Source organism: Ctenopharyngodon idella, chromosome 17 (genome assembly GCF_019924925.1).
Source record: "Ctenopharyngodon idella isolate HZGC_01 chromosome 17, HZGC01, whole genome shotgun sequence".
In the NCBI taxonomy this organism is placed as follows: Eukaryota; Metazoa; Chordata; class Actinopteri; order Cypriniformes; family Xenocyprididae; genus Ctenopharyngodon; species Ctenopharyngodon idella.
The window spans coordinates 15,438,700-15,563,643 of record NC_067236.1 but is presented as its reverse complement, the minus strand read 5'-3'; the positions used below and the strand labels follow the sequence as shown (position 1 = coordinate 15,563,643).

Genomic DNA, 124,944 nt, shown 5'->3' with positions numbered 1-124,944 from the left:
AAAAAGGGGGCAGGCACTGTTGAACTCCATAGCAAACCACAATGATCCAAGAATCCAATCTATTCCCGATAGATAAATTCAAGTCCCGCCCTACATTTTTTCTTTTTAAAAAATGAAGCTGTTTTACTCAGATATACATCACAAGGCAAGCAATGTCAAACACATTAATGATATAATGATATAATATTATATAATTCAACATTATTTTGACCAAATAAAGTCAACATGAAACAGCATCCACAAGCTATTTTTTTATCCATCCACTTGTTAAGTTGTGACGTAAGGAACGCCGTTTCTGGGTCCCAGCCTCGACTCGTTTCACTTGAGAATGCAATCTTGACGGCCGTTTATGAGCACTATTTATTCATATTAAACATTTAAAATTGTAAAAAGTTAAACATTTTAAATACTTACAGTCTACACAACAGTCTCCGTGCTCACAGCGTCACAGACATTAATATTTTAAGGATTTATAAAAGATGAATCACTGTCTGGCCATCTGGGATTTTGGTATAGAGATAAAAGTTATGATTATAATTTTTTGGTATTATTACACCACATCATGTGTGTATATTAGCACCGTTTGTTGTTTTCTTGTGGTATGAGATAGAGCGTTTGGACCCGGAAGCGCTGCAGCGTGACCTCAGACTTAACAACCGTATAATGTAACAATTCAGAGTGAAACAATAATGAGCAAGAAAAAAAATTGTACAGTGGGACTTGATTGTATCCATAGGGATTGGTGTATTCCAGAGGTTACACTTCTAAAACGCTTTATTGGTTTATAAGTTTATAAAATTACAGTCATGTTAACACACATTACTTATCTATTCAAAATACATTAAAATGCAATAAATAACTTTTATGGTTGCAGTTTATTTTACAGTACATATGTACTTACAGTGTACTTATCTAAGAAAGTACTTGTTAATATAAGGTAATATAAGTGATAGGTTCAGGGTTAGTACCTAGTTATTACCCAGTTATTGTAATTACTATAATAAGTACATAGTATGTACATGGGGAACAGGACTGTATAATTAAGTGCTACCCCTTTTATGATAAGCATAAAAAAATTTTGATTAAAAGAAAAAGTCATGATGGTACAATTGACCCTTCGTGGGGAGTTTGATTGACAAGCGATCTAACCAATTATAACGCCGAATCCGCCATTTTGTCCGACAAAGCAGTCAGGAGTTAGAAGATTAACCTCGGTGGACTTGAACTTGAAAAATGGTGTGTATTTACGTCTTTCCGCGTTTTAAACAACATTCCTTCTCATGTTCATTCATGTTATTTGATGCTTTAAATTAACTAGTAGGAAGAGATGAATCGGTTCAGGAGCTGCTTGAGCTGAGGCACTACAGTAATCTGTCACGACACATTAAAGAGCCACAAAATGGTTTTTATTGTTCGAATTTCTTAAAAAATTACAGTTTGAAAGCTGGGACATTGTTTAATATCATAAGTATCCTGCTCTGTCTTGTCTGTCGACGTGTTGTCCTCTTTGCTCCGCGATGTATTTTTCACTGCGTGTGGCGTGACAGCACCATGACTTGTCGGACAAAGCAACAGTAACTAAGGGGGGCGGGTCTTTGCGAAGGGTCAATTGTCTTGACATTATATAGGACCCCTGCAGACTGTGTATTAAGGTAAATCTAAAAAAGTCTAAAAATGTAGTGATGTTTATATATACAGTATGTTTCTAAGAAATGTAGTTTAAACTACATTTAAAAAAATATTTTCCTTTTTTTCATGGACACTCTTATTTGTCATTACTCCATCCACTATAATAAGTAAGGTCAATTTTGATTTCATGCTGACGAAGCTGAAGAAACACAGCTCATCTATGTAGGATCCATCTATTAACAGACAGCACAAGCTTTTTAATGTTTTAATTTTACACTTTCTTGTGAAGTGTCCCATTGGGATAGCTAGCCCATCACGGCGCCACATTGTTATACTTGAGGGTGTGTGTGGCTGAATAGTCCCACTGAGAAAAGAATTAACGACGCTGAAGATTAAATTAAAACCCTGGCGGACCCCATGCCTGCTACGGCACATCTGGAGCTGCTACCAAACATCAGCATGCTCAAGGACATTTCAGAGACATTGTAGACACAAGTCCTGTGGTTTAAGACCAAATCGAGGATATACTTGATAGCTAAGTTAGTAAGCCAATAATAGTTCACTAAATTCCAGAAATGGCATATATAATCCAATAGGTATCTGTGAATGATTATTGAAGCTTTAGTCAGCACCTAAAGGCATCTAATATGAGGTCATTTATAACATTTCACATGCAGCTTTCTTTGTGTGATAAATATCTACAATCTACAAAAAGAGCATATAACCCCAATAAAATGTAAGGATTTTTCCATATTTTCATTGCAGTGCAATATTAGGACTGTAAATGAACGTAAAGTGGAATCAGAAGCATTTTTGAAGGATCTGCCATAAAACTGAGGTCATAAAAGAAGATAAAAAACGGAGGCACCGCATGGCAAAAGAGCCAGATTGAGGTAGTAAATACCTGCTCCTTCCCCCACGCTGCTCTTAATGGAGGTGGCGTAAACCCTAATGCCAACTCTTGGCTTTTTTGTAAAGAATTAGACATGCTCCATAACTCTGTCTCATTACATACAGACCAAATAACAACATCTGACCAAATAATCCACTACAGCAAATCTGTGAAGTGCTCAAAAAGCGGAACGTCTGCGTGTGAATTAAACTCTCATGGCATGTAGCAGATTTCAACTCACTACAGTTGTTTTGTCACTCAAGATTATTTTTAGCTCATAATTATGTTTTAATATTTCATGTTTTTGACTTTTTATCTCACAATTAAGATTTTTTATGTCCTGTTTTTTTTTTTTTCTTATGTGGCAGAAACGGGCTTCCATAAAATCCTTTATTTTCTTGACCTAATATAGATAGTACGTGGAATATTTGCACTACAGGACTATTTAAGTAAACAGCAATAAATAAATAGAAAAAAATTATGGTGAAAAACTTTAAAAGTGGTGATCAGTTGAAACACCTAGGCCTACTGTATATTAAATATATCAACATGTATCCATATTATTAATATATTAAAAATAAGAAAGGTTAGTTAAGAAGGTAGTTAAACTGCCCAACAATGATTTTTTGCTATTTATGCTCAGTTTGTATTATATGCATCCAACAAATGTATCTTTGCATTTCTCTAGTTGTTTTCAGTAACTTAACAGACAGCTTTCTGATTGCAACAGTGCATCAATGGAAGAACTGGAATCACTGTCAATGTTGACAGCATTGGCTAAAAGCTGCAGGTTTGGTGTGACAAATGCTTTAAAACTTCCAGAACCCATTTTGGTGACAAAGAGTGAAAGTGCAATTTTCTTGACCAAACAGTGTTTCAATAATTGTACAGATCATTTATTGTGGTCATAGTATTTTCCCGCGGATTCTATCATTTCAGTTGAGTCAGCTCTCATTAGAACACCTTATCATGGGCCGACTGAACTTGTACGGACTTGTTTGACGAGCAGTTTACAGTGTTTGTACTGTGTGTATTTACAGTATGTCACTCTGAGCAATAGATTTGACAAATCAAACAGTTAAATATGAATGTCAGAATCAAAAGTTCAAAATTTTTGTGTAAACAAAGAGATTTTGGCCTATTTTTGATTTGTACAACACTGAATAAAGTGTTTGGTAAAAATGTATATCCTATGTGTTATGTAAAAAAAAAAAAAAAAAAAAAAAAAAAAGACAAATATTTTCTTGTATCATCACATACTGCACCTGCAAATGCCACAAAAACATCTCTGTGAACACAGGCCTCTCTCACATCGAGGATAATAAACTGTCCAGCGATCAACAGCGCCCCCAAGAGGTTGACCCACCTATCACTCCTCATCTCAAAGATGGGTACTTAAAAAGAAAATAACACAATTTTAATTGCTGCTATGAAAAGTCTTGAAACCAGAATTATTACAGTTTATAAAACTTTTACTGTACTTACTTTAAAACATCCAAGTCATGCAAAAAATGCTTGTTTTGTTAAACACTGCTATAAAGATTTAGAAGGCAGTGGTGGTGTAAGCCATGGTGTCTGTGCCATGCAGGATGACAAAGTCATCATATTGCTGATAGTATTCCTGCAAACAAGAGATTTTTTTTTTATTATTTCTCAGCACTGACTTATGGTTTGTTTTGCTGGCTAAAATAGTTTACAACAAATGCATACATTCCCTACAATTAGGTAATTACACAACTTAGTAATTAGTTATTAAAGGGTACCTATTATGCCACTTTTCACAGGATGTAATATAAGTCTCTGGTGTCCCCAGAATGTGTCTAAAGTTTCAGCTCAAAATACCCCACAGATTATTTATTATAGTTTGTCAAATTTGCCCCTATTTGGGTGTGAGCAAAAACACGCCGTTTTGTGTGTGTCCCTTTAAATGCAAATGAGCTGCTGCTCTCGGCCCCCTTTCCAGAAGAGGGCGGAGCTTTAACAGCTCGTGCTTTTGTTGCTCAACAACAACAAAGCTGGAGAATCTCACGCAGCCAAAATGACGATTGTCAGTAAAGGTGTTCAGCTTTACATTGTTCAAACCGGAATAGGACACTGATGGAGAGACTCAGGAAGAAGTTACAACTTTTAGAATGAAACTGGACGTTTCTGAATGATTAGTTGCTGTAGAGCTGATTCAACTCATCGACTAGCATATGCCGTCATGTTAATCTTTTGTGCAAATCCAGCATTGAATTTACCCTCATTTGTGAAGCAGTCCAGCGTAAAATGACGACAATACAACTGCAGTCAACACACATTTGATATTTGTTACAAAAGGCAAGCAAGACTCATTTAGTTAAGTTAAACCAATTAAACAAACAGAAATCTCAATTCTTTTCAAATGGAGAAATGGACATATTGTTTGTAGACAATGAGAAATGGATGAACTTCAGGTTTTCACAAAAAAAAAGGGGAAAGCGAGGGGGGGGGGGATTTTTGTCCATTACAGGGGCTCATCTGCCTGAGCAGCGGGATGTCCCCTCAAGTGAAAGGAAAAGTGCAGACACGACAATTACGGGCTTTAAAGAGCGAAAGAAAAGATGAGCAAAAGATGCGAAATTCAGATTTTGCTGGATGTGCACCATGTCAGGGGGGGAGCGCTGGGGGATTTTCCCCATTTAAGCACAAATAGTGGCCAGATTTGCATGACCTCCATGTCCTAATTAAAAACAGACAGCTTATCCTAAAAGCGCATAAATATTCATGTCGCTCCAAAGCGCTGTTACATTGGGCCACCCTTGTTAGGTGCACAGATGAGCTAATAGAGTCATGTGGCTGCTTATAGCTTGTTGAAAAGATTGCTTTAATCCTTCAATTTTTAAACAGAAATCCCTCCCAGTGAATAAAGACATGGAGGAGGGTGCAGTCCAGGCCTTGTTCAGTGGATCAATAGAACAGCAGGGGCAAAAGCAGCCCAAAACGCACACGCAAGAGGCCCAACTGTTCAAAGAAGCCTCCCCTCAGAAGAGCCCAAACATATGTTAGTGATCATTTAAATGAAAGTGTGCCATAAGAAAAACATACAGTGTGCTTAAATGTCAGTGTCATTTACAATGTTGCTGTGGGTATGAATGAGACAGTGTGCTGTCTGACATGTCATTCACAAAATAAACCATCTTTGATTATTAGTCATTTGATCACTTTAGTCAGTCATCTGATGTGGAAACTCCTATATAACATTAATAATATAATGTAGTAACAATTTACAATTCGTTAACATCAGGTAATGCATAATAGGTGTTATGAATTAACATTTTGCTGTAAGACTTCTTTAATAATGAATGTATATAAAATTTTCACATCTATTCTGTTCTTAGAGGATCTTGAGTGTCCTGATGTTTGATGGGCAGAGTTGCTCAACTTGTCTCTACAAAATTCCCCGCAGGTGCCCAATAATGTTAGGGGCCGTTCACATATCACGTCTTTTGCGCGCTCAAATTCGTTATTTCAAATGTAGCCGCGCGGCAGACGCGCTCATAATGGAAGCGACGCGCATGCGGTGCGTTTTCCAGGCGCATCGAGATGAAAAAGCAGGTCATGTGACAAGAACCAACTGATCAGCTTCGGCCTTTCCGTAACAAAACATTGAAATCTCAGCTGATCATAGCTGTACAGGGTTTATATCTCATCTCCATAAATATATCTAGTAAACCTAATGCCAGGGCTAGAAATCAATTTATCCTTTGCTGAAACTTACTCGTCCTCGTGGAGAGCAGTTCATGGTTGCATAGCAACGACAGACGCCACGGAGCGCAATAGCTTTGGAAAGAAGTTATGAAGCGACGAGAATACTTTTTGTGCGCCAAACAAACAAACAAAAAAAAAAACGACTTTATTCAACAAGATCTAGTGATGGGCGATTTCAAAACACTGCTTCATGAAGCTTCGAAGCTTTACGAATCTTTTGTTTCTAATGAGTGGTTCGGAGCTTGTATCAAACTGCCAAAGTCACGTGATCAGTTTGATACACGCTCCGAACCACTGATTCGAAACAAAAGATTCATAAAGCTTTGAAGCTTCATGAAGCAGTGTTTTGAAAAAAAAAAAAAAAAAAAAGTATTCTCGTCACTTCATAACATTAAGATTGAACCAGTCACATGAACTGTTTTGAATATGTTTTTAGTAGCTTTCTGGGCGTTTGAAAGTGTAAATTAACTTGAGTCAATGCAGGCCTCACTAAGCCATCGGATTTTATCAAAAATATCTTAATTTGTGTTCTGAAGATGAACGAAGGTCTTACGGGTGTGGAACGACATGAGGGTGAGCAATTAATCACAGAATTTTCATTTTTGGGTGAACTAACCCTTTAAGGAGGAGTGAAATACTTGTCCACTGACAAGTGACAAGGAAAAACAAACGAACATTCTGAACACAGGAGTAAATACAAGAAAGAGTCTGTTGTTAGTCGCCAGCTGCACACCAGCTCCAGACAAACAATGACAGGCAAAACAGTGCTGTTACTATAGCTAACATTACAACAACAGCATATCTTGGTTCTGTGAAACACAGCAAAACTAATGTTACTCACGTATGGAGCAGAAACAACGCAAATTTGGCGTCAGTTTTCAGGCCTTCCCGCTTTGATCTCTCCAGCGCTGGAAAGTTTTTTATTATTATTATTATTATTATTATTAAGGCGGGTCCTAAAGCTCGTGCCTGATCATAACCCTTCTTCCAGTGATATTCCTCTGGCCTTTTCTCTTTTGTAATGTCTCTCAGCCATCTCTCTTTCTACAGTCTTTCTTCAAATCTCCCTCTTGATCACTCTCTTCCTCCTCTTTCATGAGTGGACACGCCCCCTACTGCTGATTGGCTACAAGTGTGTTGTGGCGCTCGGTCCGATCCACTTTCAAAACTGCATACTTAATTCACTTGTTTTCATTATACCACTTATAATAATAATTATATAATATACAGTAAAAATCACTGCTATTATTTTAATGTAATATACTTGTATATGTCTGTTTTCTACTTTAATATATTTTAAAATGTGTTTTATTCCTGAGTATATACAAATGAGTGAGTTTGTATGGATTACAGATTACAGTCTCGTCAGATAGATCTATATATAGTGGTGGTTCATTTGAAAAAAAAAAAAGTTTTACTAGTTATTTATGTGTATTTAATTGTTATTTAGAAGTGAATTGTGTGTTAGTCAGTTTTCAGTTTGTATTGGGAAACTTTCTAGCCCATTTGGTAAACTTAGTTGATTTAATAGGTAGATTTTTTCAATCTACTGCTATTGGTCAACTTTCTAGCATTTATTCCATATTACTCCTTGTATAAAAAAGGATCAGATGTCATTCTAAAACAACTCTAGTTTATATCTGTTTAAATTGTTTGTTTTAATCTAAGCTTGTAAGACTACACTGCTCAATAAAGGAGAATTTTGATAACGATTCTTAGTTTGAGACATCACTGTTCTTACCTGAACAAAGCTGCAAATTGTTCGACCCATCCAAACAGAATAGAAAAGGTTTGTACTTCACAACATTTTTACAGGTTTGTTCCAATAAAGTTGCAGACAGCAGGGAAAAACAAAGCTAAACAATATAAATAACAACAAAGTTAATAAAAAAAATGTCATTTTATCAATTTTCCCAGTGTTTTATTTGTAATTTCTTCATCCAAACAAGATCTGTTATAATTAGTTTCTCTTCATAACTTTACTTTGTAATTTAGTTTGTTTTTGTTTTGTTTTTTACACGTCATTTTCTCTTAGCACATGAGAAGTTAATTTCACATTTTAGCAACAAAACGTATTTATTGCCATTTCCTGTCATAATGACACAACAAAAAGAAGAAAAGTATAGGCAGGCATGTGTTAATTTACATGTTTTCAACAGCATATGCTTTTGTATTTATTGCTACAACAATTTAAAATGGATCAATAAAACAATTCAATTGAAACTTACTGAGGTGAACTAAAATTCAGCAATAAACACAGATTTACTGAAGAACAAAACTAAAGAACATGAAAAAAAAAAAAAAAAAACACTGACGTTCCACTATATTTTGGCTTACAAACACTGTTTCTGATAGTCACTCACAGGGCAATTGGTTATTTTAGTTTTAACAGACAACTCAACATTTATAATTTCTGAAACATCAGACAATTTTTTGGTTTGCTTCTCTGTATATACAGTGTAAAACCATCCTTACTCTTCACTGCAATTACAACCGTATTTGCAATTAAAAATACATTCACATAAAGGTCACAACACTGAGGTGATACTGAATCTGATATATGTGAACACATGAAGAACGCTGGATGAAGACGTAACAGTCATTAGTGCTGACAGCATCAAATATCTAAATTCATTCTACATCTAAATAATAAATATAATATTCAAATGATTATATATTGTTTGACATCTGCAGCTACAGTATCCTTTACTGTAGTGTAGTCTGTATGTGCTTGAACATAATTAGTATGTATGATTGTTTTACTCTCAACATTACAATACATTCATATCTGATTGCTTACTGTTTTAGAGGGACGGATCTAAAAAAGTACGGGCTAGTGCTCTTTATGTTTTAAAGAGGTCATATGATGCTTTTTAATGTTTTCCTTTAGTGTGTAATGTATCTGTTTGTGCATTTATACAATCTGCAAAGTTACAAAGCTTAGTCTTCCACAAACAGATTAATTCTGTTTAACAGAGAACACTGATCCAGACCTGTCTAAAACACCTCGATCGAAGTCCAGGCATTACCTCCTCAAACATCCACGTCACAATGTGAAACATCAGCTTAATGCCCGCCCAAGGCTTACGAGGCTTCATGAACTGAAGTGTTTTCCTGTCACGGAGACACTGCGTGTTTGGATGTGAAAGCAAAAATTGCTTTTGCTTTCAGAGTTTAAGATTGATTTCTGCTCAAGTTGTGCTTGCAAAGTTCGTTTCGATCAATCGGCTTGATCATCCGCATTTTCAGAATCGGGCCTGAACTGATACGGTAAAGCTGACAACATTATTATTAACTGTGTTTATAAATGCTTTAGAAGCTGAAGCTCATGATTATGGTAATGGGTGTTACGTTTTCGAAACACACGCTTGAGGTGTTTGTCCAATCACAATGCACTGGGTCAGCTGGCCAATCACAGCAATCTGAACTTTTCGAAAGGAGCTCGTTTCAGACAGACTGGGAATAGAGGAGCTGCAGTAATGTATAGTATGTGAAAAATGTTTTTTTTTAACATTAAAAGAATGTTAATCTATTCTATTACACCAATGCTCAAAATAATGAATTTTTAAAATAACATCATATGACCCCTTTAAGAGGATAATTGTCCAAGTAAGGAAAATCTATTGTATGTCTGCAAAAAATAAGAAACTGGATGGATGATAATGGCAAGAAGTGACAGCTAGCAGGACGTCCTCCTCAAGATCTTGGACAAGCAGTAAACTCGAACACGCCATTCTAGAGAACAGACAGAAAGAGAATAATGTAAGCATTACATGAGTTCTGCACTTCAACTGCAACAAATTATGCAATGTTCAATATGCAAAATGTATATTGCAGTCACAATGTTTATTAATATTATATTAAATGATCTGGATGCACATTTTCATGTTTAACCATTTTTTTTTTTTTGAGAAAAATTCATGCTGTTTTCAACACTATCCTCTGTTTTGTCTAGACCAACATCTGTAAGATTTCAATATATCATGATGGCAGCTAATTCACAATCCATTTCACAATTTATGAACATATAAAATGGTCAAACCAAAAATCGTCCAATCACAGCACAACTGCACCTGAACAGATACACATCAAGTGTACTGAATATTAATATACAGCTCAACACACAATTTACCTCCTCCTCATCTTCCACAAATACTGGCTGCAAGAAAAAGATTTTTTGTTAACTTAAAGCTGTTGATTTTTGGTAACTACAATTACACACCAATCATGCAACAAAGACTGAACATTTCATGAGCACATTCCCTTACGTGTCTAACACAGAGGTGAATGTTTCATTTACAAGACAGGACCATTCACTCACTGTATATCTCAAGATGCCTTTAAAGCTATTATTACTGTATGCTTGAACCAGTATTGTTTTACCATAGGAGATCAACTCACATCCCTACCATTGAGACATGCACTTCCACATCATTCTGAAGCATGCACATTTTTAAAAATATATACTGTGTGTGAACATACATATGGATTTTTTTCCCCACATGAAATAATGATAAATGTGTTTTCATTTTACTCTAACGAGTAAACTGACCTAAACTGTTTTTACCTCATTACCCTATTCTGTCTGCTGGAAAGTGAAGAGCATCAATAAAGATTCATTATATAAAAATAAATCTTAGTTTTTCTAATATATACATCTTCAATGTTTTATGTAAAGAATAATGTTAATAATGTTAATATTTAACTTCATCTCTTCAATCGGTGGAAAGGTATATACATTATATATTTCAGCTGACAAAATTATTTTGGGGAGTTGACATACATAACTTACATGCTATATAAATAAATCAATATTTCAAAAAGCACATTCTTTAATATGCATGCAGCTTTAATGGAATACATGCACTTCTAAAAATTCATGTCATACTACAGAATCGTTTAAAATAAAACAAGGCAAAAACTTGAATAAAAATGGTTAAAATTTAAAAATATATAAAAACTTCAAACTTAAAAAAAAAAGGTTTCATACATTTTTGAAAAATTTGAAAAGTTTCCATGTAATGACATGTGGTGTAACCATTAAGTAAAAGGTAATTACTACACATCCTTATCACTGGGAGTGTATACATCTATTTTTTTATAGATGTAATTTTATAGAGGTGTATACATTATTATTTTTTATAAAAGGTTTTCTTTAAAAAGGTTAAGTATTTGTAATGTTAAGGTTTTGAAATATTTTATAAAAAAATGTATTAATTTAAAAGTATCATGAAGTCTTCCATGTGTCCACCTTTTCATGTCCACCATGTGACATTTTACATGAAATGTTGCATTTTTTATGTAATTTACTGTTCTTAAATAAATTAATAGATATGGAAAAAAGAGTGACATGTCAGTGACCCATAGAGTTAGTTGATGTTGCCTACCTGAGTTTGGTACTGTGCCGTCTGTTTTAAGAATTCAACAGCCGCCTCACATCCAGTGGCTCTTGCCTAAATGTGAGAGAAGCCCATTAATAAAAGTTTACAGCAGGGGTGTCCAATCCTCTTCCTGGAGGGCCACTGTCCTGCAAAGTTTAGCTCCAACCCCAGTCAAACACACCTGAACCAGCTGATCAAGGGCTGTGTCCAGAATCGCCCCCCATACCCTTGAATAGGTCACTATTTTATTTAAGGGGACAGCCATTTGTAGTGGTGTCCAAAACCATAGTGGACGTTATCGAGTACACTCATCCAATCCCACAATGCACCAATAATGCAATAACGAGTGTACAATTTATGTACACTCAACAGCCAGAAAATACCCATAATGCACTGTGAGAGTCCCCGTAAATGAATTCCTGCGTCTTGCCAGAAGATGGCGCCAGCAGCTTAATCATCCACCCATCCGTTTTCCATACCTCTGGTGTACAGCTAAATATCATACAGGTATAAATTACTTTTTAATTTATTATTAAATTGTTACAGTGACAGAGTTCAAGACCTTTTCATTAATACTGGAGCTACCAGTTTGCCAAGTTTCAGATGATTATTAAACTACAAGCACAAATAACATAAAAGCGCACTCCGTGTCTGAATTCTCTCACTCGTTTTCATTCACTCCTTCAAGTGGACTATATTACTGGAGTAATGTAGGGAATAGTGAATGAGGGTATAGGGGGTAATTTCGAACACAGATAACGTCTCACTGGGCATACTAGAATCTTTTTGTTGAGGCAATTTAGAGCTAAACTTTGCAGGACAGTGGCCCTCTAGGACTGACTTTGGACACCCTTGGTTTACAGGAAGCATCTTTAAAATATATTACCATTTTTGTTATTGCTTTGACAATACAGAAGACATTTCTTTTAGCCAATGCAACACTGACTGCAACAAAAAATGTCTTGTATCTCCATTCATACAGTTAAGAATAAAATGTCACTGAAGGCCTCAAATATTTGGTTACAATTCTGTATTCCACACAGACCTCCATCATTAACTCACCACTTCAATGGGCGTCTGTCCATCATAACTGGACATGGTCAGATCAGCCCCAGCTAACTGCCAAATCTCCAATCCTTCCAAGTCGCCACTCGCCGCAAGACTGTAAAACACATTGGAATCTCTGAATGGGAAATCATCAACCTTAACACAGGAAGTTCATAAATTGAAGACAAACAGTTCTGGTATGTGTTCAATATGTTCATTCTAATTTCTAAAAAAAACAGATATGCTCATATCTGTGATCACACATCTGCTGAACTTTATATTAATGTGGCATTTAAAAATCCACCCTAAGCTTAACTATAGAAGAATTGTTATGAAACAAATCAGTACTAAAAAAAGAAAAGAAAAAAAAAAAGTATGACTACTGCTACTGCTACTGCTACTACTACTAAAACTGCTGTGTCTACAAGTTTCTAAAAGCAATAAGAGAAGGATGGATTGAGAAAAAAAATGTGTATGTAAATGACCTGCACAACTCCGTTCCAGCATCAACCATTTCATCCTGAGAAAAATGAGCTCCAGTCTTCCTCAGCAACTTTACAACATCCTTGTGTCTACAGACAGAGAAAAATGACATATCCAGTCACATGTATTTAATTACCTTACAAGTCATCTTTTGTGTTTTATGGAAGCAAGAAGGTCATATTAGCTGTGTCCCAATTCAGAGGCTGCATCTTTCCAAGGCTGCTCGTCTATGGCAGCTGTCAGAGTTGCTAGGGAGCAAGAGCAATCCTCCGTAGGCTAGACTGTCCCATTTAACAACACTCAGTTCGACCTCTGTGGACTTTGAAGGCGTGGCCTTTGAAGTTTGTTTCCTTCGAAGGATGCAGCCTCTGAATTGGGACACAGCCATTGTTTTGGAATGAGGGTGAGTAAATGCTATGCTAACTATGAATGATTATATGACAAGTTGCATTTAGCATTGTTTTTTACCTATCAGAACAGATTTGTGACCCATTTATGGGTGGCAATCACCAGTTTAAAACCAGTGTAGGGTCTAGTTTGCCTTAAAAAGACCAGCGTTTGGGAAAGTTACTTTTAAAAGTAATGCATTACAACATCAAGTTACTCCCTAAAAAAGTAACTAATTGCATTACTTAGATACTTTTTATAGAAGGTAATGTGTTACGTTACTTTTGCATTTCTTTTTTCATCTGGGCTGGGCTGTTTGTTTGTATAACAACCAAAAAAAAGTTCTATTTTTGGCAAATGTAAAGGCCCTTTCACACCAAAAGTGAAATGAATAAGCCTCAGGCTGAAGGAAATGCATATTTACGCCTGTACAGTAGAGGGCGCAGTTCAAAGAAACCTTTCAGCTGTGCTGCCATTCTGGAATACAGAAGAATAGGATGCAGTAAATATATGCTCAAATTTAGTCTAGAACTAGTCTAGAATAACCATCATGTTTACACAGCGCACACAACGCCTCTGCATTCCCGATTTCTCTCAACATGGGGACAGAAGAGGTGTCTATCAATTAATGGGAATACAAAGTAACTTATTACTTATTTGAAAAAGTAACAGATTTTTTTTTGTTGTTGTTGTTTTTTTTTTTGTAAATTTAAAAAGTAATGCGTTACTTTACTAGTTACTTGAAAAAAGTAATCTGATTACGTAACTCGCGTTACTTGTAATGCATTACCCCAACACTGTTAAAGACAGTCTGTATAAATTATGCAGCAAATAGTTAAGTCAAAACTTTGAAATGTTTGAAATGTGGCCCCAAAAAGTATTTGGACACTTAAATCAGTACTACCTGAAGCGAACAGCATTTCGAAGTGGTGTATCTCCAAAGCGATCTCTGGCATAGACTGTGGCCCCTTTACTCAGCAGATACTCCACCACTTTCAGATGCCCCTCACATGCGGCGATGTGGAGAGGAGTGCGGCCATCATAGTCTGCCATGCTCAAGTCAGTGCCCTATATAGGAAGATATGAATCATAACCCATATCTTAATTTGCTAGACTGCATTTAATACTGCAAACCAGCACAGCTGACTTGTTTGCATGCTCCTGGACCATTTTTAATGTAATAAAAAATATTCAAATACAAAAAAGTTGCAGGCATACACTACCGCAAACTGTAAAAACTTTGGAATAGGTTGCATTTATTTGATTCCACTTATTATTGGTAGTGTATGGCCATCTAAATGGGTGTCCAAACAGGTATCAATATCTTACCATTTCCCTTATGGCCTCTAAAGCTTCAATGTCTCCGATCTTAGCAGCAACGCAGACCAGAGTGGGAGTTAGTGCATCTCGTATGGCTTCAAGCTCCTGTGGACATCAGTAATATTTTAGTTGATCACAACTGTTCATCACAGCCTCTTCTGCTTCTTTATGGTTGTGCCATTTTGTAATCATCATAGTTTACACTACAGTGCACCAAACTGGCAAAGCTATTTCGTGAATTCACTCCCAAGTAGGGGTATACACTATATAGGGGCTTTTGCACTAGGTAGTTATAGGAACTCAGTTATAACATAGGAACTAGCCACCAGGGAGGTCCCCTTAGAACTAAATGTTCCCCTAGGGCCATTTTCCTGGTTGCATTTGCACCGCCAGTAGGAACTATGAAGGACGCCATGATCATATCTATGTTTCTGTTGTGAGTCGTGGGTTTTGTGATAACGGAGATAGAATGTACAAGTACGTACAAGGTATGCGACTGAAAGAGGAAAAAGGACAGCTAAGAGACGAAAACTACTACAACTAAAATAACACAATACTGCAGATAAAGGCAATGAAATATGCCACTAACATAAGCTTTCTGTATGTTAGTCTGTGGAGTAAGTATATGTAAACTTTGTTTACACAGCTTTTTAAAAATGGCAGGTTGTGGTGCTTTTGTATGGCATGCATTCAGCCAATCAACGTACACTTACATCACTGGTAGTTCCTAAAATTCTGGGCTAGACCCTACTCTGAAGTAGGAGATAATTTAGTCCCCCAAAAAGGCGTTCATATAACTAAAATCGTTCCCCGTTCCTGCAGTGCGAAGACGCAAAAAGTGGTTCTTCCACTGATTGTTATAGGAACTATGAAAACTTTCCTCCTGTTTGAAAGCCCCTTATGTACACTGTGTACAAAACACAGCAGTTTCGTTACAGAATGATTCACTGTTTTTGAATGAAGCATTAAAGTGAATGACTCAATAACCCATTTATAAAGACAGGTCACTGCATCCAAAATCAAATACTTCCCTACTGTATAGTATGCTAAAAACATTAAGGGTGCGTCTCAATCAGCTCCCTAGTTCAGTAGTCAGGGCACTGATCAGGGAATCAGCCACATTAATTTACATGATATACTGATTCACGACCTAGGGAGCTAGAGAGCTGATTGAGACGCAGGGTAAGTCAACAGAGTAGTATGTCGTAGGCGACCCGAATGACCTACTACTAACACAGAGATTCTGTAGTGCACATTCAATGGACACTTTACTTTACCATGAGGCCACGGGGGAGGATTTGTGAATGGCAGTGAAGCGACGAACCTGACACCGTAGGTCACAACAGTGAAAACATGGCGGATGTAGTATGTCTGAATTTCATTCATATTACATACTATATAGAACATACTTTTTTAAATGGTCACAAGTAAATTTTAAACCAAACTGTTATCAACAAAATCCCCTGAAATATAGGGCTTTCTTCTTTTTTCTTTTTTTTTGTAAATAATCACACACCCCTGTTCATTCAAAGTGCACAACAAAAGTTATAAACAGAGAAAGAGCTGGTTACATCACCTCTTTACAGCTAATGTTGAGGGATTTGGCGATGACCTGAATAAAGCGACTGTCGCTGAGAGAAAGCTTTGCCCCGCCCAGATCAGCTATCATCTCACCACGCAGATTGCGACTCAACATCTTATGAACAAATAACATGTTTAATTAATAAGTGATTTATACATGTAATAATTATCTAATTATTATTATTATTTACAATAAAACTTCTTTACTGCTTATTATTATTTGAAAAACTCAAATTTAAATCAAAATCATGTGGTACAACCAACATGCAAAAAAAGGACTGTGTCAAGGTCAAGTCTCTTAAAATATCAAAAACAAAAAAATTATACCTATACAAAGCAAGGTTAGTACAAAATGTTGTGTAAAATGACCAATCATTGCTTTAAGTTAAAATATATATATATATTTTTTTAAATATTTAATACTATTTACTTAATGCTTACAGCACATGACATTTCTTAAACTTTTCTTGAAAGTGGTGTAAGTTAATAATAATATGAAACACATGAGTACAAGGAGTATATGACAAAGAACTTAGCATTTGTATTTCTAATTTGATTTTCAAACGCAGTTCAAAAGTTTGTGGTCATTAAAAATGTTTTCAATGAATGAAGTCTCTTATGCTCACCAAGGCTACATTTAAAATGATCAAAATACATTAAAACAGTAACATTGTGAAATATTTTTATATTAAAAATTAAAATTTAAAATAACAGTATTTTAACTGTGATATATTTTAAAATGTAATTTATTCCTGTGATGCAAAGCTGAATTTTCAGCATCATTACTCCAGTCTTCAGTGTCACATGATCCTTTAGAGATCATTGTAATATGCAGATTTGGTGCTTAAGAAACATTTATTATTATTATCAATGTTGAAAACAGTTGTGCTGCATAATATTATTTGGAAACCTTGATACAAGATTTATTACTGACCCCAAACTTCTGAACCATAGTGTATATGTTATTGACCCAAATGTGGTTTAAATATATTTTTTTAAAGAGGCATTTTTCAATACCTTCTTCTTCTCTTCTATACTGAGGTCTTGTTTTGCCAGCACATAGGAGAGTTTTGAAAGAGCAGCTTCTGGGGTCATATCACACCCAGCGACCAAACCGGCATCACTCAGAGCCTGAAAGGGAAAATTAAATTACACTACTGGAATACACCCACATGAAGATTTTCTCAAAGCAAACTCCCATACCTGACCAGTGGCGTATGAGGTTGTGACCGAGCCCCTGAGGCACTGGGTGCAGTTGATCATGATGAGTCCTCTCCCGGTCGCTTTACGGATCTCATCCAGCAGGTCAGCGCGGTTGTCAGGGGCGTTACCACTGCCGTAAGTCTCCAATACGATCCCGTCCATAGGAGGCTGCAAGAAGGCCCTGACCTGTCAAGAGAATGGATCTCATTTAAACATCTGAAACTTCCAAAAGTTCAGACAAAAAATTTAACTTCTGCCATTATTTACTAAAAATTGTAAAAATAATGAACATGTTCATGCACTGAATGAAGAGATTTTGCAAAGATATGTGGCAAATAAAGGCAGACATTACCACACGGCCTTACTGTATCAGCAGTGATTCCTGGGAAGAGTCGCAGGAGACCCACATTACGGTTCATTTGTGTTTGGACGGTGAATTTAGCAGTTGTATTGGCTCGCCACACAGTGTCCCAGTTAACTAAAGAGTACGAAAAAAGCAAAATGCTCAAATATATGGACGTGTGGACGCAAATATAGTTATCGTTATAGTTATCTTTACAGTTAATGTTCTTGGTGCGAACGGGCCTTAAGGCTGTGTGTAAATGTTGGCAGAACTGGAATCACTTTTGATGTCGACTTCAGCATTGGCTAATGGCGGCAGATTTGGTGAGGTAAATGCATCAAAGCTTCCAGCGTCCACTTTGGTGACACGATTGCCCCTGTACAGCTTATGATGAAAATACAGGCAAACCTGTGAAGAAAAACACAAAGGGCTTTTTTCTTGTCCTTTACTGAATTTAAACTGTTTTATAACCATTTTTTATAACAATAATAGTAATAATAATTATTATAAACTGATTACAATAATTGTATTATTATTACAATAAATTTATAATAAAGTATCTTTATTGTACTCATTGGCATGGCAGAAACAAAATGTACTGCAAAACACAATCATCTCAAAGGACACTTAAAACCACATTTAATCAAATATTATTTCCTGTATTTTATTAAAAAACTACCTTCTATATTTTAAAATAAATTTATTTAAATGCTAAATCTAACTGATAATGAAATTCTGTCAACTATTTTATAACTGCAGGCTACAAAGGCGTCACTCACAGAGAAACAAAAAAAAACCTCACCTCAGGGATGACAAACTGACCGGCTATCAACAGCGCCCCCAAGAGGTTGTCCCTCCCATCATTCCTCATCTCATAGATGGGCACCTGCAACATACAAGATGGTTGTGAAGCTAATAGTAAAGTATGATTTGTTTTGATGACCACTAGTTATATATTATTAGAGGTAACTTTCAAGGGGTCTATTATGCTTTTTTACATGGTGTTTAATGTTGCCATTTAAGCATGAAAAATGTCTGCAAAGTTACAAAGCAGAAAGTCACTCAAAAGGGAGTTATACTCTACATCGGTAAGCATAAAATGCCTCGATTGTAGTCTGCGTGTTTTCTTCAGAGAACAAACACGTCACAGTATCCTTCATTTAAATAATTCCCTGCCCAAGGCATGCTCAAAATAAAGGGGTGAGGCTTGGTTGAGTTACGTTAGTAGTGTGTTATGGTAATGGGTGTGACATTTCCGAAACAAGCTCAAAGCAGGTTGACCAATCACAACACGCTGGTCCAGCCGACCAATCAGCGCACATTGCGTGTTTCGAAAGGAGGGGCTTCATAAAGACAGGAACTAAACAGAGCGCTTCTGACAGACTGGGATAAGAGGTGCTACAACAATGTAAAATATGTGAAAAATAATGTGTTTTTAGAACAAGCATGGAAAAACTGCTCTTATAGAACCCAAAAAACAAAATCAAAATTTGAGAAAGAGCATAACAGGTCCCCTATAAGACACTTCACTGATATTAATGTGGCTGAATAGAAAGAAATCTGTTTTTAGGCTTAAATAACTCTTGTCATGTTTTTTTTACTGGGCTGAAAATTGTTTGATGGAAACATCTAAGCCATAAAAACTTATTGGTCAGAGTTTCCTCTGTATCATTCATCAAGATGGATTGCCAAATTTGCTTGGCGAGCTTATTGTGGTTTTATCTGTAGCTGTCGAGAAACACAGTTTTCAACTACGATAACTAATGTGCTCACTCACAGAATCAGACACTGATGCTTTTTATATAACACATTTCCCGTTATGAATTATGATACAGCTTGGTTTGGTGGTGCGTTGGGTCAGACTGCATTCTCACCTCAACCAAACCACCCAGAGTTCATTTTCAATTGGGCCGACACCACTTTGTTCAGGCGATCTCTGAGCGACTGTTTTGGCGCGGATCCGAGAGCGATTGCCATGTTTATATATGTGTCTAAAAGAACCAAACTACTGGAGAAAACGCACCAGGTTCTGAAACAAACGATCCAAAGGAGCCAGGTGTGAAAGCGCCCTAAGTCTGTTCTTTAAAATGCTCAATTTGTGCAACACAAAGGGGAATACATGATTCATTAAAAAATGTGTTACCTGTGAGCCAGTGAGGATGACAGGCTTTCCCAGATTCTCACACATGAAGGATAAGGCAGAGGCGGTGTAAGCCATGGTGTCTGTGCCGTGCAGGATGACAAAACCATCGTATTGCTCGTAGTGTTTCTGTGAACACGAGGGAAACAACTTTGAAAATCTCAGTCCTGATTTTGACATACCAACTGAAAAATTGTTGACCTGTTCACTGAACTATCTTCAGGAAATTCAAAGATTACCTACAAAACAAATTTACAAAAAGTTCCTTTTTTGTTAAGAAATACCAGAATCAAATCATTTATCAGATCAAGATTTAATTTATCAGATCAAGCAAAAAGCCCTGCAACTCAAAGCCAAACATAAAGATGGTTAAAAAGGAAGCACCTCAATGTCTTTTCCAATACTGGCCCAGTCATCTGTGGTCATATTACAAGAGTCAAGGAGGGGAGAGTACTCTAAAACTGTATATACAATCCTCTTATTCTGTTTGGACAGTCTGTGGTGGAAAAAGAGAGTTTTTTTTAAAAAACAGCAACATTTTAAAGTTTATTCTAAAAAAACAAAACAAAAAAAAACATGGACAACAAGCTCTAAAAGCAAAGCAAAACTCCTTATTCCAACCAACAAAGACCATTAGGCAAACATGGGTTAGTTTAGGTAGATCAGCAAAAACAAAACAAACAAAAAAATATTATTTTTTGACAGTGAGAGTGATTTCAGGGGTGTCTTGTGCGTCAATGGATGAGTAAATGTTCTGAAGCAGCAGACTTCAGACTTTGCTCATCGCTCTGGGGTGGCTCATGGTGTTATTGAAGAGGGGAGCGCTGAGGGATTTTCCACATTTAAAGGTATAGTTCATCCAAAAATGAAAATTCTGTCATTAATTACTCACCCTCATGTCGTTCCAAACCCGTTAGACTTTCGTTCATCTTCCGAACACAAATGAAGATCTTTTTGATGAAATCTGAGAGACTTCTGTCCCTCCATTGACAGAGGACTGAAAATCTTATGGGTGTGGAACAACATGGGGGTTAAAAATAATGATAGAATTTTCATTTTGGGCTGAACTGAACCCTTTAAAGTGCCTGTTTTTTTTAGGTCTCCTACAAAAGTTTTACATACCTCCAAGTTTAAAAAAACCACTAGCATTACCTCTTTGTGTCTAAATGGCTCGATAAAGGATTCGGTCTTTCTAAACCCCTCCTTTATGACAGCCTACTCTGATTGGTCAAATGGCCCAGTCTATTGTGATTGGTCCACCGCTTACAGCGCGTGTCAGAAACAAAACGCCTATTACCATATTTGAATTTTAGCTCTGGATCTTCCTCAGCACTTGCAGACACAGTGATGCAAACAGTAACGATGCCGTTGGTTTTACCGTGTCAATTCGAGCCTGAGTCCTAATCCTTTGGAAGTGCATGCAAAGCGGATTTGCTTTTGCAGCACTAAAAAAAAGTGACAACATGAACCAAAGTCTTCCAGGCCTCGGCTACTACAACTACAGTGTTTGAAGGCAGGTCAAAGTAGACTTTGTTTGCGGGCAGCCAATGAAGATCATATGTTCTTCAAACCTACATAGGTTTGTAACTGGAAGTGAAACTGGAATTGTTGACGACTCGTTTTGGCAGTTCAGAATCAATTCTTTATTTTAGGAGACAATAACTTTATTTTTCATACTTTTTTCATATTGATCTTTAAAACTTTGCAGACATTTTATATTCACACACAGCTATATTGCACACTGCATGAAAGGTAATATTTGAAAAAGCATAACAGGGGTTAGAGTTAAAATTGGAAAATATGTAGAAAAAATTTTATATATAGGCCCAGTTTCACAGACAGGGGCTTAGGCTAAGCCAGGATTAGGCCTTAGTTCAATTAGAGTATTTAAGTAGCTTTTATAAACGTACCCTACAATAACACATTATTGGTGTGCATCTTGAGACAAAACAATGGCTCTGACATATTTTAAGATATGTCAGTACAAGCAGCTTTCAGTTAAAACAGCTCAAACAAGCAATTTAGTCTAGAACTAGCTTAAGCCTTGTCTGTGAAACTGGGGGATACTGTATAAAATGATTAGTTGCATTTCTTTCAAAGCTAAAAGTTTTGCATTGGTGCATCTCTAGCATGCTCTTACGTGCACAACCATAATATATAGTCCATACAACACATATTATATTTAAAAAGTGAAATCATGCACCTTTAATGTGCAGAATGCAGAACTAAGGCACCAAACATAAAATTAACTTGCTTGCTCTTTTCTATTATCAAGACATATTTAACCCATCCAGCTGTAAAATATAGGCAGGTATATGCAACATATACAGTTTGTTTATATAATATAAGGTTTTAAAATAAAGTTATAAAACCCGTGGGACAATATTATTTGAGAATGCAAACATTATTTCTGATTCTCAGATATAAAAACTATGCTATAATGAAATTCTTTACAGACCAAAAATTACAAATATAGATTTATTATTTACATATATTACACAGGATGAAGTATGCTGTCGGCTGACACGGAAAGAAGCACAGTTCAACCTACCCCCAATCATCTGTCACAGCTTGAAACAAATAGTGTACAGCCATTACTGTAACCACTGTGCTAAGACTAACCAGCAAATATATTGCACAAATCAAGCAAACTATTCATACGAATTCAGCAAACATGTGCAATTACATATACATCCCACATGGGCAAACATTATGCTACCAGTACTACAGGACCCATGAAACAGATGATCAGCTGAATGAGTGGACATCCTGTCAAAATAATACACATTTTTACTGTCTGTAATATTCTCAGATGTGTAAAAAAATTAAAGAAACAGCATCCTCCATGGGCTACAAAACAATATCAATCATTTTTATTTTTATTTTTTAAAAGATTTAAATTATAAAAAAAAGTGCATAGTCTTTAAAAATACAAAAAAACAAATAATAATAATAATAATAAAATACGAGGGCAAATAAATGATGACAGAGTTTTCATTTTTGGGAGAACTATTTCATTAAAACTGTAATAAAAGTAGAAACCAACTATTCAAACCTGTATTTTGTATACAAATAGATGAATACAGCTAGTGTCTGAATCTATAAATAGGAAAACACCTCCAAACTTCTAACTTGATCGCATATTTGCGTGCATCTGTGTGGGAACTTACGGCAGCACCAGCGTGTTCTCCTGAGGCTTGTAGTATTCATACAGTCTGGTCTGTTGGGCGTACTGCTCATCGTGCAAAATGGGGAGTTTGCGTAGAGTTTCAACAAGAGCTTTAGGCTCTGGAGACAGAACTGCAAATATAGAAGAAAAGCCTGTAAGAAAGTTATGAACAAATGCAAATTCATATACGCCGTACAAACTGACAGATTTTCATGTTTGCATCCCTCAGGTTTGTTTTGACCAGAATTCAGCATCAGCAATAAAGCCAAAATACCATCTTTAATATTTGATACTGCGTATACTGTGCTAATATTGCACCATTTTGCACATTTTGATAATTTGAACCACATTCCCTCTTACAAGGTAGAATAAAAGAGTATTGTATCTAATATTACTAATTTTATATTATTTAAACTGAAAGTTAAATAAAAAAAATAAAAAAAATAAAAAAAAACATTTGGGTCAATGATGGGTAATTTTTTTGTCCAAAGGCCTTAATAATAATAAAAAACAAAGATATGTTTTTCCATCCAAAGTATGTAAGGTAGTAGCTAGATCTCTTTTATTGAATCCAAAAGGTTTTAATTATATTTTGCTACATATAAAGGTATTTTAAAGATTTTCAAGTGTCAAAAGGTCATTCAGTTTAACCGTCCAAAGGCCAATGCAGGCATTTCATTTGTGATTAAAATATTCTAAAATGTAATAAATGTATATATTTATTATTCTGGCATGATTTTATAACATCATATATCAACATAATGCAAAATGGTATTAAAATTATGTGTAGAAGTCGTTGCTTTGTTATGAGAAAGAATGTCCGGAAAAATGAATTTCATTGATGTCATTCGGAGTAACCAATATAAAGGGATCATTTTGGATCAAGTCACGCAGTCAGTATCACGTGACAGGATGTGACATCATAAAGACACCTGCAAAGGACCGCATGGTCGTGAAGCAAAGTAACTAACTCTCTCTTAACTATTTGAAAAATTCATGTTTTCTCTTGCTCATACGCATGTCCCGAAACATCATGTCATTCGGTACAACCACTATAAAACATGGAAAATGCTGTAAAATTTAAAAAACTTGTACTAAATATAAAATGTTTGATTGTCCTTTTTCTAGCTAGCTAGCAAGCTAACTAACTAGCTAGCTGGATATCAGCCTGTTAGCATTGTTTGAAAATATCGTCATTCGGTATAACCAAGTGTCATTCGGTAAAACCGAAATTTAGTTTAAACCGAATGACTTTTTTGGGACAAATTTTGTCCATCTTGTAAAAAATGACAAAATCCGTGGTAATTGATTATAAAAACCACATAATCTCATTGTAAACACTTAATAAAACTTCAAAATTAATCATATCTTCATTATGTTTTTTTTACACTTTTAAAAACCTTATTCGTCCATGACCCATTTAATCGTATGATTAATCATACGCAATTATTTGTATGCCAATTAATCGTCAGCTCAAAATTTATGATCTTGACGAGTCTAACTATGTGGTAATGTCTATTTATTGGCTAATCCAGTCGATTAAATACTTTACAAATGAAATGTAATACTGAAACACTAAACATCTCATCAGAAATCTCTTTGGTGTCCAGAGAGGTGAAAGCAAAATTGCATCATGCAGACCCGTAATGGCAGGAGTCAGGCTACAGAAAAAAAGCAGCAGACTGTTTCCCATATGACTAGTGTTGTGCATGTGTTCAACAAGCCTAACCAGCGGTTGTATAGAGACTGTAGAGACTGCAGGAAAAAAATCCTACAGGACTTTCAAGCTGAACCTCTGTCCAGATTGATTTTCACAGAGCCTGTGTTTGTGGCCGAATGAAAGATAAAATCAAGTCTGGGGTGGAAAGTAAGTGTTTACTGTATTTCTGTTATGTAGTACACTGTCTGTCCTTGAACTCTGATACACTATTTAATAGAGCTTAATGTTTTTGTGTTTGACCTTCCAAATTGTTTAAAAGATGCTATCATTTTTTTTTATCAGTGTTTGTTTTAGATAAGATACTTTTTAAAGATAAAGATCCACGTTTGTAAGTCAATTTAAGCAGTGTCGTGCAGGAAATGGTACTAAAGCCGAGTGTCGGGAAAGATAAACTCCTCTTTACAAAAGGCAAATATTTGACCATTTTATTCATAGAATTTGCTAGTCATAAAACATGATCAGCATCCTCTTCAAGCACTCTTCCCATTCCCATTTATTACTTTACATAATCAAGTCACCACGTATGCATTATTCAGACTTTCAGCTGTGTAATCCGTTCCTCCTATCATACATCCATTAATATACATCCTGCTTCTAATATGCATCCACATGATTTACAGCTGCGATTTTGGTTTATTTAAATTAAAAACTCAAAACAAAAATGTTACCATTGGACTGGACAAGTCATGCTTGACATTCATGAAATGATAATCATTAAAATTATTGGACTGACGTTGGCAATTTAAAGATGAAGTTACCAAATCATCCAACAAATTAATGTAGAACAGGTGAATGACGATTCATGTTTTAGCACTCAATGTGAAGCTGAAATATTTTATGTTAACATGTCTAGTTGTACTGCTATTTTAGTTCTAACTTGAAAATAAGCAAATAATCTAACACACTATCCAAAAAGAATACTTATGTAAACATAAAAAAAATTGTGCATAATCAAGTGCAATTTATTGTAAGATTTATAATGTTTTTATAAAATAATTTTGAAAATAAAATATATTTTAATTATAATATATACTTTATTAAAAATAATCTTGGTACAGGTTAGTTAAGTCATGGCATACATGCTCAGAAAATTAGCTCTAGAAAGGCAGAACATCATTTATTTACAGATGCCACTTGGTTTGATATTGATCACATATAAATGCATTAATATATTCTAGGTTCATCCTAAAAAATAATCATTATTTTCCAAAGACCGATGCATTAATTTTTACACCCACCATTTAAACTGCCCCCTCTTAATCAATGTTCTTGTTGTTTTGGGATAACAAACAAATAATCCCATAAACGTGTCATAATAATAGTACTTTGCAGTGCGCAATATTATTCGCATCTCATATGTGAACCCTCAAGCAGGCAGGTGTGTGAGATCTGCTGATAGTGTTTACCGTTATTATGATACGTCATTCCAATGGTTCCGCCGGTGTTTATGACCAGGACCCTCGCCTCGACATTTGGGCTGATGTCAGGAGACTCCGAGCTGCTCGAGAATGTCCTGCGACTCTGACCCGTGGCGCTCCGGCTGAGAGATTTCTGTGACTGAAACACATCAGCTTGACTTAACCTGCTACAAGAAAGAGCTCGACCCAGCGAGGTCATGCTTGCTGTAGATGGAGCCGAGGTAGTGTGTTTCCATTCCGCCATATCGGACTCACTTGACCATCCAAAAACCGAACGACGCAGTTTCTTAAAGAGACAGCGCATTGATTTTGAACACTGATAAAGGTACACATGCTGGAAACGTACAGATGGAATTATTAGTTGTGACACTTGAGACAAAATTGTCGTTATCGGAACAATTAATTAAAAAAAAAAAATAAAAAAAAAAATAACAATAACAATAAAATAAGACTTGTTTTCTCAAACCTTAGACTTACCAAACAATGAGAACCCATGTCATTTTAGTTTGTTCATTCATTAATTGCCATCCATGTTTATTCATGATGTAGCCTCCTTTGCCACATACATAGTGTAAAGTTTAACATTTAACATTTCTTATTTGTTGCATACATGATGTAATGTGTGTTTTTCGACCAATGAGAGAGCAATGCATAACCAACTATATTTGGCTCCTTGAACATTGTGAGAATGTTTGCATCTGGTTCTCAGAACGTTCCCAGAACATAACTTTAAGGCTCATTTTTGATCAGCCATGAACCTGTTGCCCTTTCTTAAGGCCTGTTCACACCAAGGATGATAACTTATTATAAATATATTAGTATCAAGACCTACAGACGATACTTTTCTATATCTTTGTTATTGTTATAGTTGTGGTGTGGACAGCTATTCTTTTAAATTAAGAATGACTTTTAAAACTATATCTTTATCGTTATCATTACAGTTATCATCCATGGTGTGAAGAGGCCTTTATTCAGATCTTATTTTACCTGTTAGTTTCAGTCATTACTTTGCTAGCACTAGGACTTTTTACTGTTTGTACTGTATCACTCTCATTTTTTGTGTCTGTTCTAGAGAAGTGGGATGTGGGAATTGATAAATGTGACTCTTTCTGTAAGTTACTTGTTACTCCAGTAGATGGTGACAAGTGACTGTCTTCATGAGTCAGTTATGGGTCTTAGTAGGTGGACGCCCTATTTATTTGTGTTTGTTTGTTTATTTATTATAAGTCAATGGTCACCAAAATGGTTTGGCTACCAGTGTTCTTCAAAATATCTTCTGTTGTGTTAACAGTTTTGGGTGGGTAACATGAGGGTGGGTAAATAATGACAGAACTTGTTAAAGGGATAAAAAATCAAAACGACTTGTCAAGCCATTCATAATAAGCACAATCCACTTTTTCCCATCACAATTCAGAAACACTATCTTATGGCTTATTGGTTAACATCTTTTCCAGTTCACTCTTAGTGTATATTTGTCTTGTATTTTTGTTGACTGTATTGTAATAACTAATACTGTCGCTATTGCTAATTAACTCGTTTTCTCAGATTGTGTAAAACTGAAAAATGTATTGTGAAATGTGTGTTAAAGTTAAAGTCTAGCAGTTTGACGTTTTCTAAGACCTTTATTATGAAATACGGCTGCAACGGCCATTTCCGCTGGTTTGCGTTGACGTAGTCAGTTTCACACAGAACTCGGCTGATTTTAGGAGTGAACACCGGGGTTGAGACTGCTAGAGAATGGTGGGCCTCCGCAGGTAACTAAAACGCATTTAGTCGCTCTAAAATGAATGAAAATAACTTGTTAATGGTTATATTTTACATATACTGTCGAAAATATGTGTAAAAAGTCTGTGGTGGCGATTTTATGTGGGTTGTTCGGACGGCTAAGCTAGCAGGCTAAGTTGCTCTTTTCTGGCACTCCCTCTGAGCCTCTCTTGTCTCTCAGGGGCACGTGAGACACTCGAATTCAGGACGGTTGAAATCGATGCGGCTCCGCTTCAGACGGTCCAGATGACAGACCCACAGGCTGGCCAAATGAACGCTTTTCCGCCAAGGTTCTGAACGTCTTCTGCTGCTATCCGGTTACATTTTGGGGGAAGGACGTGAGAGAGCCCCCGAGACGAACATTCACACGCCAAGAGGAAGTCTTGAAAGACCGCAGGCTCTTAAAGCGGCCTCACAGCACTAAACAGACACACAGGAAAGCACCGAAATATCACTGCTTTTGTCACATTTCTGTGGATTATTAGTGTGGCATTTTTCAAACGGGTACCACCCTACAACCGAAGCAAAAATCGAGCTTTGACCTTTTCGATTGTACGTCTAGTACTGAAAGTTTTCAGTACTGTCATTTAATCAGCAGTACAGTGGTATCTGCTGGAAATATATTTTATAACAGTGACTTTATGCCCAGCAGCGTGATAAGTTCACACACGTGTTCTGTTCACTTTCAAATTTGACATTTACAAAAAGAAAAACCCCCCTTATTTTACTTTTGAACTACCAACATAAAACTTTTTTTCTTTTGGAGGGAAGTAACCATTTATGAACAGTTTGCAAGATGGGGAAGATGCTGTCAAAGATATTTGGTAACAAAGAGATGAGAATATTGATGCTGGGACTGGATGCCGCAGGGAAAACCACCATCCTTTATAAGTTGAAACTCGGCCAGTCCGTGACCACCATCCCAACTGTAGGTTTCAACGTGGAGACGGTCACCTACAAAAACGTCAAGTTCAACGTGTGGGATGTGGGTGGACAAGATAAGATCCGTCCCCTCTGGCGACATTACTACACGGGCACGCAAGGGTTAATTTTTGTGGTGGATTGTGCTGATAGAGATCGCATAGACGAGGCCAGGCAGGAACTCCACCGCATCATCAACGACCGCGAGATGCGGGACGCCATCATTTTGATTTTCGCCAACAAGCAAGACCTGCCGGACGCCATGAAGCCGCACGAGATCCAGGAGAAGCTGGGACTGACGCGCATCCGAGATAGGAATTGGTACGTGCAGCCCTCATGTGCGACCACCGGAGATGGACTGTACGAAGGCTTAACTTGGTTAACATCTAACTACAAGTCTTAATGACACTGGCACTGACTGTTTAGGACAAATGAACTCAATATGGGGAAAATCAAACATCTCCACCGAATTTTTGTGCTGTTTTGATTTAGAGTTAACATTTATTTTTGGTTAGTTTTCAAACTACCTTTTTTTGAAATAACGGAATGGGTTTGGCTTGCTTTTAGTTCCCTGTGTACTGTGACATACCCATGTCACACACCTTGGACTATTGCTTAACATTATAAAGCATTCCTGAATGAAGATTCTCTATTTTTTTCTTTGATTGTAAGTTTTCTATATTTGTTGTCTCTTCTTCAGCTTCTTTCTTTGATATTTCAGAGTCAAAAAATGAAGTTTGTCTCCAGCAAACAGTCCAATAGTGTGTTAAAGGCATTTTATACCGAGTATCGAAACTGTCCAGGCATCCACTGTAGCAAAGCACAGTTTTGCTGAGGAGGTTGTAGCATACTAATCGTAGGTAGCTATGTGGTGTAACAGGTTTTAAACCGTGCCATAGTTATGATATCACTGACATCCAATGATAATCAACATGTAAATGAATCCATGGAACATTTTATGCAAATCTAATTGTGGAAGGCGGGCTTACTACCACAGACATAACTTATATTCAAACAGCATAATCGAAACAGGTGATGTCTTGTGCTCACGAAAGCTTGAAAATCCACAGAGAGGGTTTTGTCTGCATTGCAGTGTAGCCCAAAACAAGTTCAACGTTAAAGAGACTTCATTTTTTAACCATCGAGGGATGCCTTTTGTAGCCCTTTTTCCATTTAGGCTAATTGCATTGACCAGATTGTCTTTGACTTACACTCATATGTCTCTAAAATGTGGGATTGTTACATTCTTGCATTTCAAGTGTAGTGCTTGCGGTAGAGTGGACTGAATTTTTCATTTTGGAGAGAAATGCTTCATTCTATTCATTTCCTCTCTTTGCTTTAATCATTTTGAGAAACATGTACAGAAACAACTATGTAATTGTAACTTCAAATTAAACTTAGTCATTTTAATGCTTTTAGTTCATTCTTGTTCTGACCAATTCATGCTGTCTTTGATGCCTATCAATGCATGGGAGTTTCCACTGTCATTTACAGAGCCAAACCAAAGTCAGATGGAAAATGCGTTAAGCGTCCCTAGAACATTCTTCCTCGTTTCTTTTCAGTTTTGTTATAGGTAGTGCACATGGAAAATCTTTTCTGTTTGCTTTCCCTGAGTTTACAAAATTTTCCAAACCCGGGACTCCGAGCACTTTGGAATCCACTGCAGATAAGATTCTAAAGAATGTCTGTTGGGTTTAATGTTTGACCTCATCATGTGCTTTTGCACACAGGACTCCAGACACCTTTCTAAAGGGAACACCAGTGCTGTAACTCTTAAATCTTCCTTTAACGTCACAAATATTTGTTATATGAACACTGTAGTTAATCTCCCAAAATAAGCTGTATCGGCTGTGCTGTTTTGAAGTGGCGTGTTGGAAACAGGACAGCTCTACACACCCCCCAGCAAATCCCACTGTAAAAACAGGATGTCTCCCGCTTGCTCTCTAAAGGCCGCACAGCTGCTAAACTATCGCACACAGAGAAGAGTAATGGGCGGTCGGCGCTGGACGGCACAAATGCTGCTCTTGCTGACACAGCTGTTAATAACAAGTGCTGTGCTCACTTGTTGCTTTGCACGCCATCTTGAATGATTGTTAAACCGCTAGGCTGTTTCTTCTCTTTTGACGGTATTCAAATCAGTTGAAGCCACAAGGGCCACATCAGCAGCTCACGTTGCCGGAAATGAGCCTGACTGCTAACATATTGACAGTTGTATTTTTTTTTAGTAAGAAATACTGTACTGGCGGAATAGGAGCAGATACAAATGTTCAGACTGTTACCAATCCTGAGGGATAAAGCAGCTACTGTTGCAGTCCAGCTTGTTGAGACTCGCTGTTAAACCATAATACAGACATTTGCATGTTTGTTAGTCACATTTACGAGATCAGAGCTGTTACAAAGCAGGTGATTGTCACACTACATATGTTTTATGGCTGCGTCTTATCTTTCTTCTTTGGTATGTAGTGTGCCGCATATGGGTTTATGAATAACTGTGGAGGTCATAGGTGTGGATGATCTCATTCAATCCCCTTTTAGATGATGATGTTTAATCCAAAACCATGTGTGGATATATATACTACTGTGCAAAAGTCTTAGGCACGTCAGTATTTTCACCCTCCAAAAAAGGTTTTAAGCTGATTATTTATATATTTTGCTGCAGTGTACAGTAGGAAATATCAGTTTACATTTCCAAACATTCATTTTGACATTAATTGTAATAATCCAGTGAGATTTTTGAATACACAAGGAGTCTGACAACAGCTGGTGCTCCACACGGAGATCTGATCTCACCATCATCGAATCTGTCTGTGATTACATGAAGAGAAAGATTAAACTGAGACAAACTTAATCCAGAATAACTGTGGCTGTGTCTCCAAGACGCTTGAAGAAACCTTCCTCCAAAGCTATAGTACTGTGCGATGTTTTAGACACTTGTTCTAAAAATGCTGTCATAAATAGATTTTATCAATTAACTTCTATTAACCAAATCAAATCAATGTTTGGTGTGACCACCCTTTGCGTTTAAAACCGCTTTTGTCCAGGTACACTTGCATTTTTCAGGTAGCTTTGCAGGAAGGTTTCTTCAAGCATCTTGGAGATGTTGCCGTAGTTCTTCTGGATTTAGTTTGTCTCAGTTTCATCTGTTTCTTCTTGTAATCACAGGTGGATTTGATGGTGAGATTAGATCTCCGTGTGGAGCACCAGCTGTTGTCAGACTCCTTGTGCATACAAAAATCTCTCTGGATTATTACAATTAATGGCAAAATGAATGTTTAGAAACGTGAACTGATAATGTGAACTGATATTTCCTACTGCACACTACAGCAAAAGATACAAATAACCAGCTTAAAAAAAAGTGTCCCATTCACCCTAAATAATTTCATATATATATATATATAATTATATATGCTTACCAAATCTGCATGTATTTTATCAAAAATATAGTAAAAACAGTTATTTTGTGAAACATTATTATAATTTAAAATGTGTTCTATTCCTGTGATGTCAAAGCTGAATTTTCAGTATAATAATTATAATTTCAGTATAATTTATAAATAGAAAGCTCAAAAGCATTTATAAGATATAAAAGTATTATACACACACTCACATACATGTTACTGTACTTTTGAGTTCATTTATCAAATGTTTCCTCTACATTTTCATATCAGCAGTTTTTCCATCATATTCTCAGTGTGTGTGTTTGCCTGCTCAGTAACATTTAGTGCAGAGCTGGTTTCATTGTCATATCTAAAAGGGAAGTGGTCAGTGTGATGTCAGGCCTGAGGTAGGAGGTTGGGTGGTGCTCATGTGGCTCTGCTGATGCTGGTGTTGCGCTAATGACACAGACTCTATTAATAGTCTCCTTTAAGTGTAAGAGGGTGAAAATTCACACCTCAGAATACTTGTGTAGCCAACATGGCCTTAATTTATTTCTTTTTCTTTTTTAAAGACTTATTGAACATTAACTTTGGATTCAAACCCACTCTTTCTTTTTCTATGTACTGCTTGCACCTTTGGAAATGAAACGCCACTTCTAACCTACACGTACAGGAACACGTATTACGTGTCATATTAAAGAAACGGCTCACCCAAAAGTGAAAATTCTGTCATCATTTACTCCCTTTCATGTGTTTCAAACCTAATATATATATATATAAATATATATCTTCAGAATATCTTCTTTTGTGTTATGCAGAGGAATAAAGATTTGGAATGACATGGTGGTGAGTAGATGACAGAATTTTCATTTTTTGATTTTTTTTTTTTTTTTTTTTTTTTTTTCAACTATCCCTATAATGCTCAACAAAGCCTAATTCATTGAGGATAAGTACCCAATGAATCAGTATATTTAAAAAGGTATACATCAAAACTAGTAAAGGTTTATGTGATTGGAACTGTTGTGTTCATCTGGACTTGGATCCCTCTAATTGAATAAAACCATTGAAGTGGTTTGTTGTTTCTCTAAATGTTTTAAGATTCTATTGTATTGCTTGTAGAATTATATTTTTGTTGTCATTTTTTCCAGCAATTTTGGTTCTCTATGACAAGTCTGGCATCGGCGTGATTTTCCACATCAAAGTAATTTGGGCAAAGGCTTAGTTATATGATTATAGTATTGATTCATCGTTCTTTTATAATGAAATGGCTTAACTTGCCTGTTCCAGCAGGGCACAACAATAAGGATTTTATTCTGCTGATTTAAAATTGCCCCGCCAATATTTTCACTGGCCCCACCTCAAAAAAAAAAAGATAGCGGGTTGGAATGCTTCTGTCTAACATTAAGGTTATTACAATAGATGAAGTCTAAGTTTTATGTAGTTCGTTGTTAGACTGGTCCAAAATATTCTTAAACACAAGATTAGTTCCTGTTCATTATTATAGTCATTATTGTGTGTCCCTGTGTGACAATCCTAACCAATCTAACACAATAACCTCTCCGTCAGTAGAATTAAATATGATTGTTTGTACAGCTTGACTGTTGGCTGCTGTATGCTAGTTTCTGTAGGACAGGTTTGGTAACTGCAATACTTAAAACTTACGTCATATAAAAGCTATTTGCCATTAATATGCATATTAATATGCTTTTTTTGGCTGCTATTAACACTTGCGCATTATTATTTGCGAAATTTCTCCCATTCTTCTTTAAAGCATCACTTGTAACTGTGTCAAATTGGATGGGAAGTTACCAAGCTTGTGTGTTATGCAAACGGATCCTAGTACTTTGTTTAATTTTACACTTAATTACAAACTATTTTTGAAATTTTAGTTGAATATGTCTGTGAAGATACTATACGCAGAGCCTTATTTTGCAGAAGACCTGAAAGTATAATCGTGCATTATTATTATTATTATTATTAATTAAAAAAAAAAAGTTGACATGCAATTGCAAAGTTACTTATAGTCAGTAGAAAGTCTGTTGGCAAATATCAAGCAGACAGTATACTAATACTCTAATGACTGCTAGTTGACATGTAGTTGCAAAGTTAGTTATAGTTAGAATGTCTAAAGTGGACCATCGAAATAAAGTGTTTCCAAAATGTTTTGTCTAAACAAATTTACACAATGATAAATGCTCACAATCTTATTAATTTCACAGAAATGGAAGTGTACCTCACATGAATATGTGCTGAGTACAGTGATAGTGCAGTGTTTACATTCTGTGTACTCTGACCGTAGTGAACCTTAGCTGCAGATGTTCTCAGATAACACTGGATATGGAAAAGCGAACGGTGGGAGAGGTCAAAGGCCAACCTCTAGGATCAATATTAGCAATGATGACACTGGGAAACCACTATAGCACCGACTCCAGCTCACTTCTCTGGAATCTACTTTATGGCACTTTCCAAACTATTGAAGGCTACTTCCCTTAAAAATCAAGCCTATGTACACAGAAACTCTTTGAAAGTATCACTGGAATCCAGTCTCTATTAATTCACAAACAAGCTGGAATGCTCTTTCATAATATTTAGCAGCCTATGGGGATGGTGACATTATGCAGCAACTTTTTTCTTTCTTCTTCTCACAATTGGTCCTGCTTATGTTGTGCAGCTGGACGATTGTTGGCTGGAGGAAGCATTCCTTTGGGAATATTTGGAATTCTGTAGCTGGATTTCCTGAGCGGAAAATAGTCAGAGGGAAAGTAGATGAATGGGAAGGTGGAATGTGAGAATTGCTGTTTCACTGTTCAGACATGATGGATGGATTAAGTAACCAATGTGGTTCCTCCCAGCTGACTCACTGATGGATCTGTTAGCCAGTGAGAGTTGAACACTTTATTATTTATTCCTTTAATAGAGAACTGTTCCCTCCCTAAAATAAACTTTATTCACAATAAATCCCATAACCAATATTTAAAGCTGGGCTTTCATTGAAACAAACACGCCATACTTGCATAATTTTCCCATCTCTCTGTCTACAGTCTTTACAAACATGATATGTTTGTACATGTGAGTCAACCCACTGAGCCAAAGTACGTTAATGTCATGTTGATTCGGTTGGCGTTTCTTTTAGTGGTATTGTAACTCACTCTAGTTAAAGGGTGTAACCATGAGCACATGCAGACCCACCCATTTTACACTAGAATACGCTAGAAAGACTCATTCAATGGCCTGTTTGATTTCCCCATTGCTGTGGCAACAGTCTTACAAGACTCTTACTGTAAAGTGTGAGTATGAGTGAGTCAGATGATTCTCTTTCATTCTGTTCACAGGGCTGGTCAGGTCAAACCTGTCCTTGTGAGTCTACAGTTTAACATTGTCAGATGCCGTCATCTGAACCGATACTTCATGCATGCTTTAAATTGTGTAGAACTAGATTGTCTCACAATTCTGACTTTATAACACACAATTCTGACTTTATAACTCACAAAAATGTCAGAATTGTGAGATTAAAAGTTGCAATTACCTTTTTTATTTTTATTCAGTGGTGGAAACAAGCTTCCATAAAATGCAGCAGAAGGCCCACTGAAGTGTCTTGGAACGCACAGAATTATTCAATGTGTTGACATAATTTCAACTGAAACAGGAAGACAGGGTGGGACATATCTAACAGCCCCACCCCCTTTTTTTAAAATAGCCAATAGCATTTCGTTTATACCACGGCTCGGCCAGAGCCGTTAAACTTGGTAAAACCTCCCTTTCCTTCTAATCTCTAACTGTTTCTCCTCCTAATGCTCTCTATATCACTTTAAAATACAGCATTCTGTGCAGAATTCAAATGGGTCGGATACCTTTTGTGGTATGAGCCGACTTGCACTCCGAGGATATGATCCACTCTCTGCTCTCATGTCTGTGGACCAGAGCAGACTGCTCGCACTGCGGCGGTTCACGCAACACTAACGCGAAAACGGACTTCACTCACGTCAATGGAAAGCATATTTACACTGTCTGAATTGTTCCCTATTCTCTTTATAGTGCACTATGGGCCATTCACCATGTAGAAACTAGTAAATATGTGAACCGCAGTTTCAGCGTCTGTTGATAGTGTAGGAAAGGGGGGGGACTTCAGATTCTAGAGAGCATTTGATTGGACAGAAGATCTGACGAGAAGCTGAAGTGTGATGTCATGAAAATCCGTGATCAATTTTAGCGGAAGTGAGAGACTGTAAGTTTTGAATGCTTATATCTCCTAAATGCGAATTTTTCATTGTTTTGGAACACATCGGCTTATTCATAACCTTAAGGCTAACATATTCATACTAAAAGCTAAAAAACTTAAATTTTGATTTCAGGGAGACTTTAAAGGGTTAGTTCACCCAAAAATGAAAATTCTGTCATTAATTACTCACCCTCATGTCGTTCCAATCCCGTAAGACTTTCGTTCATCTTCGGAACACAAATCAAGATCTTTTTGATGAAATCTGAGAGCTTTCTGTCCCTCCATAGACAGCAATGCAAGTGAAACTTTGACGCTTCAAAAAGTTCATAAAGAGATCGTAAAACTAATTCATATGAATTGAGTGGTGTAGTCCAAATTTTCTGAAGAGACGTGATCGCTTTATATGATGAACCGATTTACTTTAGGCTTTTATTCACATATAAACATTGATCAGCGTACATAAACAGAAACTCAACCGAACCTGCTTGATGTGAGAGAACAAACCACTTGTGGAAGCTCAAATGTGCTGCATAACACGAGAATGAACCTCATTGTTACTTGCATGCGTCAAGCAAATATGCTTGAGATTCTGTTTACCATATCTGATGTGTGAGTTGATCAATGTTTACATGTGAATAAAAGCCTAAATTCAAACTGTTCATCATATAAAGCGATCAAGTCTCTTCAGAAAATTTGGACTAAACCGCTCAATTCATATGGATTAGTTTTACGATCTCTTTATGAACATAGGCTGTCTATAGAGGGACAGAAAGCTCTCAGATTTCATCAAAAAGATCTTTATTTGCATTCCAAAGATGAACGAAAGTCTAACTGGGTGTGGAACGACATAATGGTGAGTAATTAATGACAGAATTTCCATTTTTGGGTGAACTAACCCTTTAAGGCAAGTCTGCCCTGAAATATTTTTTGTAGTACCTCATATTTTCTCAATTTTATTATGATCTCATTCTTTCATCTTGCTAAGCTTAGGTTCACGTTTGAAACTTTATTTTTAAGATATAACACATGAATCAGATTAGATATTGCCATTATAATCTGTATACCGAAGATGGCATCAATCTGTTTCAGAGTTTAGCAGTAAGTGTCTTGCCCTGCTCAAGTGCTCATAAACACTACATACCATTACTCCTCATGTGACACAGGAAGTGGTTTATAGTTAGCGCTCTTCCTGTTGTGGTTCATAAGACTGAATGGAGACATCTGTACTCACTGAAACCCCATAGCAGGCTGTAGTCAAACTGAGCTGTTACTGATTTAAAAGAGGAGTTAGTGCTAGATCTTTCACACCTAACAACTCATAATTACAGACCTTTACAAAACTCGACCTATCCACACGCAAAGGAAAACACTGAGATCATTTAAGCCCCCGCGTTTCCTTTCATGTCAGAGTCTTTCATGCAAATTATAAACTGGAGGTATTAAATTGATGCAAAGGATGTGTAAATGTTGTTTGGGGGTTAAAAATGGAATAATTCTTCAGAAAGAATATCTTAAATTGTCAAAAAGAAAAGATTTGCCCATGTTTAATCTGCATTCTATAGTGGCACATTCCTATGTGGTAACCATGCAAACATAACTCAGTTTATAGACATTGATTTATGCCAAAAGTCATCCACAAAGAGCTTAGATCAAACAGAAGCCACAGACAGGAAGGGAGAAGGGAGTTGACTCTTTGCACTGACGTTACAGATGCAGAGGGAAAGAGTTCTGACTGGTTGGCCTAGAATACAATATTTTTATTGAAATTCTGTTTTGGCAAAGGCCTTGAGAAAAAGCTGGCTCTCTGCTGCCAAGTATTTGTGAACTATGAATGGAGAAAACAGTGTCCAGTGGGGAATTATTTTATTATTTATTCTTTTGTATGCTGTACACTGACAAAAATGTTTTAGTGCTGTCCATGTTATGCATTTTTTTCACCATTAAATCTTGCATTTATGTTACAAATGTACTTCCCCATAGCCCCGCTGTATCTTACATTCAAGAGCTCGCACATGAAAAAATCTTTTTGAATATATATATGCACATGAATAATCTCAATCTCAAGTCAAATCATAATGTATTTAGACATTTAAGTCACATTTAATGTATGAATGGGGCCACCTGCAAACAAATTGTGATTTTCTTTGACTTTTGCAGTTATTTTTAACAGATCTCAAGATTATTTTTAGTGGACATATAAAGTTAGTTCCCTTCAAGTTTCACAGAGCTGTCTAGGCAGAGGAAACTAATGTTCCACTAATATTCGACAACCAGAAGGTATCCAAATACATTTTGTCTTATGTTTGAACGTTTTGTCTTTTTTATTTTTGATCTTATTTAAAGTGCCCCTATTATGCTTTTTCCGATATTACCTTTCATGTGGTGTTATTTAGCTTTTTGTGCATGTAAAAGTTCTGCAAAGTTTTAAAGTTCAAAGTTCACAATAAATGGAGTTATGAGCTGCATCCGAAATCTAATACTTCCCTACTATATAGTATGTGAAAAACAGTGCGCCAAAAGAGTAGTATGTCTGAATGCATAGTATTCAAAAAACTGTAGACAAATAGTCCCCGAATGACCTACTACTTGAAGTACGCATTCGATAGACACTTTACTATCCCATGAGGTCACGGGAGAGGATTTATGAATGGAAATATGCAACTGTGACAGTAACAACATGGCGGATGTAGTACGTCCGAATTTCATTCATACTACCCATATTCATACTATATGGAGCAAGGGTGGGGAACGTTGATCCTGGAGGGCCATTGTCCTGCAGAGTTTAGCTCCAACCCTGAAAAAAACACTCACCTGCCTGTAACTTTAGTAATCCTGAAGACCTTGATTAGCTTCAGGTGTGTTTGATTAGGGTTGGAGCTAAACTCTGCAGGACAATGGCCCTCCAGGATCAACATTCCCCGCCCCTGATAAAGAGCATACTTTTTTAAAGGTCACAAAGTAAATTCAAATTCAAATTTAGTACCTACTCGGTACACGATTTCGGACGCATCAATGGTCTCTCAAAAGAAAGTACAGATTCTGAACTGCCTGAAACAAGTCATCAGTAATTCCAGTCTTACTTCCTGCACGAACCTACGTAGGTTTGTAACACATTTGCATAATGCGGCTATATGACCCGCCCTCAAACACTGTAGTTGTAGCTGAGGCCTGGAAGAGTTTGAAATTCAGATATGGGCTAAGTCTCAATTCAGAGGCTGCATCATTCGAAGGCCGCATTCGAAGGCCGATTGCGTCACCTTGGTGCGACGAAGGCTCCTTCAAATGCGGCCTTCATTTCCTGTAAAATGAAAGATACAATAGATGGATCCTTCGTGGCCTTGCCTACCCCAGAATTCATTGCGCACCGTTGATGACAGGTTTTTTTTTGAGAGAAATTGCCGAATTACACTTTTAAACGTAAGTATTGGGTTTCAACTTACTCAAATATCTAATGATACAAATGTGAAAACTTTAAATCGGTTCAAATGTTGAAACATCTTACTAAGTTGCAATTATATATATGGACCATGGCAAACACATTTACAGTTTGTTAACCCTGTTTTGTTTTCAGGCAGTTCAATGTAACTTAAAAAAAGTTACTACCACTCATCAGCGGCAGCTGTCACAGTTGCTAGGTCGACAAGAACAGTCCTCCGTAGGCTAGACCGTCCCATTTAACAACGCTTCGAAGGCGTGGCCTTTGAAGTACGAGTGATTCGAAGGATGCAGCCTCTAAATTGGGACACAGCCATGGTAATTTAGGCGTTTCATTTCCAACGTGTGCTGTTAGTGGTCGACCAGTCACAACAGACTGGGCCATCTGACCAATCAGAGCAGAGTAGGCTCTCGGAAAGAGAGACAGGATCCTATATCAAACCGTTTATTAGACTCCATGTAAAGCTATTGTAGGAGACCTCCAAAACAAAAGGAACCTTTAAAATAGCATTATAAGGGCACTTCCTGCTGTTTTCACCAGCTGTAAGTGCCCAATTTTTAAGTCTTAGAGCGAAGTTCAAATATATCAACCTGTAAACTGTACAAAATGAAAGCATTACATTAACAGCCCTGGTGTGCAGCAGTGTTTTATAGAACAATTGAACACAAAAATGACAGTTGGGGAATTACGGTTTTGAGGATCCTATCAACCACTTCCTTCAGACTGTGGGTTAAGTTTCATAGTTTGATTATAACTGCTTTGCCCACACACTCTCAGGCACACAGAGGATCATCAGGCTTTGACAGGCTCCAGCACACTTCCTAATGTTAATTCACACACACCAGCAGCAGTCTGTGCGTGACAGGAGCTTTAGATGTGTCTGTAGGCCACCCACTGACAGGCATATGTAATGCCACATTGCCGACGCTACCGCTTTGTGATGTTGGCTGCGTTATATAACTTTGTTAGGGCAGCCTTGATTCTAGTCATTGTGCTTGTCTATTATACTGCTAGATATCTTATTTATTTCTTTGCAGGACTGCAATTAGGACTCTCCCTTCTTCTGAAGGTTGTGTCCTGAAGCAAGAGCAAAGAACACTGCATTAGAACATTATCTCTACAGTAAACAATAGATTCAGTGTTAGCAGACATGCAGGCAGAAAGCTTGGGGCTTTAATTCCCCTTAACACTAACCTAAGGCCATTTAATTGTTTTGGGCATAATGGCAATGTTGCCATGTATGCTTATTATAAGCACCTTTGTTATAACCAGGTTGCTTATTTTTTTCTGTGAGATCTGGCAACCCTGCATAACGGATAAGGCCCTGTTTGGGTGTGTCTACATTGGCTGTGGTTGACAGTTTTATGTCAAGATCTTGATCAAAGCTGTTTCTCATGTTGTTTTTGAGGTGTACTTCACCCATCAGTCAGATTACTAGTGCTGCATGCTAACCACTATAACTTCATTACTGCTTTTACAAAAGTATTACATACATTATGTGATTGTTATTAATCACATATGTATAAATATTCTGGATTCAATACAAGTTAAGCTCAAACAATAGCATTTGTGGCATAATATTGATTACCACAAAAAATAATTTTGATGTCAGTCATTTTCAATAATAATAATAATAATAATAATAAAAACTACAGCACTTATATACAAAGTAAAAAGGCAAATTTTACAGTATTTAAAAGCAGATATATGATTAGTGCTGTCAAATTGATTAATCGCGATTAATCACATCTAAGTGTGTAAATGTGTATGTGTGTGTGTATATATATATATATATATATATATATACACACACACACACATTTATAAACTTTTATGTTTGATGTGATTAATCATGATTGATTTGACATGAATAATAATGATTAATATTAATTTAATATACATTAATAATATATAATTTATACAATTTCTTAAATAATTTCTTGTTTAAACTAAAGTATTGTTTGAACTATAAAGTTGTACTAGTAATTTTTATGGTCAATTCAGGATTTTAGGTGTTATGCTGCCATGACAGCAAAGTTGTAAATCATCTGTAAAATCATGTTAACATGCATTACGTCATGTGGTTATATATTTGAAACTGTATTTTAACATTAACGGATTAGCTCCATTCACTTCAATTGTACATGCTTTTTGCTGCTTCTTTTTTTTAAAGAATATTTTGTGGTAATCAATATTATGCCACAAATACTGTCGATTGAGCTTAGTTGTATTGAACCCAGAATATTCTTAAAAAAAAAAAAAAAAAAAAAAAAAAAAAGCTTATGGATGGTGCATGTAATGGGTCTCTAAGATTAGATGCATTCTTTCAGCCCAACAGAACCACACCACATGATGTCACTGTCCACCAATCAGAGGCCCAGATGGCCCATGATGTAAAACAGTATGTCACAGATCCTTTCCTGCTGTGTTGAGTAATCACATTACAAATCAGTGTCAAAGCCAGCCATCCGGTTGGTTTGTATAATTAATAATTTAAAAAAAAACTATCAATTACCATTTTAATAGGCTCTGTTTGTGTACAGACTTTAATTAGTGATCAGTGTGTATTCTGCATGTGAATAAAAGGATCTGCTATTATTGTACAGTCCTTGGTTAATGTCTATAAGGTACAGTTTTCACTGCCCTATTAGGGTCATTGCCCTCAGCTTAGTGTGTTTTCATGCATAAAGGCACAAATCCCAATTTTTGTAGTGAGAACTAACATAAAAATATTAAAATTACCATAAAAATTGGCTAGTTTTTAATGCATAAAATCTATGTATATTTTTGGCTAGTTCAAGAACTCTGTATTTAACATTTGAATTGTACAACAATGTCTTACTTTTGACAGTCTGTTGAATTGATATTTAATTAATTGTAGTAAAAATGTTTAAATAAATTTAATATTTAATTAAATATTAATATTTAATTTATTATAGTACAATATTTTAATATATTCAATTATTTATTACATTTTTTTTATGTGTGTGTGTGTGTGTTTTAGTGTTTATTTATTGTCTATTGCTAAAAAAAATGACAAAACCTTGTTCTGACCAAAATCTTGTTTAATATAATATAAAGTATGGATTAAGCACCTCCTTTCACTGTTCATTTGTTTAAAAAAAACATATAATTAGGCTACATTAAGAGTTTCAGTTCCTGTTTTGTACCCTATTTGTAGAAAGTGTCTTTGACGTCTGCCTTGGTTAAGCCAGAAAGAAAGAGGAAGTGTTTGCTTTCCATAGTAACTGTTGCAGGGGAAGTGAGACATCTTCTGGGTAAAACTGTGAGCTGTTATTGTTAAAAAATGAGAACTAGTGTTGAGTCATAACCACTTACATGAAACCAGAAATTTTCACTCTGAATTTAACCTCATTTAATTTTCTAAAGCAATCTTCAGTTCTCTCTATTTCACATAGCCTAATTCAGAAAACATGCAGGCTCATTCTCAAGTTGCAAGTGCGCTACTGTTGCCTGTACAGCGCCATCTGTTGGTTGCCTTGAAGAAAAGCATAAGGGGTTTACTTCATATAAATGGTTTTACTTGGAAAGAGGTGGATACTCATCCATAACGGTATTTATTTATTTATAATTTTTTATATATATATATGGTTCTTATTCATTGTTTTATGAATTTGCAGTATTTTGTGGGTGCATGTGTTGCAGAATGTGATGAGATATAAGAGAGAACATGGTTTGACCAGCATTAAATATGGTTTTCTGTAAATATGATTTTCCAGTGTCTGTAGATGCCACAAAAGCACTAAAACCTGAGAACGAGTTGCGGTGACAGCACAGATGGCTCCACTTGGGCTATTAATGGGGTTTAACCTCAGCAAACTCTATGACCTGACAGTCCTCTGCAGGGTGCACAGTTATTAACAGCTGATGTCCAGCAGTGAGAGCCCGAGGGCTGACCGGTCAAATTCTGAAGTGATTTAGAAGGCTAATCCCAAAAATGGATATGATGGTGAAATCAGATTTATTCATTTATTTATTTTTTATGATGCAATTTCTATAAAACCAACACATAACCAAAAGCGGCATTTAAAAAAACAATATTAAAAGAAAACTTGTCATTATATTTTTAAAATGTATTCTTATATGCAACTAAGAGGAACCTCATTTAAATTTAATAGCTTAAACTTGTTTACTTTTATTTATATTTAAACATATTTATTAAAATTTATTTAAATATAAACTGAAACGGGCCTCGTAACAAAAGTAGTCTCTGCTTGCGCTTGAAAAAGAGCCCTGCCCCCTGCCAATGCCACCAAAATTAATAAAAAAATGCCCACAAAATTAAAGATATGGTTGTTTTTAATATTTATAAAGAATATAGCGATTTAAACCATATCACATGAGTAAGAGAGCTGTTTTCCGGAATATCTGCATATTTGCAAATTTCATATTGATTTTATACAACAGTTAAATGAACGAGAAGTTAATATTAGGTAACTTACATTTTATATATAGAATATATTGTCTGTTTTTGCTCTATTTCAACAATGAAATTAATTCCAAACTATCCATAGTAGAGCCATTGCACGTCTCCGAGCAACACTAGCAATCCTATTAACTAGCAGTCCTAGTAATATTTCTTTACTGAATGTATCTGCGTTTATGAAAGAATCATTCTATTGAATTATTTAATAACTCATTCATAAAGACAGTTTCTGCGTCCCAATTCACCTACATATAATATGCCCTAAAATGATGTAGGCCTACTGTTTTTGTGAGGCCAGCTTTGGCACATTCCACTTCGTCATTTCCGTCTCTAATGCGTCATATATCTTAGTTATGTGCATCCTGTCACAGTTCAAACTGCCCTGTCAATCATCTTGTTACAGTTAAAATCCTCGAGATTCAATTTAATTTAATTTCCTATCATATCAGAGAGAAACATAGTAGGTCTCGCACATCCGCCATGGTTGTAGTTTCTTAACACTTCTTATTCATGTTTGTAGTTCTAACAGAATCCTCTTCCAACGCAAGATCTGCACTTTGGATTCTAACTGGAAAAAGTAAACTATCCAGGTAGGGGCACCATCCGATTTGGGACACTGTGGGTGTCCAAACTGCGTTTTTGAGCCCTTGAAGGGCACTTCAGGAAGGGGACACCATTTGTAGGAACATTCCAAAGAAAAAACAAACAACTGAATCAGTGAACAACTGAATCACTGAACAACACAAGTCTGTTAGCGAAGGTAACATGCAATGCTCACTTCAAGGAAGTAATTTAATCGTTTATGGTCATGTGACTCAGGGTGACAAGTCCTTGTCATTCATTTTAAATCTAGATATAGAGAGTTGGACTTAACGTATAAACAGAATAATTCAAGTTGGTTTGTTTTGTTGTGATATAGTACACACATTTTCATCATGCATTTCATATTAAGTTTTAAAAAGTTTCATAGGTAAGAAATGTGTTTAATGCTTAACTTATAAATTTAAGAGCAGATCAGGAACACACACACACATAAAGCATGTCATAATAAATGTACATTTATTTGTATCATATTAATAGCAATAATAAGATATTCCTGTTGTCGCTGCCTAGCTTTGTCATGGTAACATTCCATGTGAAGCTAATGAGGAAGTTAAGAATGTTGTGGGTGTGTGCGAAAAATCGCATGATATACAATCCTTTAAACACATGAAAAATGTGAAGGCGCCCCCGGTGGCCATTTTCTTTTGAATTTCTCACAGGCCACTTGGGCAGTGAGTCAAACAGAGGCCTGTGTTAACCTTGTCTGATAGCTGCTCAAACTTTTAGGGGAGAATGCTGATCCTTGGAAATTGTAATAATTACAATAGAGTTTCAGCGCTATGTACTTGAACCCCTAAATATAACAGATAATAAAGTAATTGCAGTTGCACTGCATAAAATGCTTTTGTCTTTCTTTTTTTTTTCGTCATATGGGGGCCTACGACGGCCTCCGAACTGCAAAGGCCGCCTCTGTGTGGGTGTTTGTGTGTCACAACAAAGCTGCACCACTGTTGAATTTATCCTACCTGTTTCTTCATGAAGTTAGTCTGGACGTCCTCTTTCAGATTCTGTTTCCTGTGCTTGTGTTGGCTGAGGAGGTCAGGAGGTCACTGAGATTATGACCCGAGGCCATCTGAGGGTCAAACTTTCTAAAGTGACATCAAGAAAAAGGGGTAATCAAGACAAGTTCAGTTTTCTGGAAAAATGTAAGTGATTGTGAAACTAATAAAGTTAAAAGAAACCCAAACATTAATTATATTAAATATGTCAGTAAATTTACTTAAAATGACTAATGTCTAAAGGAAAGACATTAAAACAAAGAAAACAAGTAAATGCTGTACACGTGCAGTGGCTCATTGTGCTTTGTGTGTTGTGTCAACATTCACACGTTGTCATTGTAGTAAGAGGCCCATGCATGCATTATCCGTAAAACATTATCCCAGTGTTTATATACCCTCCATATGACATCCTGTCCACCACTGAACACAGGTTTACGCTATCTGTTTGACTAAACTATATATATATAATCTAAACTATAAACAAATAATATAAATAATCTTCAAAGTACAATACAATATATTGTGGGAGTGGAATAGGTCACAACAAGCGAGAAAGATTGGCATGGAGCAGCTAAATTTTGAACTGCATGGGAATCACCTGTTGTCTGCTGGCAAAAAAAGGACGCGACAGAGGTCGTTACAAAATAAGAATGAACATTGGCTTGGCTTTTCAGAGATGGTAAGAACTGAGGGATTTGAAATGTAAAAGCGATGAGGAGATGGCATTTTTTATTACTCAACTGGTAAGGTATTTTATTAAACAGATAAATTGCCATATGTAGGTCTCTAACAGAGCTCATTGTAAAGCATTATCTATTGTGAAGAGTCATTTCATTATAGTTGTTGTAGCGCTGCACTGTTATTTAGTTTCAAGGAAGTACCGTGTCTAATAATGGGTGTAAAACTACAGTAATGTCTTCAGCTAGCCAGCTTGAGATCCTTTCCATCTAAAGTGGTTATATCTCTTAAGCCTAGTAGTGAATGTTTACGAGCAGTAAGATAATCTCTCCTGTTTTTTAGTTATGAGAAAGAACCATATTCATCCACACAGTCACACAGAGCCAAAACTGTTCTTCCACAAAATGCATGCAGTTCTATTTTTTTAACCGCTAGAGGGCCAAAAGTAACATAGTGTAATATTAATAATTTAATTTAATAATTTTTAAGTAGTTTCTTTCAATTCTATTGGTCCTTCTAAGACCTCATTTACACCTGGTATTAAGATCCATATGAGGCGGACCAAAGTGGACAGAGCTAAATTCAAGTATATAAAAAAAAAAGGCCCAAGACGTTTTGTGATCGTAAATATGCCAATTTCACGTCCACCAAAAATAACCTATAATGTTCACATAATATAATGAAATACTTGAAACTAATATGTGACTTGAAATCAGATTAATTAATTAAATACTTTTTAATGTCGTCTACCAGCAGGGGCTACGAGGAAGACGATAACAACCTGTCAATCTCTGACGCCCGGCAACACTTTGATTTAGCGATGATTTAGGTACAAAACCAGAGACTCTCCCTCCTCGAATCCGGCCTGGTCAACCGTCAAAGCCAAAGGAGACGCATTTAAAACTCATGTTACTGGTGTAAACAGAGAAACTTCTCGGCTGACCACTTGTAAGATCACAAGAGACGGATCTCAGTACCAGCTCTGTGGCGATGCTCTCACATTTCTGTGTTGTGATGTCAGTTTTAGCGAACTACTGCCCTCTACTGTAAGGAAACCGTAACTGCAGTGTAAGTTCACTACAGTGACTCCTCACTTCTTCCTCCAGAAACTAGAAAAAAAAACACTAATATACAATAAATAACTAGTTTTATGGATTTGGAGCAATTCAGCTGTAAAAACTCGACGCAGCCGCACAAGCAGCTAACTAGTCTTATAGCATAGCAAATATTAAAATTGTAATCAGACATTTGAAATAATACATGGAAAAATAATTGTTTGAAAAAAATGGTTTATTTTTTTAGTAGTGTACATTTCCAGAATGTGTTTTCAGAGTTAACCGTAACCCTGTAAAAGTAACATTACGTATATATACTAATAACACATTAAATTCACAGCTCACAAATGCAGATATTACATAAAATAAACAGTACAAGGGAAACATTAATGCTTGTAAAACCTCAAAAAAAGCCCCAGGGGAATGTATATAGCACTGGATATATGAAACTGTCAGTATTGCAGTAGTGTTTTTTTTTTTGTTTGTTTGTTTGTTTTCATTTAACTGGAATCCCACTGATAGGTCACCGATAATGACCTCATACATATGTCATCTCAGGTTTTTTGTTTCTCTTATGGGATTCACTCTTTGAGTAGATACACAACCTGAATTTTGCACACTCGTTAGGACTGAAAGTGGATGGTACAATGAGATACTCTCCTGGTTCAAGCTTGAAGAATTTCATCACATGTCTTGTATTGATGTAGTTCCCACTATCTTCCACCGGGCGTTTGCGGTAGAAGAACTTGGCTGGGAGCTTCTCATCTTTCATCTAAAGGAGAATGAAATATAAATGGGTATTCAAGCAACCAGTTAATTTTGTAAATGTCATCTAATTTATGTATTTTCAAAGCAAAAAAAAAAAAGTAGTTAGAGAGTTTAACACTTTTGAGCTTGAATTATATTTTCACTTGCCTCTGGTGGTATCTGTTAAAGAAGAAAATAGAATAGCACACCATTAATAAGTGGAATAAGTTACTGTATTCTGTGACATTTGCTGTGAGTTATTTTGTTAATACTGACCGCATAAACACCAAAGCCAATGGAGTAGTTAGAAACTTCACTTCTGTATCTTTTTTCATGGTTCTGCATGAGGGACACCAGTATGTTTTCAGGGCACTGGCCACTAGCACATGCCTTATCAAGCTCCTCAATCCTCACCCGAAACTGAGGGTTTGTCCAGAAAGAGTCTACAAGACATCCATTGAATCAGACCTTTGTGGCACATGCAGTATAGGCAGATATGTGCATACACACTTGTATATGTGGTTTACGGGAACTCTCCAAAGGCGTAATAGTTTTTATACTGTACAAACTGTATATTCTATCCCCTTACACTAAACCTAACCATCACAGAAAAAATTGGATACAGGAAGTGTTTACGTTGTAATAACCATGTTATTATACACATTTGTGTCCTCATAAACCATATATACAAGAACTACACACACACACCATATGGCCAATGTTAAGATGCCCAAAAAACACAACAATGTATTTACTTGTTGAACATTAAATTTAATCATCCATGATTAATAATTTCATGTTGCATGCTGTATCTAATATTTCCATTAATAAAACATACATGCTAGTACGCAATTGTACAAAAAGATCACTTGCCACTTTCTCTCATTATATATATATATGAGCTACCTTTATTATTGAGGCAGCCGCCAGCTGTAGTCCCAGCAACCCAGCTGTCATTGTAGCATGTGGAAGTCCAGCTGCATTCAGAGGAATTGTCCAGAAAATCAGGACTGAGGCAGCAAATATCAGTGTCTTCGAAGTTTTTGGAGAAGTCCTCCATTGACATCCTGCAGTAAAATATGAGTTACTAAAATCTTTTGATTCATTAATGCAGCAAGAAATCATATCTGAAACTACAGTTAATGCCCACCAGAACTCCCCGTCATTGGCCAAAGAACGACACATGGATCGCTCCTTCTCACTCACTTTGTTCCACAACGATGACCTAGTTATGCAAAAGAATATATTAAATATTACATGGGGTTATGTTAACCAAGAAACTAACAGCAGCAAATAAAGAGGAAAAAATATATTGTACCTTTTGAACTGAATGTATATGCTTCTGTTGTTATTTTTGAAGGATTAGTTCACTTTCAAATGAAAATTACCCCAAGCTTTACTCACCCACAAGCAAAGTCCCTTTAAAACAAGTCATTTCACTCGGCAGCCATTTTTGAAACACCTCTCGAGCATTCAAGTGCAGTTCCTATCTCTTAGAATGGGGTAACATCAAATTCTCCAAAGCTGTTTGCCAAGCTTTCAATTAAATTTCATATTTGAAATCACCATTGAAATCTGACAACAACTGTCTCAAAAATGTTGTTTCTAAACACTCGAATCATGACAAAAAAACTGTATTTTTCAGGCTGGATCAAGCTAATGCGCATGCACAGTCCTAAATGCTTGTCTCTTGTGTCTCCATTCGGAGGTGCGCGTCTGACTGTTTCTATAGGAACCGGAGCTTCTAACGGCCGCTGCAGTGAAGCGATGACTTTACCAATCGGCGATTGTCTCTTATATAGAAGGCGGGACTTATTCCGCCATATTGCTCGTTGCGTTTTCTCCCATTCAAAACAATACGAGTGACGCATCTTGTGTTATTATATAGTCTTTGCCCTCAAGCCATTCTAGGTGTATATGACTTTCTTCTTTCTGATTAACACAATCGGAGATATATTAATAAATATCCTGACGCATCCAAGCTTTATAATGGCAGAGAACAGAACCAACGAGTATGAAGCTCAAGAAACTGCATCCATCCATCATAAACGTACTCCACACGGCTCCGGGGGGGTTAATAAAGGCTTTCTGAAGCAAAGCAATGCATTTGTGTAAAATAAATATCCATATTTAACACGTTATGAAGTAAAATATCTAGCTTCCGCCAGACCGCCTTCAGTATTCAAGTTACGAAGAAAGTGTAAAACTCTAGCAGTTCAAAAAGCTTACGTTACGTCCTACGCCTTCCCTATTCAACTTACGGAAAAAGCTTAACTGACGCGACGCCAGTTCCGTTTTTTCCATAATTTGAGTACGGAAGGCAGTCTGGCGGAAGCTAGATATTTTACTTCATAAAATGGAAGGATTCATAATATGGATATTTTTTTTTTACAAAAACGCTTCGCTTTAGAAGGCCTCTGTTAACCCCCCGGAGCTGTGTGGAGTATGTTTATGATGGATAGATGTGAATGGAAGCACTTTCTTCAGCTCATACTCGTTGATCCCGCTCACTGCCATTATAAAGCTCGGATGCGCCAGGATACTTATTAATGTTTCTCTGATTGTGTTCATCAGAAAGAAGAAAGTCAAATACACCTAGGATGGCTTGAGGGTGAGTAAACTAATGAAAGTGAACTAATCCTTTAAGTATTTCTCTACAAGGGTAAAGCTGAATTTTTAATGGCACAGAATTAAACAGGTTGCCAAATTAGCAATTGTATCTCAGGGATTCGTGGATTGAGAGGTATCTTAGATGTGTGTGTCAATTTTAGGATTGTTCAACCATCTTTTTATATATTATCATACAGATTTCTGTCATTTCAACAGGCTGGAATGTTTTAAAGTGACAGCACAAAACATCAGAATTCTTCAACTCTTTAAAGCTAATTGATGTTTGTGCTTTTGTGCTTTGTTCCCCACCAAAAGAACAATGATGTCATTTCCCAGAAGATGATGTCACTGGCTTTTGTTTTTAAAGGGATAGTCTATTACAAAAGACTGACTCAGTGTTGATCAGTGTTGTGATCAGTGTTGTGATTAGCGATCCTGTTGTTTCATATGACTCTTACTTGTCACTCCAGGCACCGTTCCACTCGCCTTTTCCCCAAGGGTTCAACACTCTCACCAGCCTTACTGGTTTTCCTTGGCATGTTACCTGTCAAATACAACGTGACATGACACTTTTAATTCAAAAGTCTATAAAACCTTAGTGTGAGCTGCTTACTTCTTCAGTGGTAGGGGAGCACGGGGCACAAACTAACGCGGGGTTAGTTGTAACACACGTGATTTAAATACTTACACACTTTTTGGAAGATATCACATTTATTTAACAATAGCAAAAGTAAATTTCTTACTTAAGCTATTATTTCATCTATATTTTTTGTTTTTATTTAAAATTAGACAAATCTGATATTATTTTAAACTCCAATCTGTTGTTTAGCAGTTTGGGTAGTTCTTTAATGCTTCACTAACTAGCAGAAGACACTAACCAGGTTTAAATTCCAGTTGCGCAGATAGGGTTCGTTGTAACACTGCGTTACAATGTGCCCCGCTATTAGAACTATACTATTCTATACAGTTACGATACAACTGGCATAATTAACTTTTATGAATTTCTGTTGAGAAACCATGGAAAAAAGTTGAATAAAGACTGGGAGGAAGAACCTGAACATCCAGAAAATATTATTTCAAGAAATGTTCAGCATTTGTACTGTCTCGTCTATTTGTCTTGTGTTCTGTGAGAGCTGTGAGTGCAGGGAGAGGAGTGTTTTTGTTCAGCTCTGTGTTTTTCTGAATGTCTGAATAGGTTTCTTCATCTGTTTGCATGTATTGTTTTGACCAGTGCTGTATAGCTGTGTTTTGCAGAGTGTTCATTGTCAAACTACAAAATTATTTAAATTTGAATTTCTAAAAAAAATGCTATATGAAAAAAATAATTATTGTTTTTTATTGGCAAAATATTTTAGTTTGTCATGTATGTTTTTTAATTAAGTCAGATAAAATTTTTAGCTCATATGGTCATGTTACAACATGCCCCATCACGTGTTACAATGTGTCCCACCTATGGGGCATGTTGTCACATTTCACTTCCTTTCTTTCGGGGTAAATAAAGAAAAAAGTATACACTGTATTAATGAAACAAAGCCACATATTTGTACCAGACATGTGTGAAATTAATGTGGAACCAAAAAAATTTCCTGAACCCTAAGTAGATTTACACAAACTGAGAAAGTCAAAAAGCGTTAGGTTGTGCCCCGCTCTCCCCTATGTCACCACCACAGTGTAAATACAGAATATGCCATTGGTATTTCACCAGGGAAATAACCTATTCACTTCAGGACTGAAGTGTCTAAACACAATTCTTTAAGTTACATAAAGCACAAACATTATTTCAAGAAACTTCTCTTGCAAAATCCCAGGCTTGACGTAAGAGATATGCAGGAATGTATGCAAAGGACATGCCAAAGGGTGGAGCGCATATGGGGCTGAATGCTGGCTGAAGGCATTTAGTAAATAAATACTGGCGTACACAATTACAACAACGGTTAACATAAGAACAAAGCAAGTATGTTGTAGTTCAGGGTCGCCCAATCCTGTTCCTAGAGATCTACCACCTACCTGCAGAGTTCAGATCTAACCCTGATCCAACACACCTGTCTGTAATTATCAAGTAATCCCGAGCTGGTTTCGTTGTGTTTGATCAGGCTTGGAGTTGAACTTTGCAGAAAGGTAGATCTCCAGGAACAGGATTGGGTGCCCCAACACTTGTCTTTTTATATTAGAAGTCTGTCAAATTTGATGGATTATCATTCATATAGAATAATTGAGTATTGGTGTAACTATGAAAATAGTTCACCTCATGCTTATTGAAAATATTCCCAGGTGGTTACATGTCAAGACAGGTCCCAGAACAGAGCCTTGAGGACACTACTTTGGAATGCAACACAAAGTTAAAGTGCAGGAGGTTTTAAAACAAAATGGGCTGGAAATGATCTAATGGAAATAGTGATATTCCTATGGTGAACATATTCAGAAAATTGCTAGACAACTAGATTTTGACATGTCTTAAAGTGTTTTTGTTTTGTTTTATGATAACTGGAATTATCAAAGCAACCCTGGTGAGTTTACTTGCAGTTACATCTTGGAACGGAATGCACTGTTCTTGCTTTCCACTAAGCAATGACATTTCACATTTCACATTAATTTGTATAGCGCTTTTCACCACAGCACAACCTCCATAATGTGGTCTCTAGAGTAATCACAAAGGCCCAGTTTCATAGACAACGCTAAGATTAAGCCAGGATTAGGCCTTAGTTCAATTAGGACATTGAAGTAGCTTTTATAAACATGCCTTAGAAAAAACATTACTGATGTGCATCTTGAGACAAAACAGTGACACTGACAAATTTCAGTTAAGACAGCTCAAACATGCATTTTAGTTTTCTTTTCTTTTAAGCCACATATTGTGCTAATGGGCATTTTATTGAAATTGATCATTTCTGCCATAAGTGATCTGACATTTGATTCTGTGCAGACTTACCTTGAAAACCCCCGTCACTGTGTATGCATGACCTTGAACAATGCCATTGGGTAATACTGTGTTGGCAGATGTTTTCTGATATGAAAAACAGACATACTGTATCAATAATGCTGCCAGGTGAAATATGTATCAGGAAATAGGAAAAGATTCTTTCATGTATAATTAATGCTCTACATTGTTAAAATGTTCACTAAAGTAATTTCTATTTAATTGAACATTGAACTCTTTAATGCAAAACCTAACAAAATACTTCAATGATAACTGAAAGGACAAGCCTGAGGTCACTGCTTACCCCTTGAAATGTACCGCAGGCCATCAGAGCCTTTGCTTTGGCTGCACGGTCCATCAAGCTCCACAAGTCAATAGAAGTTTTAGCTGGTTCAAAGCACACGTGAATGCCACCAGTGAAGTCCAACAGAGCCTCAGATACAAGACCAGCATGCATGTCAGCATAGGAGCCACACAACCTGTAAAAGTCATTCTACATTTCAAATATATACTACAGTGGACCAACAAGCCTTTAATGAATGATTCTTTGGGTTTACTCAAATTGTTGATGATTAAAATCATTGTGACAATGTAAAATGTCAAATACTTCCATCAGTTAAGGCAACTTCAAAATCAGGGTTCTTACAAAACATAAAAAGGGTCATAATCTCTTGTAATTATACTTCAATCATATTTTTATGTTCAATAAGCAAACATGCTTTTATACGATGAAAGAAGAATCATTTTAAGAATAATCCTACTTGGCATAAGCTTTCTCCAGCAAGGCAGGCCAAAACTCATTAGATGTTTTTGAATGAACAAAAATGAGATCGCCATTGATTGTTGGCAGTTTGTCATCAATGACAACGTCAATCCATTTCCCAAATCTCCAGAACTAAATGAATTAAGCAGAAGACAGATGGCTTAAGGATTGATCCATTTGATTTCATAAAATGTATTCAAGTTATTTTGCCAAAAAACTCACTCTAAAGTGAAATATCCCAGCATAATCTTCACCAAATGACTGGTCAACTGGCATGACCTGGTCCATGACATCCTTCTGAAAGGTTAAAGCTCCAACTGAAGCAAGAAACCAGCAGTTTCCTAAGGTGAAAGCATAAATATTAGCAAAATGGATCTTTTATTGAGTTGACAAAAGGCATTATCATGCTATGCAGTATCATTCAAAAGCTAATGCCTACTGGAGTATGTAAATAAACAGAAATAAACATACCCAAATAAGATCCTTGGGAATAGTCAAACCTGGAAACCCCCTTTACAATGAGTTGAGGGTCTGCCACTATTTTCTAAAGAGAGAATTTAATTAAATTAATACATCATTCAATGAAATTTGCCCTGAGGATTTGGGAATAATTAAGATGTCTTGCCACAATTGTAAATCAAAAATGCTGGGAAATGTGACAGATGAACCTGTTCTTACAAGCCCTAAGAGACATTTTGCAACAATTGATGTTGACAGGTTATTTTCAACAAGTTCTTTTAGATATGTTCAAACAATAATGGCTATATACTTTGAACTCTTCTTTAAAGTTACTGAAGGTCTGAAGATGGAAAGTCAATACAGGTAACTTACTGATGGCCTCAACCACTCGATTTGTTGCATATCCAATCCAAGTTTCTTCTTTGGGTCAATGGAGCTGCTGTCTGAAGGAAACTTATCATCAACAAATCTTTTTTTATTTGTGATGCATATCTTCTGCAATTCCTTGTAGTCCTGATCCAAGAAATTCAAAGGGACGTCAAGAGTGCCCATTTTGGGTTTTGTCGCCGGTTCATTCTTGGGTATTTTGTTCACACGAGGTGGAGGCATTTCTTCAGTTGTAAAAGTCTGACTTCTAGGAAAAAAATACAAAGAAAAACAGATAAAAGTGTCACATCTGGAGTCCGTTACCGGTGAGATGACACAGCACTATGCTATACTACGTTGTGTTTTCAAAGACCTAAGAGATAAGAGACTCTAGGCTTGTTAGACCTGTTTGGGAGTGAAATCTTGCCCCTTTCGAAGACATATCTTAAGCAATTCAGAGACTTACAATATAATTAGTGCATAAACTAAAATTTTTTAGATATAAATGATATACTTTACCTTCAAGGATAACAACTCACCTAAATGAGCAGTCTTCTTTTAGTAGGTTTGACTTATTCTCTTTGTTCTGCCCTAGGCTCTGGAATTCCGTGCTCAGACCAAATGATGTTTTCAGGAAGGGTGCAGTGTATTGTGTGTAGGTTTTGTTTTGCACAGTACGTCACTGCACAGGGGCACTGTTGCGTAAACTGAAACAGACTTTCAAATTACTCCTACCTGTGCAGTTGCGTAACAGTTCAATTAATTCCACTATATATAGCCTTAACTCTGAAAAAATGAATATGTAAATGAGGGCTGAAAGCAGTGTGAACTTCAAATATCTTTTTAAGAATGTTGCTGAGCCAATTAAGGTTTATATAATAAAGAATTAATAAAGAAACTGCATCTGACTTATCCTTAATATGGTTAAAATTATGTATAAGATCATGAAAATACAGAAACTCTACTGATCTCTTCACAATTCTCACTCATGTTCTCACCTGAGACTTACCTTAAAAAAATAAGTTTATTCAAGTATTAGTATATTTATTCTTTTAAACTGAAAAATAAGAACATATATTTTCAATTTACTTTTTATGTAGGCTATTTCTCAGAAATATGTACTTCTGAGTAATATACTTAGGCTAAAATTACACTTAAATATAATTTGACTTGAACTGACAGAAAAGTCTAAGTAGGCCTATATTGGCCTATACTTGTACTCAGTCTTTTGATCGAGATATAAAAGTATAATTAATGATTCTAAGTAGGCTTGTAGTTGTGTTTACTCTTTTGATTGAGTGGCCTTAAAAACTCATATAATTTTACATATCGTCTTATAAACTAATCAATTAAGAAAACATATATGTTACTAATTCTGAGTATGTGAATTTTTGTGTTGTCCACTGGAAGTGTACATAATAATTTACTTCATCATAATCTACTCAACTCTTTCCCGGCCACTGACGGAATTTTCCGTCATTTTTGACACAATGCTTCCTGACGGAATTTTTTACTGTTACACGGTAGGAGGCGCTGTTATACATTTTCTGAAAGAGTACAGATCTGAGACGCAGCAGAAATAAGAGAGAGTAGCATTGCTTAGGCACATGTAAAAAATAACTACTGACTACCTAAACTACAAAACTACCTAATGTTACTAAATGAAATATAGAGGCTTTTTAAAAGAAACTTTTGATCAGCATCTAATTCGCCCTCGTATAATTTACTTTATTTTTTTCTCATTAAAACCAAAGATGTTCATCAGTGATTGTATATCAAGAGCAGGGACATGTTTATGTGTATTTTGTTTTGTGATTTCACTGGAAAGAATAGAGTCTCTGGCCGCAACGGCGTTAGCCATAGATTGAAGCGCTCGTCCGAGTGAAGACTGCGCAGTGTGCACGAGCGCCAAGAGCACACTGTTGAGCCACTGATAACAGCGGCAACGAGCACTCAGCATGATTTCAAAAACAACACATCCCAGCGACAGATCGCCTATTATTTAACACAAACGAATGAATTGCTAATCATCTAGAGATGTTTCTTTCGTATTAGTATCCATGCCGCGAGATGTTTCAAAAAGTGGTGGGGACATGTCCCATCCGTCCCACCCGCAAATTACGCCTATGATTGTATGTTCAGATATTCATACAACAAAATATTCTGAAAGTTTTGTGAAAATGATCAAAAATGCTGCCGCTGGCTGGCAACTTACAAGTATACTTGCAGTATAAAACTACTAAACTAGTGGTTTACTGAGTATACTTCAAAGTGTACTTTTATAAACTAAAAATGTGCTGCAATTATAAAAGTACTTAATTATACTTTTTTATGCACTAAAAAGTGGGCCAATAGGTTGTTTGCAATCACGTGGTTCTGGTGACGCGCGAAATTAATGTGGAGGGCAAGCAGTGAAAATTAGAATGGAAGAGATGGGGAAAAGTCCGTACTGTGCTGTTTTAGAAAGGTATAAACCGAAAATCACAACATATTTTGGACGTGAACCTTATGTTATGAAGATGAGCGATTTTTATACTGAATTGAAAGACTTGACTGCCATCGTGGAGGTAGATATAGAGAAGCTGCCGTCACGCCGCGTTCAGGTCTGGTTTTTTTTTTATATCGCACTGCCTTTCTACTAGTGACGTTAAGGGCAGTATTTTTGATTTTGTAGGTCATTTATGCTGAATCGAGAATTGCAACAGGAGCTCACATCATCGTTCAGGGAAAAAACTGGACGGTGTAATACAATTTTCGCCTTTTCTACATATAAAAACACAAGGAAACTGCTGAGGAGGTGATGGGAAGACGCCGTATATCAAATCTAATAATGTTACTGATTAAACCCACTCCCTATCACTCAAAAAAAAAAAAAAAATCACATTGCTGAGTGTTTTTGAAAGTTTTGTATTTTGTTTTTGTGTAATAATTACATTTGCGAGTATGACTCTCACTCGATCGGCTTGTGAATGACTATAACTTGCACTCAGCCACTTCAAAACTGTTCACAAGCTTCTATGGGTTTGATTTTGGTTGTCATTTGTTGAAATAAATACAAAAACGACCGTCTTTGAAATCGCGTAACCCAGCAGAACTGACCGTCATTAAAATCTCATAATGGAACAAAACCAACTAGTTAAAATCTCGTAAAAGAACAAAACATGCCATATTGAGATCTCGTAACTGAACAAATAAAAATTTGACTGACTGACAATGAAAAGCGACTGTCATTAAAATCTCGTAAAAGAACAAAACCGACCGTCATTTAAATCTTGTAATGAAACAAAACTGACCGTCACTAAAATCTCAAAACGAAACGAAACCGACCGTCATTGAAATCTCGTAACTAAACGAAACTGACAGTCATTGAGATCTTGTAAAGGAACAAAACTGTCTGCTATTGAGATCTCCTAAAGGAACAAAACCGACCATCATTGAAATCTCGTAATGAAACAAAACCTTCCGTCATTGAAATCTCGTACCCGAACAAAACAGACGTCATTAAAATCTCATAACCAAATAAAACTGACCTTTATTGAAATCTCATAACGGAAAAAAACGACTGTCTTGTAAAAGAAAAAGGAAAAATCTCATTAGAAAACAAAACCAAGTGGCATTGAAATCTCGTCATGGAAAAAAAAATATGCCATTAAATCTCATAAAGAAACAAAACCGACTGTCATTGAAATCTTAAAATGGAACAAAACCGACCGTCTTTGAAATCTTGTAATGGAACAAAACCAACTGTCATTAAAATCTTGTAAAATAACAAAACATACCATATTGAGATCTCATAACTGAACAAATGGAAATTTGACTGACTGACAATGAAAACCGACTGTCATTAAAATCTCATAAAGTAGGGGTTCCCATACACATTCCTGGAGCCTCCCCAACACTGCATGTTTTCCATGTCTCCTTAATCAAACACACCTGATTCAGATTAGTCGAGACTCCAAGACCTGAAATGGGTGTGTCAGACAAAGGAGACATGCAAAATGTGCAGTGTTGGGGAGGCTCCAGGAATGTGTTTGGGAACCCTGGCATAAAGGAACAAAACCGACCGTCATTTACATCTCAAAACGAAACCAAACCAACTGTCATTGAAATCTCATAACAAAACAAAACCGTCAAACATTGAAATCTTGTAAAGGAACAAAACTGACTGTCATTGAGATCTAGTAAAGGACCAAAATCAGCCATTATTGACATTTCGTAAAGAAAGAAAACCAACCATCATTGAACTTATAACAAAACAAAACAGACCGTCATTGAAATCTCGTAAAGGAACAAAACAGACCATCATTGAAATCTCATAACCGAATAAAACCGACCACCTTTGAAATCTTGTAATGGAAAAAAAATCAGCTGTCATTAAAATCTTGTGAAAGAACAAAACATTTCATTAAATCTCATTAATAAACAAAGCCGATCCGTCATTAAAATCTTGTTAGAAAACAAAACCAAGTGGCATTGAAATCAAAACAAAAACAAAACTGCCATTATTTAAATCTCTTAACGGAACAAAACCAACCATCATTGAAATCTCGTGACGGAACAAACCAACTGTCATTAAAATCTTATTAGGAAACAAAACCAAGTGGCATTGAAATCTCGTAAAGGGAAAAATAGGTCATTATTAAATATCATAAAGGAACAAAATCGATTGTCATTGAAATCTTAGAATGGAACAAAACTGACCGTCTTTGAAATCTCGTAAAGGGAAAAAAAGTCATTATTTAAATATCTTAAAGGAACAAAACCAACTCTCATTGAGATCTTGCAAAAGAACAAACCCAACTATCGTTGAAATCTCATTATAAAACAAAACTGATAGTCATTGAGATCTTGTAAAGGAATGAAACTGACTGCTTTTGAGATCTCCTAAAGGAACAAAACTGACCATCACTAAAATCTTATAATGGAACAAAAACACACATAAAAAAAAAATTTCTAAGATGATACACAAAGACATCAAGACATCTCAACACAGGTGACAATCAAAAGTGTCATGCAGCAGTGCATGCTGGGAACAACAGTACAAAACTCCCAGCATGCATAAATTATGCTGCTGAATTGTCCTATTATTTGTCCTATTATTTTCTCTATTTGCTTTTATTTTTTGCTGCTTTTTGTTCTTTTATTAGCTTTTTTTTAATGTCCAGAGTTGATCTGATTGTCTGAATATTTTGTTGTCACCATTGTTGAGATTCATACGCTGATTGATCATATCTGTGCTTGTCATAGATAAAAAAAAATGAACAGGAAACAGTCAACTACTTCTAACGGATCTCAGCAATACAGTGTGATCTCATGTTGCAGTAAAACAGGGTTTGTAATTCAAGTGTATTAATGGCACAACACAATTATTACATTCAAATGACATCAGTGATTCAGGATGATTACAAAACCATCAATAGCTAAAAATTATCATCTGATCATATTTCAGCTTTCTTTGCTACTGCAAATGTGTTTGACAAACACACTGTCACAACAGCCAGAGAAGACAAACATAAGAGTTAAGAGCCCAACTAATGGAAACACCAATCACCATTATGGTGACTTCAAATGAAAAAAATGAGCGTTAAACTAATGTTAATTCTTGTGATGATGAACACGTAGGTAATCATCACGTGAACATCAGTTCAGTGTTATTGTGTATTTATTTATTGGTTATATTATGATTATGATGTGGGAATAGAGAAAACGTCAATTTCTAGTGTTCAAATTGTTTTGTAGCTGAGTACAAGAAGTGAACAGAGACTTAGGAAGGTAGCATATTTCTTTTATTTTGTACATGTTTATTGTTTAATACATTTCATGGTCTAACTTACCTGTCTGGTCCTGTGTTTGGGAGCATCATGATGACGTGAATATCACCAATTACTCTTAATTAGTGGTTATACCATTTACTGGGACAGAGATTGATTTGAATGTTTTGAAATGGCCATTGTCTTATTTGTAATGTGTATGGTTTATATTTGATCAAAGATAATATTTATGATTATGTGTACATGTTGACATGTGTATCTGATAACACTGTTGCTTTATAAAGGTGTATTTCTTGTCATGGGTGTTAATCGACCCCTATGGTTGGTAGAATCCGCTAGTGTTCAGTGGGAAGAGTGGATATACAAACTTGGTGTTTGGGGGAAAGGGGGCGAGTCGGGCCACTGGTGGCCAAGGGCTGTTGCTAGTCAATGCTAGTCACATGTAACAGCCTGTAGTAAAACCCAAAGACCACCCAAATACAAAAAAAAAAAAAAAAAAAAAAAGTTTAGGAAGAATTAACTTGGGGTAAGTTAAAAAGCATCCTATTTTAACTGGGCTTCCACTTCAGGTCATGGCCAAGTATGTCCCCAAATTGATAAGACACAGTGGTGCTTAACACTTGCAATTATGAGACAAACATGTGGCCTTGTGTCTATGGGCCAAATCACAGCCATGCTTGTATACAGCTATATCATACTCCTGCTTATATAGAGCAAACATATAAAATTGCTATAACAAAATACATCAGTTTACAAATGGGTATGAGAATGTATGGATTGATACTGAAGCTTAATAATTGTATTAGAACATAGACTAGAAGACATCTGACCCCATAAAGAAAAGGACTTTTAAAAGCTATGAAATGTAATCTGATGGCACTGTGATCTGACATTTAATTCTGTGCAGACTTACCTTGAAAACCCCTGTCATGTGAAGAGATTTTCAACAAGTATAACAAAAAGTGTTTATAAAAAGCCTACCCTACCTTTAACTCTGGACACAGAATGTTAGTAAAACAATTAATGTTGTTTGTATAACAAAGAATTAATAAAGAAATTCAATTCTCAATCATGTTCCCACTGGAGACTTTATATGAGCCCATAAACCACTAAATCCAGTCCATGCATTATTTTAAATAAATATCTAGTTTATTTAGTTCATATTTGGTTTAGAAGAGGGGACACCAGTTAAGATCAAGTGGTCTGAAGTAGAATCCTTTGAACAATCATAATTATTAGTATTTGGGCAACTTCCTTATATTTAGTTATTATAAATCACACTCAGTATAACATTCTCTGAATTGGTGTGTAAAAAAACACACACCTGAGATTTATTGCCAGTTTAACAGTGCACAATGCACATGCAAAACCATTCACTTTAAACTTGTTTGTCTGAAAACACACTTAGGCTCACATTAAGGCCAAACTTCCAGACCACATAAAATGCACTTAAAATTTTTTTTTTTTATATAGTATAGATTCAAACAATGCAGTCTATTGAAACACAAACATACACAACACATCCTCGTAAATGGCATTCAGTCAACTCTTCGTCGCAGGTGGAGAATGTGAATGTCAGGACTATTGAACTCGGGGTCTTGTTTCTCAGGTGGGATCTCCTCTGACTGGAACTCTTGCAGAAGTAGCTATGAAACAGTGTATTAGATGAGGAATAAGACAATAGCAGATTTAGCTTGACAAGAAATTTATTTGACTTTTTATTCATGCATTTAAAGGCGACCTATATGCAAAAACATGGTGTTTGAACATAAATGTGTTGGCAGTGTATAAACAACCAGTCTATAATAGTCAAAATCCACCTACTCCAAAGACCTGTTGTGTGTGAATGGCCCCATATGTGAGAAAAAAAAGCAAGGTCTGTCTAGCGCAGGTTTACATAGAAAATAATGGAAAAGCAGTGCACTGGAATGCAAAAACGCTTTCTGTGGAAAGGGCCCCATACCGTTACTCCTGTTTTGTTGTTGCCAAAATATCTGAGACACAAGCCGTAAAGGCACAGCCCTCTTCTGGAAAGGGGGGCGGGGAGCAGCAGCTCATTTGCATTTAAAGATACACAGTCAAAAACAGTTTGTTTTTGCTTCCACCCAAAAAGTGGCATTTTGGGAATGGTAAAATAAATTATCTGTGGGGTATTTTGAGCTAAAACTTCTGACACATTCTCAGGACACCTAAGACTTAGATTACATAAAAAGGAGCATAATAGGTCCACTTTAATATATATAATCTACTGATCTAATCCACTCTCATTATAGTGTGCCACTAAATATGACAATGTATAGGTGTAATATAAGGTTTTATGGTTTATTTCTCTCACCTCAAAGAATCTCTTCTCTATCTCAGGATTGACACCAACAGTGCGCTGCTCATAGCAACAGATGATGCAGGTCTCTGGTCCAGCCAAGAGTTTCAGAGTCTCCACTAGTGGCTCCACAGACTGTGGAATATAAAACACAGAGGCTATTAAACCTAGTACTGTTAACTATTCTGGACTGCAAAGCTAACTATTGCTGTATGGTACTAACAAAAGTTTTGGATGTAAAAAAAAAAAAAAAAAAAGAAAGAAAAAGGGAAAAAAAGAAATATATTATTGTGCAATATTCATTCTTACAGTACCTGCTCATAGTAGATACAATCAGCCATCAGAATATAATCAGGATGAGGTAGAAAATCTTCAACGTTTCCTCCCCTTTTAAAAGGAAAATAAGGAAAAGAAAGTTTCATTAGTCATTTTAATGAGATGAAAACCTTTCATTGTAAGGATAAAAAAAAAGACATTTTTCAAATTATTTTTGTGTTCCACCATTGAAAGAAAGTCATTAAGGTTTGGAATTACATAAGGGTGAATAAATGATCACAGAATTTTCAATTTTGAGTGCACTATGGTCATGTGGTCACGGTGACTATCATGTGGGGGCAACCCACTTTATTTGAAAGAAAACTTTGGTAACACTTTACTTAAAGCCTTTATGTATAATGCATCGTAAAGGTATTCATAATGTACTTTATAATGCATCATATCTTTTCATAAATAATTGTAACCAAAGTTAAAATGCATTATAATATTCACAGATTCCTTGTTACATCTGAAATTGGTTGTTTGTTGTGTTTTAATGCATTATACTGTCTAAAGGTATATTATAACTGTTTACAATTATTCATAAGATCATACAATACATTTAAGGTACATTACATGATATCTTTAATGCATTAAAGGGTTAGTTCACCCGAAAATGAAAATAATGTAATTTATTACTCACTCTCATGTTGTTCTACACCCGTAAGACCTTCGTTCATCTTCGGAACACAAATTAAGATATTTTTGATGAAATCCAATGGCTCAGTGAGGCCTCTATTGCCAGCAATGTCACCGAACCTCTCAAGATCCAGATAGGTACTCAAGACATATTTAAAACAGTTCATGTGAGTACAGTTGTTCTACCTTAATATTATAAAGCGACGAGAATACTTTTTGTGCACAAAAAAAAACAAAATAAAGACTTTTCAACAATATCTAGTGATGGCCGATTTCAAAACACTGCTTCAAAGCTTTATGAATCTTTTGTTTCGAATCAGTGATTTGGATCGCGTATCAAACTGCCAACTGCTGAAATCACGTGACTTTGGCGCTCCGAACAACTGATTCGAAACAAAAGATTCGTAAAGCTTTGAAGCAGTGTTTTGAAATCGGCCATCGCTAGATATTGTTGAAAAGTCCTTATTTTGTTTTTTTGGTGCACAAAAAGTATTCTCGTCGCTTTATATTAAGGTAGAACCACTGCAGTCACATGAACTGTTTTAAATGTGTTTCGAGTACCTTTCTGGATCTTGAGAAGTTTGGTGACATTGCTGGCAATGGAGGCCTCACTGAGCCACTGGATTTCATCAAAAATATTTTAATATGTGTTCCGAAGATGAACGAAGGTCTTACGGGTGTGGAACGACATGAGGGTGAGTAATAAATGACATAATTTTCATTTTTGGGCGAACTAACCCTTTAAAATACTTTTATAATGCATTATACATAAAGGCTTTAAGTAAAGTTTAAAGAGTGTATTAATTTACTTAGTTGTAAAACTTTTATTTAGTGAACCTTGAATGTAATGAATAAATAGGTTTCATAGCTAAGGATGGAAACACACCCCTCCCAAAAAGATCCTGTAGGATGAAATGTAGTACAAACCATTTCAGTACCTTGGCTGTGATTGAGCCCGTATGGATGAGTTGCTGATTTTTCTCAATGTTCAGCTTAAGGAGAGGCTGCAGGTCTTCTAGATCTGTCACTGTAACATTTGCCCTAAGGGTGCACATTACTTAGGTTGAAAACCAGCCACAATACTTGTAATTGAACAATATTTGTGGATAATACTTATTATCAGAACAAAGAATCGTTAATAAAGATCCTACAACTTTCAGTATATAATAAATACATTTTCTTCATATGGAACAGCATTCATAACTCACCCCAGAGTTGCAGCCACGAGACCAACTACTCCTGTTCCTGCGCCCAGTTCAATAATGTTCTTGGAGAACCACTTACTAATACCAGACTGAATACTGCAAAATTGTTCCGTTTCGAGGTATTTTGACAGGACAATAGCAGCGTCCCATACTACACAACCCACGTCCCCTTTGCTGCACTGATACATTTTTAAAACAGACCCGTCATTCTTTTCTATTTCTCTAACAAAATAATGTTCCGAATCCTCCTCAGTCGCCATGTTTTTTACTGAACACAGCATTATACGTCACGTGACGTCTGATTCGCGACTCGTTCTTTTGAACCGATTCTTTTCACTGATGGACTCAAATCGTTTGGTCATTTATTCATAATACTGGTAGGCTGGTCCAGGGCTGTTTTCTTTTAGTTGAACTGGCATTCAAGTGGTTTTCAACTTTTAAGTGTTCACCGTCACAGAATTAGTAAACATCTACTGTCCGACAGGTATGTGACAAAAAAAATGTCTTTCTACCCAATAAAAAAAATCCAAAATTTATAAACAGAAAATTGAACTAGCTAGCTAGTCTTTTGGACGTTTGCTAATTGCCATAAAGAACTACCTGATTGATTGAGATTGTGCTGCGTTCTACCTAACATGGTGGTTTTATATGATGCCACTAGATGGCGGTGCAGACTCATGCATACAGGTTTGTGGCCCATATGATGACAGAATTGTCAGCTATTATTCACTGTACAAATGTAAAACGGAGTAACTAATTTAGTCAAAAATTTTGCTATGACCAAAAATGGGCTGGATTTAACTCGACTACAGTGTGCTCATATTCAGAGAAAATGGAATATATAAATGATATATCAAATTCAAGTGTCTCTTCCAGAATCTTCACATAGGACTTTGGTGTGGAAGTAGGACCCTGAACTCTTCCTGGTGAGGTCCAGACATTTTGGTCGTCCACTCTGACTGACATATATACATAGAGCACTCAAATTTGGTAAACATAAGCTCAGTCATAGATTTTCAATCGCCTGGCTGCTGAGAAGATGAGTGGCAGGATTATCTGTGTATCTAGAATAGCATTTAATCTGATACTACAAAGTAATGGCATTTATTGTTTACAAAGATCAACTGCTGTTTTCTCTCATGGTCAGCAGGGTAATAGCATGAGATCAGCAGTTCCCCACTGAGCTGTGTGCTATGCTTACAATATGCCAGTGGTCTCCACACATCATCATTTCTGAAGTAGCCCATACTTGCTTGCAGACACTCCTTTTAGGGATATAGAATGGGCAGGAGAGCTCAGCAAGACATTTTTCAGTCTTGGCCACATCTTGGCTTGACCCTAGATCAACAATGCCTTCATTGTTAGAAGATTGCATAGAGGCTGTCCCTACTGTGGCTTTTCAGGAACATATTTGCCTTGATCTCCCAACCGTCTTCCTGGAGCCCCCACGAACCCTTCACATTTTGTATGTCTCCATAATCAACATCATAGGCAGAGGGTGAACCAACTCTAGGGTAAGGTTAGATGCGATTCCTCCATAAAAACACACAGTCTATGTCATGAAATAGCTGCCTATCAGCAACACATCCCAGCATAAACGCAAAAAAACAAAAAACAAAAAAACCTTATCTTCAAGCACTCCTTTTATAATCACAAAATAGCACTAATCGATTAAGATGACTGTACTATGAATATCTTATTTGGCCTACATAATAACTATACTTTTTTTGTTGTCATAACGAGAGAATTTGAGTGAATCAATCAGCAAATCTGTTTATGTTTATCAGTTTATGAGAGCATTAGCGAGAGTGCAGAATTCAGTCAGAATTCCGAGTTCAGCTCGCGCACTGTACAAAACTCCGGCGTTTCAGCGATGACTAATCTGAACACCTCTGATTGGCCATTGCAATTGTAAGCTCAACAGAATCGTGTGTGATTGGTTATAGTGCGCAGCGCTGTAAAACGCGTAAAAAAGTATAACGCAACATGAGTAGATCTATGTTAAACGCCGCAATCAACAATTTTAATTTAATTTTCACTTTATTACTGGATTTAGTTTAAATGTGCAGCTGCATTTTTGGCCAAGCCCCCGTTAATTTTTGACCCATGGCCAGGGGAAGGCTATGCTCCGCCTATGTCAAACATTTATATTTGCAGACACTCCGAATCCTGAAATACTGCATGAATGCACAATATTGTGCTTTGTGAGGTACTGTAAAGTTAGCTATGATGTTGATCTTTTCTCAGGTCAGTTTTTGCATTTTAACTTTAGTTCAGCAGACTTCCGAACTCTCAGCACTTTCTCAAGGTACTCATTATTCTGTTTCATTAAAGACAATAACATTGTCTACCTCCTCTAGTCAATGTTTTATCAAAAGAGAAGCTAAAAGCTTTTAAATTTTCCTTCCTGCTAAAACACATCTTTTATTTTATTTAACTAGACTCATCTCTCTAGCTGCTGCCCAGTTTGCCTACTGAGGCAAACCTTTTCATTAGCTAACCTGCTTAGTACTCAGTTGCCTCTGCATGAACTGACCCTGGTATTTGAGACTGCCTGCTGGGGTGGCAGGGTGCTGAGTGAAGCCTTTTCTGGGGATAGTTATTTCTTTGGTGACAGCTGTTTAAATGTCTTCTCAATTATCACTTGTCCATCAGCTCCTGAATCAGTATTAACGTTAAGTGGTTTCTGTCCTATTTCCATTAGTGCATTATATATATACATACATACATACAATTTATCACTAAATTGCTGAAAATCTAACAAACATGTTGAGGGAATAGTAATTTCTGCAAAATTATATTAGCTTGCTTTTTTCACATTTTCACAATGCTTTTCAACATGAAATCTCCTGTGAGTGGCGCAGTATTATTCAAACAGATGAACGTTAATCTGGCAACGTTTTATTATGTTGGTTGTATTGTGGCAATTCTTAAAGGAAATGAGTGGCAATAAAAGGGTAATGCTCCACCACGTATTGAAAATATCATACAGTACCTAACCGATATTGTTAAAAGTAAACGTGAGATAAAAACACAGTTTAGCTGGCCTCTACAAGTCTACAAGTATTTGTTTTGTTTTTTGTTGTTGTTTTACTGATTCAAGTACTCAAGTGCAATGCTGTACCAGGTGCTCTATGTGGTTGGACCGGACGGGCTAGCCTTCGCTCCCTACGTGCATCAATGAGCCTTTTGTTAATGACCTTTCTTGCACCACTTTTGGTACCACTGCATACCGGGAACACCCCACAAGACTTGCCGTTTTTGGACCCAGTCATCTAGCCTTCACTATTCAGCCCTTGTCACTCCTTTTCGCTTGCATATTTTTCCTGCTTCCAACGCATGAAATTCACCAACTGACTGTTCACTTGCTGCCTAATATATCCCACCCCTTGACAGGTGCCATTGTAACAATATAATCAATTCACCTGTCAGTAGTTTTAATGTTGTGGCTGAACAGGGTGTAGGCAAGTTTTGTGTAGGTAGAAGCAAGTTTTTCCTATGTTGCAAAAAGCAAGACAATAGCTATTGTTATTATTGATGTAGTAAAATGTTTTTGTTTTTTTTTTTATAATAATAAAATAGAACTTTGGAATGTTCTTCCACACACAAGATACTGTGAAAAGATCAGCCAGGAAAATACTGAGCTAGTTGTTCGCTGTTAAAAATAGGCAAATATTCCCCAGACACTTGAAAGGAGCAGTTCAAATAGCTGTTTAAGCCAGCTAACATTCATTTTGGCTCATCACCTAGCCTTGCTTGAGCAAAAATCTTTAATATACAGATATTTTCAGTGATCTGAAAACAGTTCACAGGTAATTGAAAGCTGGAATATGGGTAAAAACAGGCATTATGCCATAGACAGGAAAATGTATTTGTTTCTTTTGAACAGCCCTGCAAGTTGCATAGTTTTTATCTACATTTATGCATTTAGCAAACACTTATACAAAAAGACTTATATTGCAGTATAAATTTTATCACTTCATGCATTCCCTGAATCAAACACATAACCTCGAAATTGTGAGAAACAACATTGACACTGACACAACACTGACACATTTTTAAAACGTATGATGCTTTGAATTCATGTCGTATGGTTTTCCTGAACGGACGGCCAATACTTACAACCTTGAATCCTGGATGCCAGATTTATGTTTTTTATTATTTTTTTTTACTTATTTGGATTTATTATATTATAAATTCTGTCACCATTTTCAGAAAGAAGCTGGCAATTAATTTCTGAAGGGTTACTAATTTTTATTGCGGATATCCTGTTTCTTTGAAGAACAATATTAAGAAAATATATGGGAGCTTTTCCATGCAATTATACATTACATATTATCCCATTCTGCAGCAGTATACATTATTTGGAATTAATACAAATAATAATTATTACATGCATTTGCTGATATCATGCCACACTTTCATTAATCCATTTTTTACAGCGTTTCATTTCAAGTCTTATTTTGACAGGATTAAAATATTTCTTATTACCCCATATAGCATTTAATAATGTATGCTAACATAACTGATCAATCCTGAAAACAGACCAGTTAAAAAAAATATTACTACTGTTGGTACATCACCCACCCAACAGATGACACATTTACTTTACAATTTAAAAACAAATAAAGGTAAAATAATCTCTTAGGTGGAATAGAATAATTAATAAAAACTAATAAAAATCTTGTTTTTTTTTCTTGAATTACCAATTGACAGGAAAATTTAAGCACAAAAAGTAAAAGCAGAGCATATTGATACCCATTCATATGACAAACAATAAAGACAGCAGACAATAAAGGGTTTATCTCACCCTCATCAAGAAATGTCTCCATTCTACTCAGAAGTCTCCTGAATATGTCTGTTGGAAAGAGAAGAACTTAAACATACATATGCCTCAAGCTCAGAGTATTTAGGCACCAGGGCAATGCTTTAAACTTACTCAAAGTGTGTCTCATTCTTTGAGAAAATAGACAAGACGAAGGAGGCAGCTTCACCAGGATTCTCTGTGCACGGTACAATCAGGTACTCTCCTGGCTCCAGCCTGAAGAATTTCATCACCTCTCTCAACCATACTAAATCTGTCTGTGCCACAGGCTCTCTGTCAACGAAGAACTCCAATGAAAACCTCCCGCTCTGACTTCTCATCTAAAAGAGAATAATAAAATGTGTTCTTATTGTTTTTTGTTTTTTTTAAAGGAATGTACATAAACAGAATCTCTTCATAAAAGGACCATATGAGTATAATATTTGTATTAATTTTTCACTTGCCTCTAATGGTATCTGCAAAAGTACATGGGAAAAAAAAGGAAAAACAGCGATTACAACAGGGATATTGCAGTTGATGCATAAAACACAAACTACATGTCATTTGAAGAGCAGAGACTAATACACTTCTTCCACACGCACTCCACAATCTTAAACCAAGGTGCAAACAAAATCCTCTTTTTCTTTGCATTTCACCTCTGCTCTAGCTTGTTTCATAATTGTACATTATGAATATTAATGGCTCTGTGACATATTTCTCACATTCCTCAATTTTAAGTCACTTTTCAATAAAAGCATCTGCTAAATGCACAAATTTACATACATAAATATGCATAGATCTATTTGCCAATACTGACCTCAAAGACATAGAAGCCAATATCATAATTATTTTGGCTATTTCTGTTTCTCTTCTCATGGTTCTGCATGAGGGACACCAGTATGTTTTCAGGGCGCTGCCCACTAGCACATGCCTCATTAAGCTCATCAATTGTCACCCGAAACTGAGGGTTTGTCCAGAAGGTCTCTATAACACATTAAAAGAAGATTTATGCATTATTTAATTCTCTATGCATTATTTTAATTTGTATCTGTCTTACTTGTACAGGCCTTATCTATATACTGTCCTCTTGCCATGCTGGAATTGATTGATATGCTAGGGCTTTATGTGCAAATATACACTCACTGGACACTTTATTAGGTACACCTTGCTAGTACCGAGTTGGACCCACTTTTGTCTTAATTTTTCACGGCATAGATTCAACAAGGTGCTGGAAACATTCCTCAGAGATTTCGGTCCATATTGACGTGATAATATCACGCAGTTGCTGCAGATTTGTCGGCTGCACGTCTGTGATGCGGATCTCCATTCCACCACATCCCAAAGATGCTCTATTGCAGGGGTCGGCAATTAAGTTTTGCATCGGGCCAAAAAAAATTTTCGCCACTAGATGGTGGGCCAGAACATAGTCAATAGATAATTTAAATTAATTGATGAAAAATGCAACTAGAATTGCCTGTGACAGACTGTTACAGAGTCTTTTGTAACTGGTATTGAGCTGTTACTCTGTGTTAAATCCTGTAGTAGGACAGTCATTAACAAAAAGCCACATTTGTGTGGCGATGTCTGGGTTTTACACTGGATAAATTAATAAAGCGGAGTAGTGACCTGGCAAGTATCTTCATTCACCAACTTGCAACACAGACCGCCTTGCTAAAAAAAAACACATATGTGGGAGATGCGGAATGGATAAAAATAACTTGAATAAGCCCATTAATGGCATGTTTGAGTCATGCTCTTAATGAACTATGTTTTATTTCCTCTTTCCATATTGTGAATAATAAATGTGTCTCATTTTAATTTGCTTGTTACACAATGGAGCCTAACTTATTGTAATAATTATTTGACGAAGCCTACTTTTACACTCAGAATTATTCCTTGGCATCCTCACCATATAATTAATGTATTTATTATGTCTATGATCCTCGCGTACTAAACTGCATTTATTTTAAATTGTTTGCGTGCTGGAGGTATGCTATTACGTCATGTGCAGAGTGATGTTAACATTTTAGCTAGCGGGTCAGAGAAAATGGCACTATCAAAGAGTTTAAAGAGGAAAGTTGACAGCAAAAATAGGGCATACAAGAAGAATGGAAAGACACTATGCTTCATCCTACCTAGTTTTGTGAATGCAAAGCCTGCAAAGCCGGTGTGTCTTCTGCAATGAAGTTGTCGCTGTTTTCAAAGAATATAACACCGTGTCTACACCGGACGCAAGCGGCGAGATGCGACATGTCAAAAGATAATAGAACCCATTTTAATCAGTAATATTGTCTATTGTCACGCGACACAACACATTCCCGACAGTGAACGGATTCCCCGTTCTGTTTCTGACGTAGTCCAAGTGCTTTGCAACGGTCGGTTTGTCGAGTTCAGAGTAGACAGCTTTTAGCTGTAGCGGCACGTCTGGTGTAGACACGGTGATAATATTAGACGGCACCATGAGACTAAGATCTATTTCAGAACCAGCTGCTATCAAAATAATCTGACTGCGGGCGTGGGCCAGATATTATTGCTGGCGGGCCAGTTTTGGCCCGCGGGCCGCCTATTGCCGACCACTGCTCTATTGGATTGAGATCTGGTGACTGTGAAGGCCATTTGAGTGTAGTGAACTGATTGTCATGTTCAAGAAACTAGTTTGAGATGATTTGAGCTTTGTGACATGGCACGTTATCCTGCTGGAAGTAGCCATCAGAAGATTTTCCTGTTCTTAGCTAACAGGAGTGGCAGCCGGTGTGTCTTCTACTGCTGTAGGTTCGACGTGTTATGCGTTAAGAGATGCTCTTCAGCAGACCTCGGTTGTAACGAGTGGTTATTTGAGTGACTGTTGTCTTTCTATCAGCTCCAACCATTCTCCTCTGACCACTGGCATCAACAAGGCATTTTCGCCCACAGAGCTGCTGCTCAATGGATATTTTGTCTTCTTCTGACCATTCTCTGTAAACCCTACAGATGGTTGTGTGTGAAAGTCCCAGTAGATCAGCATTTTCTGAAATACTTAGACCAGCCCGTCTGGCACCAACAGCCATTCCACGTTCAAAGTCACTTAAATCAACTTTCTTCCACATTCTGATGCTCAGTTTGATCTTCAGCAGATCGTCTTGACCATGCCTAAATGCATTGAGTTGCTGCCATGTGATTGGCTGATTAGATTTTTGCATTTAACAAGCAGTTGAATGGGTATAAATAATAAAGTGGCCAGTGAGTGTATACATATGCATAGAATAATAATACCTGTCTTAATTATGTCACCACCCGCTGTAGTCCCAGCATTCCATCTGCCAAAATACCGTTTTGAGGTCCAGTGACATTCGGAGGAACCATCCAGAAAATCAGGACAGAGACAGCAGATATCTATGCTTTCAAAAATTGTGGTGAAGTCTTCCATTGACATCCTGCAGTAAAAAAAAAAGTGTTTCTAAGTTAATCAGCCAAAATGCAACATATTAAATATATGAAGAAGTTATTTGCAGTTTTTCAATTGAGGGGGAGCTGACAGGGGTCCTGGACCATTAGAGTTAATGGGCATTAACTCTTCTCAAACCCTGTTGTCTTCCAAAACGTGTGACGGTGTGGGTGTACCCAACAAGGTCATGCTTACCAGAACTCCCCGTTATTTAAAACTTCATGGCAAATTTTGCGGACCTCCTCACAAACTGTGTCCCACAAAGGTGATCTGTAAAATTTATAACCAAACATGGGTGCTATGTGATATCATGTAGCAAATACAAAGAAAAGAACTTTCAGTATGTGAGGTGATATGCCCAAGTGGTGACATTTACAAGCAATGTAAAACTTTCTGCCAAGTTTGTGGACTAATTGAAGCTGTTACTGTAACTGTTGTTACAGCTCTTACCCATCACTCCAGTCTCCTCGCCACTCTTCTTCGCCCCATGGGTTTAACAATCTCACCAGATGAACTGGATTTTCATCACTGGTTACCTGTTGTACAAAGCCAGGAATCAATGTTAGTTTAAAATGATATATTAAAAGTAAAAGAGTATTAAATTGATTAAAATAGGAGAAAAACGAAACAAACACTACCTGAAACCTGAAATAAACACTATAGTTGATTAATTTTCACAGTTCACTCACAGCTCAGAGACACAAGCTAAAATGGCATGATTGCTTCAGCAAAAGGATTTTTAACTCACGTTTACTTTTGTCATTGTTAAGTTTAAGATAGGGTTTATTGTAAGAGGTATATTATTTTCAAACGTGATAGAGTATTAACTTTTAGCACCACTCACCGGACATTTAATTTCTAAACTACCGCAATACATACAAAAAAGCGTAATAAAACGTTGCCAAATTAAGCTAAAAATGAGCATGCTTTCAGTGACACTCACTGGAAATTTTACTTTGAAAGTGTTGTGACACATGCAAGAAGCAACGAAATATCATTTTGCTGAAAATGTTTCTGAATCTTAATTCCAGTGGGAAATATATCCTTATCAAAACTCTGAGACAGACTGAAATGGCCAGATGGTTGTGCAGTCTCACCTCAAAAACTCCTGTCACAGTGTAAGCATGTTCTGCAACTATGCCATGAAGTAGCTCGTTTTCTTTAGGTGTTGTCTATTGTTACACACACATACACAAACAAAAAAAACATTACATAATAGTATAAAGCTGATCATGTACAATATATAATTAATGAAATAATTATTTTATATTAATACTATGAACTTCTAATTCTATAAGCTGTTTTAAAATCATAATATATATACTTAGTGATCCACCAATATTGCTTTTTCTTTTTACTTTATTATATAATGAGTATAATTAATAAGTTGCAAGGAAAAGTATACAAACCCTCTGGTTTTACCTGGACTTTTGCATATATTAGTCATAAAATTCTATCTGATCTTCAACTAAGTCATCACAAATACAGCCTGCTTTTCCCTTTATTTGGTGGTACAGTCGAGACAGGAAGCAATAGAACAGGAGAGAGAACTCAAACTTAAAAAACTCAAAAATTAACAAAACTATGAAATACTGGATGCAATATTTCTTTCTTACCACTGTATTAGAGCCACAACCCATAAGCGTTTTTGACATGAATGCACATTCCATGATTTTCCACAAATCAGCCGGAGCTGTATTTAGTTCATAATACATATGCGTCCCACCAGTGAAGTCCATCAGGGCCTCAGATATGAAACCAGCGTTCAAGTCAGCATAGGACCCGCACACCCTGTAAAGACAGTTTATCTGAATTCACTACTCAGCATAATGTTAATAATTTTAAGCAAATCAATGAAGGATGGCATGCAAAACAAATCAATAATTCAGGTTGTTGATAGATAATGAACAAGACAACATGGTACCCACTTTGCATATGCTTTCTCCAGTAAAGCAGGCCAAAATTCATTAGACGTTTTTGAACACACAAAAAGTAGTTCGTCATCAATAGTTGGAAGTTGGTCATCAATAACAACATCAATCCATTTCCCAAATCGCCAAAACTGTAAGATATATTACAAACAGTGAAAAATAAAATAGAAACAAATGCAAAAAGGGGAAATATGACTTTCATGTGCTCAAATAAATAATGAATTACTGAACAGGTATAGTCACCCTGAAGTGAAATATCCCAGTATAATCTTTGGTCAATGATTGTTCAGCTGGCATGACCTGTTTCATGATGTCCTTCTCAAAAGTTAGAGCCCCAATTGCAGCCAAAAACCAACAGTTTCCTACATAAATAAAAAAAATAGTCATGTATCTGAAATATGTAAAAAATGTATCAAACATGATTTTCATATAATGATGTGTATATTATTAGGCAAGTTTCACATCATATTGTGCATGATGCCGGTTTAATTGTTACGATGAGATGAGAGTTGATATTGGGTGGAGAACAATAATGGCCCAGGAAACATTATATAGTCGACATAGCATATGATACCAGTATGTGAATAGCTGAAACTTACCTAATACATTCCCCTGTGCGTAGTCAAACCTGGACACGCCATCTACAATTAATTTAGGGTCTGAAACCAGTTCCTGATGAGAGAAAATTAAGCGCAGTTCTTTCAATACCAGAACATGGACAAATAAAATTAAAGGGATACTTCACGCAAAAATGAAAATTTCATGTTTATCTGCTTACTCCCAGGGCATCCAAGATGTAGGTGACTTTGTTTCTTCAGTAGAACACAAATGATGATTTTTAACTCCAACCGTTGTGGTCTGTCAGTCGTATAACGCTTGTCAATGGTAATCTCCACGCGCTCTGATGACGGAAGTGATGTCTCGCACTTACACTTCAAAGAGTGCAAGACAATACTTCTGTTGTCAGAGCGTGTTCAGACCTCACCAACCAGATGCGCAAGGCAGTTGGACATAGTGGTGTTTTAGAGGTGAAAAATTATATAAATACTGTTCGGTTTCTCACACAAACCGATCGTTTCGTGTCTTAGGACATCAATGTGTCGTCACGAGCCGCAAGGTTTAATTTGGATTTGTCTGTGCATGTTTTTTTGACTCTTATAGATGGGAGTTACCATTGACAAGCATTATACGACGGACAGACCGCAACGGTTGAAGTTGAAAATCATCATTTGTGTTCTACTGAAGAAACAAAGTCACCTACATCTTGGATGCCCTGGGGGTAAGCAGATAAACATCAAATTTTCATTTTTGGGTGAACTATCCCTTTAAGAGATTTATTGTAATTTTGAGCAAAGCTGTGAAAGCCATTGTACAGAAGGTATAAAATATTTATAAAGAGAATTCTGTATGGTTTACATACGGATGGCCGCTTCCACACAACTTGGGACAAATCCACCTCAGGTGACTCATCATCAAACAAGCCAATAGAGCTGTTGTCTGGAGGGAACAACTCATCGTTGTATAGTGTGTTTTCAGCGAGACAGTTCTGGTGGAGCTCCTGGTAGTTCTGATCTAGGAAGTTCAAAGGACTGGTAGGAGAATTTACATCATCTTCATTTGGGTTGTGGTGGCACCCATCATCAGGGGGAGGCATTTTTCACTCAGAATCCTTTTGCTGCATGACAAACAAATACAAACACAGTTTGTACAGTGTGCACCACCTCATGTATGTATAGTCACAAAAGTATCAGTAATGTTTATTAGCATTGTGCTTGTGTATCAACATCGGTGCACAAGGCTATGTTCTTTTACTATACACCAGGACCAGGGGTGGCCGGTCCTGGAGATCCACAGTCCTGCAGAGTTTAGCTCCAACCCTGATAAAAACTCACATGCCTGTAGCTTCCTAGTAACCCTTCAGACCTTGATTAGCTTGTTCGGGTGTGTTTGATTAGGGTTGAAGCAAAAGCTCTCCAGGAGTGACGTTCGCCACCCCTGCGATACGCAGTCAAATGAAACTAATGTGCCCTTACAAAAGGAATGTACTCGTCTCCACCTATAGCTGGTATGTGGTGAGCGCGCTGGCGCTGTTGCACTGTGGCTGTCGTCGCATCATCCATGTGGATGCTGCACGCTGGTGGTGGGTAAGGAGAGACCCCGATATAATTGTAAAGCTTTTTGGGTGTACAACAGTACATAATAAAAGCGCTATATAAATCCTTCCTTTCTTTATAACATTATTTACACTAAATGTAAAAGAAAATAATGTTATTGCTATATACACTAAGCATCTAAAAGCCTCTGCCAAAAAACAAATAAATTGGATTTCTGAAAGAAAACCTAAAACTAGAACTGCCTGAAATCTTAGACATTAGCAGATGTCTAAGCCAAAGTGCATTGAAGCAAAAGTTTTGGCCACATGACAAAGCACCTCTTTTGCAAGCCCTTGTGTTTTTCCTCTCTGATGCAGCACCTCTATTAAAATTCATGTCACACTGATGGGCATGGCACTGGCCAAAACAATCTATTTAAATTCAGAGATCTTGAAGAACCAGCTACCAATGATACACTGGTGACAGGAGCAAGGCATCTGCTCCACAGTTGGCCAAAGGCTTGTCTTTTTCTGAACCCTCCCAATCACAATCACTCTGCCAAAACAAATTTACAGAACTTCTCAGTGCCCTAAATTTTTTTGCTCTTGCTGCTTGGCTGCCTATACCTGACCTACACCTAAAATAAAGAGGAAAGACCAACCCTGGCTGATCGAAAACCTCTGTACCTATTCCAATAGCATATCTCAGTCAATTTCCATATCACAGATTTATTGATTGCATCCTTCACATAACTGAGGAATCAAATCCACAACATTGTTCTCCCCTCTTTACAATCACCATGTGACATTCACAGGGTTTTCTCTGACAACATCTTTATTGTAATGTATAAAAAATATACAATATGCTGTCAGTAAGTGACTGTTGGAAAAAAAATCTCACCAACCCCAAACTGAATGGTAGTGTATGTACACTTAGGCCCTGTTTACACTTAGTATTAAGATACGTTTTGGTCGATTGGATCACAAGTGGACAATGCTAAATTTAGGTGTAAACAGGGTCTAAAACGTTTTGAGCTTGTCCACTTTCGACCACTTCCAGAGGTAGTCGAATGCGCATTTTACCAGATTGCTTTGGTCGAATGAGTTTGAAAAGTCACAGAAGACCGCCTACTCTTTGTCTATTGACTTAAAGCAAAAACATTATGGGAAGCGCCATATGGGATTTAAACTTTGTCAGCTGAAGACCCAAGTTTGTTTTGAAGACGAAAAACATGCCAAGCACAATGTTCTCTCAACATTCTTGATTTCTAACACGCACTCACAGTTAAATTTAAAGGGTTAAATTTTCTTGCCAGCAATCAACTGGACAGAAATACACTATTCATACTGTTCACTTAGTGAAATTACTGATATTCAGGCATGCCACTGACATGTACTTAAGCCCAAACTTGAAGAGAGTACATGTGAAGCAGTTTATGTCATCTTGACAGTCCACTGATGCCTGTACACACCGTCCACACGCAGCTGTTTTTTGTTTCCGCGCAGATAACAGCGTGTCCGAGTTGAACACTCGAAAAGAAATCTTCATTCACAATGGAGTATACTTTGAAAGGAACTTTTTGCAAGCTCAAGTGTGTGCAAGATAGAGCAAAAAGAAGACAATGAAGTATACCTGATCCTTTATGTCAGGTCAAGGTTGCTGGCTTTGAATAATCCATTGAGTTGAAAGACAAAGAGGTCAATAGACTTGGAATACAGGGCCATTGTCCTGAAAAGTTTATTTCCCACGAGAATTAATTACAAAGCACTCTTGTTCCTGGCATTTAGTCTTCCAGTTCTGTGGGTGAGTCTGTGAAGCTGAGACTGTGACTGAAAGCAATCTGAAAGAGTCTGAATCAAAGTCAACCTACCGCTTTTTAATCCATTCCCTCTTGTCTCCAATGGGTCTAAAGAGAGGGTGCAATTGAGAATTTGCATGTTTGCAGATGAAGATAAGGAGCTATTTCTTAAAATAGAGTGAGACTGATGAGCAAGTGATACAATGAATGTTGCTGCTTGAACGGCTGCAAAGATAAACACTGCTGAGGTCTCTGGTGGTAGTCCTTCCCCCATCCTTCTTAGTCAAAGGCAGCCAGACCAAAGTCTAAAAAGGTTTGGGAATGCTTTTACAGCCATAAACATGGATGTATCATTGCTGACTACTGAAGAGCAAGGGAATGAGGATGGTGTGATGTTGCATGATGTCCCAGAGCACTGAAATGTTGAAAGATTTACCATCTCCACCTACCTATCACCAATGGCTTAGAAATTTGGCATTTTTCCCTTTCTCTCAACTTTAAATGTCTTAAAATCATCGTTATCATTTGATCATGTTCTGGTCTCATTGAGATATTAAGCCAAAAAAAGTGTTTCCTATTGTCAAAATAGTCATTAGTCTTCAATATTGTTTCCATTTTTTGGGGCTTTGTATGTTCTGAAACTGGAGAGAAGTGGACAAGTAAGAATGCCATGTGATGTACATAGAGCCACCCCTTGTTCTGTTAGCCAACTTAGTACTTGCCTCACTGTTGCTTTCGTGTAATAAACATACCTATTGTTCCATCACATTATACTTACTGTCATTAAGCACATAAAATAATTTTTAATCATCTAATGTTACCCCTTTCGTACTTTAATTATACCAACATTAAAATTAAACTCCATTTATTATTAATAAATATATTATAATAATATATTACTATAATATACTTTACTATATAGGGCTCGACAATAAGGACTGACCCTTGGACATCGGTGCACCAAGACACTCGGTACAGTTGACGGAATTGTCATACAGTGTGCGCTTACCTAATTTTGAGTTCTATTTTGCATCTTCTTGCACTTGAACAGACAAATATACACAAAATTATATCAAAATGCCCATCTTGGCAAGTATCCTCATAAACATGTATCAGTATATTGGATCCATTTACTTTAGGTCTTAAAGTGACATCAGTCTAATATACCCGCTGCTCTCCATGTTATTAAAGCTAATCAACAAAAGAACGAAAATCACTCACTGCTCGACTGAATAACTTATGCAGCTTTAATAAAGATTCATCTATATTTAATTTAAAAAAAAAAAAACTTAAAGCACTGTTTATTTCATTTATATCTTTGTTATATTCTGTTTATTGCTATTGCTTGTCATTTATTTGTTTTTTTTTCTGACTGTTCTTATCTTTATTAATGTTTGAACTTTTTATTAGTTAGGCTGATAGTTTTTGCTGTGGCATTGAAATTGGAATTGAGAATAGTGAATTTCACTGGTATCTAAAATGTTCATTTATTAGACATGAAGTTTATTAAAGCACAAGACAGGAAACACAGCATAGGAGAAAAAAGGATAAATCCTTTTCCTCAATAATACTATAACTGCAAGTTTACTTAACTCATTGTCTTTCTCTAAAAATAACATGGCAGCAGGACCGGGTTAAGGTATTGCAGTGCCGCAGGACACAACATTGCACAGGCGTGGCTAATCGTGGTTGGGAGGAGATGATCACTGTGCAACTGGGGAAGGGAAGGGGACATCTCTGACCATTGTGCTGCCTGTATTTGAAAATATTTATTCAGCCCTGCATGGTGGACCTTGCAGTCCCTGGCGTGGTGCCCCTGAGCACATGCCCAAATGCAATTATGATTAATCCAGCATGATTAATCCTTTTAGACCTTTAGACAACTGGACTGATTTGAAGGTACTTCTCTGCTGAAAATACTGTTTCTGTGACACTGTTATGGTCATATCAAACACTTATGAATTAAATGCTTACATTTTTCATGATCTGACACAAAGGGTGGGCTGCACCAATAAGGTTTCTCTGTGTTTTTCTGCAAGAGCTATTTATGTCAGAGAATGTTTCTGTTAGTCAATCAAAAATGTTTAATTATAATGGCGAATCCATCATGGTGGACAAAATTAATTGTAGATGAAGGTTTTAATCAGGTTAGAATTCTAATCTCTTAATTTGTTAATAATTTGTTAAACTGTCTTCAAAGTGTAAAGGTGTAACACAGCTTGAATTAAAATAAAACCTAGATCAACAAATCCTTACTTAGCTCTAAACTTTGCTTAATTTGATCCTTACTGGTACCCACCAAAATGTCTGTATTAGGGCTGCACGATATATCGAAATGATCGAAATATCGCAAATGTACATATCGCAATGGCATGCGATATATGAATGATTTTAATAGGCTACTACAAAACGTTGCGAAAAGTCAAAGTTTTAGGTCAACGCATATAGCAGTGAATAGACTGGACACGCGATTGTTACTTACGTGCCGTTAAAAAGAGTTATTAACCGCAATAAGTTGCGGAAAACAACTCCTTGCCGTCTCGCGCTGTCTACTGTCTGACACACACACCCGAAGCACGCGCACATGCCGCCTCTCTGACAGCGTGCGATCCCTTCAGTTCTCTTTCGCGCCTTATTGCACTCAAACGTTAAAAAACACACACTGTTATGTCAAAATGTCTGTCTTGGTGAGTATTCATGTAAACAGTCGGTTATGTCTTAAGTGAACGTTATCAGTTGGGAAAGAAATCGGATGTGTTTCAGATCCGTGGCCGTGCATCAGGTCTTAAAGGAACAGTAGCCTATTACAGTAAACCTGCTGCTATCTGTTAAACAACAAAAAATAAAGAGAAATTCACTCACTGCTCTTGACTGAATAGCATTTGTAGCTTTATTATTAATCAATGTATATTTAATTCATGTGAAGACTATGCAGTGTTTTAGATTTACATTTGATCATTCAGTTTCTGTATTGTTTCTTACCTGAATGCTATTTCAAGTAAGAATTTGTCCTATTGTATTTGTCCTATTGTCTGTAATTATTATTTTTTAATAACAAAGATAAATAAATTAAAATAACAAAAATAACTAATCGTCCACCCCTAGTTTCAGGTGTTAGTTTCATGTTCTTGATGTTAAGGTTGATATAACTATACTTTGCACCTTGACATAGCCTATTATTTTTTTTTTTTAGTCTGAATTAGATTTAATTAGATCTGAAGAATATCTATTACCTGTGCATTTCTATAGGGAATTCTTATATCGCATGAAATATCGTTATCGCAATATTCAACAACAATATCGCATATTTTCCCAATATCGTGCAGCCCTAGTCTGTATCTCAAGAGGATAAACTCTCCAAAACAGAGGTTTAAAAAGGAGCAAACAGAATAGATAAGACTTGAGGTTTTGTGGCCTGTGATTTACACAAAAGCAAAATCATTTATGTTATTAATGCCTGTACTGTCACTATTCCAAAGCATTAGTCTGTTCTCTGTACTGTAGTCCTTCAGGGGGGGAAAATGCAGTCTAAGAGATGCAGAATCCCTGACGGTGCACTAAACTCCTGTACTCATGTTGCTATGCTCAGTGTGATCAGCTGAGTAAAAGGCATTTTCATATATGGGCTATTAGGGGAGTAACTCTGGCTAAACTCAGTTTTGGGCAGTGACTGGTAATATCTAACACATATTGATGCAAAACTAGTGTTCAAATTTTTTGTAATAATTTATTATTATTATTTATTTTTTTAATTTTCATTACACCATATTGCCAAAACATGTCTCCATAAGAAGGGAACAGTGGATTAAGTTGATACTTACAGAAATATTAAGTGCTGAGTGAAAAAAAAAAAAAAAATGCGTAGTTTAAAAGATGATGAGAACAGTGTCACCCTAGGGCCACGGTTAAAGAATTATGGTTAAAGTATTGGTCTTTCTTGTGTTGACAAATTAATCTTTTGTAAAACTTTTACATCGCCCCTGCCAAAACCTGTCGGTTCTGCATAAATCACATAAATGTTTTGAATGTTTGAATTTCACCAAAAGGTGACAAATTTGTGACATGATATTTAGGCTACTTTAACCATGGAATTAAATAATCAAACGTACAAAATATTCTCGTTGTTGTTGTTTTTGGAGGTTCAAACTTCACTTGCCTCAAAAATGTAAGGATCTAAATTGACATGATGCGACAAAGCTACACGGAAAAATACACAGCTCGTTATTAAAACTCCGAATATCCATAAAACTAACGTCAATAAAACACGTGCATGTTAACAATATAGCATTAAAACACTCCGTCGACTAATATTGACTACACCGTTCACTTTAAATGTCTAATTTGTTTACTCTCGTGAACAGCTCGGTAATACATACCTGCCTCTCCCTCAGGCTCGGGACGCTCTGACTGAAACAAGCGCGCGCACTGAGCGCGGGACGGGTCAGCTCATTTTAATGGTGATTACGTAATGACGTCACTAAAAGGTCAGCACTTCAAAACTTCAAAATGTAATACAAATCAAAAACACAAAATTTCCCATGTTCTGGAGACGGGGTGCTAAATAATTTACACAGAATAAAAAAATAAATAAATAAATAAAACAAAATATCCTTCTGTCGTTGAGATGATGTGTCATATTACAATGTAGTCTTTTTCAAGCATAATGCATGCATATAGCCTCACATCATAAGAAAATGATGGAATGGAGAAGACCACTGTTCTGCATTATGTTGTTGCTTCAGCCCAAATGAGGAGGAACTTGATGATGCAGGTGAAATACTAGCTGTGTCCATAAAAACATTCAGTAGACAGTTATTGAAACAGAGCCATTGGACTGGTATAGGTCAAATTCCCCGGTGGGGGGGACCCATGTCCACAATATTTTTATATATATATATTGTAGGCAACTAATCTATACTGCTAGTTTTTTTGTTTAGTTTTTTTTTTTCTATTTTGTGTGCATTTATGTATTTATTTAAGTATGTTTTTAGTATGTTTCAGTAATTTTTTGTAGTAATTACATTGATTCTGTATGTCATTCTTTGTTTTTAAGTTTTATTATTATTATTATTATTAGGTATGTATGATAGACACAATATGACTGCAGTGGCATCTGTGCGGGTTTGATGGCGGCAAGTGATGGATGTGAGAGCGATAGGAACCATGACATTAACTAAAACCCTGGGATGAGCAGCTCAGAGTGTGTGGGGAAAAAATTAAACCTAACCATCAAGGTTTGAGGAGTGATATCATAACTTAGCAATTTGTTTCTAGAAGCATTATGTCTGATGATAATTGAAATGGACTGTTAGTGCCGTTTGGTGGACATGTTATTACTGAACTGTGTCTTAACACAGTTTAAAGGGTTAGTTCACCCAAAAATGAAAATAATGTCATTTATTACTCACCCTCATGTCGTTCCACACCTGTAAGACCTTCGTTCTTCTTTGGAACATAAATTAAGATCCATAAAGTTACTAAAACATATTTAACAGTGGTTCTACCTTAATATTATAAAGCGACGAGAATACTTTTTGTGCGCCAAAAAAACAAAATAACGACTTTTCAACAATATCTACTGAAGGCCGATTTCAAAACACTGCTTCTGAGCTTTACGAATCTTTTGTTTCAATTCAGTGTTTCGGATCGTGTATCAAACTGCTGAAATCAAGTGACTTTGGCGCTCCGAACTGCTGATTCGATTCGTAAAGCTCCGAAGCAGTGTTTTGAAATCATCCATGACTAGATATTGATGAAAAGTCGTTATTTTGTTTTTTTTGGTGCACAAAAAGTATTCTTGTAGCTTTATAATATTAAGGTAGAACCACTGTTAAATATGTTTTAGTACCTTTATGGATCTTGAGAGGTGACGGTGTCATTGCTGGCAATGGAGGCCTCACTGAGCCATCGGATTTTATCAAAAATATCTTGTTTTGTGTTCCGAAGATGAACTCTTCGGACTTACGGGTGTAGAACGACATGAGGGTGAATAATAAATGACATTATTTAAATTTTTGGGTGAACTAACCCTTTAACCTCACTGACTTTACGAAAAATATATTTAATTTACATTATATATTTAAGATACAGTTTTAGTCTTAATCTGATCTCTCTCCTTTACAGATGTCCAAAGTTTCGACAGTGCCTATTTCATTAGTTCACCCCTATTCTTTCTTTTCTCTGCAAAAACTCTAAGAGCTAATGAGTCTAAACATATGCTTACGTATCAATATATGACTATTGGTATTTGTTAGAAATGTGTAAATAGATAAATACAAATAAATAAAATGACATAAACTGTATATATTTATTACCATGCAAGTAATAGTACACCACTAACAAATCAATTTCTGGGGAAAAATTATATAACCACAGTAAATCAATCACCAATCAGAGAATTCATTAGAATGCATGTGCTGTTAACAGTGATCACACATAGAGATAATACAAATTGTTTTTTTTTTTGAGGGAAAAAAAATGATTAAAAAGATTAAAAAACAACAACAACTTGATACCCACTCTGAAATGAGCATTAATCAACAAAGAAAAAGTGATTAAGCATAAGCTGACTTATTTCTCGAAGAAGCCATTTTGTGTGCAGGTTCACTCTCATCAGGGATCGTCTTCATCCTCCTCAGTCTCTTCGATGTATCTGATGGAAAAAGAACTTTAGATGACAGAAGCTAACAGACAAACCACAGGATACGAATCACTGAATACATAAAATTAACTTTGTATACCATACATTTTCTACTGCATACTTTATTTTTATGTGAGCCTTAATTTTATTGTACCATGTATATGTAATGCACATCAAAGTTGTATTTTATTCATTTATTTAATGGTTGTTATTCACACAAACAAGCCTTAAACAGGATATTTGAGTGTATGTGTTTGTGGCCCTGGGTAGTCTATGCTTTTTTCATTTTAAAAATTAACAACAATCTTTTGACTCCACCACAACTTACTCAAAGTGTGTCTCGTGCTTTGAAAAAATAGACAGGACGAAGGAGGCCGTTTTACCGGGATTCTCCGTACATGGTACAATCAGATACTCTCCTGGCTCCAGCCAGACAAATTCCATCACCTCTCTTAAATTTTCGAAAGACTTCGCTACTACAGGTGTTTTGTCATCGAAGAACTCAGCTGAGAACTTCCCACTCTCACCTCTCATCTAAAGAAGAATGCAATAATAAATCAATACTGTGTGTACATATATATATATATAAGTCAAAATATTGTTACAAGTATCTGTATCTGTAAAAGAAATATCTGTATATTGAAAAAAAAAAAAAATCTAAACACATAATCTATATTTGTTTAATTCAGTTTAAATCTAAATCTAAATCTAAATAGCTACAGGGGTAAAATCATGATTATGACCACAATTATCCCGAGGTTACAGAAGATATTGTAAATTCCTATGAAATAATGGTTTAATGTAAAAACATTTTTAGGGAATTGAAATGTAAAATGAAAAAAAAAAATATATATATATATATATATATAACTACAGATTTTTTTAAAAAGTGTTACAACTCTCCCCTAAGTACATGCAGAACTACATCTGTCAATACTAACCTTAAAAATATAGAAACCAATCTTGTAGTTTTTTTGGCTACTTCTGTTTCTCTTCTCGTGGTTCTGCATGAGAGACACCAGTAAGTTTTCAGCACCCTCCTCATGCGTACAGTCCTCACTGAGCTCCTCAATCCTCACACGAAACTGAGGGTTTTTCCAGAAAGTCCCTACAACACAGCAAAATAGTTAAGCTTATGCACAGGACTTTTTATAAATCAAATCCATATGTTCAGGGATGTTTAAAAATAATTCTGGAAAGCAGGGCGGGGCCGAGAGCCGTGGTAACGGAACGAGGCTGGTGACGTGAGTGCTAATGAGCCCTCGAGTTTCATGGAGGAGCTCCCGGAGGATAAAATGATTAGCTACGACAATGAAGGATGAGAGAGGACCAGGCCTGGACTTTATGTTGTTGTTTTGTGTTTTTACTTTCATTTTGTTGTTTATTTATGATTAAAGTTATTGTTAAACGTTCGCTGGTTCCCACCTCCTTCTTCCCTGAGACTTTAAACTTCCTTACAATAATCATCTACACACTTTGTATGTGGAAATTAACTGTAGTTTATGCTCAATAAGTCTGAAATATCAGCTACGACTGAAATACAACTTTATCTGTACAAAGACAGAATGTCAGAGGTGAAAACAACTTTACACAAAGTGTAAGTTCATAAAGTGTGTGAGAAAAAAAAGTGTCATTACTAAAACCAACATTTCCACATAATGATTTGTTAATAGCATATAGTATATCACTAGATAAATAACTATTTATATTAGGCTACTATACACATGTACCTATATTGTCCATGGAACCACCAGCTGTAGTCCCAGCAATCCATTTGCCAAAATTGCGTTGTGATTTCCAGTGACATCCAGAGGATCTATCCAGAAAATCAGGACAGAGACAGCAGATATCCAGGCTTTCAAAGTTTCTGGTGAAATCTTCCATTGACATCCTGCAATACAATGAGCCTGAGTAAATCATACCTAATATGTGATCATACATTGGATATTATTGTGTCATATATTACAACATGATCAATGCTAACCAGAACTCCCCATTGTCAAGATTTTCACGCCACTTGAGGTCCTCCTTACTCACTGTGTTCCACAAAGATGATCTGAAAGAATTATGTACAGTATACACACAAAATATATTTGATGTGCCATACCAGCATCACAGCAACCCTGTGATATCATATAGCAAATGCAAACATACATTCAAGTATGTGTAAGTGAGGTGATAATACAAAAGTAATGCTTCACAATTCACGTTACTCCTTAAAAAAGTAACTAATTGCATTTAAAAAGTTACTTGGTAAGTAATGAATTTTATGGTAAGTACCAATTTCTTCTAATTGGAAAACAAAGTAACTTGTGTAACTTTACTTTTAAAAAGTAACTCAGATATTTTGCTGTAAATTTGAAAGTAATGCATTACTTTAATAGTTACTTGGAAATGTAATCCGATTACGTAAATTGTGCTACTTGTAATAATGTGTTACTATACTACGGATGCCCGTTTCCGCCACTAAATAAAAAAATAAAAAGAGTAATTGTGACTTTTTATCTCAGAATTCTGACTTTTTATCTCGCAATTGCGAGTTACAAAGAAAGAAAAAGTCAATTCTGAGATATAAAGTCGCAATTGCGAGAAAAAAAGTCAGAATTCTGAGATAAAAGTCGCAATTACTCTTTTTATTTTTTATTTAGTGGCGGAAACGGGCTTCCATACTATACAGATGCGAGTTTGTGAATAAAGAATAACCTACTGAAGCTGTTACTCAGTACATAAAAGCAAATAAACAACACTTACTTGTCACTCCAGGCTTCATTCCACTCTGTATCTCCCCATGGGTTTAACACTCTCACCAGATGAACTGGATTTCCTTTACTCATCACCTGTTCAACAAAACCAAGAGTGATGCTGACAGATTCAAATATTTAAGAGGGCAGCTAATAGAGTAGCTTATACATAAATAATTTAGAGGACAAAAAAGTACAAAAGTACATTTGCACACATGATCAGGAAGATGGAAATGGCAGTGATGTGACATTTGAAACCGAGGCTTCGGAGCTTGTGTCGAGCATAAATGGGCGTGCCAGTTGAAGCCTCGATTCGAGGCTTGTGTTGGTAGCGTAGAAATCACGTGACCAATGACAAACGAAGCCTCACTTTCTGTCCAATCACGTGCGCGATTCACTTTGAGTGTCGGAATGTTCGAACTCCCAGATCGTACTTTATGAGTAGGTTTTCATTCAGACTTATTCAATTACATTTTTACAATTTGTAATTTTTTTTACAAGAAATATGAAGAACACAAATTATTTCAGGAAAATAAAATATTTGCCATATGCAATTCATATAGGATATGTGTACATTATTCTTCTATTACATCATATTGATATTCATATACTGGCATCAAATGCCACAGCTTAATGGGTAAATGAATTTATCACAGAGAGAAATTCAACACACACGCACTGTTAGGCTTTTATTTGAGCACGTAACATGAAACTATCTGTGGAATGTGTGGTAGCTGCTGTCTCGCTTCGTCCAACTAAGTTTCTTTCACAGGGTTTTGACTGTTTTATTTTTTACTAAACACCAGACGGCGCTGTTTTCGAGACTATCGAAGCTTTGAATCTTTTCCCGGAACAATGAGGGGAAAGCCTCGGTGCTTCATGAGGCTTCATTTGCCCATCACTAGGAAATGGGTTTGGGAATAAGCCAAAAAAAACATAAGAAAAGTCTAAAGGGAAGCCTGAAACGAATGTTCATCAGTGCAGGTATTTGGTTGCTTGTAGCATTTAGAATTCGTTGAACTTGACAAAGAGTTTCTGTGTTCTTACCTTGGAAACCCCTGTCACAGTGTAAGCATGACCCCCAACAAGGCCACTGGATGACACAGCTTCACGTGATTCCTAAAATCAAAAAACAAACTAGATTACACACATCAATAATGTTTATAATGTCAACATTATATATATGTACACAGCAGATCACATATATAATTATGAAAGTAATAATTTGTTCATTTTATTTAGTCCCTTGAAGTACTTCCTTAAACTTTTCACTGTTTTTATCACTCCGCTTGTCTGTGCTTCAAATCACAAGTTTATATGCATGTTTCTTTTGGAAACACTTCCATAAATCCTAAGTGCATATATATTTCTATAATAATGGTTTATTCCAACAATATTTGTCAATGAAATATTAGATCCAGGATTACTGTAGGTGAGGTCTTACGCTGTTGTAAGTACTACAGCCCATAAGTGTTTGTGACTTGGCTGCACGATCCATAATGTCCCACAGATGATCAGGAGCTTCATTCAGCACAAACTCCATGTGCACCCCACCAGTGAAGTCCATCAGGGCCTCAGATATGAATCCACCATCCAGGTCCGCATAAGATCCGCACACCCTGTAAAGGCAAAACCATTTTATGGGGCAATGTAAATGTCACAGACATGATTTAAAGGGTTAGTTCACCCCAAAATGAAAATTATGTCATTAATTACTCACCCTCATGTCATTCCAAACTCGTAAGACTTTTGTTCATCTTCGGGGCACAAATGATTTTTGATGAAATCTGAGAGATGTTTGTCCCTCCATTGACTGCAGTTTGGACTAAACCGCTCAATTCATATGGATTAGTTTTACGATCTCTTTATGAACTTTCTGAAGCTTCAAAGTGGTTGTTGCAAAGGCAGTCAAGTTTCTTAGATTTCATCAAAAAGATCTTCATTTGTGTCCTGAAGATGAACGAAAGTCTTACAGGTTTAGAACAACATGAGGGTGAGTAATTAATGACAGAATTTTCATTTTGGGGTGAACTAACCCTTTAATGAACATATTAACAGATCAATATTTAGAGTTTATTTCAAAGCATCTACTGCCGCCTACTTTGCATAAGCCTTCTCCAGCAAGGCAGGCCAAAACTCATTAGATGTTTTTGAACACACAAAAATGAGATCGCCATCAGTTGTTGGAAGTAGATCATCAACGACAACATCAATCCATTTCCCAAACCGCCAGAACTGTATGATAAATTACACAGGGGGGAAGATAAAGGGCTAAAAAGAGTGTTTTCCTAATAATCAAACTCCTTCAAAGATTCATTACAATTGAAATGTCTAATTCAGCTCACCCTGAAGTGAAATATCCCTGCATAATTGTTGCTGAATGACTGATCAGCTGGAATGACTTGGTTTATGATATCTTTCTTCAAAGACCATGTCTTCTCATCTGTCGGGGTTAAAGCCCCAATTGAAGCCAAAAACCAACAGTTTCCTAAACACAAATATGAATTTACAGATCAGAGTTTTGACTAATGTATACATGCAATATAGGAAACAAACAATGACAAATGTAACAATGTACTGTATATTTATGTTGCGAGCAGGTTTGGGCCGAGAGCTCTGGGAATGGAGCGAGGCCAGTGGAGCAAGTGTTAAAGGAATAGTTCACCTAAAAATGAAACTTACCCCATAATTTATTCACCCTCAAGCCATCCTAGGTGTATATGACTTTCTTCTTTTCAGCCGAACACAATCAGAGTTATATTAAATAATATCCTGGCTCTTCCAAGCTTTATAATGGTATTGAATAGTCCCCGAGTTTTTGAAGCTCCAAAAAGAGCATCAATCCATTATAAAAGTAATCCATATGACTCCAGTGGGTTAATAAATGCCTTCTGAAGTGAAGCAATGGGTTTTTGTAAGAAAATATCCATATTTAAAACTTTATAAACTACAATCGCAGACTTCCGGTAACTGCCGGACATGCGTTCACGAGAGTCAAGTTCTGGTGGAAGGGTGACCTCTGACCTGATGTGTGATGTAGGTGTAGCATAAGCTTAGGTGAGAAGTGAATGTGGAAGCACAGAGGATAGTGCCAAACAAAATGGAGGTCATGAATCAGAAGTCTAAAATAAGAAGTTTTAAAGAAAAATGTCAGAGGATTTCGATATAAGAGAAGAGGAGCTATGTCCTATGTCAGGTCAGAGGTCATCCTTCCACCAGAACTAGACTCTCTTGTAAATGCGTGAACACATAATTTTCATAAAGTTTCAAATATGGATATTTTTCTTGGATTACATTTATGATGGATGGATGCACTTTTTGCTTCAAAAACTCACTAAAACACTATTCAATGCCATTACAAATCTGGGAAGAGCCAGGATATTATTTAATATAACTTTGACTGTGTTTGGCTAAAAGAAAGTCATATACACTTAGGATGGCTTGAGGGTGAGTAAATTATAAGATAATTTTCATTTTTGGGCAAACTATGAACTTTGTTACAGATTATTTATTATCACATTGTTCATTTTAGATGATGTGTGACTGCTTAGAAATTGAGTTATGGACAAATAAGAGCCTCAGCCATACTATATTCAAATAAACCCAAACTTACCTAATTTGGACCCTTGTTGGTAGTCAAACCTTGAAATTCCATCAACAGTGAAGAAAGGTTTACCGGGAGACACTAATTCCTGTTTAGACAGAATGATCAAAGTATCCTTTCAATGCTTTTTTTTTTTCTTAATCTGTTCCTACCCTATTAACCTATTTCTACACACTGCATAATTATTGAGTGCATGTTAAGCATTTACAAATATTAAGTTTATACATAGAGATGTTCAGACATACATGCACACAAAACCTTACATGTCTCAGCAGATTCGAGCCACCATGATAACATCTTAGTGTTTAGAATAACAGGATGTAGAAGCTTTCAATTATTGTAACTGGACCATCAACCCGATCACATGAGAATGCATATCAATAGTACATGCGTGTAATCTCATAGAATATGTACGCCAAAATGAGTTTTGGCGTACATATGATACGTAGATTTCACTTGCAAATAATGTGAAGAAAGAGAAATATAATGTATTATTTTTAATGAATATTGTTTACATACTGATGGCCTCTTCCACTCGATTTTATTGTAGTCCAGATCAGCTTCTTTATCCAGAGTGCCAATAGAGCTGCTGTTTGGAGGGAACAACTCATCAATGTACAGCTCATTTCTACTGAGAGATTTGTGGAGCAGCTTCTGATAGTCCTGACCCAGGAACGGCATAGGATTAGTTGGAGAACCCACATCATGATCAGTTGTGGAGTCGTGGTGTTCATGAGGAGGAGGCATTTTTCACTCAGAGAAGCCTTTCTCTAAATACAAACTACAAACAAAAAAACGTCTCACATTTGGTGTTTAAGCTTACTTAAACTGGGCTGTGACTTTCTACTTTCGTATTACCCTGTCCCTGTCCCCATTCATACCTGTCCAACATGTTGTAATACTCAAGTATCAGTAACAAAACATAAAACTAAAAAAGTTAAAACTATATGTTGTCCAGCATTGTTCAGTTGATCAAAAAGGATAATACACATTTACCTGTAAGAATCTGGTTGGTCAGGAAGTTACCATATGCTTTCTCCCCTTGTGTGTCTGGTTTTATACTCATGCCTGTGATTTTTTTTTTTTTTTACATCCCACTCACTTATTTTGTTTAGAGAGATTGTCTTTCCTGCCATTTAGAAGACTTCATAAGCTTGTCACTGCATGTCTAAAAAGCTTCAAATGCCCCCGAATTACAACATTCCAAACCTGATTTCACTGAAAGACTGACTAGATAATAATACTAAGATAATAATCTTGCATTTTTACCCAACAGCATTATTTGAGCTGTTACACAAAAAAAGCTGTGTAGGTACTTAAATGTTTTACCTTTTGTGACATGTGTCACGTACACAGAAGGGGACAGCGACACAGGAATGCAGGTATTAAAGTTTATTGAGCGACCAGAATGTGACAGAGTGCAGGTGAGTGAAGACAGGTTAACACGTTGACTGGTATAGCTGATGAACTGATACTTGTCTTGGTTTTGCAGGATGGGCAAACAGATGAACTCACAGGAGACGAGGAGACAACGAGGAGTCGAAGGAACACAGGAGACAGGTAAGTATCTTCAGAGGAGTCCTTAAGGTTAGCAGACTGGTGAGTACCAAGTGCAAACGAGACCAGACAGTGACTGAGTGAGAGCGTGGGCCTTTTGTGCTGCTGGTGATGAGGGTGCTGATGAGCTGCAGGTGTGAGTGATTAGTATTCTGGTGATGACGTGCGCTGTGTCTGTGAGAGTGTAGAGCCTGGTGTGTCTGTGACATTACCCCCCCCTCCACGGCCCGCTCCTGAGGGCCGCGGACCCCGACGTCGTGGTGGTCGGCCTTTGCCACGGGGTGCTGGTCTCTCTGGGTGAGTAGCATGGAAGGTGTCAAGTAGGTTGGGGTCGAGTATGTCATTCCTGGGGACCCATGAGTGCTCCTCGGGGCCGTAACCTTCCCAGTCCACCAGATATTCGAGAAGACCACCACGACGCCGGGAGTCCAGGATCTCTTTCACCAGGTAAGCAGCTCCATCGTCCACGATGATAGGAAGGGGGGGTTCCTCGGCTGCGCCAGGCTCTGTGGAAACAGAAACAGAGGGGTAGTGAGGCTTCAACAAGGAGACATGGAATATGGGGTGAATTTTGTATTCAGGTGGGAGCTGGAGTTGGTAGGTGACCGGGTTGATCTGCCGCAGGATGGTGAACAGGCCAATGAATCTGGGATTCAGTTTCCTACAGGGCAGGCGCATTCTGATGTCTCTTGTGGACAGCCAAACCTTCTGTCCCGGCTGGTAATTGGGAGCGTTGGATCGCCGAAGGTTGGCTGTCATCCTGCGCCTCCGTAGGGCTCGTTGGAGCTGGTGGTGTGCGGAGTCCCAGACCCTCTCGCTCTCTCGGAACCAGTAGTCGACCGCAGGTACGTCCGAAGGCTCTCCTGACCAGGGGAACAGTGGGGGTTGGTAGCCGAGTACGCATTGAAACGGGGTGAGTCCGGTAGTAGGCTGTCGCAGGGAGTTTTGGGCGTACTCGGCCCAACCCAGGAACTGGTTCCAAGAGTCCTGGTGGCCGTGGCAGAAGGTACGGAGGAAGCGGCCGATCTCTTGAACCTTCCGCTCCGTCTGCCCGTTTGTCTGGGGGTGGTAACCGGAGAAGAGGCTGACGGTCACACCTAGGAGGGTGAAGAAGGCCTTCCAGACCCTGGAGATAAACTGGGGCCCTCTATCTGACACGATGTCCTCCGGAATTCCATAGTATCTAAAGACATTGTTGAACATTAGCTCAGCAGTCTCCATGGCCGTGGGTAGTCCCCTTAAGGGAATCAGGCGACATGATTTGGAGAATCTGTCAACGACAACTAGGATGCAGGTACAGTTATCCGAAACAGGGAGGTCGGTGATAAAATCCACTCCTAGGTGTGACCAAGGGCGGTTGGGAACGGGCAGAGGTTGGAGTTTGCCGGAGGGAAGGTGCCGAGGACTCTTTGAGATGGCGCATTCCTTGCATCCCTGCACGTACCTTCTGACGTCCGATGCCATGTTCGGCCACCAGAAGCGCTCTTTCAGCAGCGAGAGGGTTTCATTGACCCCCGGGTGGCCAGTGCCCAGTGACGTGTGAGATGCGTGGATGAGGGGAGTGCGTCGTGTCCGAGTGATGTAGAGCAAACCAGGGGGGCAACACGGCGGAGCGTTGGTGGAGGCATTGGACTCGGGAAGCGTTTCCTCAGACCAGACGATGGGACTTACGAAGAGCTTCTCAGGTAGGATAGGCTCAGGAGTGTCTGAGGGTTCATCGGGACCATGGAGGCGGGAGAGGGCGTCTGCTTTCACGTTTTTAGAGCCTGGACAGTAGGAGATGGAGAAGTGGAAACGAGTGAAAAACAGCGGCCAACGTGCTTGGCGGGGGTTAAGTCTTCTTGCTTCACGAAGATACTCCAGGTTTTTATGGTCAGTTAACACAGTGAACGGATGTTTAGCACCTTCAAGCCAATGCCTCCACTCTTCCAGGGCAAGCATGATGGCGAGAAGCTCCCTGTTGCCGATGTCATAGTTTGTCTCCGCCGGGTTGAGCTTGCGGGAGAAGAAGGCACATTGGTGGAGTCTACTTGGATTCCCCTGCTGCTGTGACAGCACCGCTCCCACTCCGGTGGTCGAGGCGTCGACCTCCACGATGAAGGGTTTCTCGGGGTCCGAATGTACCAGGAGGGGAGCGGTGATGAAGGCTTTCTTGAGGGTTTCGAAGGCTTGGGTGGCTGCTGGGGTCCAGGACAGAGACTTGGGCTTACTGCGCAGGAGGTTGGTGAGTGGAATGGAAATGGTGCTGTAACCTTGAACGACGGTAGAAATTGGCAAAACCCAGGAATCTTTGGAGTTCTTTTATGGTGGTGGGAATGGGCCAGTCCTTGATAGCAGATACCTTCCTCTCGTCCATCCGGATGCCACTGTGGTCGATGTTGTACCCAAGGAACTGCACTGAGGGTTGGTGGAAGGTACATTTCTCTGCTTTGAGGTACAGGTGGAACTCCCTCAGGCATTGCAGGACCTCCGTAACGTGGTGGCGATGGTCGGCCATGCTCCGGGAGTAAATCAGGATGTCGTCGATGTAGATCAGGACTGACTTGTGGAGGAACTCCCGGAGCACCTCATGGATAAAATCCTGGAATACGGAGGGGGCGTTGACCAATCCATACGGCATGACCAAGTATTCATAGCGGCCAGTAGGGGTCACAAATGCGGTCTTCCACTCGTCCCCCTCACGTATCCGGATGAGGTTGTACGCGCTGCGGAGGTCCAACTTGGTGAACACAGTGGCACCCCGGAGGTGTTCGAGCGCGGATGGGACAAGAGGAAGTGGATAGCGGAATTTAACAGTTATCTTGTTGAGGGCTCTGTAATCTATGCAGATGGAGTTGTTCAACGTGTAGGACGCCGACTTGAAGTTGGATGGGTCCAGCACTGAGACGAACTTGTCTTCAGCTAAGGTGTTTTCCAGTCACTGAGTGGATCTCGTAAGTCATCGGCGTGGCTGTTGTCTTGAGGCGTAGCTGGTGGCAGAGGGCGCCGGAAATGAAGTTGCCGGCTGACCCAGAGTCGAGGAGGGCACTAACTGGAAGAGACAAACCGGCAGCAGTAAGGTTTACTACAGTGGTGAGTGGTTTCATCTTATTGAGAGAGGGAACGATGACACTCACCATTGGACGAGCTGGGTGAGTGGGGCATTCAGAGATGTAATGCCCAGATAATCCACAATAGAGGCATAGATTCTGGGTCAGCTGCCTCTGCCGCTCAGCCGAAGACAGACGAGTATTCTCCACTTGCATGGGTTCGTTGGCTGGTTCTGGAGAGCTGACGGATTCTGGTCAGCGGAGTGATGATGGAAACAACGGCTGGCCCTGGTGTTCTTCAAGACACGACTGCATACAAGTGGCGAAGCGGATGGAGAGTTGGATAAACCGTTCGAGCCCGATGGAATCCTCGTATGCAGCGAGATGCAACCGCACGCGTGGATCCAGCCCTTGACGATAGGTTGTAATGAGGGCTTGCTCATTCCAGCCACTTGATGCAGCGAGGATTCTGAACTGGAGGGCATAATCGTTAACGGACATTGAACCTTGTTTGAGTTGGTACAATTGCTCACCGATAGAAGAGTCCCAGGCAGGTCTTCCAAAAACTTCTTTGAAGTGAGCGATCAAACTGGAGAGAGACTGTGTGATGGGATTTTTCTGCGACCACAGTGGTTCAGCCCAGCGAAGAGCCTTGCCCTCTAGTTGAGAGATTATAAAAGCGATCTTAGCGCGATCGTTCGGGTACATTTTGTGCGTATTTATGTATTTAAGTATGTTTTTAGTATGTTTCAGTATTTTTTGTAGTAATTACATCAAAATTTGATTCTGTATGTCATGAACACTTTATTACAATTGAAATAGTCCATTGTTTGTATTTAAGTTTTATTATTATTATTATTAGGTATGTATGATAGACACATTATGACTGCAGTGGCATCTGTGCGGGTTTGATGGCGGCAAGTGATGGATGTGAGAGCGACAGGAACCATGACATTAACTACTAAAACCCTGGGATGAGCAGCTCAAAGTGTGTGGGGAAAAAATTAAACCTAACCATTGAAGCATCAAGAGTGATATCATAACTTAGCAATTTCTAGAAGCATTATGTCTGATGATAATTGAAATGGACTGTTAGTGCCGTTTGGTGGACATGTTATTACTGAATGTGTAGTGAAATGTGCCTGTTAAGAGAGTGAACTTAACTGTGAGATAAAGAGCACACAGTTTAAAGGGTTAGTTCACCCAAAAATGAAAATAATGTCATTTATTACTCACCCTCATGTCTTTCCACACCCGTAAGACCTTCGTTCTTCTTCGGAATGCAAATGACAGTTTTTCTCGATTGCTTAAACACATTTCTAGAAACTATGTCTCATATTCTCAAAACAGTAAACACAAATCCATAACGTCTCAGCCAATTCCCCAAACATCCTATTTTCAGGTCAAAATGAATCTCAGTATTGAATGTTAGTGCTTTCAAAATTACCACATGGTGTACGCAATAATTTCTGCAGTGACAGCTCAACAAATTTGAATCATGTGTCAAAATGGGAGTAGTGTTTAGAGTTTAGGGAATTGGGTGTGCTTTTTGATAAATGATGTTATGGTTATGAAATTTTAATTCAAAAGCCTGGTTATAGTGTTTTAGCAATCAAGAAAAACTGTAAGATATTTTTGATGAAATCCGATGGCTCAGTGAGGCCTCCATTGCCAGCAATAACACCGTCACCTCTCAAGATCCATAAAGGTACTAAAACATATTTAACAGTGGTTCTACCTTAATATTATAAAGCGACGAGAATACTTTTTGTGCACCAAAAGAACGAAATGACGACTTTTCAACAATATCTACTGAAGGCCAATTTCAAAACACTGCTTCTGAGCTTTATGAATCTTTTGTTTCGATTCAGTGTTTCGGATCGTGTATCAAACTGCTAAACTGCTGAAATCACGACTTTGGCGCTTCAAACCGCTGATTCGATTCATAAAGCTCCGAAGCTTTTGAAATCGTCCATCACTAGATGTTGAAAAGTCGTTATTTTGTTTTTTTTGGTGCACAAAAAATATTCTTGTAGCTTTATAATATTAAGGTAGAACCACTGTTAAATATGTTTTAGTACCTTTATGGATCTTGAGAGGTGACGGTGTCATTGCTGGCAATGGAGGCCTCACTGAGCCATCGGATTTCATCAAAAATATCTTGTTTTGTGTTCCGAAGATGAACGAAGGTCTTACGGGTGTAGAACGACATGAGGGTGAATAATAAATGACATTATTTAAATTTTTGGGTGAACTAACCCTTTAACCTCACTGACTTTACGAAAAATACATTTAGTTTACATTATATATTTAAGATACAGTTTTAGTCTTAATCTGATCTCTCTCCTTTAGAGATGTCCAAAGTTTCGACAGTGCCTATTTCATTAGTTCACCCCTATTCTTTCTTTTCTCTGCAAAAACTCTAAGAGCTAATGTGTCTAAACATATGCTTAGGTATCAATATATGACTATTGGTATTTGTTAGAAATGTTTAAATAGATAAATACAAACAAATATAATGACATAAACTGTATATATTTATTACCATGCAAGTAATAGTACACCACTAACAAATCAATTTCTGGGGAAAAAGTACATAACTACACAGTAAATCAATCAACAATCAGAGAATTCATTAGAATGCATGTGCTGTTAACAGTGATCACACATAGAGATAATACAAACTGATTTTTTTTTTTTTTTTTTTTTGAGGAAAAAAAAAAGATTAAAAAGATTAAAAAACAACAACAACTTGATACCCACTCTGAAATGAGCATTAATCAACAAAGAAAAAGTGATTAAGCATAAGCTGACTTATTTCTCGAAGAAGCCATTTTGTGTGCAGGTTCACTCTCATCAGGGATCGTCTTCATCCTCCTCAGTCTCTTCGATGTATCTGTTGGAAAAAGAACTTTAGATGACAGAAGCTAACAGACAAACCCCAGGATAGGAATCACTGAATACATAAAATTAACTTTGTATACCAAACATTTTCTACTGCATACTTTATTTTTATGTGAGCCTTAATTTTATTGTACCATGTATATGTAATGCACATCAAAGTTGTATTTTATTCATTTATTTAATGGTTGTTATTCACACAAACAAGCCTTAAACAGGATATTTGAGTGTATGTGTTTGTGGCCCTGGGTAGTCTATGCTTTTTTCATTTTAAAAATTAACAACAATCTTTTGACTCCACCACAACTTACTCAAAGCGTGTCTCGTGCTTTGAAAAAATAGACAGGACGAAGGAGGCCGTTTTACCGGGATTCTTCGTACATGGTACAATCAGATACTCTCCTGGCTCCAGCCAGACAAATTCCATCACCTCTCTTAAATTTTCGAAAGACTTCGCTACTACAGGTGTTTTGTCATCGAAGAACTCAGCTGAGAACTTCCCACTCTTATCTCTTATCTAAAGAAGAATGCAATAATAAATCAACACTGTGCGTATATATATATATATATATAAGTCAAAATATTGTTACAAGTATCTGTAAAAGAAATATCTGTATATTGAAAAAAAAAAATCTAAACACATAATCTATATTTGTTTAATTCAGTTTAAATCTAAATCTAAATAGCTACAGGGGTAAAATCATGATCATGATCATAATTATCCAGAGGTTACAGAAGATATTGTAAATTCCTTTGAAATAATGGTTTAATGTAAAAACATTTTTAGGGAATTGAAATGTAAAATGAAAAAATATATTAAAAAAATATATATATATATATATATATAAAACAGATTTTTTTAAAAAGTGTTACAACTCTCCCCTAAGTACATGCAGAACTACATCTGTCAGTACTAACCTTAAAAATATAGAAACCAATCTTGTAGTTTTTTTGGCTACTTCTGTTTCTCTTCTCGTGGTTCTGCATGAGAGACACCAGTAAGTTTTCAGCACCCTCCTCATGCGTACAGTCCTCACTAAGCTCCTCAATCCTCACACGAAACTGAGGGTTTTTCCAGAAAGTCCCTACAACACAGCAAAATAGTTAAGCTTATGCACAGGACCTTTTATAAATCAAATCCATATGTTCAGGGATCTTTAAAATTATTCTGGCAAGCAGGGCGGGGCCGAGAGCCGTGGGAATGGAACGAGGCTGGTGATGTGAGTGATAATGAGCCCTCAAGTTTCATGGAGGAGCTCCCGGAGGATAAAAGGATTAGCTATGACAATGAAGGACGAGAGAGGACCAGGCCTGGACTTTATGTTGTTGTTTTGTGTTTTTACTTTCATTTTGTTGTTTATTTATGATTAAAGTTATTGTTAAACGTTCGCTGGTTCCCACCTCCTTCTTCCCTGAGATTTTAAACTTCCTTACAATAATCATCTACACACTTTGTATGTGGAAATTAACTGTAGTTTATGCTCAATAAGTCTGAAATACTTTATCTGTACAAAGACAGAATGTCAGAGGTGAAAACAACTTTACACAAAGTGTAAGTTCATAAAGTGTCTGAGAAAAAAAAGTGTCATTACTAAAACCAACATTTACACATAATGATTTGTTAATAGCATATAGTATATCACTAGATAAATAACTATTTATATTATACACATGTACCTATATTGTCCATGGAACCACCAGCTGTAGTCCCAGCAATCCATTTGCCAAAATTGCGTTGTGATTTCCAGTGACATCCAGAGGATCTATCCAGAAAATCAGGACAGAGACAGCAGATATCCAGGCTTTCAAAGTTTCTGGTGAAATCTTCCATTGACATCCTGCAATACAATGAGCCTGAGTAAATCATACCTAATATGTGATCATACATTGGATATTATGGTGTCATATATTACAACATGATCAATGCTAACCAGAACTCCCCATTGTCAAGATTTTCACGCCACTTGAGGTCCTTCTTACTCACTGTGTTCCACAAAGATGATCTGAAAGAATTATGTACAGTATACACACAAAATATATTTGATGTGCCATACCAGCATCACAGCAACCCTGTGATATCATATAGCAAATGCAAACATACATTCAAGTATGTGTAAGTGAGGTGATAATACAAAAGTAATGCTTCACAATTCACGTTACTCCCTAAAAAAGTAATTAATTGCATTTAAAAAGTTACTTGGTAAGTAATGAATTTTATGGTCAGTACGAATTTCTTCTAATTGGAAAACAAGTAACTTGTGTAACTTTACTTTTAAAAAGTAACTCAGATATTTTGCTGTAAATTTGAAAGTAATGCGTTACTTTACTAGTTACTTGGAAAAGTAATCCGATTACGTAAATTGTGTTACTTGTAGCCTAATAATGTGTTACTATACTATGGATGCCCGTTTCCGCCACTAAATAAAAAAATAAAAAGAGTAATTGCGACTTTTTTTCTCGCAATTCTTACTTTTTTTCTCGCAATTGCGAGTTACAAAGAAAGAAAAAGTCAATTCTGAGATATAAAGTCGCAATTGCGAGAAAAAAAGTCAGAATTCTGAGATAAAAAGTCGCAATTGCGAGGAAAAAAGTCAGAATTGGGAGATATAAAGTCGCAATTGCGTGATATAAAGTCAGAATTGTGACTTTATAACTCGCAATTGCGAGAAAAAAGTCAGAATTCTGAGATAAAAGTCGCAATTACTCTTTTTATTTTTTATTTAGTGGCGGAAACGGGCTTCCATACTATACAGATGCGAGTTTGTGAATAAAGAATAACCTACTGAAGCTGTTACTCAGTACATAAAAGCAAATAAACAACACTTACTTGTCACTCCAGGCTTCATTCCACTCTGTATCTCCCCATGGGTTTAACACTCTCACCAGATGAACTGGATTTCCTTTACTCATCACCTGTTCAACAAAACCAAGAGTGATGCTGACAGATTCAAATATTTAAGAGGGCAGCTAATAGAGTAGCTTACACATAAATAATTTAGAGGACAAAAAAGTACAAAAGTACATTTGCACACATGATCAGGAAGATGGAAATGGCAGTGATGTGACATTTGAAACCGAGGCTTCGGAGCTTGTGTCGAGCATAAATGGGCGTGCCAGTTGAAGCCTCGATTCGAGGCTTGTGTTGGTAGCGTAGAAATCACGTGACCAATGACAAACGAAGCCCCACTTTCTGTCCAATCACGTGCGCGATTCACTTTGAGTGTCGGAATGTTCGAACTCCCAGATCGTACTTTATGAGTAGGTTTTCATTCAGACTTATTCAATTACATTTTTACAATTTGTAATTTTTTTTTACAAGAAATATGAAGAATACAAATTATTTCAGGAAAATAAAATATTTGCCATATGCAATTCATATAGGATATGTGTACATTATTCTTCTATTACATCATATTGATATTCATACTGGCATCAAATGCCACAGTTTAATGGGTAAATGAATTCATCACAGAGAGAAATTCAACACACACGCACTGTTAGGCTTTTATTTGAGCACGTAACATGAAACTATCTGTGGAATGTGTGGTAGCTGCTGTCTCGCTTCGTCCAACGAAGTTTCTTTCACAGGGTTTTGACTGTTTTATTTTTTACTAAACACCAGATGGCGCTGTTTTCGAGACTATCGAAGCTTTGAATCTTTTCCCGGAACAATGAGGGGAAAGCCTCGGTGCTTCATGAGGCTTCATTTGCCCATCACTAGGAAATGGATTTGGGAATAAGCCGAAAAAAAAAAAACATAAGAAAAGTCTAAAGGGAAGCCTGAAACGAATGCAGGTATTTGGTTGCTTGTAGCATTTAGAATTCGTGGAACTTGACAAAGAGTTTCTGTGTTCTTACCTTGGAAACCCCTGTCACAGTGTAAGCATGACCCCCAACAAGGCCACTGGATGACACAGCTTCACGTGATTCCTAAAATCAAAAAACAAACTAGATTACACACATCAATAATGTTTATAATGTCAACATTATATATGTGTACACAGCACATATAATTATGAAAGTAATAATTTGTTCATTTTATTTAGTCCCTTGAAGTACTTCCATAAACTTTTCACTGTTTTTATCACTCCACTTGTCTGTGCTTCAAATCACTACCTACTGTGTTATTATTATTTTATTTTTTGGAAGTTTATATGCATGTTTCTTTTGGAAACACTTCCATAAATCCTAAGTGCATATATATTTCTATAATAACGGTTTATTCCAACAATATTTGTCAATGAAATATTAGATCCAGGATTACTGTAGGTGAGGTCTTACGCTGTTGTAAGTACTACAGCCCATAAGTGTTTGTGACTTGGCTGCACGATCCATAATGTCCCACAGATGATCAGGAGCTTCATTCAGCACAAACTCCATGTGCACCCCACCAGTGAAGTCCATCAGGGCCTCAGATATGAATCCACCATTCAGGTCCGCATAAGATCCGCACACCCTGTAAAGGCAGAACCATTTTATGGGGCAATGTAAATGTCACAGACATGATTTAATGGGTTGGTTCACCCCAAAATGAAAATTATGTCATTAATTACTCCCCCTCGTGTCGTTCCAAACTCGTAAGACTTTTGTTCATCTTTGGGGCACAAATGATTTTTGATGAAATCTGAGAGATGTATGTCCCTCCATTGACTGCAATTTGGACTAAACTGCTCGATTCATATGGATTAGTTTTACGATCTCTTTATGAACTTTCTGAAGCTTCAAAGTGGTTGTTGCAAAGGCAGTCAAGTTTCTTAGATTTCATCAAAAAGATCTTCATTTGTGTCCTGAAGATGAACAAAAGTCTTACAGGTTTAGAACAACATGAGGGTGAGTAATTAATGACAGAATTTTCATTTTGGGGTGAACTAACCCTTTAATGAAAATATTAAAAGACCAATATTTAGAGTTTATTTCAAAGCATCTACTGCCGCCTACTTTGCATAAGCCTTCTCCAGCAAGGCAGGCCAAAACTCATTAGATGTTTTTGGACATACAAAAATGAGATCGCCATTGATTGTTGGAAGTAGATCATCAACAACAACATCAATCCATTTCCCAAACCGCCAAAACTGTATGATAAATTACACAGGGGGAAGATAAAGGTCTAAAATTAGTGTTTTCCTAATAATCAAACTCCTTCAAAGATTTGTTAAAATTGAAATGTCTAATTCAGCTCACCCTGAAGTGAAATATCCCTGCATAATTGTTGCTGAATGACTGATTAGCTGGAATGACTTGGTTTATGATATCTTTCTTCAAAGACCATGTCTTCTCATCTGTCGGGGTTAAAGCCCCAATTGAAGCCAAAAACCAACAGTTTCCTAAACACAAATATGAATTTACAGATCAGAGTTTTGACTAATGTATACATGCAATATAGGAAACAAACAATGACAAATGTAACAATGTACTGTATATTTATGTTGCGAGCAGGTTTGGGCCGAGAGCTCTGGGAATGGAGCGAGGCCAGTGGAGCAAGTGTTAAAGGAATAGTTCACCTAAAAATGAAACTTACCCCATAATTTATTCACCCTCAAGCCATCCTAGGTGTATATGACTTTCTTCTTTTCAGCCGAACACAATCAGAGTTATATTAAATAATATCCTGGCTCTTCCAAGCTTTATAATGGTATTGAATAGTCCCCGAGTTTTTGAAGCTCCAAAAAGAGCATCAATCCATTATAAAAGTAATCCATATGACTCCAGTGGGTTAATAAATGCCTTCTGAAGTGAAGCAATGGGTTTTTGTAAGAAAATATCCATATTTAAAACGCGCGTTCAAGAGAGTCGAGTTCCAGTGGAAGGGTGACCTCTGACCTGACGTATGATGTATGACGTAGGTGTAGCATAAGCTTAGGTGAGAAGTGAATGTGGAAGCACAGAGGATAGTGCCAAACAAAATAGAGGTCATGAATCAGAAGTCTAAAATGAGAAGTTTTAAAGAAAATTGGAGGAGGATTTTGATATAAGAGAAGAGGAGCTATGTCCTATGTCAGGTCAGAGGTCATCCTTCCACCAGAACTAGACTCTCTTGTAAATGCGTGAACACATAATTTTCATAAAGTTTCAAATATGGATATTTTTCTTATAAAAAAACAATCACTTTGCTTCAGAATTCATTTATTAACCCACTGGAGTTGTTTGGATAACTTTTATGATGGATGGATACACTTTTTGCTTCAAAAACTCAGACACTGTTCAATGCCATTACAAAGCTAAGAAGAGCTAGGATATTATTTGATATATCTTTGACTGTGTTTGGCTGAAAGAAGAAAGTCATATACGCTTAGGATGGCTTGAGGGTGAGTAAATTACCTATTCCTTTAAAGAGCGTCACCTGCACGCCACAACAGTCTCGAGTCCCACAGAGGAACTCCGGAAGGATAAAAGGAGTGATGACAGTGGAAGACGAGAAGGGACCAGGCCTGATGTTATGTTGCTTTGTTTTGTTTCTGCTGCAATCGTCCGTGAGGAGCTGCCGCTTTACTTTTACTTTGTTATTTGTGTTTATTTTATCAGGCATATTAAAGTTACGGTGAATGTTCGCTGGTTCCCCCCTCCTTCATCCCGGAACTATGAACTTTGTTACAGATTATTTATGCATTTTTATCACATTGTTCATTTTAGATGATGTGTGACTGCTTAGAAATTGAGTTAAGGACAAATAAGAGCCTCAGCCATACTATATTCAAATAAACCTAAACTTACCTAATTTGGACCCTTGTTTGTAGTCAAACCTTGACATTCCTTTAACAATGAAGAAAGGTTTACCGGGAGACACTAGTTCCTGTTTAGACAGAATGATCAAAGTATCCTTTCAATTTGTTTTTTTTTTTTGCTTAATCTGTTCCTACGTTATTGTGCATGTTAAGCATTTACAAATATTAAGTATATGCATAGAGATGTTTAGACATACATGCACACAAAATCTTACGTCTTAGCAGATTCGAGCCACCATGATAACATCTTAGTGTTTAGATTAACAGGATGTAGAAGCTTTCAATTATTGTAACTGGACCATCAACCCGATCACATGAGAATGCGTATCAATAGTACACGCATGTAATCTCATAGAACATGTAAGCCAAAATGAGTTTTGGCGTACATAGATTTTCACGTGCATATAATGTGAAGAAAGAGATATATAATGTATTATTTTTAATGAATATTGTTTACATACTGATGGCCTCTTCCACTCGATTTTATTGTAGTCCAGATCAGCTTCTTTATCCAGAGTGCCAATAGAGCTGCTGTTTGGAGGGAACAACTCATCAATGTACAGCTCATTTCTACTGAGAGATTTGTGGAGCAGCTTCTTATAGTCCTGACCCAGGAACGGCATAGGATTAGTTGGAGAACCCACATCATGAGCAGTTTTGTGGTGTTCATGAGGAGGAGCCATTTTTCACTCAGAGAAGCCTTTCTCTAAATACAAACTACAAACACAAAAAGGTCTTTAAATAATTTAGTTAAATTAGGCTGTGATTTTCTACTTTCGTATTATCCTGTCCCTGTCCTCTTTCATACCTGTCCTATATGATAATACTCAAGACTCAGTTACGCAACGTAAAACTAAAAAAGTTAAAACTATATGTTTTAAAGCTTGTCATGCATTGTTCAGTTGTTTAAAAAAGATTTCTTGTGCAGAATTAATTAAAAAAAAGATATTAAATAAATTAAATAAAATTATTAAATTAATCGAAAAGGATAATATACATTTTACCTGTAAGAATCTGCTTGTTCAGGAAGTTACCATAAAAGAGTGCTTTCTCCCCTTGTGTGTCTGGTTTTATACTCACAACTGTGGATTTTGTTTTACATCCCACCCTGTTTTGTTTATAGAGACTTCATAAGCTTGTCACTGCACATCTACAAAGCTTGATTTTTCTGAAAGATTGCCTTAGGCCTAAGTAGATAATAACCTGTCATATAGCTTTAAAGCATCATGGTTATAATGGAATGTTTGCTGTTACATAACAAAAGCTGCGTGGCTACTTAAATGTTTTACCGTTTGTGACATGTCCATCAGCTTATTATTTAAAAGGCAATAGCACAACAACACATGATAGACTAGTTAGTATAGTGCCATGTTTCATTTTTGTCAGGAATGAAAACAAGACTGTGAGGGACAGAAGTACAGCATATTCACCGGATTGTACTGTGAACATCTTCAGTTAGCAAAACAACTTAGGCTAAGCCCTGTCTGTGAAACCAGGCCTATATCCTGGCATGTCAGCGTCTCACAACTCTGCATGCGAGAGCCAAAGCAACTACGACTATGAATGTGACTGCTAATGGATAGATCTCTCCAGGTATCATAGACCTAAAGGCCTCTTCTAACCCTCTATGGCATCAGTTTTTATTTTTTGGGAAAAAATATTTCACCCCATTTTTGGTAGCTTATGGGGTCCTTGATAATATATAAAATTTCTATATAGGTCGAATAGGTAAAATAAGTAATATGTGCATTTGAAAAAAATTAATTTTGACAAACATGAATCACGAATGGTTCCAACCAATCACAAACATCAAACAATCAAAGAAAAAAAAAAACCTACTACTAATTACAACACTTCATAACACCTTATGTATAAATATTTCTCACACTTTATATAAACATATAAACCAAACAAACACACACGACACACACCACACATACAAATGCGCACACGTTACTTTGCTGACAGACCCGTCAGAGGGAATGATCCTAACTGCTCGATCATGTTCCTTCCACCCATAAAACGTTCTTGTGTCCATTTCCTGCAAGTATCAGTAGATAGTAAAAACATTGACTATTGGTGCGTTCAAGTCATGTCAGAAAGATTGTATTTAAGAGTTGAACGCACATGAACGCCACATCAAAGTCGTAATTACGGAAGCAATGGCGGAAGCCAGTTGTTTTCAATCATGATAAATTTATTTCTGAATCCCCACAGTACAATGCAGTTTGTACACATTATGTGTACTGTTAATGAAGAAGAGATAAAGCTTGCTAGAAAACACTACTCATTTAATCAGTTTATGAGCTGATAGGCTTGAGTGACCAAAATACATTTCCCATCATTCTCTGTGGCAGCATAATTATTATAATAAACACAAATTACATACATAATGTGCACTCTTGGAGTTTTCCAAGCTTGATAAACAAACTTCCCAGGATGACTTGAATGCACCATATGGTCCTAACCCTATGATTTTGCCTGAACAAAAGTGGCCTAACTGCACAATGTTGCCCTAAAGCAACAAACAAAAAACACAGTTTTAATATATAAATAAAAACAAATTGAATCTTTAAACAATCAAACATACTTCTTTACATACTGATGCACATGTATATATTTTTATATAAATTTATTTAAACTTTTTAAAAGTTAAAAAGTGATATTTATCTTATCAATTGGTGGCAGTGTTTACCATGTGGCTTTGCTTCATGAAAGAACTGCTCCACCCCCAAACAAAAGTCACACCCACTTCAGCCCCTCATTTCACTGAACAGACATGTCAGGTGATATTATATATAAAAACAAATTTATATAAGGGGTGGTTTGAGGTCCAAAAAGGTAGTTTGTTGCCTGAGGGCAACACCATGTAATAGAGGGCTAAGATGTTGTGTTGAGAAATATTATTACTTTACAATCTTTCTGACAATTAAAAAAAAAAAAAAAGCTAATTAAAACAGCATCTGCTTGAATGCTTTTTTTTTCACACCAACAGTGATTCCAAGTGTATACAATGAGAAATACATACATTACTTGAAATACTTTTCAAACAAACAGTTATTAAACAATTATACAAATTTCACATCAAACTGTGTATTAATTGTTATATCAAATGATAATTTTAAGCATTTGAATTCTTAGATAAAAGGATGAAAAAGAAGACAATTTGTTTATCAGTTTGATGTTAAAAAATAAAATAAAAATTAAAGAAATATTTAGATTGCCTAAACCACTGATCGTTTTTGAACACTGAACTAATGTTTTCTTGTCACACTGCTTCTTGCATTTGTTGGCAAACCTCCTGGCAAGCAGACTTTCCCCTCATGAGTACATGGTGAGTCCTATCCACTAAAACACAGATACACAGAAATAGGTTGTGAATGTATATACTTTGAATGACCAAAAATAACAAAGAAAATCAAGCAGATTTTCAAATTTCAAACACTTGTATGTGGTTGGAGATATGGAAAAAAAATGTAAATGTTTACATCAGGATTACCTCACTCTCATTAAGAGATATCTTCCCATTTTCACAGAGTCTCTGGAATATGCCTGATGAAGAGAATAAATGCTGTTAAAATCTAATAAATCAATAATTATAATAATAATAACACCCAGGGTATGTAGCTCAAGCTATTTCAGGAGCATAAATGGATCTGACCAAATTTTGTTTACCAGTTTGTGTGACAACTCTTGGTAGCTTACCCTAAACTTATTTATTTCATTTTACAGCCCTGAACATCAAATTATGGGTGGCACGGTGGCTCAGTGGGTAGTTGTCTGTGTGGAGTTCATATGTTCTGTGTGGGTTTCCTCTAGGTGCTCTGGTTTCTCCCACAATCCATGCAGGTCAGGAGAATTGGAGAGTTAAAATGGCCCATAGTGAGAGTGTGAATGTGATTGTTTGAGAGCCCTGTGATGGACTGGCCACCTGCAGGGTGCTTTTCCCTGCCTTCGGCCTAGGACGCTGGGATAGGCTCCAGCTTTCCGTATAAGAAAATGAGAGAGAGAGAAAATGAAACTGCTTTTCTGTCTAGCAGTTTTACTCACTAGCCATGCAGTTCAAACGCATGACAAGGCATATGAAACCCTCCAGAGAGATCTGTTCTGAAGCACCACCATACCGCACAAACATGAGATTCAGGATGTCTTCATTTAGATGCATGCCTAGGGTACAAGAACCATGATATAAGTATCTATAGATAAATATCTATCTATACAATGTGTGATGAAAACTTATATATAACAATATCTCTGCATTCAATTTTATGGGTCACTCGGCAGCTATATGCTGGAAGTAACAGTTCCTACCAGCAGTGATATTTACACAATGTTTTACTACAGCTATAAACTATAAACTAAAATAGCCTCAACCTGTTTTCACTAATGCGTTTTGCAGTTCATTCAAAGACAGAACGCCATCTTTGGAAGAATCCATGCTGTAGAAGATGTTCTGTAAAAAAAAAAAAAAAAAAAAAGTAACCGTCTTAATAAAACGCAATACATAGCTATATTTCTTGTCTTAATACAATAAAAATGCATAGCTAAATTGCAGACTCAAATCCACACACCTTGTACGTCATAATGCGGTTCCACAGACGAAGAAATTCTGATCCACGAAGTCTTCCACTGACAGAGAACTATTTGTATTGTTACAGTCAGGGAATATTTCTAGAGCTAAAACATGTTTCTTCACAGTACAACTGCAAATACAAGCTGAACCATGAGGATAAATCAAATAATCATCAATCAACACATTTTTTTAAATAGTTTTTAATTACTTGTTGAAGGAAAAAAAGGATACATCTGACATAGCAATGATACTTCTGCAGGAATCCAGGCCAAATCCTTCAGTATTTTTATTCCCTAAAGGTATGAGTCACATTTGTGAGATTTATGACATTTGTGGCAATTTAAGATTTCTAAACTATTTTACATAGGCTAATGTAATGTATGTATTTCTCATTTTTACAATTTACAGGATTTTAAAGCACTCACCTCTAAGCAGGTTTTCATGAAGAAGCTGTTGAAGTTTCTCAGCGTCAACAACTTTGTACTGTTTCCAAAAAAAACATTCAAGAGTTTGAAGCTTGTAGCAGCCGTATTTTAATTTTGGATCAAATTTTATTTTTTGATAATAGATTTGTCACATGTTCAGTTTAGTTCAGTCCTGTCTTGTCTGCATTAGTCCTCGTTAGTCACTATGGTTTCTAATTAGTCAAGTCTTTTCAGCTGTTTCCGTTTAGTAGTCATTATCTGTGTATTTAAGTTCCTGCCTGTTCTGTGTTCATTGTCGGTTATTGTTTGTGTGTGAGCACACTGTTACGTACAGTGGGTACGGAAAGTATTCAGACCCCCTTAAATTTTTCACTCTTTGTTATATTGCAGCTATTTGCTAAAATCATTTAAGTTCATTTTTTTTCCTCATTAATGTACACACAGCACTCCATATTGACAGAAAAGCACAGAATTGTTGACATTTTTGCAGATTTATTAAAAAAGAAAAACTGAAATATCACATGGTCCTAAGTATTCAGACCCTTTGCTGTGACACTCATATATTTAACTCGGGTGCTGTCCATTTCTTCTGATCATGCTTGAGATGGTTCTACACCTTCATTTGAGTCCAGCTGTGTTTGATTATACTGATTGGACTTGATTAGGAAAGCCACACACCTGTCTATATAAGACCTTACAGCTCACAGTGCATGTCAGAGCAAATGAGAATCATGAGGTCAAAGGAACTGCCTGAAGAGCTCAGAGACAGAATTGTGGCAAGGCACAGATCTGGCCAAGGTTACAAAAAAATTTCTGCTGCACTTAAGGTTCCTAAGAGCACAGTGGCCTCCATAATCCTTAAATGGAAGACGTTTGGGACGACCAGAATCCTTCCTAGAGCTGGCCGTCCGGCCAAACTGAGCTATCGGGGGAGAAGAGCCTTGGTGAGAGAGGTAAAGAAGAACCCAAAGATCACTGTGGCTGAGCTCCAGAGATGCAGTCGGGAGATGGGAGAAAGTTGTAGAAAGTCAACCATCACTGCAGCCCTCCGCCAGTCGGGGCTTTATGGCAGAGTGGCCCGACGGAAGCCTCTCCTCAGTGCAAGACACATGAAAGCCCGCATGGAGTTTGCTAAAGAGGGTGAGAAATAAGATTCTCTGGTCTGATGAGACCAAGATAGAACTTTTTGGCCTTAATTCTAAGTGGTATGTGTGGAGAAAACCAGGCACTGCTCATCACCTGTCCAATACAGTCCCAACAGTGAAGCATGGTGGTGGCAGCATCATGCTGTGGGGGTGTTTTTCAGCTGCAGGGACAGGACGACTGGTTGCAATTGAGGGAAAGATGAATGCGGCCAAGTACAGGGATATCCTGGACGAAAACCTTCTCCAGAGTGCTCAGGACCTCAGACTGGGCCGAAGGTTTACCTTCCAACAAGACAATGACCCTAAGCACACAGCTAAAATAACGAAGGAGTGGCTTCACAACAACTCCGTGACTGTTCTTGAATGGCCCAGCCAGAGCCCTGACTTAAACCCAATTGAGCATCTCTGGAGAGACCTAAAAATAGCTGTCCACCAATGTTTACCATCCAACCTGACAGAACTGGAGAGGATCTGCAAGGAGGAATGGCAGAGGATCCCCAAATCCAGGTGAGAAAAACTTGTTGCATCTTTCCCAAAAAGACTCATGGCTGTATTAGATCAAAAGGGTGCTTCTACTAAATACTGAGCAAAGGGTGAATACTTAGGACCATGTGATATTTCAGTTTTTCTTTTTTAATAAATCTGCAAAAATGTCAACAATTCTGTGTTTTTCTGTCAATATGGGGTGCTGTGTGTACATTAATGAGGAAAAAAAATGAACTTAAATGATTTTAGCAAATAGCTGCAACGTAACAGAGTGAAAAATTTAAGGGGGTCTGAATACTTTCCGTACCCACTGTATCTGCCTGCTTGTTGAATTAAACCGTTTACTATTATAAATCTGCATTCGTCTACCTTCGTTCCATGACAAAATTAGCTTTTATATTTACCTGATCAGAATATTGTCGAAACAGGGTTTTATCTTTCAATCCTTCATCCACTTGTTCAGTGTATCCAGCCTAAACATGAGAAAAGAGAAGACTGTTTCATTTGCAACTACTAAAAAACACAATTAGAGTTCCCATTCCTGAAGCAGAAAAAAAATGTTCTGATATTATGATATTATTATTATCTACATTTTTTAAAAAATAATATCAGATATTCATTAATATCAGATTCTCAAATCTTAAATTGAATGTTAAAATGTTAGCAAGTTTAATTTACGTTACATTATATTTATTTGATTAAAAATATTTTAGAATTAATATTTTTTTATAGAATAAACGATAGTATAATATTCAATATGCAGACAAGGGTATTTATGTAATAGATTCTTAAGTTGTAATTTGTGCAATTAATTTCATTCCCATCTTAGGAGAATTAACAAAAACAGGACAAAGAGAGAATTTAGTTGCAATTGCAGAGATATGTTAAAAGAAGCAATATTTCAGTGACTAATTCTCTGATTGCATATACTGACAAACTCAAGAGAATACTAAAAAAATCTTACAGAATGATTATGTGTATTATTACCTCAGACTTGCCTACAAGATCCACAAGAAAATCTTTCTCTGTCCGTTCTGTGTCCTTTCTGAGTCAAAAACATATAAACATTTTTAAAAAATTACCTGTCTAATAACGCACCTGACTGTAAAGATTTTAGTGTATAAATTAGTCAGTTTTTCAGTATGGGTCACTTTGAATGTTTAATCTTGTTCCAAGCATAAATAATTACTTAAATGTTGAATATTGTAAAGTTATAGTTAATCTCTCAGTCCTTCATGCAACTTACTGAATGTGGATCTCATTTTTGCACAGAATGGACAGGATGAATTCTGCGCTCTTATTGGGGCTGTAAGTGGACGGTACAATGAGATACTCTCCTGGCTCCAGCCTGAAGAATTTCATCACCTGTCTTGCATCCTGAAAGTCCCCGCTTGTTGCCACAGGCTTTCTGCTATAGAAAAAGCTTGATCCCAACTTTCCCTCAGATCTCATCTAATAATGAAACAGGATAATGAAACAAAACAGGTTTCACTGAACATAAATTAATAAGTTAGAACGGTATGACAGCTTATTTAATATGTATTAATACTTACGAAATATGTATTAATACAACCTGAAATACTTAACACAACCTGAGTATATTTTACTTGCCTCAGGTGGAACCTGTAAGAGTTCAAAATAAAAATAAAGGTTATATTATAAGCACATTATAAGCATATTTGCCTTTGCATTTTTTTGTTAATACTGACTGCAAACACGCAGAAGCCGATGCCATGGTGTGCAGCAAGGCGTCTGTTTCTCTTGTCAGGTTTCTGTATGAGGGACACCAGAACATTGCTCTGGCCCTGCTCACAGGCCTTATCCATCTCATTAATCTTCAGCCAAAACTGGGGGTTGGTACAGAAGGTGTCTACAATTACAGGACATGATTGTTAGAAGCAGATTTGCACTGATGACTGGCTTTATAATAATAATTAATGTAAAGCACCTAAATGATTCGTGCAGCCTCCAGCTGTACTCCCAATAACCCAGCTGCCATGGTGACTCTTGGAAATCCAGTGACATGCAGACTTTCCTTCCAGAAAATCAGGACAGGAACAGCAGATATCCATGTTGTCAAATGTCCTAAGAAAATCTTTCATTGACATCCTGCAAAAAAAAAAAAAAAAAAATCCTAAGTAAATCCTAGACAACATGTAATTTGTGTTTTAATACACGTTAAGATTTTTTTTAATACTCACCAGAACTCTCCATTTTCATTCAGAAGATGTTGTTTGCGGTCCTCATCACTCACTGTGTTCCACAAGGGTGATCTGAAAGAATTATGTAAAACAAACATCAGAAAAAAAGAAAAATTTTGACTGTGCAATAATCATAAAAATTCACTAACATTTTTAAGAACTGCAAAATTTGTAGTTTTTACTGCCAGTTGTTCTGCTAGTTAGTCATCTGCTATGATGCTAAACTCCTACAATTGTGTGACATAATTCATGATTGCCTATTAATTGCAGTATTTGGTAATTTTTTTCTCTTTGTTCTAATCTAACATCTGATCATTCTTATATGAATAGCTTCAATAAATCTACTCTGTCTGTCTTTTTTCTTTTACTAAAACAACACTTACAGAAGTGTTGAATATTATTGAGAATCTCAGTCTTAATAATGATACTGGACCAGATGGGATTGAGTTTAGATACACTAAATTTGCTTCTCATATCCTCATGTGAGCTACTAGCTATCTGCAAGTATTCCTGTATTACTCTAATTTATTAAGAAGGTGACATTCTTGATCTATAAAATTATAAACCAAAATCGATAATTTGTGTTATTGCTAAAGTATTATCTGAGTATCTATTTACACCAAGTGCAGATAGCGTATGTATATATATATATATATATATATACACTATATTGCCAGAAGTTTTGGGACGCCTGCCTTTACGTGCACATGAACTTTAATGACATCCCATTCTTAAGCCGTAGGGTTTAATATGGAGTTGGCCCACCCTTTGCAGCTATAACAGCCTCAACTCTTCTGGGAAGGCTTTCCACAAGGTTTAGGAGTGTGTTTATGGGAATTTTTGACCATTCTTCTAGAAGTGCATTTGTGAGGTCAGGCACTGATGTTGGACGAGAAGGCCTGGCTCGCAGTCTCCACTCTAATTCATCCAAAAGGTGTTCTATCAGGTTGAGGTCAGGACTCTGTGCAGGCCAGTCAAGTTCCTTCACACCAAACTCGCTCATCCATGTCTTTATGGACCTTGCTTTGTGCACTGGTGCGCAGTCATGTTGGAACAAGAAGGGGCCATCCCCAAACTGTACCCACAAAGTTGGGAGCATGAAAATGTCCAAAATGTCTATATGCTGAAGCATTAAGAGTTCCTTTCGCTGGAACTAAGGGGCCAAGCCCAACCCTTGAAAAACAACCTCACACCATAATCCCCCCTCCACCAAACTTTACACTCGGTACAATGCAGTCAGGCAAGTACCGTTCTCCTGGCAACCGCCAAACCCAGACTCGTCCATCGGATTGCCAGACAGAGAAGCGTGATTCAGTTGAAGCTGCTCGGCCATGGAAACCCATTCCATGAAGCTCTCTACACACTGTTCTTGAGCTAATCTGAGACCACATGAAGTTTGGAGGTCTGTAGCTATTGACTCTGCAGAAAGTTGGTGACTTCTGCGCACTGTGCGCCTCAGCATGCGCTGACCCCGCTCTGTGATTTTACGTGGCCGTGGAGTTACTGTTGTTCCCAATTGCTTCCACTTTGTTATGATACCACTAACAGTTGACCGTGGAATATTTAGTAGTGAGGAAATTTCACGAATGGACTTATTGCACAGGTGGCAACCTATCGCGGTACCACGCTTGAATTCACTGAGCTCCTGAGAGCGACCCATTCTTTCACAAATGTATATACACCTGTGGCCATGGAAGTGATTGGAACACCTGAATTCAATGATTTGGAGGGGTGTCCGAATACTTTTGGCAATATAGTGTATATATATATATATATATATATATGTATATATAGGTTAACATTGTCACATACTGTTTAGTAATGTTTTATTTTCTTTATCATGTCTCGTTCGGTTTAATAGTTTTATTGTCATGTTCTGTTTAACTTCTTTGTCATGATTTTCTCTGTCGATGTTTTCCCGGATTTATAGTTCATATTTTGTTACTATGGGTTCTTATTAGTTACACACCTGTTCCCTGTTTCTTTGATTGCCATTCTCTGTGTATTAAGCCCTCATTTTCCTCAGTTCTGTGTTTGTCATTGAAGTTATGGTAGATGTGTAATGTTCCCTGGCTTTCTTTGTTTAATAAAACTTGTGTTTCATAGTCATTCTGTGTCACGCATCTCTCTTTAGATTCAACTACACTGCAACTGTTACAAACATTAGTTTCTTGTCATTTATTGGTTGTGTTTATTAATGTTTTGTTATTATTTTGTTATAATTATCTTGTAGTGGTTTGTTTTTTGCTTTGAATGAGGTGTTTTGTATATTGTGTATTAGGACCCCCTTGAAAACGAGACTGTGCATCTTAATGGGGTTTATCCTAAAAAATAAAATTTGTTGCGTATAGGAAATTTTCACAACAGACTAAAACTAAGAGACTCTAAGGCCCAGTTTCACAGACAGGGCTTAGGCTAAGCCAGGATTAGGCCTTAGTTCAATTAGGGTATTTAAGTAGCTTTTATAAACGTACCCTACAATAGCACATTATTGGTGTGCAACTTGAGACAAAACAATGGCTCTGACATTAGCTTTCAGTTAAAACAGCTCATACAAGCAATTTAGTCTATAGGACTAGCTTAAGCCTTGCCTGTGAAACCAGGGGTATATGTCAGGTAAATGTGTGGTTAAATAAAATCAGTTCTTACTTGTCACTCCAGTCTCCATTCCACTCACTGTCTCCCCATGGGTTGAACAATCTCACCAGCTGAACTGGATATCTACCACTTGTGACCTGTGGAGCATGATTTTATATATTTAGTAGTATAAAAATGTGGCAAATTTTTCTAATATTACCAGTATTTTTAATCTTTAGTAGCTTTATTTTGTAATTTACCAGAATTTTGAAGTAAAATGCATGTTTATTTTTAATTATTTGTGCTGTTCAATAGGAAGTCAGTGATTTTCAACCTGTGATTAAGGTCCTTTTCCTCGCACAGTATAAATGGACGATCATACATGAATTTATAGCTGCCATTATATTTTAAGAAGGTCCCTTGCAAAGCTTTATGGAAAAAGTCAAATCATGTAAAATCATGTAAAGCGTGGGTGTGTATCAAGTTGGTTGGCTTCCAGATGTAATCTTTTGTCCCTGAAATATTTGCCTTGAAACCTTATATGAATCTGATGCATGCTGAGACTTGATTTTGGACAGACTTACCTGGTAAACCTTTGTCACAGTGTAAGCGTGGCCCAGAACTATGCCATTTGGTAATCGTTCCTCATTATGATTCTGTGGGAACAGAATGGTGTGATGTAAAAGTCATTGTTTAAAAGGTGCTGCAAGTGAATTTTTTTTTTAAACCCACAAATTAAAATGTCCCTACTGCCTTATAGATGTCACGTAAATATGTGTCTGTTTCAGTCCTTTCTTTGTGTCAGGCTCCATATATAGCAAAAACGTTATGGAGGGGTTTTGGAGATAGAGAGACTGTGCGGCCGAATGTATGTCCATTGGGGGTCTAGTTCAGAGGATAGTGAACAAGATGGCTAACATTGCTTAAGATAGCTTCTAATGTAACTAAAACATGTAACCTAAAGAACCTTCAAAAATATTTCAGCAATTTATGTTTTTGGCATTACCACAGTTACCACATTACTTTTTTTTTGCTCACCCCTTGTGGAGTTTCACAGCCCATAAGGACTTCTGACTGGAAAGCACGGTACATTATCTCCCATAAATCAGTCGGAGCCGTTTTCAGATCGTAGTGCATATGAACTCCACCGGTGAAGTCCATGAGGGCCTCAGATACCCGGCCAGTGTGCATGTCAGCGTAGGAGCCGCACACCCTGTAACGGTCATTCAAACTGTAAACAGTATGCCGCAATGTAATAAACATAAATTTGAGGACTATTACTGCACACAAATCACAGGTTGAATTACAGCCGTGCTTATATTGAATACAACAGCACTATTCCTTACATATACTTGAAATGATATTTTCACATAAAGTCACTAAAAGATGTACAGGCACTTACTTGGCATACGCTTTCTCCAACAAGGCTGGCCAGAACTCATTAAATGTTTTTGATTTCACAAAAATTAGCTGACGGTTGATTGTTGGCAGTTTGTCATCAATCACAACATCGTACCATTTTCCAAACCGCCAGAACTGTAAGTTTAAATAAGCAGAACACTAACTGAACAACTATTAAAAGACAAAACAGGAATAACTATTGCTTGGAGTTTAGATTCTGGATAAATATGATCAAAATAGAAATAAATATTGGAAATTATGGCACAAAATAAGAGGAACTTACCCTGAAGTGAAATAAACCAGTATAATTGTTGCTGAATGATTGTCCGTCTGGGATGACCTTATGTAATAATTTGCTTTGAAAAGTTAGAGCCCCAACAGAAGCCAGAAACCAGCAGTTTCCTGAGGAAAAAAACAGTAATTGGCACAGTGATTTTGATGTCTTTCATATTCCACAACTCGTTTATGATTTTTTTCTAGTTTTGCTAGAGAAGGTATTTATTTTGTTTTCACCAGGAACTTAAGCCTAAATATAGCCACAAGAGACAATCATCAGGCATTAATGGCTCAGACTAAAAGATATAGGGATGTAACCATCTATCTGTCACAGTTATCTGAAGATTAATTCACCTTTAGTTTCATTTTCATGGACTTTCAGTTTTGTTTTCATCAGTCACATGTGTTCTTTTGTTTGAGTTTTCCCGCCAGTCATCAGTTCCCATGGACACTCATCAGACCATCACACCTGTTTGTCATCTCCTCATTATCACTGCGTATTTTGTTCCTCACGGTCACTCCGTAGACATCCCAGACACTTCTGGACTAAACTGGAGGGACGCTGTCATCCAGTGTCTGGAGAGTGTTTACCCTCGGTCCAGAACACAGCCGGACTGAGAGGCCGTTCCATCACCAGCAACCACGGAGGAATCATGTGAGCCCCTCGCAGATGGAGAGCTACCACCCGCCGTGGCGCATCAGCTAGTTCCCGAAGATAAGAGGTCAGCGTGGACCCTCTGATCTCCTTGGATCTCCATCTGCCTCCGTCACTGCCCTGCTCAGCCAGTCCTCCAACTCCGCCTCTGATGGAAGTTTGCAGCCCTACACCATCTCCTGAGATGCCTAGCTATGTCATCGAGCCTCAGGTCGCACAAACTCCATTAGCGCTTGAGCGGGTAGATCCTCTCGGCCCGTCAACCTGTCGGCTCCGCCTTGACTCCTCCCACCTTTAGCTCCACCAGACACCCTCGGCCCTTTGACATCACCGGGTTCCCTCGTCCCACCGGCTCCCCCTTGGTCAGTCATCACTCCACTTCCGCCACGAACTTGCGGTTCTTCCGCTCCGTTCCTCCACTCCTTTGGTTACAGTCCTCGGGCACTCTGGCTTCTCCTCAGAGGCTCATCGCCGCGGCATCTCCTATGTCTCCTGTGCCAGCGATGTCGCTCTGTTCCATCGGCTCTCTGTCTGCACCCTGGGATCCATTGGCGCCGCCTCTGTCGGGAGTCCCCGAGTTGATGTCAGCCTCCACAACACCTCCCTCCCTTGACTCCATTGTGGGCTGTTGTCTCTAGGCTCTGGGTTTGTGCCTTCGGACATCTACCACCATTGCCACCAGGGTCTCGTCGTTCATCTGTCACCATTCCTCCGCTGCCTGCCATCACCATCCCTTCACCTGCTCCTCCTGCCATCCCTTCACCACCTCCTCACCCACCTCCATCCTTCCCTCACTGCTGCTTCTACCTCGCTAGGTTGCACCTATTGGGGGCGTGTTCTGTCACAATTATCTAGACTCATTCACCTTTGAGTCAAACAAACAACAGGCACCTTTTACGATTCCTCCTGAACCAAAAACAACAAGCTTATGCTGTGTAATTACCGTAATTAAGAGATGGCAACCCGTGACGTTCTACTCAGAGCTGTTCACGTCCTAAGAAACATTTTTGCATTTGTATGGCAACACTATCAACGGCAAAATTAATCTGCAGCAGTTGGTTGGTACAAGTCAGAGTTTTAAAGTGGTTTATGCTCATTATTGTAATGTAATGTGCTTTGAGACAATAGGAAATTTAACGCCGTCTTTCATGACGCTTTGCAGACTCTGCTCTGGTTGTGTATGTTTATGTGTTTTGAAGGAGGCGTGGCTTTGGAGATGCTCTGAAGGGAGGGTGGGATCTTATGCTTTCAAAGCTAGCATGTTATTGCTAGTGTCTCCGAAATTGCCTAAACCCCAAAACAACAATATTGTGGTTACACAGACATACCTATATTCCCTTGGGCGTAATCAAACCTGGACACTGACTCTACGATAAATTCAGCTGCATCTGGATACAATTTCTGAAAGAAAGTAAGTCATACTTTCAGCATTTGGCATTTGATCAACTGATGCATTCTTTGAAAGGGATGTGCTTGATAGTGGTTTTAGGTAGTGTCTTTTAAACTTTTTCAATCATTTAGACTGTCACAGTCACATCTTTTTAGCTTTCAATAAAAGTTGTACAATTTTACACTTACTTAAGTGTGCAATATTATCAGAACACGTTAAAGATGATGCCTCAAGGAAGTAGATTACATACCGTTGGTCTTATCCACTCCACTCGGGCCATGACTTCTGGCTTCAGCAGCCCTTCACCAATGGAACGAGGGTCTGGCGGGAAAAACTCATCCACAAATCTCTGTCTTGTTTTGAGACAGTAGTCTTGTAAAAATTTGTGGTCCTGATCCATGAACTTCAAAGGATTTGTTTCAGAGCCCATGCCACCCTTCATGTTGCGGTCATCTATGACTTTTAGGCACATGCCATGTGGAACCGCTGGAGGAGGCATTTTGAAATCTGTCTGGATTTCTTTACAATTAAAAAGAGTAAATTACAATAATAATACAAAGATATCACATTCATATCCAGCAGTTCCATACAGATGTACAGTAGTACTTTATTTTGCATATATTAGACTAAAGACAAATTAAATTCATACAAGTATTAATACAATTCAAAAAGTGTTGTTTAAATCGATTAGTTTGTATCTACAAATTGAATATAGGTCTTCCCTATCTATGAGACTACTGAGCTTTATAAGATGTATATGTACCTTCAGAGATGCAATGAATTTTCACCCAAATGACTGGTAATCTTCTCTGTCTCTGACTGGTTTTTATACACTTTTGCCCTACTTCACGCTTCAAAACACCTGTAGAAGCCCCGCCCCACTTTATAACAAAGAAGTGATTGACAGAAGCTCATCTAAACTTTTGTCATTACAAGAAACTGAAATCCTCCACATTTGCCAAAGGACAAAACATTTGTCTACATATTTCACATAAGCAAGTTATTACTATTATTATTATTTTCTTGAAGGACAAATTGTTAGACATGGCTTATTTCTGTGCATAATATAAAATACATGCTGCTCTAGACACTCTATTACAGTTTATATCAGCTCGCTTGTACAGTATGGGTTAGGCCTTCAAAAATGCATTCATTGCAGCAGAAACCAGTTGATCCTGCCTAGACTTGCTCTGAATGTGACATTCTACTGCAGGTTTCATCGTTACAATGATCATGAATTACAATTTATATTAATTGTAATGAATATGTTTAGATATATTTATTATGAGGAGTATATAAATTATGACTATAGTATGTAATGGTATGTGACATTTCTAAATAAATGAACACTCATGATTGGTAGGTCTTTATTGAGGTACCTATTTAAATCCAATACAGTCAATGAACTTATCCTGCATTCACCATGTTAGTAGGCGTAGGCTACAATAAAAATTTTATTATATTTTGTGTTTATTTATTCTGATATTGTGGTTTCTTCATTAGGGGATGGCATAGTCAGTTTGAGTTGTTAGTAGACTACTACATTATCAAAGATATTGATGTTGAATATATTTAATGATTACAGATGACGATGGGAATGAAACTCACTAATTTAGTGTCAGTGACCTCTGGTGGAGAACGGGTGACATGATGGCAGTATATATCAGTTTTTCATTCATCTAAATTGCTTGGTTACAAACATTCTTCCAAAAATCCTCCTTTGTGTACAGCAGAACAAAGAAATTTACACAGGTTTGGAACAACTTGAGGGGGAGTATATGATGACAGAATTTTCATTTTTTGGGTGATATATCTCTTTAAGTAGGCGTTGTTTTCATAGCTTTTAAAAAATGTCATAGTTTTTTGATATTTCATAAACAGTAGTGGCTCTTGGCCATAAATTTAGGTAGGGCAGATTGTGGGTCTTAGCGCTAGTTTATAATAACCATTTTGTAAGTTTTATATTCTAATCGCTGAACACAATTTGACACACTTTTGTCCTTGCTTTATTCAGCCTGAGGGTGGCGTTCTATTGATGATTGACATACTTTAGTAATACACATAATGCCATCTTAGAATTGCTTTAATGTAGTAGCTACTATTTCTTGCTTCCGAATGTTGTTTTATAATATTGCACGTTATGTAGGGAAAAAGTCATGTCTATTCTCAGAACAAACATAAAACACAACAGAACTACTGTATATAAAAGCTACTCACATGAGGACGTTTAAATTAAAGGGTTTATACTCTCATTAATTGCTACTCTACATAGGAAGAACAGACATACAAACTAGTTACTGACCTGATGCAGACACAGTTAATAACTGTGACGTAATTTGAATTGGAAACTACTAGCAGCGCTTACGGACATTTGGAGTACTGCGCATGCGCGTCATTTTGATCTGCAACGGTCGTCAGTCAACCGGGAGTTTTCGGAGGAAAAGGTAAGAGCTATAACTTTATTTTTAGTCATCATTTTTTTAACATATATAATTTTAATTGCTATTTTGGATGTATAA

The 124,944-nt window shown here is 37.0% G+C and overlaps 7 protein-coding genes and 2 long non-coding RNA genes across 21 annotated transcripts; 3 read left to right on the top strand and 6 right to left on the bottom strand.

Annotated features, from left to right (window-relative positions):
• Nucleotides 1–8,146: 8,146 nt before the first annotated feature.
• aspg (asparaginase homolog (S. cerevisiae)) lies at nt 8,147–27,252 on the bottom strand. 5 transcript variants are annotated; one of them, XM_051867677.1, is made up of 18 exons: nt 26,431–27,245; nt 23,306–23,435; nt 22,869–22,904; nt 20,520–20,631; nt 20,139–20,264; nt 18,798–18,881; nt 18,277–18,403; nt 18,018–18,130; nt 17,653–17,838; nt 17,467–17,580; nt 16,445–16,564; nt 14,878–14,973; nt 14,453–14,616; nt 13,164–13,250; nt 12,694–12,793; nt 11,638–11,703; nt 10,383–10,409; nt 8,147–9,985 (listed from the first exon to the last, which is right to left on the bottom strand). In XM_051867677.1, exons 1-18 carry the CDS (start codon nt 26,744–26,746, stop codon nt 9,947–9,949), a joined length of 2,043 nt encoding a protein of 680 aa, XP_051723637.1. In that variant the 5' UTR covers nt 26,747–27,245; the 3' UTR covers nt 8,147–9,946. The 5 variants fall into 5 exon arrangements, 4 of the variants coding, with proteins under 4 accessions (XP_051723637.1, XP_051723638.1, XP_051723639.1 ...); XM_051867678.1 differs by lacking the exon at nt 10,383–10,409 and having other exon boundaries at nt 26,431–27,239; XM_051867679.1 differs by lacking the exon at nt 22,869–22,904 and having other exon boundaries at nt 26,431–27,231.
• A 786-nt stretch (nt 27,253–28,038) lies between these two features.
• Nucleotides 28,039–30,537, top strand: arf6b (ADP-ribosylation factor 6b). Its single transcript, XM_051867709.1, has 2 exons — nt 28,039–28,196; nt 28,388–30,537. The coding sequence occupies exon 2, from the start codon at nt 29,003–29,005 to the stop codon at nt 29,528–29,530; it is 528 nt and encodes a 175-aa protein (XP_051723669.1). The 5' UTR covers nt 28,039–28,196; nt 28,388–29,002; the 3' UTR covers nt 29,531–30,537.
• A 13,352-nt stretch (nt 30,538–43,889) lies between these two features.
• On the top strand, nt 43,890–48,483 carry LOC127498413 (uncharacterized). The gene is made up of 2 exons (XR_007925878.1): nt 43,890–46,354; nt 47,639–48,483. It is a non-coding gene; the product is annotated as an uncharacterized LOC127498413 (long non-coding RNA).
• Nucleotides 48,158–56,503, bottom strand: LOC127498408 (calpain-1 catalytic subunit-like). Its single transcript, XM_051867715.1, has 13 exons — nt 56,342–56,503; nt 55,809–56,070; nt 55,449–55,521; nt 55,200–55,318; nt 54,976–55,109; nt 54,519–54,693; nt 54,227–54,301; nt 51,756–51,841; nt 49,838–49,912; nt 49,594–49,754; nt 48,964–49,130; nt 48,856–48,867; nt 48,158–48,712 (listed from the first exon to the last, which is right to left on the bottom strand). The coding sequence occupies exons 2-13, from the start codon at nt 56,043–56,045 to the stop codon at nt 48,479–48,481; spliced, it is 1,548 nt and encodes a 515-aa protein (XP_051723675.1). The 5' UTR covers nt 56,046–56,070; nt 56,342–56,503; the 3' UTR covers nt 48,158–48,478.
• A 6,139-nt stretch (nt 56,504–62,642) lies between these two features.
• On the bottom strand, nt 62,643–66,353 carry vcpkmt (valosin containing protein lysine (K) methyltransferase). Its single transcript, XM_051867708.1, has 5 exons — nt 66,056–66,353; nt 65,775–65,888; nt 64,208–64,280; nt 63,909–64,028; nt 62,643–63,219 (listed from the first exon to the last, which is right to left on the bottom strand). The coding sequence occupies exons 1-5, from the start codon at nt 66,331–66,333 to the stop codon at nt 63,112–63,114; spliced, it is 693 nt and encodes a 230-aa protein (XP_051723668.1). The 5' UTR covers nt 66,334–66,353; the 3' UTR covers nt 62,643–63,111.
• A 3,932-nt stretch (nt 66,354–70,285) lies between these two features.
• LOC127498409 (calpain-1 catalytic subunit-like) lies at nt 70,286–84,827 on the bottom strand. Its single transcript, XM_051867716.1, has 14 exons — nt 84,479–84,827; nt 77,632–77,886; nt 76,811–76,883; nt 76,455–76,573; nt 76,209–76,342; nt 75,897–76,071; nt 75,378–75,452; nt 74,731–74,816; nt 74,476–74,550; nt 74,109–74,269; nt 71,674–71,840; nt 71,321–71,332; nt 70,992–71,197; nt 70,286–70,910 (listed from the first exon to the last, which is right to left on the bottom strand). The coding sequence occupies exons 2-14, from the start codon at nt 77,863–77,865 to the stop codon at nt 70,886–70,888; spliced, it is 1,542 nt and encodes a 513-aa protein (XP_051723676.1). The 5' UTR covers nt 77,866–77,886; nt 84,479–84,827; the 3' UTR covers nt 70,286–70,885.
• Nucleotides 77,178–115,334, top strand: LOC127498412 (uncharacterized). Its single transcript, XR_007925877.1, has 3 exons — nt 77,178–77,239; nt 77,373–77,490; nt 115,198–115,334. It is a non-coding gene; the product is annotated as an uncharacterized LOC127498412 (long non-coding RNA).
• LOC127498396 (calpain-1 catalytic subunit-like) lies at nt 86,396–108,350 on the bottom strand. Of its 9 annotated transcripts, none has more exons than XM_051867691.1 (13): nt 108,301–108,316; nt 107,758–108,013; nt 107,286–107,364; nt 105,756–105,898; nt 105,513–105,646; nt 104,856–105,030; nt 104,433–104,504; nt 103,402–103,487; nt 102,506–102,577; nt 102,252–102,412; nt 87,684–87,850; nt 87,071–87,276; nt 86,396–86,754 (listed from the first exon to the last, which is right to left on the bottom strand). In XM_051867691.1, the coding sequence occupies exons 2-13, from the start codon at nt 107,977–107,979 to the stop codon at nt 86,715–86,717; spliced, it is 1,557 nt and encodes a 518-aa protein (XP_051723651.1). In that variant the 5' UTR covers nt 107,980–108,013; nt 108,301–108,316; the 3' UTR covers nt 86,396–86,714. The 9 variants fall into 9 exon arrangements, with proteins under 9 accessions (XP_051723651.1, XP_051723644.1, XP_051723652.1 ...); XM_051867684.1 differs by lacking the exons at nt 102,252–102,412; nt 102,506–102,577; nt 103,402–103,487; ... (4 more) ...; nt 107,286–107,364; nt 107,758–108,013 and adding exons at nt 88,473–88,633; nt 88,727–88,798; nt 89,494–89,579; ... (4 more) ...; nt 93,097–93,175; nt 93,607–93,868 and having other exon boundaries at nt 108,301–108,313; XM_051867693.1 differs by lacking the exons at nt 86,396–86,754; nt 87,071–87,276; nt 87,684–87,850 and adding exons at nt 100,198–100,569; nt 100,886–101,091; nt 101,493–101,659 and having other exon boundaries at nt 108,301–108,350.
• On the bottom strand, nt 109,567–123,240 carry LOC127498406 (calpain-1 catalytic subunit-like). Its single transcript, XM_051867713.1, has 22 exons — nt 123,189–123,240; nt 122,676–122,944; nt 122,364–122,436; nt 120,388–120,506; nt 120,106–120,239; nt 119,742–119,916; nt 119,288–119,359; nt 118,776–118,861; nt 116,127–116,198; nt 115,874–116,034; nt 115,635–115,795; nt 115,537–115,548; nt 115,172–115,377; nt 114,913–114,970; nt 114,330–114,398; nt 112,295–112,352; nt 112,101–112,162; nt 111,868–111,936; nt 111,671–111,749; nt 111,347–111,463; nt 110,796–110,848; nt 109,567–110,644 (listed from the first exon to the last, which is right to left on the bottom strand). The coding sequence occupies exons 2-22, from the start codon at nt 122,922–122,924 to the stop codon at nt 110,618–110,620; spliced, it is 2,112 nt and encodes a 703-aa protein (XP_051723673.1). The 5' UTR covers nt 122,925–122,944; nt 123,189–123,240; the 3' UTR covers nt 109,567–110,617.
• Between the last annotated feature and the right edge of the window lie 1,704 nt (nt 123,241–124,944).

Excerpts from the sequence above, each read along its gene's own strand:
- LOC127498406 (XM_051867713.1), bottom strand. The coding sequence starts at position 122,924 with ATGCCTCCTCCAGCGGTTCCACATGGCATGTGCCTAAAAGTCATAGAT. Across the intron at positions 118,862-119,287 it reads CTGTGACAAAGGTTTACCAG|GTCACAAGTGGTAGATATCC; the intron begins GTAAGTCTGTCC and ends CATGCTCCACAG. Across the intron at positions 112,353-114,329 it reads TTCGACAATATTCTGATCAG|TACAAAGTTGTTGACGCTGA; the intron begins GTAAATATAAAA and ends TTTTGGAAACAG.
- aspg (XM_051867677.1), bottom strand. The coding sequence starts at position 26,746 with ATGCGCTGTCTCTTTAAGAAACTGCGTCGTTCGGTTTTTGGATGGTCA. Across the intron at positions 20,265-20,519 it reads GTATTGGAAAAGACATTGAG|AAACACTACGAGCAATACGA; the intron begins GTGCTTCCTTTT and ends TCGTGTTCACAG. Across the intron at positions 16,565-17,466 it reads GTATAGAAGAGAAGAAGAAG|ATGTTGAGTCGCAATCTGCG; the intron begins GTATTGAAAAAT and ends TTTGTTCATAAG.
- arf6b (XM_051867709.1), top strand. The coding sequence starts at position 29,003 with ATGGGGAAGATGCTGTCAAAGATATTTGGTAACAAAGAGATGAGAATA.
- LOC127498396 (XM_051867684.1), bottom strand. The coding sequence starts at position 93,834 with ATGCCTCCTCCTCATGAACACCACGACTCCACAACTGATCATGATGTG. Across the intron at positions 91,719-91,828 it reads CAGGGATATTTCACTTCAGG|TTCTGGCGGTTTGGGAAATG; the intron begins GTGAGCTGAATT and ends TTTATCATACAG. Across the intron at positions 87,851-88,472 it reads TGGTTCCATGGACAATATAG|GGACTTTCTGGAAAAACCCT; the intron begins GTACATGTGTAT and ends GCTGTGTTGTAG.
- vcpkmt (XM_051867708.1), bottom strand. The coding sequence starts at position 66,333 with ATGCTGTGTTCAGTAAAAAACATGGCGACTGAGGAGGATTCGGAACAT. Across the intron at positions 65,889-66,055 it reads CTCGTGGCTGCAACTCTGGG|GGCAAATGTTACAGTGACAG; the intron begins GTGAGTTATGAA and ends GTGCACCCTTAG. Across the intron at positions 63,220-63,908 it reads TAGAGAAGAGATTCTTTGAG|CTACTTCTGCAAGAGTTCCA; the intron begins GTGAGAGAAATA and ends ACTGTTTCATAG.
- LOC127498409 (XM_051867716.1), bottom strand. The coding sequence starts at position 77,865 with ATGCCTCCCCCTGATGATGGGTGCCACCACAACCCAAATGAAGATGAT. Across the intron at positions 76,072-76,208 it reads CTGGAGAAAGCATATGCAAA|GGTGTGCGGGTCCTATGCTG; the intron begins GTGGGTACCATG and ends CTGTCTTTACAG. Across the intron at positions 74,270-74,475 it reads TTAAATAACGGGGAGTTCTG|GATGTCAATGGAAGACTTCA; the intron begins GTAAGCATGACC and ends TTTTTACTGCAG.
- LOC127498408 (XM_051867715.1), bottom strand. The coding sequence starts at position 56,045 with ATGCCTCCACCTCGTGTGAACAAAATACCCAAGAATGAACCGGCGACA. Across the intron at positions 51,842-54,226 it reads CAGTGACGGGGGTTTTCAAG|GTAACATGCCAAGGAAAACC; the intron begins GTAAGTCTGCAC and ends TGTATTTGACAG. Across the intron at positions 49,913-51,755 it reads AACGGTGCCTGGAGTGACAA|GTCATCGTTGTGGAACAAAG; the intron begins GTAAGAGTCATA and ends TTGCATAACTAG.